The 144,179-nt window shown below is 39.8% G+C and overlaps 1 protein-coding gene across 1 annotated transcript; it reads left to right on the top strand.

The window, feature by feature from the left end:
* Window positions 1–38,814: 38,814 nt before the first annotated feature.
* On the top strand, window positions 38,815–137,824 carry lrfn5a (leucine rich repeat and fibronectin type III domain containing 5a). Its single transcript, XM_046413622.1, has 10 exons — window positions 38,815–39,274; window positions 82,798–82,910; window positions 112,108–112,331; window positions 114,652–114,780; window positions 114,913–115,093; window positions 115,453–115,608; window positions 116,316–116,575; window positions 118,069–118,536; window positions 134,140–134,413; window positions 135,837–137,824. The coding sequence occupies exons 3-10, from the start codon at window positions 112,135–112,137 to the stop codon at window positions 136,764–136,766; spliced, it is 2,595 nt and encodes an 864-aa protein (XP_046269578.1). The 5' UTR covers window positions 38,815–39,274; window positions 82,798–82,910; window positions 112,108–112,134; the 3' UTR covers window positions 136,767–137,824.
* Window positions 137,825–144,179: the final 6,355 nt, after the last annotated feature.

Genomic DNA, 144,179 nt, shown 5'->3' with positions numbered 1-144,179 from the left:
TTGAATGATCTGTTGCTTTCACATATGACAATATGACTTGGCTCAGCTGGCCGAAATGCACTCAGTTTTCCCATCTGAGTCTGGTGTTTGAATCTGGTGTGGAAGCTGAGTCATCTCTTACCATTGTCTTCTGAGTCATTTTATTCTTACCTGTCTGATGAAGCAGCATTGTCTGAGAGTCATTCTTAAACTGGCACTTAGTTTGTCCTGAGTTATGATTGTTCATTGTACAAAAAAAATCTAAAAAATCAGAAAATGGAGCAGAGTGTGATTTTTTACAACTTGAATGTAGTCTGTAGATGGACACGTTATCCTCATGGTGAGATGACAGAACACAAGAGCAGGTGCACAGTATAGTTAAATCCTTCGCTGGAAATGTAATACCTACTGGTCAGGTCCCAGTCAATCCTGTAATGGCTCCTTTAAGGCACAATAAGCTCATTAGCAGTTAAAGCCTTTGTAATCTTGACACAAACTGCCTTTTAACTGTGGCTTAAGAAGTCTTACACATCCCTCTTCTGGACTTGAAAGCACACAAACTTAACTTAATGTGCACCATCTACTCCTGCTCAGACAATAAAACTGAGCTGTTTATCTACAGGGAATTTAATCTTTGCAGGATGTGTTTCTGAAGGCTTTGACTGAGTGTACGGAAAATAAAGGGTGCTGTTTTTATACTTCAAGGTTTCCTATGTTTCACTTGCTTAAGAAGAGCATAAAGAGCACATTCACATTGGCATATGTGACATTCATTACTTCTCACTTCAAGGATAGGTTGTCTTCAATTAAAACCAAACAAAAGTAAATTTTGCTTATTTATGACATCTTATCAAAAGTAAAAACAATCAGGCATTACAAATCATTAGTACTCTGTTGCTTACTGATTGAATAACCCTGACATTGTTTATCAAAAACAGGAAAACTGTGAAAGCGCCACAAAAAACAAACAAACATGTATTTCCAACAGGTAATGATTGAGTGAAATGTTTTGATAACGGCACACAGTTTTATATATTCAGAAGAGCTCAGTCAGATGTTGAGGGTCACTGTCCATTCCTAGATTCAGACTTTTCTGATGAGGATGATGATGAATCTCTCACTGGTCTTCCTCCTCTTCCTTTTTATATCCTCCTTCTTCTTTCTCCAAACGTCTGGTCCCAACATAACGCCACACAGCAGCTGTAACTTTGACAAATTTTAGATTTTTTTTTTTTTTTTTGCCTTTAGAGGTGAAGGATGCATGTGAGAGCTTCCTGGCTTTTTACTATCAGTCATTGTCACCTTTATTTTTTGTTGCATCCGTAACAACCTTCCTGAAAACTATCTTAATTTCTGGCTGTATTTTATGGTAAATGAGTACACTTTGTTTTTGTCTTTTAAATCAGACCTCCAAATTGAAAACTGCATATTTTGAAGGGTGAAGAAAAATCTGAAATGTGGTGGGCTTTGTCCATTTATAGATGAAAAGGTTAAGCAATAAATCTGTCAACATCAAGTACCCTGTCAACGAGAATTACATGTGCACATGCCACAGAGAACAGGGTCCTTCTGTCCTGCTTACCTCTGCATAACATCAGCTAGGAAGAAAAGAGGGGAAAAAAACACAATTGATGTCGATCAGATTCTCAGTAAGAGAAGTGACAAAAGAACCCAAGAGAAAGGAAGGTGAGTGAGGGGGCCTGGGTGGAGAAATGAATGAATGAGAGCTATTTAGAGGGATAAGAAAAGAAAAAGCCGCAGGAGTGAAAGTGGAACTGAGCAGAGAGCAGACCAGAGGGACAGGCGTAGGAGAGTGAAATTATACATGGAACTGCTTCATGTTCAAGCAAATCTGTTGAAGATGGATCCTGCATTTCCGGATCCTGACACCCCACTGGCTCTCTGTGGGCAACAAAAAGCTCTTCTAGGAAGTGCTGGAAGTGACTGAGGTAGAGGTACACAAGACTTTGGATAAGGAATGCAAATGGATATAATAGAAACAAGTTTAGATGCAAAGGATTCTTATAATTGTGAGAGGTTAGAGGGGAGTTTATCAACTTGCTCAAGCTACTGGGAAGGACTTGAGTGCATGAATAATAGGTGTTTATGAGCATTCCACAACTTTACCAGTCTTTTGTTACCGCAGTCCCAACCCAAAACTTCAACCTCATGGTGTTGCCAGAGAAGTGAGAGGGTCACAAGAATCAATAGTATACATCATCTGAAGGCCATAAATGTCACACAATACATAATTTCATGGCACTTAACCCAACAGTTGTGTGACAGTGTGGCTAAAAAGAACAAAACTAAAAAGCTGAGGTTTGATGTCAGGTGCATATCAAGACAACAGTCTCCCCAATTTTCCAGACCACATGCAGCTGGATAATGTACTATGTCACAAAGAATTATGTCAACATACTGCAGAATCATAACACTGACTTCATTCTGATGGTCTCTTTTCCAGATCTCAGACTTCTGGGAGTCTGAACCAGAGGATCAGAGCATAAATGCATCACTGAAACATCTGACCACTTGATGAAATCAAAGCACTAACCCAAAATCCCAAAGGAACATTTCTAACAGCCTTTTGAATCCATGTTTTGAAAATTTCTAACTGCTGAATTGCTTCTCCCAAGAGTTATCCTATGTTTACCCCAATATTTGAATTTCTAACTAACATAAATTTGTGGTTTTAGGATGAGTTACATACTGTTTTTAATTGGGAGTCTACACTTGCAGTGCAGTTAGGATTATTTTTGAATTCTGGAGGGAGCCAGTCCAGCTGTTTTTATCTGCCTCTAGTCTTCATGCTAAGCTAGGCTAATTGCCTCCTGGCTCCTGGCTGAGACTGGTATCGATCTTCTCATCTAACTCTCAGACACAGTATGTGTGCGTGTAGTAGTACAGAAAACATTTACCAGGTTATCCTAATCTACCTATCCTGTATAAAGACATTGTACAGACAGCAAGTTAGTGCAGTCACATGGTTAAGGAGAGAACTTGAGAATGTTGTCACCCTCCTCCACGTGTCAGCAATTAATATTTTATTTCATGATTGCACATAAAAAATCTAAATACAGTAATAGAGTGTATTATTATGTGCATATGATGTTTGAAGATGTGGAACTGATTAATCCCTCGGCAGCTAATAACTGTCATTTGTCATTAATAGCTGAGAGAAACACCAGTGGGTTTGGATACACTCTGCAGGTATGTGTGCGTGTGTATACATGCATTTTCAGTATGTCGCCATTCTTTAATCTGTGCTTGGATTGCTAATGTGAACAGCTGTGTGTATTTATTCACGCATAGCTATAGAGGCAGGATTCAGTGTGTTGGCATACAAACGATTCTGCAGTGAGAAAAAATATCTCTTCCTCACACACACACACACACACACACAAACACACACACACACAGCAGACAATTAAAACCCCATGAACTTCTAAGCATGTGTAATTGTCTGTATCTGTCTGTATATGTGAGTGTGTGTGTGTGTGTGTGTGAGTGTGTATAAGGCCACAGGGGGCCTATATAGCTCGTCTCAATCAGCGTTCTCCACACCAAGAGCTACAACACAACTACAAGTCAATTAGCTTCTGTTCCGCTTCACTCAACCCAACAGTGAAGCAGCACAGAGAGAAAACTTTGAAATGCAGACTTGGAGAAAATGCACCACCATTTAAGCAAATCAGCTCTTTGATCAACTCGAGAACTGAGAAACTTGGCAGCAATTTCCCATCCCTCTACAGAATTTAGTGTTTGTGATGTTCAGTGCCGCTGTACATGTTATCAGCACAATAATAATTAGTCCAAACTCATTGGTCATCAGAGGTGCAGTGGAGGGTAAACCTGCATTAAAATCATGCTAAAATCATACCTGAGGTCTGCTTCCAGTTTTTTTAAAATCAGGATGACTAATCTCTGTTAGCCCTCCTTCATAGAACACTTTGAATTACCTCATTACCAAAAGGTTCTATACGAAATAATGTGCCTTTGTTGGCACTGTGCTCTACCTAGTGAGCTACATGACTAGACTAACTGCTCCATGCGGACAATAAAACTACTGCTATCGCCAACCACTCCGGCTGGTAATGAGTGCAATACAAATATCAATGTTAATGACCTGAGGGTTATTTAGCGTAATTACTGAGGTGCATAATACATTACAACTGCTCTTCTAGAGACATACATACAAGTAATGGCAGAGCTGGTCCGTGCAAATGGTTCAGGGAGGCACCCGTGCGACTCTCTCTTGGGAAAATTACAAAGTTTTCCGTATTCGCTGGTAGCCACATGCTATCACCATATAATGTGTCATTTTCTGTATTCTCAATTGCACTTGTGTGCCTACTGTTTCCTTTCAGCTATGAGCTGGAAACAAATACATATGTGTCACCTTAATTGCTGCAAATGTAAAAGTACATTTTAGATCATCTTTATTGTGACATATAGATGTGTCATATTGAGTTCTCCCTAATGCCTCATCTGTGTTATTCAAGATTGAAAGTGACTTTGGTAAAGTTCCCTCGGATGGACACTAGTTTTTCAAAACTTGTTTCTCACTGTACATCACAGAATGGAAAATAAAGAAATCTTTTTTAGGAACACCAGTGGCATGGTTCTAGGGATGGATGACAGTCGGTTGGTTGGTCTGGCATAGGGGTTGGCAACACTTTTTACCTGACTTAGATAAAGTAGGCCAGGGACCACAAATTGGACAATTAAATTGAAACTTGAATGGATGGTCAGCACCTTTGTAAAAGTATTCTACCTGGCAATTAGACTGGGACATAGGGCTTTTTCTTCTCTTTGTCACAATGTGAAGGTTTTGGAAAAGTTGGCATGCTTGGTCAAAAAATGTCTCTTGATGTTGGATTTTTTTGAACACTGCAAAAGCATTTAGCCTTTGAACTGATACTCATGACGAATAATTTAGATGTCCATTTTAAAACTATGATATTCAGAGTCAACTTATTCTCTTTATTTAAGCATTCATCATTTCTCATATCCCTGTCTTCACAACCTGAAGTGAAAAGTTTGGTATGTAATATGTTAATACATTATATAGACATAAGTATCCAGACACACCTCCTTATGGAGTTGTTCTTCAGGGGTTGGACAAGACCCCTTACTTTCAGTGAAGGGAAATCTTAACGTTTCAGCATGCCAAGACATTTTGGACTATGTTATGCTTCCAGGCAACAGTTTGGGGAGACCCTTTTCTATTCCAGCATGACTGTGCCCCAGTGCACAAAGCAAAGGTCCATAAAGACATAGTTGGATGACTTTGATGTGGAAGAACTTGACTGGCGTGCACAGAGCCCTGACCCCAACCCCATCAAACACCTTTGGGATCAGCTGGAACAGAGATTGCGAGCCAAGCCTTTTCATCCAACATCAGTGCCTGAACTCACAAATGCTCTACTTCATAAATGGGGGAAAATTTTGACAGAAACACTCCAAAAGCCTGTGGAAAGCCTTCCCAGAAGAGTGGAAGCTCTTACAGCTGCAAAGCTGCCCATGTATTTAGAATGAAGTGTCGTTAAAGTCCCTGCTGGTGTAATGGTCAGGTGCCCCAATTCTTTTGTCTATATATTGTATATCATTTGCATTTAGCTTAAACCACTGCTGTGCCATTGCTGCTTCACAGTGCTGCTAACTCTAAAGGGACATAAATACATTTACATGCTTTTTGGTTCTTAAAGTTTAATATTATCTGTAGGTCTGCATATACTACCTTAGATGTATGGTAATTAAGTAACTAACCACAAGGACATGGTGTTTTACTGAATTCATTGTTAAATTGAAAAATGATGATTTGTATTATTGTCTTCAATAGCCTTTATGAGTCTTTCCCACCGTAGGCTAATTCTCTATAGCTGTTTAAAGCTAATTTTATTACAGCAGTTTATGAACACATACATTAATCTAATTTAGCTGGATAAGCCGTAGATGAGATGCATACAGAGATCAATCAAACCTTGCTAAAAGATGCAGCAAGCGAATGAATAAGCATGGCCAAACTTTTCTGTGGGCAAACAGAAAGCTAAGTTGTGGGCTCTCGTGCAATTTGTGGACATTTTTGTTTTCAGATATTATGTTGAGCCAAGTTTATCTTAATAATAATAATAATAATAATAATAATAAAAACCTTAAAATATCCACAGATCAAGATATTTAAGACAGCAAGGAAAAACACGCTAACTTAAAGGTTAGTTGTTTCCAGTTCTTTCCAGTCTTTATGCTATGCTAAGCTAATTACATCCTGGTGTCAGCTCCATACTTGCTGAACACACATGGTGATATTGATCTTCTTATCTTATACTGGGAAGACACGTGTGTGCACGGTAGCATTACAAGTGAGGAGGGACCCTGCTGCTCACTCACTGAGGGAGGTTGAAGCAACAACAAGCCAGACTTTTCACATTGTTGTGCTGTAAGGACTCATCTGCCCTAAACTCATATCATCACTCGGAACAAGCATAGTGATCCACTGATCTTGCTGTCAAATTATTATAATCGCATTTCCAACATTTCTGGTTTGGAAACTTGTCATGAAAACAACCATGTCTGTGATTATGATTGTGACAGAAATCAAACCAAAAACCAAACCAAAACCTTGAATTTTCCATTTTTTGAAAAGAAGCTTGTACTTATAAGTGCATGTTGTGACTTAAGATTTGGGAATGATTTGGCAGAATTGACAGTAAATCTAATATTAGTACATACTAATATCAGATTAGTAATATTAGTACACACTAATATCAGATTTACTAACTGGTCAGACCAATCCTGTCTGTGGGTAGATGCGTGTAGATGGTATATTGCACCAGACCTGGGATGAATTTGCTCTTAATCATTAGGAACCATTTACCTATTAGAAAATGGTTTTAATTACATCAGTAAACATCAGCACTCAAATGCCAAAACAGACACACACACACTCCCAGCTCTTCACATACAAATGCATAAGACCAGGTTTAATTTGACTTAAAAGCCTGAGGGAATAATTTAGAGTCAGAATATTCAGCATGCATTGCTTTTCATGTGCTCAAAATAATGAAGTTGATCATTCAAAATTCAAAATACAAAATTCTTCCTTCTGCCCATTGGTTATGGAAGGTTGTGCTTGTGTGAGTGTCTTTATACCTGGATAGGGTTTGAGATGAAAAATTGAAAACTAGATACATTTCCCCAGATGCTCATTTATATAAAGCATAGCAGTGGCTCAGATGTTAAAACACAGGTATTCTGGTAAACCTCAAGTTTGTGAGCATCTTGTAAACATCTTCCTATGTCCTGAGGTTAAAACAAGCTGAGAAGAAGGACTCTGCTTACCTGACAACAAAGTCAAAGCAAGCCAAGTGCATTGTTATCGTGGGGCTGTTTGTTGTCCAGAGGGAGACTTAAATGTTCCCACTGCAGTATAATTAAGCTTCCAGAAGCATTAATAGCTCTGCAGAAATTCTACTTATACTTGAGGACAGGAAACTTGTGTTGTCCACCTGCTCATTCCTATGTTGATATTATGCAGAGTGAAGACTCATGGGAGAGTGAGACCTCCACCAAACATATCATTTGGGGGGGCGTTTTTAGTTAGTGTGCCTATATTACATGTGTTTTTTTTATTTATCTTTTTTATTTTTTGGACCATTACTGAATTCTTTATGGTGCTGTAAAAACATTTCAGAAAGCGACTCTAGTTTACCATGCTCCAATAGTCCCATACAGATGGTGTATAGTGCTGTAAAGTCACAATAAAGCAATGCTCCAAATAGGCAGTAATAAAAGATTTTTGACACTGAGGTCTTTTGATATTGTTTAGATTAGTGACAATAATTATGTGATCAGAAAAGAGCACTTATTCCCTCGATGTATTCCAAGTTTAGGAAAATATCAATTGTCACTTTCTTTATAAGAGTTAGTTACTCTTTTAACTAACTCTTGTAGTTAAGAGCACCTCTAAATCTCAGTATTAATACTGCCTAGATGCAAAGTATGTGCATTCTGCTGCAATCAAGAGAATCAAAATTAAAAATGTGGTTTGTTGATATAGTGAAGTAGCATGGGATTATGGCAGTTCTTGTCTTCATTTTTAAATAGTCACTACTCGATACATGAGCACGAGTAATAGTAGTTAGCACGAGTAAGCATGTTTATGTAGCACCTTATTACTATTACCTGGAGTAATAAACTGTTTTTCTACACCCAAGTTGCAGTCGCAGTCTGAGTGGTGTAACATTTACATGCAAAACTTACAATTATGAACATTGCCTATGTTCTATATAGTAATCAGGGTAAGGACTGGACTGTAGACTTTTACTGAGAAGGGAAAATGCCTGATTTCCTGTATGCAAGAAGAGCTTTTCCATAGCATTTCAAACACACCCAGGATTTATTTTCATTAAATGGTTTCTTAAACTCAATTAGATCAATCAATCACACTAAGGGGTTATATCAACTCTGTAGGTCGATTCAGGTTTTCACAAACTTGTCATGAGTGAATTGACATAAAGAGGAAGGTGTTTGTAGCATATGGGCACGTCTGCTGGCAGCAGAGTGGCATATTTTACAAACAAAAAGCAAATACAGAGAAATTAAACACATAATCCAGGCAACAAGCAGCACAGTTAACAGCTGCCAAATGCAGAGAGGAAATCTGGCAAATAAACACAGTGTGCAAAGGCATAAATTAATAAGCTTGTGATATCACTGTCCCATCATTAGGGCATGAGTAATCTGACTATTGTTACATACCATTCTAAGTAAAACAAATACAGTCCTTCAGTGCTTCAGTTAGTCTCTGTTGTAGGCAGGTATTAGAATATAATATTGTTAGACACAATAAAATGGCATGACAATGCTTAGAAGAGGAAATTGAATGAAATGAAAAAGACAGGAGAGGCCCATTCAACACTGGAGAACACTTCTCATGATCTGCGCTCCAAGCTCGGGGATCTTCTGTGAATAATAAAGCCATTTTTCAAGAGAATTGGTTAGTCAGTAGACAGTACTTTCATACCTGCTGATCTGTTATCTCAAACAGAACCTGCTCCAGAGCATAGTTTTGCAGCCTAAGTTACCATGGCAATGTACCTCTGTATTTGTGTGTTAGTGTGCTTTTAATTTGCACACAAACACACAAATGCAAACATATACATCAAAATGCACCCTGGAGCTAATACACACAATCACGCAGAGACAATGAAAACAAAGTCTTGAGAAGATTTATAAGCAGCCTTACTTGACAGGAACACATCTTTCTCTATACATCCCCCATCCCCTCTTTCCTGCACTGGATCTTCCTCCAGAGACAGATGGTTGGCTGTGGATTGGAGTGAGACAAAGACAGAGATAGGAGACAGAGCAGCGACAGAAAAGGTAGGGAGGGAGACCTGAGAATGTGATAAGCAGGGAGATACAAAAAAGCAAGTGAGGGAAGGACTGAGATAAAGAGTGGAGCTGGCTCACCACATTGCTGTCTCTCTCCATGCAGTCTGTTGCAACATCTTGCACTGGAGTCTATTATGTTTCATTAATTTGAGCTGTTTGGCACACCAATGCTAATCACAGCTCTGAATTCATTTACTTTTAGTTGGCACATGTTTCTGCCCCTGCTTTGCCTCATCAAATCATATCACTTCATAATGCTAAATTAGGCCAAAAAGAATTCCTCACTTAAACAGCAAACACACGTCCATTCATTTTCCTTCCCAACTTGCTCGTACTCAGTGTCACAGGGGGTGTGAGCTTACTGCAGCCCATATTCTTAATCACAAGGTTGTGAAACATTTCATTTTTTGTGAATATATCTGTTTAATATCTGTACACATGAACAAATTGATTTTTAAAACATTACAGAAAATTATTAAGACAATCAATAAATGCCTTTTACCTGCATTGCCACCCAGATGACATGATTGTGATCAAAGAGCACAGAACAAAACACAGTGAAGGCCCAACCCGAAGGGCTTCAATTACAAGAAGCAACCTGGATACAGTGACCAAATGTACTTTCCTTGTTTTTGTTAGGTTTGTCTGAAGCCGGTCAGGCTGACATCTGCTCCTCATGATCACCTTGCTCCTACATTTGATCAAATATCTGACCCGTTCTATGAGACAGTGTGTTGGACTGACAGAGCTGGAAGAAAATGAGATTTTCAGTCAGACAAACAAAAGCTGATATTTACATAGCATCATCAATTGCACATTATCAGCACACTCAACTGTTAGAACTGTTAGTTCACAAACCTCAAGATGGGTTTTTGCTTTATACTCACAAAAGAGCTGCAAAATCTGCAGTGAAGAGAAGAAAATGCAAATGCTTTTTGTTTTAAAATGAGACATCCACAGTTTGTGACAGCGGGCATCAAGTTAAACAAGACAAAACAGAATAAAAAGTATTTCAATTTCAGTAAATGCTATGAGGTCAAAGGAGGCAGAAACACTATCTCATCAGCTCAGTGTGGGCTGCTTAGATTTTTTTAAAGCTACCACACCGAATGAATAATTAAACGCTTGTTACAGTTTAAAGTTTCACCAAAATCTCATAAAATACAAACACAACAAAAATTAAAATCACACATTTTCATGTTAGTTTGACTTGCCGGTGCAGGATATTTATTCATGGAGATGCTCTGCTCCAATTTAATGCTAATTTCAACCCAGACAGAGAAGAACAAAAACAAGACCAAAGAATAGGGTCACAATACACATTTATTCCTAATGCAGGTTTTTTATTCAAAGAGATATAATTAGTTAAATGTCTTATCTTTTTAGAAAGTCTGCAGTCCACTGAAGAAATGGTCAACCTGTGAGAGAAGAAAGCAGTGGGGAACTTGTTGACGCACAGACATACATCATTATTGTCCTCAGTATTTGGACTGAAGTTTGTTGCAGCAGTCATTAAGCATAACAAAAGTAGAACAGTCATTCACAGAGATGAGCCTGCTATTTTTAACACAGTTTCTACAAAAGATCTGGCTCCCTAGACAATGGACAATTGATATCTGCAAGAAAGGTGATCAAGAGTGAAGCACATGATAATATAAGACAGATGTAGGACGTCTTTGCCTTCTGACCTTGGCGTGGTGATGCTCATTGACACAGTTAAAAATAACATGTCTGGTTCTCGATAAAAAGTACTGAATAATGCGTAGTGCAGATATGACAACAGCGTGAGGAGTTTGAATTTTACTTATAAGTTTTCCTCCAAACGATCCTCATCTATGAATGGAATCATCACAATCTTTGGTCTGAAATGTATGTATTGCATCGCTGAAGAGGTGGAGCTTCATGCCATGTTAGAAATGGCTCAAATGCCAAGTCCAGTAGTAGGTAAAGAACAATTTGTGCATTCTTATTTCCGAATTATGATGGCCCATTTTGTATCAGACTAGAGATTTTTTATGCTGCTTTCTCATCTGTTTTTTTTCTATTTATTTATTTATTTATTGAGTCTGGTCATGATAACAACAGCTTCCACTCTTCTGGGAAGACTTTCCAAGATTTTGGAGTGTTTCTGTGGAATTTTTGCCCATTCATGCAGTAGGGCATGAAAAGGCCTGCCTCACAGTCTCTGTTCCAGTCCATCCCAAAGGTGTTCAATGAGGTTGAAATCAGGACTCAGTAGCTGAACAGAAAAGGGCCTTCCTCAAACTGCTGCCACAAAGTTGGAGGCATAGCATTGTCCAAAATGTCTTGGTATGCTGCAGCATTAGGATTAATCTTCATTGGAAGTAAGGGACCGCACCAACTCAAAGACCAAATGAGAGCTAGAGACACATTATATAATGTATCTCTGCATGACTAGGGGAACTCAAGTTCTGTTAGTTGTTAGATCCTATAAACTGAGTGATGAGATTTTTGGTTGTTAACTGTATTACTTAACTTAGCTTTACTTATTATACTTAATAGTTTAACTTATGGGTTTAGCTTATAGTTGTTTTTTTATTGTTAACCAGCTACTTGGATCAAGTGAAGGTCGGATCACATTCTCACCGCAGATGAATCCCTTCAGAATTCACTGGCGACTGCTTCTTCCAAAGGGTCCTCGTGTGGTTGTTTTGGTTCAGAACCAATGCACATTAGGTTAATTGGCTACTCTACATTGCCCCTAGGTGTGACGGTGCGTGATTATTTGTGTTTCAGCCCTGCGATTGACCCGGCAACCAGTCCAAGGTGTATTTATTTATTCATTTACTTGTTTGAATTTTGAATGCACTATTAAACACTCTACCTCAGCAAAGATGACAGTAATGTCAATCTTAAATCCGGTCTAGTTGTGGAAAACCCAAAGAGTTACAGCTCAGTGGAAGATCTATTGTACAACAGCAGATGAAGGAGAAAAGAAGAACAGAGGGAGACAGAAAATCAGAGACGGTGAGGACAAGCAAAGAGATTGAGTGGTTTGAAATGTGCCCCATGCAGAGTTTGTGATGGACTATTGCTGCATGGAGCTCAGTTTATGCTGCCGGCAGACACTGAATCGAACTCGAAAACCAATGCTCCCAATGTGACTTCCATACAGCTGATTCTGTCTTTATCAACATATTGAGTTTTTCATTCAACTCACAGTGACAGCCTGGAACTTTATTTTTGATTTTGGTAACATTCCTCAAATAACTGCTGTTTTTCATCCCAGTCATGTTTAATGTTCGTAGAAATCGTCGACCATTTTCTTCTGTAGACTGTAGTTTGCTGACAACAGGCTGAAAGAAAACCCCAACATGAAACACTAAAATGACATTAAGTGCTGTTAAGAAACATGCATTGCAATGAACCTCGATCCAGTTTGTCTGTTGTTGAGCTAAACTGAGTTGCAGGAATGAAAATATTTATTCACTTGAAGAAACCCCATGCAGGCACAGGGAGAACATGCAAACTCCACACAGAAGGGCCCTCTTGCTGTGAGGTGACAGTGCTAACCACTGCACCACCGTGCTGCCTGGCGTAGTTGTGTTTTGTCATTTATGTCAACAAGTGTGTAAGTACAACATTGATATATTATTACTTTAATTGATGTGTCAAACATCTAATTAAAATTATAGCAATAATCACAGCAGACACGGAGCAACATTTGCATTCACACTGAGTCGATGTTCCGTCCACCTGCCGACTGTAAGTCACTCTCCTTTTACTGTAGCTCTGTTTCGGTTGTCACTGACTCCTGAGGGAAATATCTGTCTGCTTGAAGCATTAGGCAGCCAGAATACCATAGCAGTGAGAGTCAAAACAGTGAAGTTGTAGGCTGAAAATCAAAACAATGAGCTGAAACACATTCAGAAGAAAGAGATATTGAGACCATCTGTATGATGCACAGATTTTCTGTCATCACAGTGACTCATGTTCTGTCGCCAACTTGTGGAAAGTTTTCTACTGTGAGTGGAAACTTTTTGACTTTGACTTTTCAGCAACTCCTTTCACTAAGCATCACCATAACCAACTCCAACCTAATCCTGAAATGTGAAATCAGCTGTGCCAAAAGGAGGAAGATAAAAAAATTCAGGTAAAAAAGAAAAAAAACTGATGCAGATAAACTTTTTTTTTTTTGGTCCCCCTCATTCAGCTCTCTAGTGTCACATGCACTAGCTCATATCCTGATATGTGCACCACAAGACAGAAACTAACTCATAAAGGGGTGTTTAATATGTGTGGCAAATTCAGGAAGTAAAAAGATCACTTTGAACTGAATTTACAAGAACTACTACAAAGACTGAGTTGAGTGACTAACTTTGGTTTGTAACTACTCCCTGCTGCGTAGGACTGCACAGGTCGGTAAGCTGCCTGTAATAACCTTGGTAATGGAAGCTAAGGGCACGCTGAAGTGATATCACAGCATCTGAAAGTGTTTGCATGTGTGTTTTATCAGTGTGCATGTGTCTGTGTGAAGCACTGGAACACAGAGATTAAGTTACATTTCAGTCCACTTCATTTTCTGATCTGGAAATTGCATTTATAAGAAGTTGTAAACAATGGAAATACAGACTCAAGAAAAAATTAACAGTAAACAAGAGTGTCAGGTCAGCCAGGCAGTAATGCCAACTATTTACAATGGAAAGAAGCAATAGCCTTAATGAAATGTTGCTTGATGTTGATAAGATGATCTCAAGCACCATGGCCTCGTATCCATGAACTCATTGCCACTGTACAGACAGCCAAAGTGAATCCAGTTTCTGTTCCTTAAGTAAGAAAACTTAATTAAAAATACTACAGATATAGTCTTCCAGCGACAGTGGAGTGGTTGTTGAAGTCATGTTAGCCTGCATAGAGTTAGCCATGCTGGAGAAAGACAGTTGTAGCTGAGAATCATTCCCAGGTTGTCAAGAAATGCCGTTTTGAGTACAGCAACGACCCAAAACATATTTGACGACAGGTTTGTCTCCAGAATTGTTCATCCCACTTTCAAGTGATTACAGCCCGTGTAACAGTACAGTCAGCTCAGTTTGATTGTGGGTACAAGGCTCACAATTTGATACCCTCAAAATATTCAACAAAGTAACAATGAAAACAAACTAAGATTACAGAGTTCTCATTTGCTCTCATGGATGCATGGTTTTCAAACCAACCTTTTTTCTTCCGCAGACTCCAGTGCAAAATGCAAAAAAATTATTTAAAAAAAATTATTATTTTTTTAAAACCTTTTTTAAACTTTCTGGAAACCAAAGTGAATAATAATAATAGATCAGAAGGTTCTTAGGATATCAACAATTTTTTCATTAAGATGAGGCGAAACCGTCTGAACTTTTGCTGAAAAGCCACCACCAATCTACAAAACATCTGAGCTGGCAGGGTCACAGAAGAGGACAATGACATTTTTTAAAAGTTATCCAGCATGTTGATATTTTCAGCAGCAGTGGAGACTTCTGACACTTCACAATATCTCCTGCTGTTGAAAAAAAAAAATATGCTCGCTTGAAAATTATTCAGCAGGAGCCGCGAGATACACATTTTCCAAGGGTGCAAGCATAGGGCGATCCTGAGACTTTCTGCCACTTCAGCGGACAGCTGGTAAGTGGGAGAGGACTCTCTTGTCTGTGCATGTCACTTGTTTTATTGCACTATTGGGCGCTGCTGACTGAAAGAGATCCAGAGAAGGCCCTCAAGTGTTGTCCTTGTTGAAGGAAGTTGGTCCAGCTCACCTCCCCCTGCCTTATGTCCATTGGATTATTTTTTGCACCTTTTGTCTGAGGCTATTACTTTTGGAGGATAGCCCTCTTAATACTGGCTGCTGTAGTTCAGTGTACCTGGTTGGGTGCCATACTCTGTTCAATGATGTGGGTCAGGGTTATAATCAGCGACACTGTTGGGATTTTAAACACATGCTGTGTGGTCTCAGGCCAGCTTTTCTCACTGCCACATCCATGTTTGTAACGTTGTGAGGAACAACAGCAGTGGGCTGAATTGCTGTTTCAACTTCCCATTCATTTGCATCAAATTTCAGCACTGTTGCAAATTCAGGCCAGTGTGTGTTCGAACATCAGGTGAGGTTGGAGAGCAAAACTCACCATTTCCCACTGGAGGTTGATGATGTGGGCTGTGGATAGTCATGTAGCTTTGTGTAGCCGCAGAGATTGAGCCTACTGTGGTTATTGCAGTTCCCACTGCCTTTTGTAGAGCTTAATTAACCTTTACCTCCACATCCTCATACATGGCAGGCATTACAGGTTTGCTGAAGTGTGTACAGTACCGGTGTGATGTTTGGGTTTGTGCATGTGGTCCAGTTTTTGAAATCCTCCATCCTTGACAACTGAAAAGCCTCCATTCATGGCAATAGAAATACCTATGCTTTGTCTTATCTCTTGTAGCAGCCGACTTGATACCAACAGCAGTGTTGCAAATGATTTTGCACAAAATTGCCTCCTTCTTCTTTCCTCTGTGCTGGAAAACCAAAATGATCTAATCGCACCTCCTGCTCCATTTTCTTGCAAACATTCAATTACTATGACCACTGAACATCAGGGTCAACCACAGATCAGCCAATTGAGATTATGCATGTTTTACTCTTTTGCATTAACATTAACTAATTACATCCACATCCTCTGAAAATCATAATTAAATTCATTTAATATTCTGATCCATTTTTTTTCCCAGTTTTCATCACATTACAAATGTGGGGTTAAATTTGGACCTTGATTAGGGACTGGCAATCTGAAACCAGGGATTTAAAAACACTGAGGACAAAAGATGGGAAATCACTATTGACTTATGCTAGTGTTTCTGTACTGTGTGTTCGACAAAGTGACTGTATGGCAGTAACAAGAAGAAGTCCTTTGAGTGTACATCAATACGCAAAACGTTGCCAGGAGCAACAGCTCTGCAGCAGCTGCTTCAGCATCGACGTCAGAGGAATGAGCAAGAATCAAGTCAAGGATTTTTGAATCGCTCAATACTGTGTACAGAGATATGGTGTCTCAATAGGATTGTCAGTAATAATTCCCAAAGCAACCCAAGCTTTCCAAGAATGGACTACACATACTATGCACATTATAACACTGTTATAGTGGAGCAAGAAAAAAATGCAATACATTATCTATCATGTATGCTCAATCTTTAGGCCTTGGCATCCTGCTCAAGGATACTTCAACAAGAAAATAGTTTGTGGAGAAATACCAAAGGCAAACAAACACACACACACACACACACACAGTCTTAAGTGGTTTTCGTCATTAAACGTAGACCTGCTTTGATAAGTGTCTCATTTTATTATATTTCAGAGTATATTATGCTCACATGCTTCACGTTTTTCAGTCAAACAAAGCATATGTTGTTTCTTGTTTCTAGTCCTTTGACATTCAAATTACTCTCATGATCTCTTTATAAATAACTACTGATGGAGGTAAACACAAAAGTGTTTATTTGCTTCTTCTCTGCACTATATGTGGATACCGTCCTCAAAAACAATGAATATTGTCAGCATACATATTGTCACTATTCGTTTGCCTATGTTGTTTGTAAGAGTGGAAGACAAGTATATGTAAGTGACCTTTGAAGCTCCAGTTCCTCAGTTTGCATGAAACTGAGCACTGGATACATCAGAAGAACACTTCATAACGGCTGCTGTAGTCACCGTCAGGAAAAGACATAACCACACAGCTAAATTGCTTTTTAAGTGAAGGAGAATTGAGGATACAACAGCCATCGTTCATGACTCACTCACAAACACATACTTTCAGAGATGATACCATCTTTAATGATGTATGGAACACCCTTGTTTACGCAGAGTGCAGTACGTCTCTTTTTTTACTTACTCTTTTTTTCTAAGTTACAACATGCTTAAATTCAAATCTCACAAAGTGTTTGAATTATGACACATCAGTAAACTGATATTTTGTCATAATTTTGAACGTGGAGAAATGAGAGATGAGCTGACCTTCACTGAGAAAATACAAATGAGAATTAAGATAAAGTCTAGCTGGCCCCCGTTGTTGTTTACTGTTTGCTATCTGCATTTGTGCTATGTCTGTTGCTACGGTAGTTTTCTTTAAAGTTTTACTTTTGTAGCCCTGGTCAGAAGTTCTATCACTGATGACGAAGTTGTACTCATAAAGTAATTACAAGTAAACACAGCAATATTGCTAAAAATGTATTCAATGGGGCAAAAAGCACCAGATCTCATGTCATACATCCCATTTTCTTTGCATGTAAAACAGCACTGAACACTGAATAATGCAGTGAATAACAATCGAATAACCCCTCACTGCACAGAAAAGTGCAAGTCTGCACTACTACTAAGTTCAGCTCTCTAGTTTTGGTTTCTTTAAAGTTAAAGTTAAAAGTTAAAGTGACATATTTTGTCATTGGAGGGAACTCACTCCAACGAAATTTGTTCTCTGCATTTAACCCACCCAAGTGACGTGCACACACACAGCAAACCCGGGGCAGTGGGCGACCGCGTGCAGCGCCCGGGGAGCAGTGGGGGTTAGGTACCTTGCTCAAGGGTACCTCAGCCATGGACACCGGGACGGGGAATCGAACCAGCGATCCACCGGTTACGGGTCCGACACCCTAACCGCTGATCCACGACTGCCCCTGTAAAGTTGATGGCCCCCGGCGGGGTTCGAACCCCGGTCCCCTGGGTGACAGTCCGGTGACTGCTCCACACAGCCACCCATTTCGTTAGCCACCATTTCATTTTGTGTACTTTTATGCTTTAGTTTCTCTTTCACTTAAAATTGACATTTCATATATTTTCAATACGACTTTACGCTTGTGTCTCATGCTTTGCGCCTTCTAACCAAGGTCTCAGCAAATATTTAGGTGAGTAGTGTTATCATAACCAATCCGTGTCACGTTCCCAAGACAGCCAATCTGGAAGGTACTCTTGTGCGTACCATCTGCAACAGGCTGCTTTGTATCTCCAGTGCAAACACATTAGTGTCAATATCAGATGTTCACAGCAACTGCACAACGTGATGTAGTTTACCAAGCGACCCCGGAGACAGGCGTTTGCATCCCGTGTGAAACCAAACACACATCACCCATGTTTTCCTCAAGCTAGCCACTTCATTTCTGTGCCTTAACTTAAACAAATCAGAGCTTCATGTTAAGCATGCGTTAGACAGTCTTAGTGGCACGAGCACTGGACTGTAGCTACAAAGACAAACCCAACATTTAACAAAATCTGATAAGGCTGTTTAAGAAATTTAAACCAAGAAGCCAAATACTGTGATTTTGGCATGACGTAACAGTCTGGTGCTTTACCATATCACATATGTAGACAAGTTCATATGTAAGACCCATTTTAGAAATCAAGTCTGTTGTTAAGCTACATTCACTGTCTGATGAATTGTTGATACGCGTCGATAATATATTTTGCTGGTTTATATTGACACAATGAGAACCTTGATGTGATGATGTCTGTTTTTGGTACTTGTCTGGTACTTGTCATGTAAGAAAATGCTTCATACTGCTGTTTTTATAAAACAACAAATTCAAATGCATAGCGTCAGAGCGCAATTGCTGGTTTTATCGGAGTATCTCGTTGTGCATTCTGTTGCAGCATCTTGGAGTGGAGTCTATTACGAGTCATTTATTTGAATTGTATGGCAGATTGATGCTAATTGCATTTCTGAATTCATTTACTGTCAGATAGAAAGACAGACAGGGATAGGGAGAAAGAGAGAGAGAGGAAGGGAGGGAGGGAGAGGGAAAAAATCATAATTTTTGTAATGCCCACCACATATTTTTTGAATTGTAGAAATAATTTAAATAATATTTATGACTTATACACTATATATATTGGTTGCAGTGTCAAAGGCATGGCCAACTGCAGGGTTTTGGATGACTGTACATTAGGTTCCTTAGAATGCAGGGGAAGCCATGCTGTTTGAGTCTGAGACATACTGCCTCCTCTGCTAGCCAACACTGACAAAAACTTTAAGTAACCTTTCTGACACACAGTCAGACATTTTAATGGTGTGAAAATTACAGTTCTGCGGTCCTGGTTTTGTCATTTTTCCGATACCTATGTATACTTCAAATAATGTAGAAAGATAGGCTTGAACTGCCTTTGTCAGCAGCAACAAGATTGGAAGAGGGCTTAGATATGTAAGTCAATGTGGTGATGCATCAAATCATCAAAATACTTGAGGCAAGGAATGCCATAATTTGCTGGGATGAAGATAAATGATTTTTATAACTCGTCCAGCTGCATCTGACAGTGAAAGATTTGTAACTACAGTCAAACCTGTGAGCAAAGTGTCCGTCCCTCTCCTGCACACAAGGCACTCATGGGCTTCAAACCATAAGTGTGTATGAGCGTGCTCCTCCTTCTGGGCAGAGGTAATGCATGACTAGGATTTATATGAGATTTATATGGGATGTAAGCTGTTCAGAGGTGGACCTGTGACAATCGCTTAAGGTTCATCATGTCCCCTATACCTTTATGTGGTCACAGTCACACTGAGGGCTGACAGCTTCATTATTAGGGCATGTTCTTTGGGTACCTGAGATATTATGTTGCAGACACTTTGGTTTCACCTTGTTTTCAGCCATGTACCTTCATCATTTTCAGGCCAGCCGCTAATTATTCTGAGGATCTCTGTGTTGTCATGTTTCTGTCCTTGCCAAAGTACCCTGTCATATACAGTGATGGATGGGGCCACTTTCCACTAAGTTTACTCAGTTCGAACTGCACACTTGGGTGTTGCCATTAATCTCGGTCAGGTCCTTCCAGTTGATTTGTTCACTCAGAGAGTGGGCAGCAGTGTTCCTTGACAGTCCAACGAAAACACTATAAAAATTACATTGAGACAATAACTTACTGCTAAGGGCAACATTAACAAATATTATGTGAGGAGGAAATACAGTGCTGAAACTATTCACTCTCAGGACTCATGGCCATGAGATTGCCAGGCAACCAATAGAAGCTCCAGGAAGTCATTTAACAAAGAAATAATCCAGATAAAGTCCAGCACATTATGCCTCATAAAATCACAAAATGTTTTTATACTTTAAAGTATTTGTACTAAGCTAACTGTCTGGCTGGATCTTCATATTCACCATACAGATATGAGAGTGGTGTCAGCCTTCCCATTCTACTTTAGGCAGTGCAGTTTACAAAATGCCAAAATATTCCTTTGTTCATCAGTTCTTTGTCTAAAGGCATTTTCAGCTGTAGAATCAATGGATATCTTGGGTCTTGAGTCTGGGCCTGCACACATTAGCATATGTTTTTTGTATGAAATGGGGGAAAAAAATCACAAAAGTCCTCATGATATTACTAAATTTAATACTTTTGAAGATCTCACTGCTGTGTTCTATCATTATTCCTCAAGCACAAATGCCCCTACGCAGGCAAGTCTTGCTAGCAGAGAATCCTGCTATCATTTGTAATTCAATTAACCAAATGTATTTACATTTTATTAGCTGAAACCAGAATGTACCAAGCTGGACATAAAAAGCCATTTGTCTTTGTCAGATCTTAAAGCCTTGTGCAGTACTGTACACAAAGGGCTGATCACAACTGACCACACACAGGCCACAAAGGGACATTTACTGTCCGAACACAAGAAAGAAACAAAACACTAATGCACAATTTACCCTGTCTGTAATGTTTCAGTCCACTTTTAATTTTTTCTTCATTCTTATTTTATATAACAAGTTTCTACCTTGATTTTCTGTCTACATTCTTGTCCTGTGACTGTAAGCACACACACACACACACACACACACACACACACACACACACACACATACTTGTATATATAAAAGAGTTAAACACTGCCTCAAGTGACAATGTATTGTGTGCTCACCCCTGCTCTACTCTCTATACCTTCAGTACTAATCAGTCATTGTCTGGTTAGCTGCTGTTAGCTGCTGTGGTATAGCAGATAGCTACTGAACTGAATTACTGTGCCCCCACTCTTTAACAAAGACTTGCCAAAATAATACCTGTCTTTTTCTATTTACCTGTTTTTGTCTAATCACTAAAACAAACCTTCAAGGATGCAGTGAAATTAAGAGCTTCTGTCCATCTGAAACAAAAGTGTATTTTTCCCACATAACTGTGTGGGTTCATCAATCAAGGACAGATTGAGGCAGACAACAAGCAAGACGGGTGCTTCAGATTTTAAAAAGAAAGCACAAAAGGTGAAAACTTTTGTCTGTGTTTTGTGTAGGCAGCTCTCCCAAGCATGACAATGCCAAAACTCAAGCATATGAGATATTTCCTCTAAAAAATTGCAGCTGAGAGTCGTTCATAAACCTCTTATTACAACATAGTTTACTTGTTTGATTTAACAAGAACATGTTTATTCTCTTTTATTGTTATTGTTGATGGTCTTTTGGACCATTGAATCAATGCCAAACTGCTCTTAAACTTAAACGTAAAGCAAAAGGAAACAGCACTGCAGAAAGCTGTTGGCTCAAAACATATACCAATTAACACTTCCTCAACCTTACTGAAAGCCTTTGCAATCTAACAGATGTTAGATCAACAGGAATGAAAGAAAGAGAACGACATCAGGGACACTTTGCTTGCTCTCCTTGTCTGTCAGCTTGCGTCTCATTGCTCAGCTGTTTTTCTGCACTTGAATGGAAAATACACTCTCTGACAGAGCAAACAGCACTAGTGTCCATGTCTGTTTTCGCAATACAAAACTCATCAACTTCCAAAGCTGAGAATTGCCATGACCTCTGCTGATAAGTGAGTCTAATGCTTAATATACGTAATGAAAAAAAATCCTCGGCTGAAACCCTTTCAGCACAGCCCTTTATGAGGCTTTTTCAAAATTTGAATGACAATAACAATACCGGCACTTACAATACAATATCACCATTACAGTAATTGTTACAGGTCTACCCCTGACTGTAGCAAAACCTTCCATGCTGCAATAGGCCTGCAGTGACAATAAGCCTGACCAATCAATCAATCAACCAGCTTTCTGATACTTTGCCAAAAGTCATGCTGGGTAACCACCTTTCAAACAGTGTGAGTAAAGACTGAGAAAGATGATATCTCCATAGAGTCAGAGAAGTAGGATACCACTTCCCTGTCAGAAAAAAAAAACTTGAGAAAAGAAGAGGTGAGGAGGAAAGAGATTAGAGAATTTCTGCTGCTTTAATTTACTATCTCTCTTATCCTGTAATGACCCCGCTGCCTCTCGTAGCTCCGTCAGTTCAGCTATGGATAGACATACCTTTAATCACTGCCTTATGTATTTAACAGCAGATAATGTTCATCCACCCAGCATGGTGATAAGAGAAGCAGGGCAGTGACTAATACAAAAAGCTTTATCAAACTCCACAGCAATACTTCTTCAATGAAGTTTTTAGCACTGTCACCTTGTAGCTGAAGGTTCTCACGTGTTAGTGTGGTTTGGTTTTTCTGTCGGTGATGGGCTGGCAAACATTTCGCTTTGTGCATTATGTTTTTCAGCCTCAACAAACAGATCAAATGTCAAGGTCACTTACAGAGCGGTACCTTGAGCTGGCAAGCACTCTCAAGCAGTTTTTTGCAAACATGCTACTGCACTTTGATTTTATTACAGGGCAGCAGGATGTTGGGCCACTTATCTCAGTCTCCAAACACGTTTATCTTTCGGAGCAAAGGACAAACAGAAATCTCAGCTGCCCATCTGACAAGTGTGTTTTGAAGATAAACTGTCTATAACTCGAAATGTCAAAATGTCCCCTGGTGAGGCAGTCTTACAGGTAGAAACTTTGACTGGAACACATACTTACTGTGTACAAGTGATAGTTCAGGAAGTGTTAACATGACAAGTAAAAAGAGAACAATGGAAAGAGAAATTCCAATACACAGTATTTTCACTGTTACTTAGTATTTTGCTTTTGACATTGTTATAGATACTGATTGATACTGCAGTTTAAAAGATCTGTCTTTTTCGCTTCTTTGAGTACACTCCTGCCCTTTGGTTTTGAGCCACACTTGCAGCATGACTCTAGGAATGATCTGTCGGTCTGTTAGTTTGATGCCAATTGAAATATCTCAACAACTACTGAATTGTCATGAAGTGTTCCACAAATATTAATGTTTATATTAATATTCTGTTTATTAATTTTTCCTCTTGTGACACCATGATGTTGACTTCATGGTTCCCAGAGAAAGTATTCTAATAATGCACTCCTAACTTTTAATCCACGAGCAGGTCAAAATTTTCCCATGTCCAGTAAAATATAGCAGCGTCTACAAGGTGGACTGGCACAATATTTCATTCAGATGATCATGGTTTCCAGATGATGTATTCGGATAACATTTAATACATTGTCTGATGTTTCCTCTTAGGCCAACAAGAGAAATGTCTCTGAAACTATTGGGTGGATTGCCATGAAACGTGGTACACACATTCATCTCCTTATCTGTGCTTTTTTAAGGCCTGTACTGATAATGTGACTGTTGACAAACAAATCTGGTTTTATCCCAATCAAAACCCCCTCTAGATGAACAATGAAGTACAGACACTATTAAAAGCACGTAACTCTGCCTTCAGATACGACGACAAGGCCCAGTACAGTGCGGTGAGGGCTACAGGAGGAAAATAGAAGCCAAGTGTGGCAAGGTGTACAACATCTCACTAACTATAAGGGCAGACCACCTGTGACTGAAAGTGCCAACACTGAGATGGCAGAGGAACTTAACCATTTCTTTGCCTCGTTTGAGACCACCTCTGCCTACAGTCACACTGCCTTCATCGTCCACTACGCCCCATACTCTCACTCTACAAGAACATCAAGTGAGACGTGTTAAAGACGGTGAATCCCAACAAAGCAGCTCGACTCAATGGCGTGCTAGGCAAAGTATTGAAGGCTTGTGCAGAGCAGCTATCAGGGGTCCTGACAAGGATGCCTTTAGTACAAACTTTCTCACAAACTGCCCACAACACGTGAGGATTGGTTCCCACTGCTCCTCCGCCATCACCCTCAGCACTGCATCTCCACAGGGCTATGTACTGGGCCAGCTATTCTATTCCCTGTACACCCATTATTGAAATCCCATCCACTCCTCCAGCACCATGATCAGATTTGCTGATGACATCACTGTGGTCAGCCTGATTGCCGGAGGTGATGAGTCTGCATGCAGGGATGAGGTGAAGCCACTGTCCAAGTGGTGCATAGATAACAACCTGTTCCTTAACACCAAGAAAACAAAAGAAATGGTGCTAGACTTCAGGAGAAACAGGACTGACCCTGCCCCACTGTTCATCAGTGGGGTTGAAGTGGAGCAGGACTCCACCTTTAAATTCCTGGTGACTATTTATCCCAAGATTGCTCCTGGACAGAAAACAGCAGGACGATAGTGAAGAAGTACCAGCAGAGACTACACTTTTTAAGACTGCTTCACAACAATAACCTGAGGGAACATCTGCTAATGACTTTCTACCGCTCCACCATGGAGAGTGTGCTGGCATACTACATCACTGTGTGGTGTGCTGACTGCTCCACTGCAGGCAAGAAGGCACTTCAGAGGTTAATAAGAACTGCTGAGAAAATCATCAGATGTCCCTTGCCTTCTCTGGACGACATTGCCAGCTCCAGATGTCTCAGCAGAGCCAGGAACATTTTAAAGGAAAGTACACCCCCTGGACACGAACTGTTTGCCCTCCTGCCCCCTGAGAGGAGATATAGGAGAATGAAAAGCAGGACTAACAGACTTAAAAACAGCTTTTACCCCTGGGCCATCCTAAATGCAAATGTTCATAATTATGTGCAATAATTTGTATTTTAATCAACATAGTATTTTTATATTTTTAAACCACATGTTATTTGTTGCACTTATGACTGTATGATTGTGGATATTGGTGTGAATGGAAATGTTTTATCTTTTATGTTTGTGTTGTTCAAATGAGGCACATCTAATTTCGTTGTACTGATGTGCAATGACAATAAAGCATTCATTTATTCATCAGGATGGACTGTAATAACTTTTCATCAATGCCATCATTAGGTCAAAAGTTGTAATTTGAGCAATATTGTATCACCAAAATACATGCACAACTAATGACATTCCCATTGCTAATTTGTTAATGTTAGCCTGTTAACTGAGATGGTGAACGTGATAAGCTTTACCTGCTAAATATCAGCACATTAGCATTGTCATTGTGAACATGTCAGTATGTTGATGCTAGCATTTAGCACAAAGCACCACCATGCCTCATTACAGTCTGACAGAGGCACTAGCAGGGCTGTAGTCTATTAGTTTTGTTTCACTTTTATTAAGACACATTTGTGAGAGCTCATGATTGGGTCACATTATTGAATTTCAGTCTGTTGTGTGTAGCCGACCTGCTGTATGTACTACAGCTTCACCTAAAGTCATTTTGTATTCAAAGATTTTGTAGAGCTGCCTTGCAACTGCCTTGCTCAGTGCTATTTTGACTTCCCATGTTATATGGCCATTCAACTACATAAAACAGTGTTGCTTTAAACTTCATTTGGGGATTAGGAAGTTTTTTTCTTGAAATAAATACATTTCTCTGTATGGCGTAGGCTGATGCACAGGAATTTTTTTCAGTTCATACGTTTTTGTTGTGCACTCTCTTCCCTATAGTGACTGAAAAGCCCCACTTCTAAGTCAATTACTGCAACAAGAGAACTCTCCCTGGTATTAATAGGGTTACTCCAGCCTGTCAGACTAATTTTCACAGGAGCTTTGGTGCAAAGCCATCACTGCTTTGGTGGTACATTCAGTGTAAGCACCATGGCCCAACATAAGATAATGATGAAAATTTTCAGTGACACCATGGTTTTATGTATTTCCTCTACCTTTTTGTATTCTTTCAAGAAATTTTTTTTTCGGCTTAGAACCTCAAAATGTAAGACCTTCTATTCATTGACACTAATGCCAAAGATATAAACCATGATAATTAACGGATTCATACGGTGCAAAACAGGATTAATGATTTGGTTCATTGTCTTGCTGTATCGTCTCTCAGCCTGCCATGTGAAACTGAAGCACAGAGCTGACTCACTCTATCCTATTCTCCTTCTCCCACTCACTGCCTCTTCTATAGTTCTGACTTTCTTCTTCTGTGATGTCTAGCGAAGGCAGCCCATGCCAAGATTGAAGCCTTCTGTGGAATCGTGATCATCATGTATCACCTTTTTGTTCCACACTATTTTTGTACTGAGTTTGCAACAGCTTCTAGGTGATTGAACTGGATTTAATAACAGTTAATGTCTGTGGAATGACACAGTCTTTCACAATTAGTCACATTCATATCTCAACACTGAGTTCACTTGTTACAAATCGCTTCACACAGCCAGCACAAAGATATGAGCTAACTCTGGATCATTTTTCATTATTTTAATACAAAATGCATTCAGTGACCACATCTCTCAAACTTCATTCCATTCTTTCGCTCAAACTCCACCAACACCAAATCCCTGTATTCGCACCACATATTACACTTTTACATACTATTGTAAAAATAACAAATGTAAAATAACACAAATTACTTAAATTTGACTGCAATTTGCTACATTCTGCCACATCTAAAAAGAAACTTAAATAAATAAATAAAATACATAAATGCCTCATTTCATCCCTGGATGACCCCAGTGACAGACTTGCATGCATGCATGTTGTTGGTTAAAACAAATGTTGGTTAAAACAAATGTGAGAACAGTTTTGAAAAAGTCAGCTCAACTTTAGATGAGAAAATAATAGTTTTCCCACTTTAGCAAACCTTGTCCAGTAATAGACAGTCTGGATGCAAATGCAACTTCAAAAACAGTTTCCCATTTAGTGCAGTGCACCTGGAAATCTTTATACAAGCTGAACTTTTTTTGGATTGCATCTGAATGTATGAATTGTAAATCAAGTTTGAAACAGCTGGGCTGGAAATAGTCATGATGATGTGTAGGAAATGATGACTATATACAAATCTCACTTTTTTGTTGGGGACTATTTTCAGTTGTGGAGTAATACAAATGTAGTCCATTAGTTAGTGTTTGCAGCAGTAGGATGGTGTAGATTGGGTCATAATAAACTACAGCGTATGTGCTCATGGTAAAGAAGGAACATCAGTGCCAGTGCAACAATGTGGCTCACGGATGTGTTTTTAGTAGAATTCGGATAGCAGTTGTTTTACAGAGGACAAAACTACATCAGACCAAAGCTCTGCACGCAATGCAGAGTAAAAGTGGGAAGTCAACTCAATTTTGCAAAGGCAAAAAGCCTTTTCTTGCAATTTAGACATGATTTCTTTTCTCAGAGTGCACATTGTGGCATAGAGTCATTGTAATGCACATGCCTCAATAGCAGCGACTGTTAGAGCTGAATGACTGTCAGGAATCACACAATTTGATTCTGACACGGGAATGTTGAAGAGTAGACTTAAACCACCACCACTACCACACACACACACACACACACACACACACACACACATACAGTCCCCACTCTCTTGCTCTCCCTCTCTCTCCCACAACCCAAGCAGTCAAGGCAGATGGCCGCCCACCTACAGCCGGGTTCTGCTCCGAGGTTTCTGCTTTCTAAAAAGAAGTTTTTCCTCGCCACTGTCGCCCATGGTCCTTGCCCACGGGTGTTTAGTTGGGTCTCTCCAAAAAATCAAATTAAAGAGTTTGGTCTAGACCTGCTCTAAAGTGTCACGAGACAACGTTTAGTGTGATTTGGCATTATATAAATAAATTCAATTGACCTGAATTGAACTGAACCAAATTCTGATTACCGCCCCTTATCAGCAGCCTCATTTTGTTGTTTTCTGCTTGTTTTCAAATGATTCTTATTAGCATAATCAGAATTTGATAATTAAAGGTAATATATATAGTATCATAAGTTTCTCTTGAAACATGAAGTTATGACACATCTTGACCCAAAGTGCCCTTTAGTCATGGTACACACTATCTTTGCTTTGTTTCTGTGTGCAGCAGCTGCTGACTGGAATGGTTTAATGGTGTGTTGCTATGCACAGTAATGGACAGTCTCTCACACACATGCATGTCAAAAAATGCTCTCTCTCTAGCTCTCTCTCACCTTTTATCTCTACCCATTGTTTTTCTCTGGCACTGTGAATGTTTTGGGGCTTACAATGCTTTGGCCTTGCCCATGTGAGCCTCACTGAGAAAATCTAAATTTGTTGCCCATATCAGAGCAGAGAAGCTGAGTTTATTAGTAATGCCAGCCTTGTTGTTGCTCGCCGCTGAACGAATTAGAGGCTTGCAGGAGAGGCTTATCTGTCAGGGTGCACTCACACACTCACACACATGCACACACAAAACAGAAACACACCATGAACACAAAAAAAGCAAACATGTCTACATACACTCACAAAGCCCATGTGAGCATGCACATAAGCATAGATAGTAACACAGCTTTTGACACACATACAATACACAATAATGAAGGCAGTCATAAATATGGACATACACAAGCTCTGTTTGGTCATACTGAAGTGTAAACAAGTAAAAGACGGTTTCAGAGTGATTGTGGCCTTGTCTTGTTAGGTGCTGCATGAATAAGAGGCTTGCAGGGGAGGCTTATCTGTTTGGCAGCGTGTTTCCCCCCTCTCTGTCTCTCGCTGTCACACACACACACACACACACACAACCACACACACACATCTGCACACTTTTTAGAAGCCTTATCTGAGTCAGATAACATTATGAGGTAGAGAGGTAGGAGCAGATTTCACCATGAATGGAACATGTGCCTGGCTTAGGAAACTACTCACACAGTCAAACACACACACACACACACACACACAGAGGCACACGTTACAGAGCAGATGTTATGACCTGAAGCACAGTTGCCCAACAAGGCAAACATGACTAACAGTGCTTTTTTTCTGGCTAATCGTATGCACAGAGAAGGAGAGAAATTGTGGGAGAATCCATCACACTCACATGAGCTCAGTCAACTGCATTGGTTATTGTAAAAAAAAAAGTAGAAATAGATAATATAGTCCAGATTTGCTTTTCTTACATTTGATAAAGCTGAATTTAAATTAAAATGTATTCATTGTTAAGAAATCAGTGTACGCTTTGGTGTTTGTTTCAGCTTACATACTTACTTGTACCCTAAAGGAATATGCTCAATCATTAGCAAACTAGGAGAGGCTATTTCTTGTGTCCTGGATTCATTTTTCCCATAGACAGTATTATAGTTGGACCATTTTTAATCTACAGGAATCTCTCTTGGCTGGAACATCTGGACAAAAGATGAACATCAGCATTACACTGTACAGTACTGTGAAAAAAAGGTTGAGGACACAAGCATAAAAACTCTGGGTGATACTTTAACTTTGCATCCAAAGGTCTATTTCAGTAAGAAACATGCAATCACCAAGCATAAAATTCTTTGACTTGCATTGCTTCTGGTGGGGTGATTTTGTGGTCACTGGCATCAGAATGTTGGATTGTTTAGGTCCTGTGCATTGATGGTGGATTTGGCTTATTCCAGTTCATCCCACAGATTCTCGATCAGGTTGAGATCTGTGGAGTCTGCAGGCTTCTGCAGGAGTCTGTCTTTAGTAAATGAAATGCATGCTCTGTTGGGTTGAGATCAGGTGACCGACTTGGCCAATGAAGAATCCTGTTTCTCCTACATCCCATTTCTTTGCCTTAAGAAAGTCTTGGGTTGCTTTTACTGTATGTTTTGGGTCATTAACCATTTTTGATCATGAGCTGTTCCTTTCCTTCTCCTTACTTTTCTCTTCCCATCATTCTGGTACAAATTAATTTTGGTTTCATCGGTCCAAAGAATATTATTCCAGAACTGGGCAGGTGTTTTTAGGCCTTTTCTGGCAAAGTCTTATCTGGCTTTTCTGTTCTTGAGCCTTGCAAGTGGTTTACACCTTATGTTGAAGTCGTTGTATTTACATTCATGAAGCCGTCTCTTGACTGTAGATTTTGACAATGATTGTGAGTGTTCTTGACTTGGCTAGATGTTGTGAAAGGGTTTGTCTTCACCAGTGATAGAATTCCAAAATGGTTAAGGCCACACTTTTGTCAAACCCTTTGAATTAAAGCTGAAAGTCTTCACTTTGCTCTCATCTTGAGTGTTTCATTTCAGATTCAAAGTGATGGTTTACTTATACTTGTCACAATATATTTATGCACCTAACTATGCCGCCATGTTTTGTTCATAAATTCAACTGTGCACTTTGAATTTGCAGTGGCAGCCAAGTCTCATGGGTGTTGTAGGAATTAGTCCCATTATATGGGAGAATCCCAGATAGGAAGGTCCAGGATGGAGACTTTTGAAATCAGCAGCCCCACCCACTTAGCAACTCTACTCCAACAGCCATACAGGCAGCTCACCAACTTTGTTAGTCACCGCTTTGTAAACTCCCTATGTTACTCTTACAGGACCATTTGGTGCCGTAGGTTTTTGCAGTCTTGTTACTTGTTATCACCACATCCGGACCCATGAAAGAGAGAAAGCTATTTCTAGTGTGTATGTGTGTGTCTGTGTGTGCACTTTAGTGTAGAGAGAAAGCGTTTCTCAGGCTTATTATTCCAGAACAAAGCACACTGTGTCAGAGCTGTCAAAACTGGCTGCTAATGAACCTCGTACTGTATCTGTGATGCTTCATACGCTACAGATGACTCGACAGCACAAAAGACCAACTTTAGTGTTTAAGTGCTTCACCAGTTGAGGTATTTTTTTCATGTGGTTGCAATTTAACACATTACAGAACAGTTTTATTTTACTTTCCTCTTGTCCTTAATCCCTAAAGTCTTAACATAATGATGTATTTGACAGAAGTAATAACGTCTGTTTTAAGGCAAATTTGTCTTAGCTTGTTTCCTAACTTAACTGTTTCCAAAACCTAGCTTCTTAAAACTGCCTGTGGACACACACTGCTGTGCTGACAAATACATATTATTTTAAAAATAAAATCTGTGCTCTGCATATAATCTGAAATACGTTACTATTTGGTTTTAGGGCTGTGACATTGACACAACAGTGTTATCTGCTACTGGAGACACATGATGTTAAAAATGGACTACAATAGTTTCTCTGGATGGCTGTGGGGTACAGTTGTCTGTTACACCAAACATACTGACGTGTTGAGGACATACTTGTTGAAAATATAGTAAATAGTGAAAAGAGCCCACTTTAAGTATGGTTTCAATTTGCAAATTTCAGTTTAGTGCTTTTTTTGTTCAATTCATTCATTCTTGAAAAGTAGCAGTGCAGTGTTGAAGTGGCTCGAGCAGCGTCCATGTAGCTGAGCAGCTCTTATCTGACAGCCTACCACAAATCCCCTGTATATTTTGACTGCCAACTGGGGAAAAAAAAAAAAAAAACCTCACTCATTTATACCGCAGGTCTCTGTGTCTGTGGTGGCATATTGGCCAAGATGCTTAAATTACCTCTAGTTTTAGCAGCTTTGCTGAATTTAATGAACTCTCGTTAACTTGAATTCCACAACAGGTTCGAATAAGGCCAATGAGGGATTACTCATTAGTCTGCTTTCTGTGTTAATAATGTGCGGTTCTCCCCTGAAATGTCAGAGTTTATTTGTTTTGCATGTTTTTGTCAGTTATCTGAATATTTAATGATTACACAAATAATCACATTATTGCAGTGTGATGTACTCCACAAAATCATCATGGTTACAGACTATTTCAAAGTAAAAATCTTTTATAGGTATTTTTTCAATTTCCTTTATTCACTTTGAGTTGCGTATATTATGTAAGCTGCACAACAGAGCTGAATTATTTGATTTTCTGACATTAGAACAAATTTATAACAAAGTTACCACCACAGTAATATCATAATAACATGTAATAGCAAACGTGTTAACTTACACATCCAACAGATGTGGAGCAACGTTAGCATTCATCTGGAGAAGTGATTCTCTCCTCCTAAATGCACTGTTTTGGGCTCCACCACACCTGAGAAAAATACATTGCTCTTTTAGCTGTATAAGCTCCACTATGGTCACCAGATCGCTTTGTCATTCTGACACTTGGGGCTGAACAGGACCTGAACAGTGGACAGTGGATATGTTAGAGCTGCCTACTGCTGCTGGAAATGATGACAATGTAGGTTTGTTAATTTGACAGCTTCAATGTTAATATAAAAAATATTCATTAATGCACCTTAATACTGATGAAATACTACTAATAATTTTTGTTATTATTTCCAATCAAAAGTAATTTGTGCCTCTTTAGTTTTGTGCTGAACAACCTACCTACCACATTAGCTGATGTTAAGTGAAGCTTAATCCCATCAGTCACTTTATGGCAGAAAACTAAGCATTGCTGCAGTACATCATGCTTTCTTTCCTGTATTATCTATCTATCTATCTATCTATCTATCTATCTATCTATCTATCTATCTATCTATCTATCTATCTATCTATCTATCTATCTATCCAATATGTATTATCTCGCTATTTTTTTCCCTACAGCTGAAAAGTGAAGGTAAGTCACATCCTGCTAAAATATTGTCTTTGATTTAGTTTCTGTTGTATAATTACTGACACCTCCTGGAAGGTCAACTTCAACACATTAACCATCAGAGCTGTCACTTTTAATTTCAACCATTTTGTAAACTAGCGAGGTAGCATAGGTACCAACATAAAGATTACAATATATGATATTTTAGGATGAATTGTAATTTAGAATTATGCATTTTATTTAATTAGAGCCACATAGGCCTATAAACTATTAGACCATTGAGGATTATTCCCTGGGGAAGATGAGGTCTTACCAGTACTTTAAAGGTAAATGGCATTAATCTGCCACCTTCACTGACTTGTTTGGCTTTTGGTTGGGATGCAGTTGTGTAGATTCTAAAATTACATGCTATTACAAGTCCAAATCCATCACCCTTTTTGTAGTTATGTATTTTAATATTTTACATTTTAGCACTATAGTGAATGTACAACATAAAGCAAGCATCTCTATTAGTGTTTATGGGGTCAAGTGTTAAGCTCAGATAGCTGGACAGGGACATCTAATGAAGCCATTATTGTTTCTGTTAACATTTCTGAACAATTACATGGCCTTAATGTTATTTCTGAGGTCATTACACTTCACTAAGGGAAAATGAATGCGTAGGTAGAAGATGCAATGGGAAAAAAACACATCCTGGATTAAGGGTTTAACTTATTGCTGAGTATGTGCTTTCCTGGCCACTCATCTGTGTGCAAAAGGATTTCAGCCAATATGACCTGCCGCTGTCTGCAATAGCCATAACAGCTAATCAATAGCTTGATCCACAGTGACAGAGGGTTAAAGCTTCAGCAGCTTAATGTTGATACTGACAGTGCCTTTATGCTCTCATCTTCAGCTTTTGCCTCAGTGGGTAGAGTTATGACACTAACACTACCAGGGTGGGGGGATTTTATATCTTCAGCGGCAGCCAGTTCTGTGTCTCACCCAGTCAAATTCTACAACACAACACAAACATAGCATGTGCAGTCGGTATTGGTGAAGCTGCATTGCACCTTGATGTGATAAAAGGCTAATATGTTAAAGCAAATGCATCAAAATGATAAAAGTGTGCGTGCCTTATCCAGTCCGACAGTACATCAGACCTTCTGTTGAATTGGTTAGTGAACATCTACCTTTCTGATCAGTGATCCAGGTCTCACTCCCGGGATTTCTACCCTGCCATCCAATTATTTCAGTCTTACCACCGTTTCCAACTTGGTCTCCAGATGATTAGACGATCGATGCACTGATCAGCATCACTGGAAGCCTAAAGTTTTAGAGGCTTATGGCGCTGAGAGCATCGTACAGTGACCAGCTGCGACTCTGTGCTTGTTAAGAACAAGCCCCTTGTTATAAATTTTACGAACTGTAGGTAAGAATGATTTTAGGTTTGTAAGGAAGAGGACATTGTTTGACTGATCTCTGGTAATCTATGGTTGGGGTACCAAGACACTTACTTTCTCAATAAAGGTAAAGTTTAGAAAGAAAAATAAAGCTTGAGGATGTAGTATGTGTTAAGAGTCCACTTTAAACTCAGTCATTGTCTGCAGTGGAATCTTCAGGGCCACTGTCACTCTAATCAATTAAGCTATTACCCCTATGTGCATATGTGTGACTGCACTTCAAAGGGATCAATTCCTGCTAGATGAAAGGTCATTATCCTCAAAAAGGGATTTCATTAAAAAAACACAAATGTTAGCCTTACGGTGGTGCTATAGGAAAAGTCAGGGAAGTCAATAGGGTACGTTATCTGAGGACTGCAAATGTCGGACAGTCACTTTGTTTCCAACTTCAGCTTAGTCTGCAACAGGAAACATGTCACATACTTTTGAGCCGCTGCCTAATCCGTTAAATAAGATATTTTTTTCTGTTAGCATCGCTGAACAGCAGCTGAACATGGCTTAGTGCTTTATGTCCACCATTCCCACCGCTTTCCACAGCAAATCAATAACTTTGCCAACAATGGCAGTGTACTGTGGAGCTTACTACAGCTCACACAGGTGATACAGCCATAGACAAACTCCTTCATTAAACCTACACTGTCTATTTTGAGCCTTAACTCAAGCTGAGGCTGGGCGGTAGCCTGCATGTTACCGTAGGAGGGACATGGTTTGAAACAGCTGTGTAAATGAGCAAGTGGAGACAGACTGTGGTTGACTAAGCAGCCCCCAGAGTAAATGCAAAGCTATGAGGTGAACGCTGAAAGGCAAAACCCTCTGTGCAGAGCTGAGCTATTGTTGAGTGATTGATCATCAACAATTCTATCAAGTCCCTGCAGACTAGAGTGTGTCGTGGACACTTTGTCCTATGGGAGTGTAAAACAATGAAAACTGCGTTTATTGCACCCAGATGTCTCTTAACCAAACAACAAAGTGTTTTTTTTTTTTTGGACTGATTTTATCATTGAATTGTGACACCGCATGTTGAAAAATTAAAAAAAAAAAAAGATTATGCTTTAAACGGTTAACCAGTGAATAGTGATTTGAGTAAGGAGCGATCCCCACAGCCACCTGACAACGTCTCAATGACTTTAACAGCTGTTAAGAGCTAATCAATAAACTGATTGGCAGCAGCAGTAGCCTGATGCTTGTGTTATGCTGATTTTATTGTCATGAACGTTCATTCTGTGGTAATACTGGTCACACGTTTCAGGATTTCCAACTGCGTTTGGTTCAGATAAGGCCACATTTTAAAAATAAATGTCAATGACATTTAAAATAAATATAAATGAGACATAATGTGGCCTAAATTTTGGGCCTTTTTGCCTGTTCAGTTATTTATACTATAGCCCCCACCCAATAACCATCTAATGAAACAACAATAGCCAATATATATATCCATTTGAATCAAGACCCATCCCAATAGCATCAATCACTTGAAGAGACTTTAGCTTCTCCAGAATAACTGTTAAAACAACTGCCATTGTCAGTCATCCACTACATTTAATCCCATATGAGATACACAGTCTAATTCACAGTAACTTCAGTGAAAGATTGATCACATTACACTGTTCAGCACAAATCTAATTTGGCTTCTATTAAAGGACGTGTATCAAAAGGATGATGCATGCGGACAACACCAGTTCAGCATTATACCATCAGGTAGGCAAACATTCTGTGAACACTGAATTGTGTGATGTCACATATGGCTTTTACAGTTATTGATTCCCTGGTGATGATGAGGTCTTACCAATACTTTAAAGATAAATAGCATTAATCTGTCAGTGTTCCCCTGCAACTGACAAAGGAAAGGCTGACAGTGGAACCAGAATTGATTGGAAGGAGACCAAAATAAAGACGTCACAAAGAAGCACTAATTTATTTCACTTTTGTCATTTCATCATATATTGTCATGAGACAGTGATTCAAAAGCGCATCCTCTTCACCAGCAACGTCCTGCTCCGCCCTGAAATGCATTCATGAAGGTTCTGTTTCCCCCTCTGGAAAAGGGAGGGAGTAACATTTTGTACACTTTGTTCACTTCATTCTCCTTAGAAACTCACTGATCCCTTCCCTGATTACTGGTTCAAAGACCCAAAACATCGACCTTGCAAACTCTGCTTCAACAGGCCACTATCAGGCTTATCAGTGGCCTGCAGAAACCCCATATCTCCGGTTTTGTCTTTTATGGCACTGAGAGCTGATCTGGCTTGATAAACCCCTGTGAACTCCTGAATCTGTTATCACTTGCAATCTGAACTTAAGAACTCTAAATGTCTGGAGACAACGTGTTATGAAAATGTGATTGTAGTTTTAGGTAATCAGGATTAATATTTGCCTTTCAACGTCATGAAAAAAAATAAGATTTTATGGGCATCTTGCACTACTGAATATTAGGCAAAATGACTAAAAAAACAACCAACAAATGGAAAGACAGCATTTTATCCCAAACCTTCTTAATTGAGAAAAAAAAAAATCTAAATCTATGCTTTACTTCTCTTTTTGGCCATGAAATGTCCACTTGATGACGAACCCAGTTGGCGAACTGCACGGGCTTGTTCCTCACTCCTCTTCCCTCCTCTCCTCTTTCATCTCCTCTAGCCTCTCAAAGCGCTGACAGCAATCTGTTAAACAGCACAGACAGTCCGTAGTGCGTGTCAAGTGTTACGATTTCACAGCGCCTTCCCTAAAAGCCACAGCACAGACAAAAGGACAAAATGGAATCTGTCTGCTGTTACAAATGGGCCAGAGGTGGAAGGCAGCTGCACTTTCTTCTCAGTTTCTCGCACGCTCTGGTTTTACCATCGAAATGACTGTCGAGCTTTGGGGAGACTCTGAACACCCAAATTTGAAGACAACAGAAAAAGTAAAAACAAAAGTTTAATATGTGTCCACGACCCGTCTGACAGAACACGCTGGATGCTGTAGGCTGCTACAGCGCGCGATACGGGCAATAAGAGGGTTTTCAGCAACTTGCCTGACAGGCTTTAACCTGCGTCAAGTAAGATAGAGTTATTGCTGAACGGACCGGAAACAATAAGATTTTACTTCAAAATAAAAGCTTAGCTATTGGGCACCTTAATAAAAACACAAAGACGTGAGAAGCAAATTGGGGTTACCACACCCTCTTGAATCTCTTCTACTTTCTCATTCTTTCTCCTTGTTATATTAATGACGCTAGCTTGTAGTTCAGTGGGGTTAAAATCATGCAGTTTAATTTCTGACAAATGTGAAAGCATCATTATCTAAGTTAAATTATGGAGTTAATTAACTAATTGATAATAAATGGTTTTGAGTCATTTTGATGATATGATTTCTATAGGCACAAAGTATGTTTTGGTCTTGGTTGTTTATGACTTTATAATTTATATTAATGACCATGTGTATAAACTCATTTCTTCATAGCGTGAAGGAAGTTAGCTCTGCTGCTTGAAGAACCAGAATAAACCCTTGTGCAAAGCACTAGAATTTTTAAAATTCATCAGAAATGTCGCACTTAAACCACCTAACCAAATGCTGCTGGGCTGAATGCATGTCCTAGTTAACAGACTTTGAAACCCCAGTAAGTAAAAGCATCTTTTGACACCGACAATCTCCATCTTTTTGTGCATTGCGTATATATTTGTTATGCCCTACTGTCCCGTTAGAATATTCAAACTAAGCACATTTATATGGGAATAGCATGGGAGCTTTTACACATGTCACACACAGTGAACCTGAAACTTTTGGAACCTCCAATGATCTGCGGCCCCGGGGTACTTGGCCCAACGCAGACAGGCACAACCAGACCAACCATGTGCCTTTCTGCTGTGTGCATTAAAGGTGCATGAAGGCGGTATCGTGAAGAGACTATGGATTCGCAACGGTGTCCAGTAGATGAGTTTTATTTTGAAAACTGCACCAGGAAGTCTGACACTTCTTTTTGATCAAGCTGAAGGTTGTCATGCCCGCTGCGCTGTGTGGATTAACGGCGCTGGAGAAGCGACCGGTGAGGAAGACGGGGAATCAGCAGGACTGTACCGTTAACATTTCGGTGTGATTGACCAAACGACAGCTTTACTGGGACGTCACCTTGTCTTTATTTTATTTAGTTTTCTATTCAGTTTTTTTTTCTTGTCTTCCATTTCTTCTTCAGACTGCAGAGGAGGCGCACAGAGTCGAGTTAACAGTGGGTGAGCGACGTAAACAGAGTCAGAGAGAGAGAGAGGGAGAGAGAGAGAGAGAGAGAGAGAGAGAGAGAGAGAGAGAGAGAGAGCAGGAGGGAGAGCTGGAAGCTCGCGACTATGAAGTGAAAATCCAAAAATCCGGCATTGCCAAGGTTTAACGGTCTTCAACAAATCAGGGAAGGTACTGCTGTGGATTTTCAGGACTGTTTAATAAACCACAAACTCTGCCCACCCCGCGCGAACGTTTTAGTGGAATAATTACACTTTTCTTTGCCTCTTTACCTGGGATATTTTTCTTGTATCCTAGTGGAAGCTTTCTTATTTCACCTGCACGAGGACAGCGACCGGCGGGAAAGGAGGAGGAAAAGGAGGCACGGCCAGGGAGAAGAGGAGAAAAAGAGATCAAAAGAAGCAGTTGACGGGGAAGGGTGGGGGTTCATTTCTGATTTCTCTCGGATGGGATTCTTCTCTCACCCCGCGAATGGAGGGATGAAACCGGGAGAAAAAGACGGGGAGAGAGAGAAAGAGAGAGGAGGACGAAGAGGAGGATGTAGTCGTCGGGAGCTGTGAGAATGCAAAACGGACGCACCCCTCTGGAAGAGAGGATTGAACTATAAACCCGTACGGAATTTACAGCCACCTAAAGGATATTACACATACTTACCTCGCTATAGACGTTTATGGGGCATATTTTCTTACCTGGAACCTATTTGTGTGGAGTTACAACAGTAATCACCACTATTATTCCAATTATGGGATATGGCCAGATAATTGCGCCCTGACACCGAACCGAAGGGTCGAAACATTCAGAAAGAGGTAGGAAAGTTTAAACTATATTTCTTTTCATGCGTGCAAAATGACGGCTCAGTTTTCTCCTCCCCTGCCCATCCATCTCCTTCTGTTTCTTCTAATTCTTTCTTTCTGGCTGCGTCTGTTGGAGCAGAGGAATGGTGGTTGCCGAGGGGGCAAAAGAAAGGGAAGAGGTAGTTATTATTTCTAGATTTCACTGTAGAGACATTTAGTCGGGATGCAGAAATGGGGTTGGCGTGTGTGTGTGTGGGTCGGGGGGGGGGGGGGGTGTATTTGGATAGCGGGATGGGTGGAGGGTGCTGTAGAAAAACCAGCCCTGGGAACATTGCAAGGTCAAAATTGATCTCGGTATAAGTTATAGAAGCTGTGTGTGTGTGTGTGTGTGTGTGTGTGTGTGTGTGTGTGAGTGTGTGTTTCTGGGCGCTCTCGCGCCTGGTTGCCGGACCCAGTTTGAGTAGTCTAAATTTCAGCAGCTTTGCACCCAGCTGTGAATACACGTTAGGGTGTGTGTGTGTGTTTGTGTATATGTAATACACGTTAGGGTGTGTATATGTGTATGTGTGTATTAAGCGAATGTTAGTGCCACCGGAGCGGAAGAGAACTTGTGCACGCGCGTGGTGTCTTTTCAGACCCCTTTAGACGGTCGTGTAGGCTACAGGATCATTTTGTCAGACTTTCAGGATAGGATACACACGCACGACACACGGCGCCCCGGTCCATTATTGGGCGCCACACACTGCACCTGTACCTCAAGAAGGGGGGGGGCTGTGTGATTCATTTCACCTGTGCGACAGCGAAGTGGTGTGTGTGTGTGTTTATGTGTGTGTTTATGTGTGTTTGCTTGCATGCACCAAGGTAGGCTGATGATGATTGAGCTCCCGCATTTTCCGTCGCAGGTGTTTGGGTGTGTGTGTTGAGTGCGTGTGTAAGTCTCAAGCACTTGTCAGTTTCAAATGACAATAGGAGAGAGAGAGAGAGAGAGAGAGAGAGAGAGAGCGCGTGCCGTGGATACTGGATATATGACACCAGTGAAGGAAGAGACTCCAGGACGCTGCAGTTCACTGAAACACTGCCAAAAAATGTGTGCTTTCTAGAGTATTTCAGTTAGTTTGGTTAGTTACACATGGACTTTGAATATGTATGATTTGATCTTTGTATAGGGCTTATTTTGGTGGCTTTTATTTCAAATTGGAAATTATTTTGAATAACAAGTAGATGGAGGACAGGTCAACGTCTTGAAAACATCCCTTTTCAGCACAGCTGCTGCATTGTTAATTGATTATTGATCGATTCGTTGTCCTGTACTATTCTCTTTGTGTCAGTGGAAGCATATTCTGAGCTGTCCTCGCAGCAAGAGGGCCTCGCTTATTGTAAACATCCTTTTTGGAACAAGAAATCAATCTGAGAAGAAGATGAAGGTGAGAATCTGTTAACACACGCTCTGCTTTTTAAAAAGAAATCTTAAAGACAAGCCTTAAACACAGATCATCTGTCACTGCTGTATTTCCCCTATATGTGAATTGTTTGTCTCTTTATGGTGAAGGTTGTTTAGCCAAACATCTCAAAGGGAATCTTCCCATATACATTCAGTATTGAATGGTTTCAATGTTGGTACTGCCTCCAGCCCACAGAATGAAACAGGAGCCTCTCAGCAACACGGAAAAATGTATTCTTTGTTTCATTAATTTGCATCATGGGGTTTGAATTTTTTTTAAATTTAATTTTATTTACTTTATCAATCCCAAGCTGGGAAATGACTTCTCTGCATTTGACAGAGAGGTCATTCTCCCATCACTGAATGAAACACACACACACATGCAACATTCAGTGACACACACAGGAGCAGTGGGCTGCCATTGTCAGGCACCCGGGGAGCAAATTGGGGGTTAAGTGCCTTGCTCAAGGGCAGATCAGCTGTCTAATGGAGGGAGGGGAGCATTATTAATCACTCCACCATACCTAAATTTTTCCTGCCAGTTCGGGAGGGAATCGAACCGGAGACCCTCCGGTCACAAGCCGCTTCTCAAACCTCTAGGCCCAGCAGGTGAATTTTGCGCAGTCTTTTGGCTGGGATGTAGTCATTATGAGGCTGATAATACATAAAATATTACAAGGCTTTTGTGAGGCTTGTCCCAATAAATGAAATAAAGTGTTTTTCATGGTATATGCTAATGTAATCTCTACATGTATGGTGTTGCTGACACAGAGTCCGCTCAGTTCAAAGTGAAGCGAAAGCGTCTGGCCCTGCAAAGTCCCATGAGTGAATGTGACTTGAGAAGGTTTTTGAAAATTAGTAATGACTGCTTCATGGCATCATGGTGTTCTGTCAAAGCTAACTGTAGTTTAGAGTGAGGTTTCCTGAAACTGACATCAGTCTATTCAGTTTGATTACCGTGTGCAGTAAATCAGTAGCGGTTATCTCAAAATACAAATTCGAATTGAACCTTTTTTTCGCGGAGGTTCTGTTGAAACTCTCTGTGGAGTTGAAAGTGTCTCTAATTAAGGACAGTGACATGTCATGGCATGTTTTTTCTTCTCTTTCAGTGGCTCTGTCTTTTGCTGGATTGGAGTTTCATTGGTTTGAACCAGAACAGTAGCTCACATTGATTGATCAAGGCAATAAATTTATGCACACGAGCCACTCATGCTGGTGCTAATGGCCCGTGGATATGGAGACATTATGCAAATGCTTCCCTGGCTCTAGAAAAAGAATGTGGGTGACTGAGAGAGAGAGAGAGAGAGAAACTGGTGATTTTCAGTCCATTTTACTTGTGTTTAGCCTCCTATTTACATCTAAAAGGAGTGGTTTGCCATGCCATTAGGTTCAGGATAAATGCCAATGCATTTGTAATACAGATTGTGTTTTGAATTTTTTTTTTTTTCTCTGTCTCGCGAAATGTAACGCAGGGAAGAAAGAGGTTGTATTTTCAAGCCACCACTCCTGGCTTCCACTTAGTTTGTAAGATTTAATTAGCTGTAGTGACATCGCTGCAGAATGAATGGCATTGAAAATGTGCACAACTGAACGATAAACATCTGGACCCCGGCATGCCTCCGTGCGTGGTGCTATTTTGATAACGAAAGATCACGTCTTCTTCTATAATGGCATTTAGATGCTAAGGTGAGGCAGAAGCAACTTCTTACTCATCCTGACCCCCCACCGCTTTTCATTATTTTTGTCCCTTGTCCACCCCCATGATGTTTCAATAGTATGCACTGCTTCTTATCAGGCTGTAGAGAAGTAAAGATGCTCTAAGGACTGTTCTTTATTCTTTACAGGGAGGGGGGTTATTATATCTGTCTTCCTACTTGCCCTCTATTTATCTCTCTACAACTCTCACTCTCTCTCTTCCTCTCCGTTTAGAGGGCTGCAGGATCCTGCGGAGTGGGTGGTGGAGCTCTAATTCAATTTATTCTGCTGCTCAGAGACAGACAGAGAAAGAGAAAGGGAGAGAGATAGGGAGAGGGATGCAGACCACAGATGTTAGGGAACATTTCCTATTAGCAGCAGAGAGGCGAGGCAGGCCTTATATAGGAAGCTGGTCTGATGCTGTGGCATCTGGATTGATTCTGTTGGTGACTGAAATTGTGTGTGTGTGAGAGAGAGACAGAGAGTGTGTGCACTCATTATCAACTAAAACAATATGTCTTTAAAATGCCATCAGTGAGTCTGATGGGAGAAAACAAGGAGAAGACCTTCTTTCCTTTCTCTAGTATTCATCCAACCATTCGCTGAAACGCACAAATGATCGATAACCCTGAGCATTCCGGATGACCTCACCTGCAGAAATGTCCACGACACACCGAAAACAGGCAGCTGAGAATCTGTACTGAGGGAAGTAGTTCCCATTCACGCTTTCAGACCTTATCATTCCTTTTTAAGATTAAATAAAAATACTTAATAGATATGAAGTCACCTTCCTGTGTGCTCACACATGGCAGCAGATTCAGGCAAAACCTCAGAGTTTCCTATTGTAGCTACTGACAAAGTCAACCATACTATTCACAACATTGCTGCTCTCTCCCTTTCATATCTCTCTTCCATTGGTTCTGCTGCATATCAATGGAAATGTATCTTTTGATGATTTTTGCAACAATGTAATGAAGTCCTTTGATTTGCCAGGTATTATATTTTCTGGGTTATCCAAAAACACTCCTCTCTGGTTATTTTTTCCATAAATAATTTCTCTTGAACATGACACACAAACTCACGGTATTCTTTCTGAAATGGAATTACTTGTTGATGATCAGGTAAACAGCATTGTCACCGTCATCCCACCTGTTGTTTCATTCCATTTTGTAACCTAGCTGGAACCAAACACTTCTTATGCTCTGCAAACCTGGAACAGGTGTGTTTTTATTTCATTTCCCGGGCAAACTTTCTCCTCTTTACTGCATGTCCAAGCGTCTAGACTTTTAACAGGAGAAGAAATAGATCATCCTCTTTGCATGCAGGTTTTCATCTGAATTCAGATTTGATTTTAAACAGATATTACTTTTGCTTCAGTCTACATTCCTAAACTTTTACCTCCACCAAAATATATAAGTAAATCTGTTTTCATGAAGATCTGATGCAAGTTCACTTACAAGATAACAAATTGTCTTTTTTGAGTTACAGTTCACATTTTCTTGATTAATTGAATATATAAATGTCATGGCGATTCACATTCACAGTAAGATACTGCATTGTTGACATTCAGAAGCTACTGCAGCTATGCTGTTTTGGCGCCGTTGATAAATGACATTAACTCTAAATAAATGGCCTGTCTTTGCCAAGGCGGGATTAGTCTTTGGCTGGCTGGTCGCTGTAGTTAAGATCCTTTTTAAAATCCATTACAAAGTCATTAATTACATTAGAATAGATTTGCATTTTGTTGTTGTTGTTGTTTTTGTTTTTAAAGTTTGTGTGGCATTTTCTTTTCAGTTCTGCTGGGTAACTGTAGTGACACCAAATCATTTTTGTCAAAGTTATTGGGATTTTTGGTGTGGTGTATTTTTCAGATCAACACTCTTTCACTTTGAAGCTTTCTTTCTTTCTTTCTTTCTTTCTTGTGTAAGTTAAATGACTCTGGCATCCACATGATCCACCCTTCCTGTTTCTCTGCGCACCTGCTGTTTCAAAATCACCCGTGACATGTCTGACACTAGATCCTGCTTGAGGAGGCCAGTGGGGAGGATGTTTGTGTGAGTGTGTGTGTGTGTGTGTGTGTGTGTGATGATGGTGTGAACACGAGGAGTGGGTGACATGACAGATGTGAGACACATTGGGCGATAATGAGCTGTGTTCAGGACAGATAACTGGGGGTGAACGTCACATAATACAGACAGGCTTCTGGCTCATATCCCATAATCCCTCTGTCTCTGTCTGTCTGTCTATACATTATGCAGATCGACAAGAATGAATAAAATATTCAGAGATGATAAACTAAATAAACTATACAGCCATATCAACTGTTGTCTCATAAACATGAAATAAGTAACGAGAAATAATGAAAGAACTTCACTGTTGTACCGCATTTTAACTGTGTGCCCATGACCCCTTCAAACAAAGATCCACTATATCTACTTGAAATCTCTCTCTACAGGTTGCACATTTTCACGCATTACAAACCAAGTTAACCAAAGGCTGATTTCTCCTTCTCAGTGTGTTTAACTTTTATGTTTTTAGAGATCCAAAGGGATAAAACTCCCAAGTCTTTAGCAAGAAAACACTTTGAAAGAGCGCTCTCTGTGTTGAGTTTTGACAATTTAACTTTAATATAACCTTTCCCATCATGTCATAGAATCCCACTTTCGCTAGGTTACAGAGCGTGTTCAGTTGATGTTTATAGCATGTTTACCATAGCATCTGTTTGTTTTATCCTTACGGTAACCTACTCAGAAGAAATGATGGTGTTGCTCATGAAAAGGTGGCTGTGCATTTTGGCTTATGCAGATACCGCTTTCATTCTCATCATAGCACTAATTCTAAATATTGCAACATAGTTGTCACCATGGGGTTCCTCCATCAGACATGACACTCAATCTATGAAACTGGCCCATGCTTCATAACACACTGCTTTAGATTACACAAATAAAATGGTACAGTACCTCTTTTGAAAAATATCCCAAGGGTGGGATGTGTGAAACATCAGTGCTGGGGAAAACGTTTTATAAACTATAAGAGATGCTTTGTAGTATTGCTGTGTGAAATGATTGTGAAATTCTCTCTGTAGACAGATACAGCAGGATCAGACTGAGGCACAGACATTCAAAAAGTACCCTCTGACGCATCAGTGTTAACATTATCTTAACTTCAGTAGCTGAGATGTTGCACTTAATGGCCTCTCGGTGAGTAATTACCATATACGTCTTATACCTTCCACTGCTTAGAGAACAATAGACAGACTTGCTGAGTTTGTGCAACTCTAGATTCCTGTGAGTCCACAGCCCGGGAAAGCAAAGCATGCTGACAGTATGTGTGTTCTGCGTTTTCTGCAGAGCTGCATTTGTATGTTGTGCCAAACCAATGTGTCATGCTCATCGTGCATGCTATGGTGTCAGTCTAAGATCTTGCATAACAATCCCTTCAGAGCACATATCGTAAAAACAGACTGAGGTGATGTTTTCAAGGCTTGTACGTAGTTCTGTCCTTTGATTACAGGCTTCTATAGCAAACCAACAGGTTGTGTTAAACACATTTTTATAGTTGCACTGAATGAGCTCTTACAGTACCTGCAAAAATGTTGCTTTTTATAAATTCATGACAACAATAAATATTGGCACCAAATAGAAGCACTGCAATCCACTGCCAAGGACAATGTTGGAAAGCACTTGCGCACAGTGTGAAAGAATAGACTACAATCTGAAGCCCATTCTCCTTTCGGTTGGTTTCCTTTTGAGCATGATAGATTCATAAAAGCTAGCTGCAAAAGCATCCATCGAGCACACAATTTTCTTGTATATGGAGACAATGTTACAATATACAACACTGCACACTTGGCCCACATCTGCGTGTGATTTTGTATGTGTACCATCTATCTGTGTTTGTATCTTTTTAGAAAATACTCCTCCATGCCGCTTCTGTAAATAACAGTGCATTCTCAAGTTGTCAGATCAAAGAAAAAAATAAATAAAACCAATGAAGGCAATCCCAGCCTTCCAAGACTTGCAGCTGTGGTTGTGACAGAAGGAATCTTTTAATTTACTAATCAGATTCACATTATTCATTATACACAATCTGTCAATTTTTGCTGACAGTACCAACATATGGCTCCATTAGTCCATATGTAATGCAAGATATGGAGACTATGGATAGTAAATGAGAAAACCTAAATGCCTTTATTGGGTAAAATGGGTCACCGCATCAGCAGAAAAAAAAAAGTCTGTAGATTTGAATCGGACAAATACAGAGTGGATAACACCCACCGTTACATCAAGAAAAGATGGTGAAAATATAAAAAAAATTGAGATCAAACCTCCCTTTTGACTGAATATTTCTTCTCTGCTCCATCTCATTAGATTTTGAATGAAAAATACTATGAAGGTAAAATGCTGACTACAGTAAGTGTTTGGGGGTGTTCACATCCATACTGAGAGAACAAAGTAGGACTCAGAAGCCTTAGGGGGATATCTCATAGACATAGACATTTCAGGACCATGGACAGTTACAGCATGCAGGTCCAGCTTGGAGCAGGCATTTCAGGACCATGGACAGTTACAGCATGCAGGTCCAGCTTGGAGCAGGCATTTCAGGACCATGGACAGTTACAGCATGCAGGTCCAGCTTGGAGCAGGCATTTCAGGACCATGGACAGTTACAGCATGCAGGTCCAGCTTGGAGCAGGCATTTCAGGATCATGGACAGTTACAGCATGCAGGTCCAGCTTGGAGCAGGCATTTCAGGACCATGGACAGTTTTAATATGCAGGTGTAACTTGAAGACATTATTGAAGGATTGTCAGGCTCAGTATAATTCCTGATCTCTGATTTCTGACAGTTGTCACTGTAGGATTCATTAAATCTGCGTAAACAGCCATTTAAAGGGTGTATCCTTGTTTTATACATCTGAATATTGTCAGTTATGGGATCTTTCAGTATCACCATGGATAGCGCTGTCTTTTGCAGGTTGTTGATAATTTCTTAAAAAACACTGCTTGTAAATGGGAGGCTGTCAGTCATTGTAAATGCTTCAATAGTGTGATGTTCTAACTACCAGGACAAGCAGGTCACCAGTGATGAACGGTGTTGTTTTTTGGAGCAGCAGACGGACTGAACACTGAATAGATTAAATGGTGCATTTAATTAAGAGGCTTGGGATCAGGAAGTCAGAGAACAGTCTTGGCCCATGCGATCAGTAGCTACATTTAGCCTAGCTTGTTAGCACATGCCATCTGTTCACACACAGATTAGTGCTACACAGCAGGCACTAGCCATGAGTGCATTTCCTCATTCAGCACTGTATAGGCTTCTACTTAGTAGACCTTATTCCACCAATGTTTCTGCATCTAATGATCCAAACTGAGGAGGTTCAGTCGATGGTTTGCGGGGATTGTTTTAGAGTGAGTTTTGTAATTCTGTTAAAACTACAATGCAGGGCGTAGCTCTTTGTAGTCTCGAAACCTTTATATGTATAAGATATTGTGCCTCTAAAGTCACAATATGTTAAGACACAATTATTTGTCATATGTGCAGCAAGGATAGTATGGGTTACAAAAGAAATGTGTCAGAAGAAGATCCTTACATTAGGCTGTCTGCCACAGTGGAAAAATTAATCGTGTTGGAAGCAGTCCTCCTTTTTCCTAATTCATATAGTTTGAAGACATTACACACCAGAGTGTTTGATGTGAGCTTTTATGTTATGGCTGTTCATCATTAAAATATTGATGAACTGCCAATCACATTCATAACATGATGTTTTTCTTTTTCTTGTTAGAATTTCCGTCATTTATCTCTTTCTCCTCAATGCCATGATGCCCCATTTAACAAAGTAAAAAGCTTTGCTTTCTCCTTCATTTAATTTTAAAGTCACACCTCATCAGGAACACTGTTTCATGGTGTCATGGTGTCTTTGACATCAAATCTTCAGTTGGAATGGTCGCTCTGGCTAGTTAAGGTTAAGCCATCTGTTTTACAAGCAGGCCTGTATTTCAAATCACTGCATCCCACTTAGCTAGCCTTTACCCCAAATACTATAAAAAGCAGCCAGCTAATCCTAGCTGTTGGCAGTATATTTTTTTTATTCTTTCTTCTTGGCATTAACCTGAAATCAGCAAGCTGCTACTCACCAACTAACACTTTAGAATCTGAAGACTTAATATATTTGGCTGAAGGATATTGACATGGATTGTGGCAGTTGCCATGAAAATTCATTATATTGAGGGGATACTCTTGTGGTATAGCGCAGCCCAGTTACTTTTTACCATTATTTTTAATAAAAACAACTTACTGCTCAACAGGACTTGAGCAGATTGATTTGTAATGATATGAAGCTCTTTGACTGAGGATGAATTAGATCAGACATAACTTCTACACCATATCTACAGATAAGAGAATTCAGCATCAAAATAAAAGACTGTGGATAGGTCCTGTTATGAATTACTGTCATCCAGACATTGAGACTCAAATACCAGCTCTTACAACAACTTGAGAATACCTATCCCAGTCACAATGGTTTCCTTAGAAGTCCAATTTTTTAAGGTGGTTTACTGCCAAGTCCTATGAGAGGAACCACAGAGGCAGGAACTCATCTGGATCCAATACCTTTTGACACACAAAGACATGATGATGGCCTCTTTGTTGTAATATCTTCAGTAAGCAAGTTTTTGAGAAGGAATTTGACCAAAGAAATAGTTGCATCACGCAGTCACGTACTGTGCTGCATGTCACAGAGCTGAGGGGCTCCCTGACCCTTTAGCCTCTAGACCTGCTCAGAAACCCATCCATGTGTAATCCCTCAGCAAAGAAATGATGACTATTCATATAACATACTATTCATTCACTTCATGTGGTATGCCTTTAATGGGACTTTGACTTTTGACCTGTTTGTAGATGTGATTACATTGTTTCTTTAAATTATTTACAGTAAGCTGGTGATTATTGTTTGAAGTTGGTTGCTTGTATATACAAACGGAAATGTACATTTTCCCCTGAGATTGTATGCATTACTAATCACAAATATATATATATATGTATATAACCGCACAAAGTTTTTTGCAATGCAATGGATGAGATATAAATAAAACAGGGACCCACTCACACTGATTGTGCTACCAACACTCTACTGGATACCTTTAGTTTATTTTCTAATCTAATAAGGCAATATCCTAAGATAACACTTTTTATTTAGTGATCACAATATTTCCCAGTTTCATCACTAATTATCTCTCCCCCCCGGCGAGTTCAAGTCCGCCAAGTCTTCATAGTCAGAGTGGTGTTTAATATTTTAAGTAAAGAGCAAGCCAAGAAGACTAAACTGGATTGGAGGCCTGTAATAAGAAAGACTGTTTAGTTTTTTGAACTCATGATGCTGAAAAGAACAGTTGCAAAAAAGGAGGACAAAGGAAAATGAGCCATTTGCCATTGTAATTAGTACTGAACGTACTAAGGTAAACTGAGGTATATGGTGCCATCAGAACAAACAAATTTACTGACAAATTGTTACCATGTTTTTGTTTTTTAATTTTTTTCAATCAAATGAAATATTTTCCTAGATCAAATGTAAAGCATCAGACTCCTCTGTTCAGTCCTCTTCTGTAATTCAGTAGGATAAGTGTGTGTGTGTGTGTGTGGTATCTGTGTGTCTATTTATACCCTTAGGGGCTGTTTGTCCCTGATAATGAGCTGTCAGCTGTTAAATGTAATTTTTACTTGCTTTTGTCCATATGTTGCATTATATAAATTAGCCTCCCTTCAATAAAGCAGAATGAGGCTAGGGTGGCAAATGGAGATACAGATTTTCTTTTCCCACACTAGAACGATAGGTTTCAGGTTAAAAATGGTGCAGTCACCCTTTAAGTCTGATAACAAGTTTGCAATCTGCTTATCCAACAGTATCAGTAGTGTGTAGTGTACTGTACATTGCTGTGCAGAAAGGGATGAATACAATATGATAAATTGATAAGACGCAACAAGTGTAGTAGGGTGTGGATTCATAAAACACAAACACTGTTCAGCACACTGGGAGAGCTTCTCTATGAGCCCTCACACACTGCAGAAACATATCACAGCATGCACGCAAAACAACTACTTATGTAGGCAAGTATCTGCGCTAGCACACACACACAAACGCAGCAAGTGGGCTGATAAAAAGATGTACAACATTACCGCAGCTGCCCTCTGGGAACTAAAACGAAAGCATGACTCAAACATTTACCAGCACCACATAATGAGTCAGCACATTTACAAAAGATGGACTAGGCATAGTAATACATCTGTTTTACGTTACTTGTCCACACAGGTGTGTGTGTTGATGTGCAAACATGCTTTTCCAGGAACTGGTTGATGGTGCCTCATTTTATTGATTTATTGTAAGGCTGTTATTCACATTTTCTGTGAAGCCTGGGTCTCAGGCCTGTAGACTCTGACATCACTGTTAAGTGAACAGATTGAAACCCTCAAGAAGAGTGAGCAGTTAGGAATTGAGCTTCAGCCTGGTGTAAAAATATTGGTTAAGGTCTACAGTATGTAGACCATGTGTGGCAAATCCCAGGATGAGTCTTACTTCTCTTAGTGGCTATTGCTAACTGTTCTTGCTGGGACTTGTTGGTGGCTTTTTGTAGTGATTTCATCAATGTGCAAGTCTAGGAGCAAACATGCTCTTTCTCTGTAGTGGCAGAAACAGCAACGGAGTAAGGAAATCACATTGCTCAGAGAAACAGAGATGGAATCCAGTTTCCAGTACAGACAGACATGCAAAGGTTTTGTGCAGAGAACAGACCAATTTAGTAAAATTGCTCATTATTATTAGTAGTATGGACAGTCAAGATGCCAAAAGTAAAGCTAGATGGTAAACATGAAGAATTTGGATCCAGGAGTACTTCAAGCAACTGCTAGGTGTCACTAAACAGATAGGACCTGAGACACATGACCTGCTCCCCACCATGGAGATCTGAAAACAGGACAAACATATAAGAGGCAAAGCTCAAACACACCATTCAAACAGATATGGCAGGAGAAAGGAAACCAACAGCCAGAAAAGAGAGGACAAGGAGGAGGAGGCTTGAACTAATCAAAGAATAAGCAACTCACTGAAAGTTCAGATTTAGGTTTGATTCCAAGGTCAGCCTGTCTCAAGTTAGTTGGGAGAGTTATTGGAAGGGCCACTACCTTGTCATGTAAATACTAGTCCCTCTAAAACATCTGGAAATCACATTATCTCCTTGATGCAAATTCAGATCTTAAGAGGCTTGACCATCACAAATACACAGTGTGGAAACCATTAAGATCAAATTAAAGACTGGCACTGCATTTTTGTATATGTTTAGGTAACATGCCAGAAGTTGCAATTTTTTATGTAATGTTTTTGGCAAGAATAAATACACAGCAGCCAAATTCAGAGAGAGCTCTCTGCTGATGGCTTTTTCTAGGTGTGGGTTTGAGTCCAGGTATATTGCAACACACAGTGAGTCACAGCCTGTGACCCAGTTGAGCTTTGTCGCTCAGCATGACCTCATTCTGACTGCACAGTAAAACAAATCTGATGCTACTGCAGCTGTTTCATCAGGCACAGCCCGGCAAAGCACATAACTTGAGCATTCCACAGGATTTCTGCTCAGTTTAAAATGGATTTTGCTGTGCTGTAAATGCATTTGTTGCTATATGTATCATAAATGCATCAAGTCATTTAAAGTTGTATAATTAGCTAATTGACTTTTCTCAACCAGGATTCCACAGTATGTAACAGGCGTGGAATGGCCTTGATAATCCCTGAGGACTGACAGTCACACACTAGGGAACTGTGTTGTCTGTGTCTGTGTGTGTGTGTGTGTGTGATCTCAGGTGATGTTGAGACAGGCTAGTTGGCCTTAATCCTGCACCAGAGCACAAGTGCAGCTATGCGTGTGTGTGTGTGTGTGTGTGTGTGTGTGCGGTCACATTAGATGGGTCATGTATAGCATTCAGAAAACACATATACACACACACATACACATGTACGCACACAGTACGTGGTGTGATAAGCTTGTTAGCAAGGCTTTAGCTCAAAGAACTATCTGATTGCGCTTACAGTATCCAGGCAGGGTGTGTTCCTGTGATTTTGTGTGTGTGTGTGTGTGTGTGTATGGGGCAGAGGGTGGGATGTGGGTTGACTAGAAGAAGAAGCAGGTGTGATCATAAAGATCAAACACATAGGAAAAGAAAATCCTCAGTATTGTCACAGTACGAATGTTAGCATGCCCATAGTGACAGTGACACTGTTTAGCTCAAAGCATGGCTGTACTAAGTACAGTCTCACAGAGCTGCTAGCAGGGCTGTAGACTCTCAGCCTTGTTACTGTTGAAAGTTGTTTTTCCTTATTGCAACGGACCTTTCTCATATTTTCCTGTGCAAACAGGTAAGCAGAGATGAAGAAAAAGAAAAATCAAAGCAAAGTTGCGCTGTGTGTTTGTGTGCATTTTTCCAAAGCAAAAGCAGCCTGTTACAGATCTGTCTTCAGTACCACAGCAATCAAGTGTCTTGTTCCAACTCAGACTCTTAACTCCAGGATGTTTCTGTGATCGACACTATCGTTAATTTACCTTGTTTATATAGCAGTAATCTTCCTTAATAGGATTGTTAGGCCTAGGATTGACAGCCTAGGACTGGCAACCTACCTTGTACTTCAGGAACCTGGGAAAGATTTTGGCAACATTAAACTGCCAGCAATCCTCAAGGACCTGCTTTAATCTTATAGTAAGCCACTGTTGAGTATTGACAGCATACTTGGTTAAATGTACATGATTATCAGAACTATTTATTTACCCTGAAATCTGGAATTTCATGTCAGATCTCTCTCATGTCTTTACCTTGTCTTCTTCTTGTGAAACTTGCTGCCTTTGCCTTTCGAAAAAAAGACATCACAGCGTGTGCATTTGCTTGTCTCTTTGTGTGTGTTTGTGCATACGAGTGTGTGTGTGTGTGTGTGTGTGTGTGTGCGTGTGCGATCATTATGTCGTGAGCTGAAGCCATCTGGGTTGGCTGGCTCATCTGCATATCTGGTGTTAACCAGTATAAATATTCATGACGAGGTCTAAACTGGGATGAATATTCATGTTGCCTCCAGGCCGTAGACGGGTGGAGTGGCTGCGATTCCAATCAACAGAACAGAAATGAACTCAACCTTTTGTGTGGTGGACGAGAACAGTTGACGATTGTTCTTGGCTCCTTGCTATGCTTGGTGAGCCCCATATATATGTTATTACTCTTGCTTTAGTCATATGGTGGCCATATTTGATGTACATCATACTTTGTAAATGGTGCCCGCAAGAAAGAGAGGCAGATGGAAACAGATACAAAATCAACTTGTCTTGGGATAAAAACATTTAAAGACACTGAAATGACTCCAAATTGACTGAGAAGCTGCAGGGTAAAATATCCACCAAAGTCCACTTCAGTAGCTGCAGCAGGACCAAAAGGCTCGACTCTGAGCCATTGTGTCAGCCAATATGTGACATAACTAACTAGGCCGAATTCTTCTTTGCTTTGTTAATTGGTTGACAGTTGACAATTTTAACTGATACTGCAGCTGTTGGTAACTTATTTGATCCAGATTACATAAATTAATCGATCTAGTTGGTTAACACGTACAATTTTTCACATTAGCATGGAGACATTCGCACTTGCTGTTGTGTTTCTTTCCTCTCTTTGTGGCCTGTGATTTGGACCTTGACCAGCCCTGCCTATCATGGCAATATCAAAGGGAAATATGAGTTTAAATTTAATTTTGTTTGATTTTTATCCAATGTGGCTGACGTTGTTCTATCTTTGATGTATTGACTCTGTTCTCTCACAACTTTGGCTCTGGATTTGGTGAGGCTGGAAATGACTATCATGATGGTAGATGCGTGTGAAAATAGACACATCGTCCTTAATTATCAATAAAACAAATTATGTATGGGGTTTCTGTAATCACCTCTTGAAAAACCCCTTTGAAGTCTGAACTTGGGCCCTCAAGTATTCTAACCCCTTGCTCACATGAGACCACTTCTTTAGAAATGTGTATTAATGCAGAGAACCACCGTTGCTTTGTGACTTATATTAAAGTCAAATAGATCTCAACATAAAAGCCAAATTTCCTCAAAGGGAAGAAATCCTGAGGGGCAGCTGAGGTTGGACGAACTGAGAACAACTACCACGATTGATTCTGATTGGCTGACGCGACTATCAGTCAAACACACACCATGCTTCAATATTAGATCTCTTAATTTTCGTCATATTAAAGTGAATGTTTGATGCATTTTTTGGTTGGCACCTTTTTCACTATAACCACAAAATGTGATCACATTGATTAGCTACCTTTCTGTATGTAGTTGACACATATGCTGCCATTCTGGTGTGGGTTTCAAATGGTTTGCACATGCACATAGGAAACAACAATTGCATGCTATGGACGAGAGACAGTGAATGTGAAAACACATTTGGATCAGTACAAGGACAGCTACGGTGACTGATAAAAAAGACATCACATTTCCATTTCATTTTAAACATCATTTTTTGTGCTTTGGAGGGAGTAACTGATCAAATTGCTTTTCCTGCCTCCAGTGATTGAGAAGCATGTTGTTCTGAATACAACTCTGAGACTGGCATCACTGCAATGTTCTTTGGGTTTCTAGTAACTATAGGTGCTATAGACTGGAAATCTTACAGATTAGAACAATTACTCTGCAAAATCTGCATCCATGACACACACATAATTAGTTAATCCAACACAAGTAAACCTCTTCCTTACTCCAGTTGATGTTTTGAATATATAAAGTGTGTGTGTGTGTGTGTAGGAGAGAGATAGAGAGATCACTTTTATGATTTGTCACCTTCAATAATACACACTCATACACATACAACATTTTTTCGAACGCTGGAGTGAATACTGATAAAAATAGTGATTTGAGGTGGTCTCTCACAGATACACACACATATACTCAGGTACACCACACACAGACGTGAACAAAATGTCTCAGCAAAATACTAGAATTCATACTTTTGTGCTTTTTCACACCTTTTCTATTCTACATAATATGCAGCCATACGTGTGAGCGCCTTCAGCACATGCACACACACGTGAACACATAGCAGCATGCAGAATTCACTCTTGATTTTTGTGTCTTGTCTAACAGAGATGTAGCTTCACCAAGAACAAAAACAGTTGCTGCAGGAGGACAAGTTTGTTTTTGGAAACATGGCGTGACTGGCGCTTGCCTTGTGCCTTTATTTGTGTGTTTGTGAGTAGAGTGAAAGTAGAGGAATCGGAAATGAGTTTAACTTCATTCAACCACGCAAATGCTGCACACATGCGCACGCACACTATCCCAAGTGCTTTAAAAGAAAACGCTGGGGGGGAGAACAAAGAGCTTCCTTGAAGAATAGACATGAATTATTCACTCCATCAGATAAGAGGACAATGAGAGACATAGAGAAAGAGAGTGGAGATGAAGCTTGAGTGATACAAAGGACAAGACAAAGAGATGGATTGACAAGGACGGTAGGGTATTATATTGTATTAGCAGTCACGATAACTGAGACATTGAGATGGTCCCCAAGAGATTTTAGATAGAAGAACACAGCTTGCCATCATCTTCTAAACCATGTCTAAAAATCCACAGGCTGTAAAAATACAAAACAGGCTCAATAAATAAATAAAATAGCTCCTTTGTTGTCGTGGCATTATTTATCAGTGGGAAGCCAGACGCTCTGGAAATCAGGGCCTTTTTGACTTGAGGGGTGTTTTTGTCACCTGAAGGAGAAGAGTTTATCCTGTGAAAATCCACAGCCAGTAGCAGTTTAGCTGCAGCAACTGTGTAGAAGATTGGCTTTATCAGATCCAAGTTTGGTATTTCTCTTGTATCCCACCAGTAACGCAGTGATGCTGTAGTATTTCAGTAACAGCAGACGAGACAGATCCTGTACGAGGAAACTCGTGTTACTGGTGACTTTAGAGGCTTTATCGGCTGCATACAACTGTGGTAATGTGTCCTGTAGGTCTGCACTGGTTCTGTAGTGGGATGACTTTGCACAGAGTGAGTGGCAGAGTGGCAGTAACTGGGTATTGTCTTGTTTTCTGTTTGCACACAGAAGATGTGAAATGTGGGTGTGGAGGCTTTGAAGTTTTTTTTGTTTTTTTTTTCATATTAGCACATATTGATATTGATGATGATCTGTTAAACATTTCTTTTTAGAACCATTTTTCTCACAGACGCCATGTTTTTTCTGCTTTCTTCGGTGTTTCTTCACATTGCCTCTCTATATAACTGAATGCTATAGAACTGATATTAGCATGGCAGTCATAGCTGTGCACCACTTAAGTGACGCTCTCTAAAAAGACCCCTTTTGAAGAGTGACTGAAGGTGTATTTTCCCTAAGCACTGTGTTTGTTGAGCCCTTGTTCACATAAACATGGTGTGTTTTATCCAGGCTGTGAAAGGATTTTAGGAAAGAAACAGTAGTCATGCAGTCCTGAGTACTCTTGAAGAACTTACCAGGAGGAGGACAGAGGAAAATGAATCAAATAAATGAGATTACAGGACAAACAAGCGCAGGGAAAAACTTCAGTGCAATCTCATCCTCTATTCAGTTGCAGGGATAAGTACGTGAGACAGTAACAAAGGCTGAAAAAGGAAGGGAAACAAAATACTGAAGTGACTGCAGCACCAGATTGAATTTCATCATTTATTCAACAGTCTAGGAGAATAGCAGAGAAAGGCAGGGAGGTGAAGCGAGAGAGGGTGAAAGAGAGAGTGAAAGGACCTGAGAGAAGACCTTGTAAGAAGTTTATTATCAGGTTTCCTAATCTTCTTCCTTCATTTCATGTTACTGTCTACATTCCATTTGTAATCAAATTCAGAATCAGAATCAGGTTTATTGCCAAGTAGCTTATCTCATACAAGGAATTTATTTGGTAAATTGGTGCATCATAATAAACATAGAGCACGATAATAGAAATAAAGACATAGAGCAAGTACTGCAAGTCAGGAAGCATTAAAAGAAAATACATTAAAATACAAGTATACATGAACAAGTTCAGATAAAATTCATTTTACCTCTGTCTGTGAGAATATTAAAAAAAGGCATATGTTTGTTTATTTTAGAAATCATATTTGATCATTATAACTGGAAGAGGCTTCAAGGCTTCAAGGCTTCATGTACTTGTGCTAGCCGCTGAAACTTTGCAGCTGGGAATTTGAAAATAGCTGAAGCAGATGAAGTTCTGTTTGAAGAGTCAGTGTAAATACATTCACTGAAAGACCCTGAAATGCACCTGCAGAGATGTTTCTGACTACAGCTCACTAAGCTTTTATTATCGATTGAGCTGCCAGTTACTTTGTTGATTAATCAGTTTATTGTTTAAAAATAGTGAAAAATGCCTGTGACAATTTAACAAAGCGGTGAGTTTGCAGCAGCAGTCAATTTTATTTCATTCTTACTCCAATTATGTTTAGATGAGTGAAATTTTGATACTGATTCAGTTGCAATGTAAGTCTGCTGCTGTAAACACAACATATACATTGCCTTATCTCAGATAATGACTTACACAGTTTGTGCCCTTCTAATTGTTGGTGTTGATGTTTGTTGAATTTTTTAAAAATAATTTAACAACAAAACACCATCCTTCCCTTCTGCCCATCCTTGTCCATCCAAGTTGACTCAAAACATTTTAAAGACATTGAACAAAATATCAGAAATGAGCGACAACAAGCAAAAACTATTGGAATCCTGTACTGATTGACATGAAAGGCTGTTTCATGGTCTCAATGAAAAGTTGTTCTAAGTAGCTGCTTGGATAAGAACATTATTCAACCCAACATGTGGTTTCAGTTGGAGCTCAGGGTGACACAGGAAAGGTCCTGACTGCATAATGTGCCTGCTTTTCTAATTTGTTTCCAAACCTGCGGGGAAGACAGCCACTTGTTATCTGTTAGCAGCTGTTGCATTCAGAATGACAAGAACCCAGCACAGCGTAGCCCACACACCTGATCACCTACACACACACACACACACACACAGAGTCACTAGGCCAGGCTACCAGATGCTGCTGGACAAGGTAATTGAGAGGAGGAATGGACGGACAAAAGGAGAGAGAACAACAAGGGGAAAAGATGTGAAAGAAAGTGAGAAAGAGAGCTCTTGGTCATAGGGGAGAGGAGAGGGAGGAGTGAATGTGAAGAGGTGAAGAAACACAAAAAGTCGTATTGGAAAGTGTGAAAGGATGAAAGGAGGGACGGGAGGACAGAGGAGAAGAAGTGGAAGACTGGTCACATGGGAGGGGCTGGGCGAATGGAGAGGTGGACATAGAAGGAAACTGTAACACAGTAATGGTCACATCACTCAAGAAAAGGACGAGAAGACCAATAGGGACATAGAATGTAGAAAGTAGAAGAGAAAGGATGATGAGAACAAAGTCCATTAAAAGTCCATTTACTAACATTTAATAAAGGATTTCATTTTGGTAAGTGTACAATGAAACTATTTATTTTCTTGCCAAGCAATAAAAGAGAAGATAGATGTCCCTCTCATGTCCATAGACTCACTAAGTAGCTAGCAACCAGTGGGTGAATTAGCCTGACATTCAACTTGAATTATCATTTTGTTTTCGATTCATTCATTTGTTCGCCTTGACATTATGTTCTGATTAGTTCAATTAGTTCACTTCTTGTTGGAAAGGATACTCGTGTTGTTTTGTTGTGTCCTAACCACTCAGTAAGGTGTGGTGTCCAACCAATGTGGTCACTGTTTTCCTGGTCACAGTAAAACTGCTTGCACCTCCATGCTGGTCACCAAGAAATACTTCCAGTCCCAGCAAAACAAGAATCTCCTGTTTTTACATTTGTGTTTGTTGGGTTACAAGAAAAGGTAATTAAACATGCTAATTTGTGAGCTTTAGAGGTACTTCTACAGAGATTTTTGAACTTTAAGGAGTCAGGCTCGCTGTTTCCAACTGCTTTCAGGCTATAAGCTAAGCTAAGATATTCACCTCTTGGCTCTAGTTACATTCATAGACTCGACATTGACTCAGCCTGTGAGTATTTGGGTGGGTAAATGGACTTCTTACCTTGATGGTGGCATCTGTACAAAACTAAGTGGTACACTCCCTTGTGCATTGTCATTCTCAGCACACAACATGCTGCTTTTTCTTTTCTTTTGACCAAATATATTCTGAGTAACCTAAAATCAAACAGTCATTTGATTTAGTCTTATTCCCTCTGATTTCTTTGTTTTAAATATCAAAGTTTTGCTTAGCTGGTTGATGTCACTAATTTCTATTTAGGAAAAAAAAAAACCGTTGGCCCCTAATTAAACGCCTTTTGATTGCTTCATTTGTGTTGGCCATATCTTGCCCCTCCTTCTCTTTTCTTCTCTCCTTTTTTTCCGTCTCAATCCTTTTCCTCTCTCTCTTTATCTTCTCCCTCAACACTCAACTCTGTGAAAATCTTTTATTTTTGTTTCTCTCTCATGTCCTTCACTCTTGGATCTTCATTACTCAAAACTACAATGCCATATTTGTCTCAATTCCAAAGACATTTAACACGCACACACACACACACACACACACACAGAGTGTGTACATCAGCCTGACCATTTAAAACTGTTTGTACAGCTCAGTTCAGTTCACAGTGGGCAAGCTGGGAGCAGCTTCACAGCCAATTCTCTAAATACCCCCACTGTGTGTGTGCATGTGTCTGTGTGACTGTTTGCTAATGGGAATATGGCAGTGGGTTAACTTTGCCAGCAAGCCTCTTCATTTGGGTTATAATGGTGCCAACAGAGAGACAGATGTAAAGACAAAGAGAGAGTGAGAGAAGGACAGATACAGACAGAGTGTAATAGTGTTGCTGTCACTGTGCTTTTCATAATAGATCTTTTATTCAGAGGTGAGTGAGCATCAGAAACACTGGAGAAACAAAAGTGAGCAGTACCAATGTGAACTAGCTCTGATTTCATTCATACTTCCAACACAAACACACACACTTATATGAGTGCACAAATATGAAAACACACACATACACAAGGCAATTTGTTACCTTCCTTGTTAGAATAAATTCATAAATGTGCCCCCGCCTGCCGCCTGTTAATTTCATTATGATTGGATGGGAAATCTGACAGAAAACAACAAATTGCCTCCCTACAATTCCCATGGTTAAATCTGAATAAATTCCCCATTGAGTGCTTGTACGCAGAACACACACACGCACGCAGAACACACACACACACACACACACACACACACACACCAAAAAAAAAAAAACAAAAAAAACACATGCATTTAACTCACTTGGCAATGAGCCTTGATACTGTGTTCCCTGACAAAGCAGGGACATAATGGATTCCACATAACATCAACACATCCACAGAAACACACTTACATAAACATGGGGGAAAACACTCGACTGAGGAGGCATAATTGAGATTTTTCAACATGAGACAGAGAGAATCAGTGCATCGTGGCACATACACAAATCCAGACAAACAATCAAATCACAGACACACGCCCACACACAAAACAAGGCTACATTAGCTTCTCAGTGAAGAGATGGGAGCTGACTTTACAGGGCCATTTACTGTTTATAACCAGTGGATCTTTTGGATGTTTGCCATTGCTCAGAATGTATTTAACAAATACAAGGTTGTAATAAATGTCATTTTCTTGACATGCTGACAAGTTTGTATTGAGGTTTTTGAATGATGCTTGAATGTCTGTCATCTTATTTTATGACGTCATCACCCCATAACAATATGGGACCAGTATACCCAACTTCTACTGCAGTTGCTCCCATTGAGTGGGAGAAGTGTAGATGTGCCACAGTCCATTGGAACAACTGTGACACATTGTGCTTTTGTTTCTCAGAAAAAAACAAACATTTTTTCTTCTAAAGTTTAATATCAAAATTACAATAATAATTAAAAAAAAAACACTTTGGCATAGTGAATAGATGGCAGTAGTTTCAATTCAGCCAGCATAACATGTCGGCGAGCGGTTTAGCAGCAATGCAGTACATCACAACTAAACTGGGGAAGCCATTTTCTTGTTGTTTGTCCGAGGAAGGTGTTTGCTGAGTGCAGTGTTCTTTTCTATCAAAGTCGTGCCTCACATTCATTCACAGTTACACACATTCACCTCGCACATTTCTACTGTCAAGCTGTTGAGAACTTCCCAGTACAACCATACTTTGACTCTAATCTGCCAACTGAACAGCATCAAAGCAAGTGAGAATATATATCTATATCGATACCTGCAGATTGATGATTTTTAAGTGTATTCATTCTGTGAATGGATCCACATTAGATACATAAAGATGCATGGTAAAACTAGATATTAAATAATGCTAATATAGAAGGGGAGTAAAATCTATAACATTATGTTCTAATATGTATAACGCTCAATGAATGAATCACGAGAGAAAATAACCCCCCAGACCTGACTTAATCCTAGTGATTTAGGCCACCATTCTCCACAGATTAGGATGGAATAACTGCAGAGGAAAGAAAGCAGCAACACACTTTGTATGTACAGTTGACAGGTGTTAGAGTTACAGGGTCATTACCACCCTAATCACCCAGTAATGACATACTGGAAGAGATGGGAACAAAACACTCCCCACTCTCTTTTCCTCTGTATCTCTCTACCTCTCTTCACCTCTCCATTTGACCTTGTAACAATCAATCAGTATGCAGCAGGTTTCTCACTGATTGCAAACTGTGTATGAAAAAAAAAACAAAAAACGATTCATAGAAAACTCAATGAAGATTTTGAACCGTGTGCAAGCAACTGTTTGAAAGTGTGTGTTCAAGTCCGTGCCTGACGAGTCAAGAGGAAAGTGGTTGTGACATGTGGCATGCTTGGAGGGCAGCAGCGTGACAGTATGTTGCAGGGAAGCAGAACGCACACGCACAGACAAGCGCACTGAACAACCTGTCACTGTTGCAGTAGGAGCTTTTAGCACTTCTTAGCAGAGCAGTCTTGCTTGAGACTGTGAAAAGACACATCACACAAACATGCTCAAACACACACACACACAAACACTCTGGGGATTAGCAGTGGGTTTGCAGCTGGAAAAGGTGTTTATGATCAGATCAAAATGTTTTCTGGTTTGAAGACTTGGACACGCAGAGTGACAGAACTCTTTCTTAAGAATGAAAAGGCACCCATATTCTTTTTTTCAGCAATTTAAACTTATTTTGTTGCCGCATAGAACTGCTCCACTTGTACAGCTTGTTTGTTGACTGAGAACTTCATCTCCCCTTTGGTTGGACCAGTGCATCATGGGATTGACTGTTTTCAATTCTTCAGATGTTTTCCACATAGAAAAAAACAATTGGTAAATACTCAAAGAACACATTCAGTGTCTGATTTATCATGACGCTGCAATTCAAGTCTGAAATACTAAGGGATACGATTGCGGCCCTCATTGGAATGGCTCATCGTTTAAAGTAGACTACATATTCCACTCTTTATCACAAAAAACAAGACTGGCATCATGAAGTGGATTAAATGCATGGCTCACATTTAGAAGAGTTGTAGGTGGAGTCTTGCAGTGTTTGGTGCTGAAAGTCAGTGAAGTCCTTCTGCTTGTGCAGTTTTTGGTAAGACTGCACAAGCCATCCTGAGCCAAATACTCTATATACTCTATAAGTGCTGAGCTTGGGAAAGCTTCATGCTTCAGCATACCAAGACAATTTTGGACAATGCTATGTGTCCAATTTTGTGGACAGTTTGGGGAAGGCCCGTCTGTCTGCTGTTTGATGCTGTATAGGTAGTGTGCAGTGTACAGCAGCTGCCTGTTGTCCCATGTTTCAGCCATTTAGCAGTGTGGAAGTGAAACATTGCGTGGCTGAAAAAGGTGGATCTAAGCAGCGCCTGTTTTCTCTCCTGCTCACATTTTCTCATTGACACACTGATTCTTCTTCAATTCCACACTGTGATCTTTTTAGGACTATGTAATTACAATCTAGGATGCAACAACATATAATGTCTTTAAGTTTGGAGACCTACAGCTGTGTGGACAGACTGAATTTATGGTTCAGACAGGGGCGGTTGGCATTTTTATACCAGATAAATTGTGAACAAACAAACTGCATGCAATAACGAGTGCACATAAACCAAAAAGGCTGAGGAAAGCAAGAATACAACGGGGAAGATACCTTTAAAGTCAAGAGGGAAGCCTTAAGCACAGCAGGTCAGACCCAGGGACATAAACTGAGATAAATATGAGCTACTCTGAACCTGTGAATGTGTGTGTGTCCAGAAGAGAAACCAAGATTGCGTGGGAGTGTGCATAAATATTTCTCCATGTGGGAAAAGGCTTGTCAGCAGTGAGTGATTGTCTTTATTTCTAAACAAAAAGAGGGGCAGACCAAGGAACCCTGAGTGTCTGTTTGTGCTCATTTGTGCTCAGTGGAGCTGCCCTTCATGGCTAAAGCACAGAAACACTTTTTCATCTCAGAAAGGCAGTGGTTAGCTAAGCTTCTGCAGACTGTCAGAAGTAGACTGGGCTCTCTTTGTTATATGGTTCTGTGAGAAAGAGTATAATTATGAGATATAAAGGGTGCATGCTTTTGGCACAAGCCTGATTACTGAATTGTTAAGTGATTATTAAATAATATGCAATTATGCTGCAAACATTTCAGCCAAACATAGTTCAAAATGAGCTTGAACTTGAACTATGATTTTGTACTGGACCTGCTGGGTTGGATGGTGCATTGGAACTGGGAGTGTGTGTGTGCAGTGAGCAAGAGCCTGCACAAAATAGTAATTAGTTGTACAGCATGAACTGAACTCTCAATTAGAAGTAGTTTGCTTTATTTATTTTTCCCCTAAAATGTACTGCAGGTGCAAGCACACTGTGTGTGTGTGTGTGCATGTGTACAATATGTTGGTGTCTGTGTGTTTATTTATAAATTGTGTATGTGTGCTTTTGTTTGCTGTGTTTGTAGCTCTCATATATCATCTTTGGGCTGACACTGCTAAAGATACTGCTTCTGATTAATCACCTACACACACAAGTGCACACACAAACTTAACAAATAGCCACACACACACACACACACACACACACACACACACAATTCAAGGTTACGGTCCAGTTGTCTTTACCTCTGGGTACATCAGAAGGTGACATTGTTATGGCGGAGAGTTTGTGTGTTTGTCCATGTGTGTCCATGAGTGAGTGTGTTCACTGAATGTCCTATGAGGAAAAAAATATCCTCACCCAGTGTCAAAAATATACAAAATCATAAGGCGTATGTATTTTATTTGTTATTTTGGTTTTAAAAAGTTGTAGAGAATGCTAAACTTTATGAATATGCTTATGGCTGAATGTTTAATATGTTGAGTGTTAATGCATAGTAAGAAATAGGCAGAGTAGTCAGCAAAGTAATATGTTGCTAAAAGGACTCATACTAAAGATTTTGAACTACACAAAGATTAAGAGCATGATGATGATCCGAAAATGCTATGGAGATTTGAAGATGATCTATTTTAAAAAGAAAGCAACCTCCTTAGAAAAGACACAAAGGCAGCCTCCATTGAAGCTACTTTGACAAATCACAGTAAAGTGGAGGAGGTAATGACAATAGAACACCAAAAATGGGATTTCAAAATCCTAATGATCAAAAAGCCCGCTGCTCTCAAGAATGTCAGAGTGGCTTAAACCTTTGAATGTGACAAATCTGAATGTTTTGAATTTTCATTGCTGAATGCAAGGTTCACCACAGGAGTTTTGAAGTGTGTTCAGTGACATTTAGAACATTGAATAATTATTAATAACTATTTTCATATTAGCATTGGATAACATAAATGCATTTTTTGGGCCCACACCTTCACTGTTTTGGTTCGCTTTCATTTCTCTCATTGATGTCATTTGTTTGCAGCAGAAACACAATGTAGTCTCTGTTAGCCCTGCCATCCAAACAGCCAAACTATCATGTGTTTAAATATTTGGTAAGAGTCTCTATTCTGTTCATTAATTTCTAATTCATGCCTTGTTTCCTGAGCTGTTGGCCTCTGTGTTGAGAAGTAGGCTCCAGCTCAAGGCTCCAGCTCAAATAAGCATAAAAGGATAAAGAAAGCAGATGGAAGAAATTCATCCAGGACTTGTTGACACTGGATTTAGTTCGATCCAGCCAGATCTTAAAATGTGTCACTAGATTTCACAACAAACTCTTATTTCTTTGTAGTTTCTCTTTGATACTTCCTGTTGATTTTTTTCCCCAGACTGCACACATAATATTTGTCTTCATCCAAAAATATCTTTTCATCATTCATTGTTCTTCCTCTGTTTGACCTAGAACAGCGTGTGACCTGAACTGCTTGTTTCCTGTCTCTGTTCAAGTGTTGTGAGTTACACGTGGTCAAAGATTTGTTTCTGTTTCCGCCTGTTTGCTGAAGGCCTTGCATATAAATGATTGCCCCAGTTGTGTATCACCTGTAGAGATTTATTGCATATTGGCTGCAGTTACAGCTGGAGTTTATACACTGGTTCATGCTAATCAGAAACAAAGCAGCTCTGTTATGGTTAGAATAATAAGGTAATTAGATGTACTACTAAATGGGCCACCATCAGCTTGACATGGATAGACTTCTGTTATCACCCAACAGAAAAAATGAAAAGAAAGGTTAGGGACATTTTCTTTTTATCTCAGAGGGATTGAAAACAAACTGACAGCAGCATCAAAGCGTAGAGGCAAATTTAATGTCAGAGGGACACAGAGATAGAGAGGACAGCAGTAAAAGTTACAAGTCAAGTGCCTTTTAAACTGAGGCACCGTCACTGTCACCCTCACAAGCCTTCGGTGTCCACTTGGATGACAGCGTTAGACTGAGAGAGCGAGAGAGCGAGCGAGGTAGAGCAAGTGTAATGTCATCTGCGAAAGTGAGCGAGGTAAAGGCGACGACCTGTGTATAGCTCACAGTGCCTAACAAAATGACTGTTAACAATATAATTATATCACTGTCTGGCAGACAGCCCAGCCCTGCCTAACCCAATATAATACAACTAGCTTGGTCAAAGTGAACTTGCACAAAAGCAATACAAAACAGAGAGAGAGGCAGAATTCCCAGCACTGCCAAAACCAATGCAGGAAACAATGCCTCGCTGCTCTGTGGGATCCTTAATGTGGTTCCACAGACTAGATGACCAGGTACAGAATTCTTTTCTTTTTTTATTGTTTTTGGTCCAGATTTGATTTTGGTTCAGTTATATTCAATAAAAACATTATGGCAATACTTCAGTCTTGATAAGATATTATTTTGTTACTTTTAAATCATATTTCATCTGGTGAGACCAAGTAATGGTAGCTAATGTTAGTAAACTTTACAAAAATATTGCTGCGTTACTGCTGTGTTATTTTCTATTTAAAGGAAGTAAACAACATCAGATGATGGTTATTTTGCCTGCTGCAGTGATGTGAGAATATTAGGAAGTGTGGCATTGTTGTGTAATTACCATACGTGGCCACAAGGGTCGCTGTTTTGCAGTAGTCATATATTTACATCTCTCATTCTGAAAAAAGATAGCGACTGATGTTAACTTCAAATGCTCCCATTTGTTAATGTTTTTTTTTTTTTTTTTTTTTTTTTTCAAGCGTGGGTGGATTAACCCTCTAGGGAGGTAGAGTCAAGATGTGATGTGAGGCCTTTAGCATTTGAGTTCATACTGTGTTTCAGTCACACGATTCATATGTAGCCCTTTGAGCCCCTAAGGTTCCAGAGCCCTATGTTAGTTGACTTCTTTTCCTTACTTGGGAGTGAGACAAATTTAAAAAAGTCAGTGTTTGGTCATAGTAATTGATGACTTAAATATTAGACAACCATTTTCTACTCTTGGACATCTCAGTTATTATCATGCAATAGATGCTCTTTGTCAGATGTATTTTCTACAGTGTCAGATTAAAAATCTGCCAATCTTCACTTTGTATTGGTTTGATGGGTCATGCAGAGGTAAAAATCACAAACAAGTGGGAAAGATAGTGTGTTGTGTTGTGTGCAACAACTTGGGTTAAAAAAAAAAAAACATGGTTGACTGTTGTTCATGGAGAGGCTCACTAACGTCATGGTAACCAGATGTTGGGTGCTTCCATCATGATCTTACGTAATTCACATATAGGTTGTTCAGGCTTGAATTATTATGCAATATTAGTACATGGATTAACAGCAATCTGTCAAAGAATGGTGTCATACTGAGGTTTATGAAAGGCATTATGTGGGCTTAAAGGTGGGTCACGCACAAGATGAACAAATATCAGATCAGAGAAATGGTATCTACTGTTATTTATGCACACAATCAGGATTTAAAGCAGCTTAGCACTGGACTATTATCATTTACTTCAGAGACCAGACAATAGGGAGAAATCTCCAGAAGCTGGTGTCCCACAGTTTTCATCCAGCTGAATAAAAAGCAGTGAAGAAGAAACTCCTCACCAAACACAGTGTCATGATCCAAAGAGACACATATGTTATTCTGTTGTTTGAAATAGTGAGTTTTAATGTTAATCCAGCTGCACACATCACACATGAATTTCAGTGTTTTCCCTGCATGACTGCCACTTCTGATTTATTTATTTATTTTTTACAAGAAGAGACAAGAGGGATCCATCTTATATCCTTAGATACTAAGAATATATTATTTGGTGTTATGACGCTTCATGTCCAGATCAATTCACACACCTGTAACTAGGCTAAGGCATAGAGATAGACAAGACGTGTTTACCTGGTAACGTTAGCACAATGCTTATAACAACAAGCTACAAGTAGATGTGGACAATGAAACAAGTAATGCTGATAGGGCGGTTATATAACTTCTTCGACGGCCATCATCATGACACACATAAGCTATCAGTCTTTCAGACAACTGGCATTAATGTCACCTATTGTTGGGCTAGAATTCCCTTAGAGAAGTGATCCCTAATATTAATAAATTCAGAAAATATACACATCTAGTCATTCTGATTTAAGCTTAAAAACACAACATTACTTCTGTAAGACAGTGAACATACTAAATCATGTTAGGCTAATTACGCCTATATACGTATATAGATGGATACAGATATAGGTATGTAGATAGCCTGGCCTCCACACTGTCTTCACACTCTACCAGTGTAGTTGCTGATAACCATACTATAGAAACTTTATACATTTAAAAAAATTAACATTGTTTGATAACACAGCAGTGCGGTGATGCAAGTTAATTCTAGAAAAAAATGACAATGACCACTAGGTGGCCACTAGCTAACACCCAGTGGACCTAGATGGCACAGGGTGATATGAATCATGCATGAATTAATAGCTTGTGTGTTAAAACCCATGTTTTCAGATCAGTTTGAAGAAAAAAAACAGTTTTAATACTCACTGATCAAAAGAAGAAAGAGAAGTCATGTCCCTTTCCTGTGCAGGCAGGGAAAAAAAGCACTTTGCATGCATGCTTCACCTCCGCTATTGCAGCTCCATCCTCGGGGAAACACTGAATCTTGTGAAAATATATACATAAATTGAAATGATACTGCACATATGCAGGCATGTGTGTATTGGTCTGTCTGTGTGTGTTTGTGTCCTAAACTGTGTGTCTGTATACATAATGTTTAAATAAGCATGCTGTATGCAGCTCTAGGGGTAGGACAGAGCGCTAACACTGCCAGTTCAATGTGTTCAGATGCACTGGGGCCAACCACACTGAAAATATGTACAATACCCAGTGAACCCTGAGACTCTGGACAAAAAGCCTTCACTTTATTGCTTGTAATCAAGTGTTCTGTTGTGTTATGTGATTGTTTCTATATCATGCTAGCAATAAATAATAGAAAAAACACAAATCTGAGTAATGACTTTAGCTGTTCGAAGTCACTGTTTTACATTTGTATGTTAACTCATTTCATTCAATTCAATGCAGGGATGCAGTGACTTAGAACTAACTTGTAGCCATACGACTTGTGTTTCACAGTGAGTGCATCATAAATAAACATGTCAGTTATATATGGATGTTAATTAGTTCAAAAGCAGCCCGCTCATGCCAAACGGGCCACTGATTTCACACCATATAGGACCGAAAACAAATGAGAACTTTCCGAAGCTGCTCCTGCCACTCTATCTTCATTTCGTAAACATAAACAAATTGATCTCCTCCTTACACAAATGTTCACAAAACTCGATCCAGTATTTTCCAAAAATGATTATGACTAAATGAGCAAAATCTGGGGTGGATTTTTCCCTCTGAGTATTTTAATATGGATGTGCCTGCTGGTTTATCAAGCGAGATGCAAATGTGTGCAGAAAAGCAGTCAGAAGCCCTTTAACTGCTAATGAGACATGTGAGTATTGATGCACATCTCAAATGTTTGTAATGGATTTTGACCCTATAGTTAAGCTTTTTCCAATGCTCTGGGCATAGAAAAACATTTTCCAGTAAATGCTCGATAACTCACAGTTTTGGTTGACTGCTTTGTGAATTACAGAAATGAGTTAAGATGGAAATTCATGAGTCAGTGTATGAGATTTAGACTGCTCAGCTGCACATCAGCAATCCAACCCACATTTTGTATGGAAATAGTTTCCACTGGACTCTTGTTGTTGTTGTTGTCGGTGTGTCTGTATGTATCGTATGTTGTGTGCTTTTTAATTTTTTTTTAGATTATTATTATGAGGGCGGCAGAGCAGTGGTTAGTTCTGTGGCCTCACAGCAAGAGGGTTCGAAGTTCAGCTCTTTGCGATTGACTGGTGACCAGTCCAGGGTGAATCTCGCATCTTGCCCGTAGACAGCTGGGAGACCCTTTTTATTATGGTATGAAATCAGTGACTTGTTAAAACACATAGTAAAGGAAGTAAAGGAAATACAGACACTTTGTTTTAGTTTTAGTTAATTTCACACAGTCTCCTGGCCAGAATGCTTCTGTTCACCTCATATGGTCACTATCAGTATGATTTCTCCATGGCTGTCTGAGCACTTAACTCTGATGAAGGCAGACAAGCGGGTGCAAGATAAAACAATCTGTCCAGCGTGGTTTGTCCAGTCTAGTTTTTAGGCCCAAAACTGAGACAAAATGTCTACAGTGACACCAAGCTACATTACCATGTGTGTTTGTGTGTGTGTGGGGGGGGATACAGGGGAATACATACATTATTTGTGTCCCACACACACACACACACACACCAAAATACATTGCTGCAGAAGATTTTCTGGCCTATTTTTCAAAATAATGGGATATGCAATGTCGGGTTGTGTAGTTGTCTAATGTCCTTTGAAGTCTACTGACATTTTGTCAAGAGATATGTGATTATACACACACTCTCTCTCTCTCTCTCTCTCTCTCACACACACACACACACACACGCACGCATACACACACATACATACACTGTGTAAGTGCATAAGTGTGTGTAGGCTGGGCAGTTTCATGGGGCTGCAGATCAAAGCCATTTGTGTCTCTGTTGTGGACCATCCACCTCTTTTCTCTGCAAGTATTTGCAATTATTTCAAGGTTTTCAGAAATTACCTCAAATCCAGTCCAGTCTCAGTAGCTGGAACCAGACATACTATATCACCAACATCACTGTTGTTCACGATATAATGAGGTTGTTTTTTGTTTTGTTTTGTTTTTTTTGTAGGTATAAGTGCAGCACATCCATATTTCTGGAAAAACCTGGGTCCAGTATCATTTAGACCAAACACAAACACCTGTTATCCCCTTTCTCCTTTTTTCTTTACCCTTCTGTTATATTATATTCTCACCGTGTCTTTATGAAAACATCTGTAAACCGCCTGTAAAATGTTTTGCATAGTGGTTTGTGCTTAACACTATCAGTCAACCCCTTCTTCTTTTCGTTTTTTTTATTTATTTATTTTTTTGTGAACAAACCATCTGCTTGGCCAGCTTGTAAAATGTACTCCTCCTGACAGAAATGCAGCTCAATGGACTTAACAGTCTGGAACAAATAACAGTATTATTCTGAGTGGATTACACTTATGAATGCCTGGACCACCTGTTTCATGAAATCGAAATGGCATAAATCCTTAATGAAATAAATAAGTTAAAATGAAATAAATAAATCAAACTTTATTTCACTGCGGGGGATTAAGCCTGTGTTGACTTAGTGAGCGAACTGACTGAAAATACTAAACAGCTGCCAGGTTGTCTGTCTGGCATTACTGTTTCAAAGAAGGGGGCTGTTCCTGTCAGGATAACCTCTTCAGTGTCTGAATTGCCGATAAATTCCCAGACTACCTGGAAAAAGAACTGTGGTTGTGATCGGGCTGAAATTGCTGGCTGCAATTGCTCCTGTGACTCATCCATGCTTCAAACAAGTCCGCAGCAATTTGAAGAGCAGCGATAAGTCACTGTGTGAAAGAGATATAAAAGAAGCTGTGTGGTCATGTTATACTCTAGTAAAGTGAACTGCTTTTGTTTTCCAGCAGAAAATTCTGTGAATATAATTATTTAATGCAAATATCTACGAGTCCAAGATAAATATTCTAAGTCTGGAAAGTAAAAGATTATATTCAAAGTTCAGTCTTTGAAACACCCTCCTCCCACATTTTTGTGTCAGTGCCACACACTCCCTCTGAGGTACTGGAGTATAATGTTCATCTGTAATGTTCAGTGGCAATGTTCAGTCTGCACACACATTTATGCCTGGTGTGAAAAGGCTGAACGCAAGGGAGCTAATTAAAGCAGAGATGCAGGGATTTTGAGTCTCTTGTAATTCTGCTGAGTGGGAGGTTATTGTTCCAAAACAGTAAATATGTATTGGAAAATGTGTTGTGAGAACCAGACATCTCAGCACTTGGCAAAGAAATTGCTGAGTCACTGCTATTGATCAGCAATCTGCCACCTTCACACAGATTACTGTGGTCATACTAAATGTAATATGCCTCTCTGCAAGCCAGCAGTTCGTCAGAACACGTGCAACATACCAAAATATACAAACAAAAAAATACAAACGTTCGTACTGCACTGCATTAACAACAAGATGAAGATGAATTTGTGTAATTGATCCCACTGGTAATTGTAACCTCCAAGATGACAAGATTTCTCCATTTTCTAGCACCAACTAGCCAGTAGCTAAAGAGAGAGGGGAAATAAAGCAAGAAATAAATAAATAGATGCAGTTAGTCAAGGGAAATCAGATAAATGATTGATATTGAACCTGATTGAAAATGGATGCATAACACATAAAAACAACATCACTGAACAGCACCAGTGCAATTATCAATTATAAATAGAAATTATAGAAAAATGTAATATGCGTTATATAATGACCTGGAAAATGATATGGATGGATAAGCGGATAAGTAGTCAGTTTACCAGTTACTTACACAGCTGTTGGTTATGTTAATAATGTGTTACTGAGCTCTGCTTGGTAATCAGAATCCTTGACCCTGTCTGTAATGAGGCTGGATCCAGTCACACCCAAACCTTCTTCTACACTTTATCAACTGTATCACTCATGGGGTGCTAAACACATGCTCATTCAGAGTGATGAGCCTCTCTGTGCTGTGTGTTTTCATTGCGTTGGACCAGAATACTAACAACACTTGAATGTATCATGATTCAGCAAAGAAGGTGCTTCACAACGGAGACACAACAGGACCAGAGGCTGTTGTGGAATATGGAATATGTATTTGTCCGATTTGTGATTTGTAATTTGTACGGAAGAGGAAACTCAAAAGAGCAAGAGAAAAAATGTGGCTCGAGAACGTTGTCAGCTATCATACGAGGCACAAACCTCTGTCATGTGCTACAAAATTGCACAATGGCTATACTGACAGGCCCTTTGTGTCTCAAATCCTCCTCAGTGCACAGGCAAACATGTATTCAAGTCAAGCAAAGTGAAAACCTCAAATTAAGTATCAGAGGATTGATTTTGAAAGCTGAACTTCAAATTTAATATTCCTGTTTCACCGTCTAAAGATATAGCAGCATTTTGCTGTGTTGACTGGTTTTTCAAAAGGACGCTGTGAACGGCTCTGAAACCAGCAAGGTGGCCTTTTGCACCTCTTTCTTTGTTGCTCCTGTTAGAGTGAAAAGAGCTTAAGCGGAGCTAAGGTGCCAGGAAAGGGACTTTGAATGCATCCTCACTGTGTGTGTTGGCGCTGAATGTGCGTCTCTGTACGAGTGATGCTAAAGCTTTAAAGAGATGGCTGCTTGCTTTACTCTCCCTGCATTCTCACAGCCTCAGCTTCTGCGTTTGTTGCTATATGGAGCCGTTAGTGGACGGTGGAATGTGTAGTTCGTCGACTCAAGGAACATGACACCTCTGTTGTGTAGCTGGAGCGCAGGGTCTGCCAGTTAGTGACGCTAAGTACCTGCTTAAAGAGGACTACTGAGCAGGTTTGGCCACAAGGCTTTAATCTCTGGTGAGCAGATAACCTGCCTTACCACTGTGTTTCTCATCTGGAATATAATGCAGGTTTATGTGCTTACAGGGCCACTGTGTGAGAGATTATTTGTCTGGTAGTGGACTGGATCAGTCCTCTACTCACCATACATAATCACCTTCATGTACACTGCTATACAAAGCCTAAGGGCAGTTACAAGCCTACATATTTTCAGTCCTTAAACACCACGTATCCGAATTGCACTTATTGTGTATAGGCACTGAGTTACGGTTTTGTTTTGCCACTCAGGCTGCAGTTTGGTTGGTAAGCTATAGACTTTGGACACTTGCATTTACTGCACTTAATGCAATTTACTGTAGTGGAATTTTACCTTCTACTTTAAGTTTATCATTATTGATATCAATATACATGTAGATGGATAGTATGTCAATGATAGTAATTTAGTAGATGATATTAATCATTACCTATACAGAGCTCTCAAATGATTTTGCTTTTTAATGAGAAAATAAAGTTCATAAGTAAGTGAGTGCTGTGTAGTTAGTTATTGTCGCAGTGGTTTTAACTTTTGACGCACAAACAATACAAAGCTGGTTTGATCTTGCTTCCTGCAAGCCAGTTAATCCAAACCTTTATGGTGGTGTAGCTAAGAAAGAGCCAGATGTGGGGAGGCGTGGTGGGTCGGGGGAGGGAGCTGGGTGGGCAGGGAGATGGATGGATACATGGATAGGTGGAGAGAAAGAGAGAATGACAAGTGCAGAGATGAAAGATGGTCCAGCTGGAGAGAACCATACAACACACTCACACACACACTCAAAGTGCGTTGTCATCTGGTGTTTACATTTTGACACTGAGGTATGAGATAGAAAATAAAAGGATGATGTGAGGCTGTGAATAATGAAAAAAAAAAAAACCTTTCATACTGAATCCCCTGTTTCGTTCAGTTTTCCCTTCATTCTTATTGTAGGAGATGTTTCTCTGTGAAAACCAGTGTGTTTATCTAACATTCAAAAATGTATGAACAAGTTTTGTACGAATACTTTTTCACCTTCAGTGATTTTTTTTTCTCTCTGTAACCTTTTTTTTTTTTTAGTATTACTACTACTTACTTAGTATTACTACTATTACTTATTAGATGGCGATTTCGATTATCATTTGATCATATAATAAAAACTGCATGGTTACAGTTGCTTTTTTCTGTTTTATATGTTTATTCCACCAAACCTAAATACCTCAATAAATATCAAATTATTTGCCATGGAATTTTGCACAGATATCCATGGTCCCCAAAGGATGAATCCTAATGACTTTAGTGATCCTGAAATTGGTTGAAATTTGAAAGAAGTGTCTCACTAACTGCTGCTTGAATTACCATGTAATTTGGTGCAGACATCCGTGGTCTTTGTTAACAGTGGTGAGCCCCAGACTTTTCATCTAGCACCATCATCAGGTCAAGTTGTTCAGCTCTTTGATTTAGCTATTCAACAATTTTCTTAAGCTGCTGGCTTGGCGGTAGTGTCTTTGTCTTGTGTAATGAAGGTAAAACGAAGCAAGCGAGATTTGGCAACTTCTCATCAGAATTTGTGCCCTTTTTTTTCTAACTATACAGCGACACAAAAACCACTGACAGGTGAAGTGAATGAAAAGCCGAATTCACCCTCCTACCTGGTGGTGCCTCGCACCTGGAGGCCCCACCCTCAATGCACAGGACCCAAAAGATCCCACATTCCAATGCCGGTGACCACAAAATCCCCCCAAGGGTCCTGTGTCTCTTCACTGTTCACCTGGCACGTCTGTTTTGGCAGCACAAGGGGACCTACAGAATATCGAGCAGGTGGTTTTAATGTTGCAGCTGACTGGTATTTATTTAATCCATTAAGCAAAGATAAAACAATTGTGACCAGTCGGCAGTCAGGGGACCTTGTCATTTGGTTAATTTTGCTTTATGAATCTGAATAGTCAAATTACAAAATACTGTGAAGCCAGAGATAATATAAACTGCTGCCATTTCCAAGTCAGTGAGTAACTGCTGGTATCTGTTTTTCAGACCCACAGTATATACTTGTAGTCTGCAAATATGTAAATGAGCACTGTGCCAGTTACTGGGTAACTGAGCTGCGTTTGAACATAGCCACAGGTACAGCCACAGCTGGTGTTTGCTGTGTTGTCTTCACTGATGTCATTCTTTTTGCTGAGTGTGTTTGTTCAATGGGCATGTGGTGTATTTGCATTGAATCTAGTTGCACAGCTGGTGAAAGCTGCAGCTTCACAATAGGGACCCCTCACATTCACTCTCTAAATTTCAGCATGCTTATTCAAGGAGCACACGCTCAGTTGCATAAGCATCGCTGACTGACCACACCTCAGTTATGTAACGGCTCTCTGTAGTGCACTACCAGCTCTGTGGTGTTTCGGAGTGACTGGATGAGTAAATGTGAGTAAATGTGTGGGAGCATCCTTACCGGCCTCTATTACTTCTCCATGGGTTTGAGTGGAACATACCGCTGGACTAATTAGACTCACTCATCTCGCAGCTTAGTGTGTACACTTACTCAGAGTATTTTCCCCTGTTGAACTGCAAATTTGGTACATTAGTAAGACGAATCATTATGATCTCAAATGTCAGCAGCAGCAGAGGATACAGGTATGAAAATAGAAACAAATAAAAAATAAGTATATTAATTAAACTTTAAAAAATAAAGACACCATGCAAAAAATAGTGAAACTGCAAATGTCTTTAGACAACAAGCCCCCTTCATCCAAATTATCCAGATTTCACATAAACTCCAAATGTTCTTCAGATTAGTTGGATGAAAATCCTGTATACTGTATGTAAAATAAACTGCTTGGTGTTTATCCTTACCATCATGTAATGCAATAGGACATTTTTCTCCATACAAAGGGATGGAAATGTCCTATGTAAAGCACGCTGAACTGGTTTTGTGTTGGAAATGTGCTGTGTAAAGATACATTTATACAGCAATCATACAGTCACTCATCTGAAGATGAAGGAAATCTGTGAGGCTATATAACATTCCTGACTGCATGACTGTTGTACTGACACATATGGATTTGCCATAATATGATGATAACAATTATTGCCACTGATGTGCAGAATAGATGTTTAGAATCTCTTTTCATATTTGAGATGTACCAAATGTCTTAATTATTATCTAATTTGTTAGCTTGCAGCAACAATCTAACAAATCTATTCCAGACATTTTTTTTTCTGAAAACAGTACGTTACAATGTTTGTCTTTTATTTCCTTCTTTGTCTTAAATGGACCCAAACACAAATCACAAGAGAACAGCTTGTGTTAAAAGGATATTTTTAATATTTTTGTTCAGGACCTGAACAGTTCAACAATTTGTTTGCACAAATGTTCCATTGATGTGTTTAATATCACAGCATCACAGATCAGAAGCTCTGCTCGCCTTTTTATTCATATCATCTAGGCACACATGTTGCCCTGCCCTAGTATTTAAAATGCCGCACTATTTATTGTAGTTTCTGTTTGGTTAAAGGGGAAAAGAGGATGGAACAATGAAAGAGCAGAATAGTGTAGCTGTTGTGCAGCTTCTTGCAAACTCAGACTGGGACTTTTGAAGAACTGTCAAATATGACCATATTACCCAATATAATTTCAGTTTCTTTTATATTTTTCGGATAAAGCTCTGTATTCAGGAAGGCAGCAATTTGCAACACACCTAGTCCACCACTTGCAATGTTTTTCATTTGTACAAAAAGCTACCTGACACTGTTTATAGGCTTAGAAATGAATAGAAGGCACAGCCAATAATTCCCTCAGTCCTGGATAGAACAGAAAGCTTAAGCTGTGAATCTGCAGTGCAGTGCTGTACACAGACAGACAATTGCACACACACACACACATACAGATGCAGTTCTCCTCCTGCTCACTAACCTATTTCAATAATTCAGAAGAGTGACTTGCTGGCTGGCTGGCAGCAGGCTCTGTCTATGGACTCAGTCAACCATTAGCTACACACAAACACTCACATGAGCACAGTGTTTGTTATGTTTGGCAGTTCTACATCTCTGCAGCGGAACACACCAAACCGGCTTGAGATTTGGATTCATAAGAATATGACTTGGATCAGACCCACAGTGTATATGTGGATGTGGATTTCTGTGTCTGCTGTATGTGGTGTGGAATGGTGTTCTGAATTCATAATCCCATATATTGCTATTTTAAAACATGGAACCTAATTGTGCTAATGGACTGTGTGCACATATGAGGGAGTGAGAAATCAAGTTTAACATCCCTCAGATGATTTACAGTATGTACATACACAAGTACATGACATGTAACACTGGTGGGAGACAGTTAAAAATCAATTTCTTAATCAACATGTAGTGTTAAGTAGGTTTAACACTGGAAAAGTTATTTCTTAACACTTAACTCTTCAGAGTTGAATGTGAATAACACTATGGGTGTTTGGAAGATGTGTCATTCCCTATGTGTCAGGAGTATCAGAGAAACTTTCAACAACCACAACATCCCGGTCCATTTCAAACCCATGATTACACGTAGACAGAAACTGGTCCACCCCAAGGACAAAATCCCCAGAGAAAAACAGAGCAACATCATATATGCAGTCCAGTGCAGTGATGAATGCTCAGATCTGTACATTGGGGAAACAAAACAACCACTCCACAGAAGAATGACACAACACAGGAGAGCCACCTCCACAGGACAAGACTCAGCGGTCCACTTGCATCTCAAGGAAAAGGGACATTCCTTTGAAGACAACAATGTCCACATTCTAGACAGAGAGGACAGGTGGTATGAAAGAGGTGTCAAGGAAGCCATCTATGTTAAGTTGGAAAAACCTTCACTTAACAGAGGTGGTGGCCTTAGACATCATCTCTCTTGTACATACAATGCTGTCCTCCCATCCATAACCAGGAAGTTTCACTCCAAGTCACATGAAAGCCATAAGAACAATAGGTTGTTAACCGGTCATGCCAGAACTCAGAACAGGCTCACAGCCATTAGCCAGTCATTAGACACAGATAGTCAGTCATTAGACACAGAGGGCCATCACTGGCAGTCAGACTATACAGCAGGACTATCAGATCCTTTGTTTAATTACTTTCACCTAGTCACACCCACTGAGGTATATATATTTGTTTCCCCACCAAACAGTTTTCAGAACTGATGAAGCTGCTTGGATTAGCAGTGAAACGTCTTCAAGTTAATTTTCACAAGTCCAGACGCCTTGCTTCAACCCTTCGAGTGACTATGGGTGTTACTTCTCACATAGTGTAAAACTTGATTGACACTAATTAGTGTAGTGTAGTGTAAAATATTAACTCTCACCAGAACACAATCGACTCTGGAAATTTGACTCTATGCTCAGCAGTCGTGGATCAGCGGTTAGGGTGTCGGACCCGTAACCGGTGGATTGCTGGTTCGATTCCCCGTCCCGGTGTCCATGGCTGAGGTACCCTTGAGCAAGGTACCTAACCCCCCACTGCTCCCCGGGCGCTGCACACGGTCGCCCACTGCCCCGGGTTTGCTGTGTGTGTGTGCACGTCACTTGGGTGGGTTAAATGCAGAGAACAAATTTCATTGGAGTGAGTTCCCTCCAATGACAAAATATGTCACTTAAAAAAAAAAAAAAAAAAAAATGTACATTTTACACTCTGTTGTATAGAGACCATATGTTCACTGAGGTGTTGTTAAAAATCTGTTGTGTTATATTAACACTGGCGATTTTACTGTGTACTGTATCTGTGTTCCAGATGTAAAGTTGTAATTGAAGAATAGCTCCAACAACTTTGTAACAAACATAATGAATTTCCTGTAATGTTTTCGCAATAAAAGCACCCCACAGATTCTCAATTTAATGTGATGTAACAATCACAGCAAAAGATTCAGTTTGCATCAGCAGTAACTTGACACAGCTGTAATATGGCTGAATGTGACCAGGAAATGGTCAAAAATCACTGATACCTGAAAGTAGGCTACAGACAGGAAGACAACAATGAACCTCAAACTAGAGACATTGATGCTGAAGCTACAGACATACTGTTAGCTGAACACAGAGAGAAACACAGCAGTGTGGCTCGGCTGTCTCCTTTGAAAATCAAAATTACAAATCTTTAACGTAGTTAGATATAAGTCAATAAACTCAATCCAAATCTTCAAAGAGGTAAGCACTACAACTAAGGGGCTTAGCTTAAATTCCAACAAGACAAAAAACTAGAACAATTAACCCAGTCCAAATCTTCACATCAGAGTCTGTCAGTGAATCACAGTTCATTTCACCAATTGGCAATAGTAAAGTTCCAGAATCCAAAAAGCTCTGAAAGTGTAGGTGTGGTGGATGGCGCAGCAGGAGAGTCAAGAGAAGGTCCCCACACCCAGCTCTAGACAAACACAAGACAGACCAGACACACAAACACAGAAATAGAGCAGTAAGAACGGGGGGGGGGGGGGGGGGGGGGGGGGGGCACAGAGGAGAACAGTAGGAAAACTCACGGGCTCTGACAAGTACATACATAATAAACTTTGACAGCACAAAACCTAATTGTGTGATGTTTGTGAGGTCTCTATACACCGTGCATGCTTTTAACTCTCAAAGAATACACAAACAGCCAACTTCCTGCGGCTCTGCAGCCTAGTTTCGACTTACGTAAGATGCTGAATAATAGAGAGTAATTATTTTTTGGAGCTCTTGTTCTGTGGACAGAATTGTGATTCTTGTTTCATGTGGGAATCCGTCAAAGCTTTCAATATCAGCAGGAACCCATGTTGAGTAAAATCACTGTGGCATGTCACCCCGGGTATCCAGGCTCATTAAAGGATCCCTGCATTCCTGTAAAGTCCAGACCATACTGAGAAAATGTAGTTTCACCCTGGGGACACAGACTCATTAGACTGCACCAGTTGTCGTTTCTATTCCTGTTGGGTAAATGAACAGAAACTAACTGACCCACAGTTTACATAGTGCTGTTTTATGGTGCAACTTTAATGCTTTGTGCTGCTATGGATTTTATGTTATGGAAGTTTAAATGCTGCTACTGCATGCTTCTGAAATTGTTAAATTATGGGATGCTGACTGGCTGAGTTTGGACTAATATTTTAGAAGGATTCAAAGTGTTTTTTGTTGTTGTTGTTGTTGTCGGTTGTTTGTTTTTTGTTTTGTTTTTTTACTCAGGCAGGCATACAAAAGTATATGTTCAGCATTGGCAGGTAAAATAAGTGACATTAGGTAGATGACTTTTATTTGTCTTTTTGTGTCTGTAAACAGCTGTTGCAAAAAAGGCATGCTGTGCAGTTACATAATAGGCTTGGATTAGTTTTTGCTGTGCAGGCAAATTGGTAGAGCACTTTCCACTTTGTAGTCGTTTCTTTTGGGGTCATATTCCGGGTGGAACATCATTTAAAATTTTTGATGGAATTCATAAATAAGCAAATATTTAGAGAAGGAAACAGACTAATTTATTCATTAAATCAATGACTCAGTAATTTGTGTCATTTGGCTGTAGTGCATGTTAACTAAAAAAAAACAAACTAGCAAAGTTAAGTTGCTGAATGTACAGTTTATGTAAGGCCTATTCAATAAGTGCCTGTCTCTCTTCAGTGCCCAGTGGATGTAGAGCTCATGCCCTTGCATGCAGTACAGGGCGTGGTCCTGCATATTAACACTAGTCAATCACTTTCGCTACTCTTGGCAGATTTGCTGACAAAGAGGCTCTATTGTACTGCTGTATAATTTTTGCTAGGGTTTTTCCAAGGTCATAAAAGTGGGGAATTAATAAATCACAAACCCAATCCACCCGGTCCCCTTCCGTCTAACCAATACATTAAAGTCCAAAATGTTGTCTAACAAGTCTAGTGTTTTTTTAAAGAACTTTGTAATGTAATGCATTCATGTCAATTGAGATCACAAGGTAAATAAATTGTGTTTCAACGATCATACCAGTGATAACAATCCAGTGGGCAGAGCTAGAAAAAGCAGATATTCTGCATGCGATGAGTCCATGTGTTTGTGCTGCTCTAGGCAGGTTTCATTATTGGCTCACTGTGATAACTCTTCAACTTGTGATGTGAGTGTGTGTGTGTGTGTGTGCACGTGTGTGTCCATGTGTGATCCTGCTGATACCAGACACCACCACACTATTGATGTGAGAGCAGTCTCTAACTCTCCTCTGCATCTATCTTTATCTCCTTCCATCTTTCCCTTTTTCACTTTCACATTGATCCTCCTTTTCCTCTTGTATTATTCTATCCTCAGATCTCCCAGCACCACTATTACCACCACCACTGGCTTCTCCCACTGTTGACATCTCCATGCTGCCCTCTTCATTTTCTTTTCAACCCTGTCCTGCTCCATGCCCTACACCTTACTCATTGCCCTCATTTTTTTCCTCCTTGCCTGGTTTTGAGCCCCCGCCATCCCTCCCTCCCTCCGCCCTGCTGGCTCAGCTGGTATAGAAGCAGCCTTTGTTTCAGCTGCGTCCTCTATCCTTTGAAGGAGGACTGCTGAAAAGCGAGAGGCAGGGAGGGATTGAGGGAAGACATGAAGCATGGACAGAGAAAAATCCAAATGGGAAAATGGGATAAACAAGACGAGAAGGGCGAGAGGATGAATAGAAAAAGGGGGATGAGGATGAAGGAAGTAAGTAAGAAAGAGGGATATCTTTGGATCAATGGCCAGGGTTGTTCACGTCATTGATATCCAGTAGGAACAGCATGTGAGGACAGATTTCCTGTGTGGGGGGATCAGTTTATAGGACATGTGCTCTCAACTTCTACTTGGTTCATTTGTGCACAGTCTCAGTGCTTTAATTCTCAGTTAAAGACCCACAGAGCTGATAATTAAGCTGATTTTGTACACAGTCAATGCTGGAGAACCCTGTACACCTTTACTGTGTTGTCGACCAAGTAGTCGTCACTACAAATACACTTTACATGTAGTCAAAGTGTGGTACGGGAACGCAGGAATTTTCTGTTGAAAATTGAGTCCAATATTGAATAACCATTTTTTCCTGTGTTTTTGCTGTGTCCACAGTGAGTGAAAACAACGAGAAGATTTTGGACCTTTACCCTCATCCATGATGTTATAGCTGTGTGGTAACATGTGAATCCTGAAGCAGAGTGTAGTTCACTTTTACATCTCTGAAGGTAAGATACTTTGTTTCTCTTGTCTGACATTTTGAGAAATACACCTAACGTCTTTCTTGCTTAGCTTTGGACACCACTCTTATGTCTTTGTACTTAATATGAAGCTACAGTCAGCAGGTGGTTAGCTTATCTTAGCATAAGCATGTTTAACACTTAACACTCTGTTTTGTTTTTGTTTTTTTAATCCATGGAAAACTGAAGTAGAAAGATTAAAGCACCTATCAACAACACCCACTAAACTGTAGCTTGTTAATTTTACAGTTTGGTTTCTGCATGGATTAAACAAATTACATAATGATATAACATGTTAATTATTGAGCTTTAGTGGTGCCGGCTGGTGCCAGGCTAGCTGTTTCCTGCTGTATCTAGTGTCTGTGCTATGCTAATGAATAATAGCCTGCAGCTGTATTTAACATACAGGCATGGGAGAAATATCAAAACTTTTCTACCTAACTTTCAAAAAAAAAAAAAAAAACAGAACTAGCATATTCCCCTGAATGTCAATGCACTGTCAATGGGACACTTTCAAACAGAGAATGGAGAGCAGGCTAGTGCTCAGCAGAGCTTGAGTGTCACAGTAGTCAAGTGAGGCAGGTTGGATGTTGGTCAAAGCAGCAGACTATCTAGCAGAAGCTATGTCAGCATCTTGGCTACATCTGACTTTGTTTTCCCCAGTAGTAGAAACCGGAATAGTGTCATTTGGTTCTCTGTCAGTCCGCCGTCGAAATTGGACAACCCTAGTCTTGCGCTGTAGAGGGAACCATCTTTTTTTTTTTTTTAGCCAGTGTGAATATACTGTGAAAACTGGGCTGGCCCAGTTTGTACTTGTCTGCTATGGATTCAAGCTGGCCCACTTTTCTCATTTCATTCCTAATATGCAAGGCTAGAGGTCTTACATTGATATGATTGCACTTTCTTTCAGTTAAAAATCTTTCATATTCTCAACCCTTTTTTTAATCCTTCCCCTTCCTTTCTGAGCATCACCCAACCAATGTTTTCAGGCAAGAATGTGGTAGTGTGTCATCTTCACACAGGCTTCCTCTGTCAGAAATCCACCTCTAACCTCTTTACCCCCCTGAGACTGCTACTGATTCCCTCTCCCTCTTCTCTCTCTTTTTGCTAGCCTGCTTTTCATTTCCTTGCTTTTGCTGGCTGTTAGATCCACTCTCCTGACCTCGACAGGTCCATTTGGGGTGTGACTGACTGTTGAACTCAGCTAGAAAGAGGCAGTGGGAAAGGAAGGAGGGGGAAAAGTGTGGAGAGGTGGGTAAATGAAGAGAGAGTCAAGAATTTACACTCAAGAAAAATAAAAAAGACTGATTTCTCTTATACCTTAAGTACAAATTTGCTGAAATCACTGTTAGTGACAACTTCTCCTTTGCTACCATAATCCATCCACTTGGCAAGTGTGGCATATCACGATACTGATTAAACAACATGGTTATGACACAGATGAGCTTTAGACTCGTCACAGTAAGAGGCCTATGCATCACTAAACTTTTGGAGGCGACATAGATGCACGGATCAGAAAGCCAGTCAGCATCTGGTGTGAACACCATTTGCTTCAAGCAGTGCAATGCATTTTTTTCCTCATAGAGTTGATCTGTTTATGACTGTGGTCTGTTGAATGTTTGGCAATCCTTTTCAATGGCTGTGCAGAGTTGCTGGATATTGGATACAAGAAACTGGGATGTTTTAAGATTGTGTACAGATCCTTGCAACATGGAGCCATAGAGCAATACATGAATGGCATGATATCAATAAAATTCACTCATTTTTGTAATTTATGCCTGCCCACACCGTAACCCAACGACGCCTGAAGCAAATGTAAAATCTGCTCTGACCCGAATAAATCTCACACACGGACATAAGGGGTGTTATTGTTGACATATAATCATAGCTAGAGGTGGAGGATACTCACAGCACATTATCTAGTGCTCAGTGGTTGAGCAAATCCATCCATGTGTGTGCGTGTGTGCAAGTGTGTTTGTCATGCCTTTCAGGTATCTTCATCATTGTTCATCATCACCCTCGAAATGATGCTCCTCTGTTGTTTTTCATACAATGGCTCTGTTGCCTTTGACTTCTTTGTTTTGTTATATCTAGAGCTAAATACTTGTAATATAAATGTAAAGTTGTAAATGACATGTAAATGTAAATGGTTCATATGGTTCCTGTGGGTTGTGCAGTGCACCACCTCCTTATCTTTCACTCATTATACTTATAGGTCTATTATACTGTTGCTACATGTCTTATCTAGAAATGCCACATGTTGTAATAATATATAAATTATGGCAAATCTGCAGCATGGACACTTGAAGGTGTACTTCAGTGTCTTGTAATGGCAGTTAAAGTTGAGGAAGCCTGTTGTGTGGGTCAACTTCTAACACACTGGATCCTACATTTCGCGTAATGCAACTCAATAGCATCTTTAATTAGACTTTGATGACATACTCAAACGATCAGTCAGTTATGGACTTAGTCAAAAGAAAAAGTAATAATGAGTGATGATTCATTTGAGTTATTTTAATCAAGCTTTAGACAAGAATTAACTGGATTACTTCCAATACTGATGAGAAAGTCCAAAAGAATGAATTTTGATATCGTGCATTCAGCACATTACACACTACACACACTGCTCAAACTTATATAGCGTGTGTGTTTGTGTGTTTCTGTTCACCTGGTGAATCTTTCTTTTCAGGACTTGTCAATCATTCCTTCCTGTGAGTGTGAACACACTGAGGGTTAGAGACAACGAGAGAGAGACAGAGAGATTGTTTTCTTTTCTCTTTCACTTTTCTCGTGGCTTCAGGGAGAGAGGGAGTGACACATGAGAGATCAAACGACAGCCTCTATTTGTTTTATCTTTTTTAATGAACAAAGTGCCACACATTTCAGTGCTTTGCAGTTCACTCAGAGGACTGTACGCTGATGGGGGAATTCAACTTGCAACCTTCCATCTTCTGAGAACAACTTGAACTGCTGCTCTTTTCAGGGCTGGATCACCCCTGTATGTGTGTGTGTGTGTGTGTGTTTGCTTTGTGCTGAAGCCCTCAACAGCAGCAAATCAGATCAAAGTCAAAGTCAAGTTACCCTCTATCCCCTACTCACTTTGATGGATGGATGAACAGATGGATGGGTAGGAAAGGAGGAAGAATAAAAAGGGAGGATAAGCAGCGGGATGAAAGAATGACAAGTGCAAGGAGTTCAGCATGGATTGACGGATGCGAGAGCAGAGAGAGTATGTGAGGTGGAAGTAGATGGATGAAAGGGTGGATGGATGACTTTGACCTCTTCTTCACCCTCTTCAGAAGTGGACTTATTATGTACCTCCATCTTTTTTTCTCTTTTTTTCTCCTTTTATTTTTTGGAATTTCCAGTGAATCATCTTTCGTTTCGCTAAAGCTCTTTCCCATCTCTGCTTCTCCTGTTTTTCCTCTTCCTTCTTTTCCCATTCCCTTATATCCTTTACCTTTTTGCACTCACCTTTTCCTTCTTGAAATTATTTCGGCTTTCCCATCTCCAACACATATTCCATTTCATCCTCATTTTCTTTTTCCTTTTGTCTTCATATCCCCTCTTCCTCTTTTCCTCTCTTCTGCTTTCTGCTCCTCTGATCTCCTGCTTTTATCCGTTAACCTTCCCATTACCTCCTTCTCTGGCAGCTCGTGAGCATGTATGTGTGTGTGTGATAATCTTGCTAGGCTGTGTGTGTGTGTGTGTGTATATACGCGTGCTCCTTCCCTCCCAGAGAGTTGAAAGACTGCCTGGATCCCCGGAGTGAGTTTGGCACCCGAGACCTGCCGAGGGCCAGTAAGGCCTGGGTCACTAAGCTAGCCTCTTCAACCTGCTTCGCCTCTGGCCCAATGGGATAATAGGTGTGAGAGGGTGGGAAGGTGGAGGAGGAGGAGAAGAGATAAAAGGGAGGAAAGCAAGGGGGTGAGGATAATTCATACATGAGAGGGAATGCAAATACATAAGACACACACCCCAAGGTATCTGGTTAGTCATGGTTAAAACGCTCTCTCTCTTTCCCTCTGTTTCTTTTATATGCAGTTGTTAGTCATGCCAAAACCTTCCAAAGTGTTTAGCATTTTGTATGTGTGTGTGTGTGGGTTTTGTTTTTTTTTTTTTTTTGTTTTTTTTTGTTTTCCTTGGTCAGCAGCAGACGAACACTTACACAAACAGTCCCAGCAGGACACAGATAAAGGAGGCACAAAAAGGTGCAAGATATAGATGCAATAACATGACATTTGACATGTGCATTAGAAGGAACTTGCTTGTCTGGGCAAGTTTAATGTAAGGGTTTTAAAACTGCATGATGATACTGTAAGGTGGACAGAAGTGGGACTTGCCACCAGTGTATGTAGCACCAGTACTGCTGTTGAACCTTTTACTTTGCAGCACAAATAATACTTGCTTTTAAATTAACAAAAACAGTGCAAGGAAGACACATCTGGGAAAAATATATGATGACACATGATCTTTACTTTTGAGAATAAACAAAAAGTCCCGCAACCTGTCATTTTAGCCATGTCTTCTTTTATTGACAGCCAAAGACCACAGACCAAGATGTACCAAGATATTAGTTTGGCAGTAATTTGCCGCAGTAAAAGTTGAACACAGGCTTGTTGGATACTTGGATAAAGGGTTGTTATCCAACAAACCAACAGAGCTGCTCATTTTCCTTGTGTTTCTGTTGCATTAGGTTCACCTTAATTTTCTTCTTCTTTTTTTCCAAAATAATACCCCTCAGGATTTTGTTGTCTTTGTATAGGAAGTGAGTTTCTGTTTCTGTCACTGCCTCATTGCATTGCACACAGTCATATTATTTCTGACTTCCTCTCTGAAATTTCCATCTATTCTTTCTTTCTCTGTCTGTTGGTCTCTCACCGTAGGCAGCAGCAGGAAATGGAGTGTGTGAAACAGGGTGTGAGGGTAGCCATACTTGTTTATTGTATACTTAAAGCCCAGAGCCTGACTGGAAACCATAGATGGATGACAGCAATGGACTGAGACAGTGAGGTTGGGGACACAGACAAAGGCTGGTTTTGTTTTCACTGTTGTTGTTTTTTTATGTGTGTGACAACATTTAAAACCAAACTGTGAAATTAGCAATAGAAAAAAAAGAAATGTTGATCTGATGCATGAAACACCTTTCTCTGAATTTATTTGGCTTCAAATTATTGATGTGAAAGGTCAGGTAGGTATTTTCTAGCTACGCAGTTTCAGTTCAGGCATTTTATTTTGACTTCAGTATGTGGCACCTCTGTGATGCTGTATTAACATACTGCAATGCTTTGAGCTTAGTGCTAACATCAGCATGTTAGCATGACCACTCACACATGCACCGGCCCACTAATTCCACTAATCAACAAGCGGAAAAACCTGTCAAGAGATGCTGCAGTATGTCAACAAAGGCAGGGAAGAAGACTGCAAGCTAGTTAACATACTGGACTCCTTGCAGTGTATAGAGATAACATTTCAAACAAGGATTTTGTCAAAGTTTGTCTTCTCTCTCTCTTCTCTCTTTTCCCCTCTCCATCTTCTCTCTTTCTGTTGATGTCTCTATCACTTTATTTTCCTCTCCATCTCTCAGCCTCATACCCATCACTTTTCCTTCTTTGTTGTCTTCTCCTGTCTGACACTGTGCTGTTGTTGATTTGAGAACATCTACACCACTTTTGCAACCTTAAGTGATTGTGTGTGTGCAGCTGGTATAATCTTATGTATTTGTATTCTCTGTGAGTAATACTGTAACAGTTATTCTGAATAATAAACTACTATAGGCCTGCCAACAATGCTGTATTCATTAAATGGGCATTACAACCATACTTGATATACTTTTTTTGCAGTCAGTAAATAATAAATAATTAAACTTACTTGTGTACAAAGGGACGTCAGTGAAACTGGAACTTTAATATGTAATATTATAATATGTTCATGTTCTTTACATTATACCAAACACACACATTAAGGAGACCAGTATTTCCTTTGAGCATTGCATCGGGGGACAAAAGTGTCAGTAAACAGAAAGTGAAAACATTTATACTGTCACTTTTACCAGTGCACAATTACAGTTACAGTGCTTTACCATATTATGACCTGAAAACAGTGGCTTCCTGAAATGGAGAAACTCAATTAGAATATTATACACTTATAGCTACTCCCTGTTACATTTGCTGACAATCATAAGACTGCTGCGTCTACAGTTTGCATACAATATGAGACAGTGTAATATACAGTATCCACCCATCCATCCATTTTCTATACTGCTTATCCGTGCAATGTTGCCAGGGGGACCTGGACCCTATCCCAGCTGACAACGAGCGAGAGCAGTGGACTGATCGCCAGTCAATCACAGGGCCGACACACAAAGACAGACACTCACACACTCACACTTAGGAGCAATGTGGAGTAGCCAGTTAACCTAATTGCATGTTTTTGGCATTATGAGGCAACAGCACTAACTACTGCACCACTGTGCCACTCTATTTACGGGTTGTTCCTGCAAACTGTTTAGAACATACTGTGGACATGCAGCCTAAAGAGGAATGTGTTTGATATTTGTATTCTCTGTTGTGCTTTCTAATTTAGCTCTTTTAGTAATGTGTGTCAGACAGTCTACATTTGGGTCCCTTCAGTTACCCCCATTCCCCTTGTAAAACTGGTGTGTTCAGTCAGACAGCTTGCACATGCTATCCTTCCTTCCCTAAAGCTAAATGTGTCTCTTCCAACATGTCTGCTGCTTTTTCATAGCTTCGGTATCTGTTTTCATCCCTTCCTCTTTTCATTGTCTCTCAGCCTCCTTCCACTCTTCATCTCCCTCTCCGTGTTTCTTCTCACCTCATTTCTTATTGAGCACTTTGGTTCAACATTTCAAGGTTTCATTCTCTTTCTTTCTTTCGTCATCTTTTTCTATCTCTGTATTTTGTGTCTTGGCTTGCTTGTCAGTGCAAGTCTGTATACCTTCCCGTCTGTCTCCGTCCCTTTGTGTATATCTTCACCCCCCTGTCTTCACAGTGGTAAAAATAGATGCTCCGGCATATTCTGAATTTCTAACGAAAAGCGTGTGCTGGATTTTTCCTATATTCGTTGGAGATGTGTTCTCTTGTGATTTTAGGATCACACTGGTGATTTGCATCTTCTCTTTGTGGTCATTCTGTCCACACTGTATTTTACCTCGCATGCTGCATATTATTTGCCGTGTTATTTATTTCAGGTTTAGATTGAAGAGCTGCAGTGCCCCACAATATTTGAAAAAACATTCAAAAGCCTTGTCAATGTGCCTTGTCAATTTAAGCCTGAGCTGAGAAGATAATACTAATGTCTGTCCAGAGGCCACCTGTCAGCACATGATCACACATGGCCTCTTAAAAAATTAAAGCAAAACCGCAGCAGCAGCAGCAGAAGAAGAAGAATGCTCCTGCACAGATACACACCAGTCAGAAGAATGGCTTTATTGACAGTATATATATTTTTACGTACACACACTGAATTTGTTTTCTGTTTTTAACCCATCCTTAGTTGAACACACATGCAACACCCAGCAAATTACATGCAGTGAAACACACACAGGAGCAGTGGGCTGCCACTATCAAGCACCTGGGGAGCAAAATTGGGGGTTAAGTGCCTTGCTCAAGGGCACATAAGCCAGCTAATGGAGTGGGGAAGCATTTTTCACATTAATCACTCAAATTTGTCCTGCCCATCCGGTGGGAGAGTCGAACCGGTGACTTTCCGATCACAAGCCGCTTCTCCAAGTTCTAGGCCACGGCTCAGCAGTCAGTCAGCAGGTTAATTTATTTTGTACAGTTCACAGATAATTTTAAAAATAAATTGACTGTCCAGTTTGCAACCTTAATATGGCCTGTCCAGGGGAAGTGTCAACAGCTATTGTGCGTTTCATTTGGGGAAATATACTCAAGATGACTTTTTAAAACTCATTGGTCTCTCCTCATCCTCAGAACATGTTCTTAACATTATTTGAAAATACTTAAAATCAAACAAAAACCTAGCCATGTTTGCCCAGGTAACTCATTCTACAGTGCCGATCCTCGACGATGATATGAGAGAAATAGCTCTTTTTTTTCATATATTGCTCGGGCCAACTAGCTCTACCCTCCAATGGTGCTCTTCAATTCCATGTTGTCATTAAGTTTCAACAAATGGTGAGAACACTCATTTTCTGACAAGCTGGGACCTTCAAGCTGTAGCCTCAGTCTGACTTAGTATGTGTATGTCAGCACCACTTGCATATTTAACACCCTTTTATGGGATTCTAGTCTTAAAACAAGTCAACTGGAAACATTAATGAGTCAGGGTTTTCAACCATCTCACAGATTTGATGTCAGTTAAGCAAAATAAAAAAAGAAAGAAGTTTGGTTGTCCATGGCTTTTTGAAGTAAAGAACCCATTATTTCCAAAAATCACCACAAAAAACACTGTAAACTTTACATCTTCGTTTCAGGTTTTTCAGGCTTTGTTTATTGGATTCTTATAGGATTTAGCTGGTGGAAGATCTCTTTGAGAACATTTGAGAACAATATTTTGGACCTTTATCAGTGTGGAAAAGCCTCCAGATTTTGTCCTTTGTGTGGTGTTCACTGACACAGCTCACAAGTTTCTTCATCATAATAGACGGACAAAGCTGCAAACTAGACCATGTTCTCATTCCACTGAAGGCATTATTAGACTGAGGAGCCTGCCCACTCTGTATGGGCGAGAGAGGAATCCTGTGGGTTGTTGTTATTACAAAACTGGCTGAGCTTTTTATGTTTAAATCAGCTTGTTATCTGACAGCATTTTCTGTTGTCAGACAGTGAAAGGACCCCATGCGGTGACTTTTACCGATCTCAGATACTTGTACACAATACACAGCCAGTGTCTGGGAGGGAAAAAAATGACACTATACCTTTGAGTATGTCCTGGGTTGAAATGGATTTTCAAATATAAAGGTGATCTTTACATAAACAAACGAATAAACACACAAACAGATGCACATTTAAAAAAATGTGATTAGGTGGGTTTATGCTCCACTAAATTGCTGATTTGCCCTCTGTCTTTTTCTCTTCATCCATCTGTCCCATTACACTTTTCTAAAGTGCTGATGTCTGTGGAACACTGAGACAGGAAGTGCACTGCGGTTAACCAAATATGGACGTAGATGACTGTACTCATTGGAGAAATATCTCATCGGGTCCCTCAACAGGAAAAGTGCTGCCTACGCCTTCTTAATGACTTGTCCTTGTGGATGTGTGTGTGTGTGTGTGTGTGTGTGTGTTTTCTGTTAAAACCTTCTGCTTTTCTCCAGAAACTGCCAGTTAATCTCACATTGATGTAAAAGACTAAATATGATTAATAAAAAATGCTGGGTAACGTAAGTCCTGACCTTGTTTACAAACGTCTTATCAATGGTGATGTAAAGCGTAACATTCGAGCATCTCTGAACTAATATCTTTATCAATCATCCTTTGGTTCAATATTTCTTTCTTTATTCAATGTGCAGAGGCATCCCTGTTGGCATGTGTGTTGACTTACCTACTAATTCCAACTACTTTCTTTCTCACACTTTGTTTACTGTTGGACTGTCTCATCTGGTACACAAGCAAAACTGATGTGGTGGGTGGTGAGAGCCCTGTGTCAAGTTTTCATTGGTAATTACAGTTAATATCACACTATGTTGTTTTTGAACCACATATCTCCATATGGTGCCCAAGAATTATAGTAAGGGAGGAAAAAGTTCTACTTCTTCTGTACAGAAGTCAGCGTAGGTGCTCTGTTACAACTGTTTGCTGGACAATATAACAGAACAAATGTTCCTGATTCTGTTTGAAATCACCAGTACCAATGGCCCAGGGATATTGGTCAGCCATGGGGTTTGTTCTGGTACCAAGAGGTTCATTGGAAACTTCCCTCTTGATGTAAGATGCAGCAACTACACTATTCATCTTTAGCAGACATACTGTATGAGCATTGGAGCTAAGGGAGTAAATGGCAGAGGGACAGCAGTATTTTACTAATATACTGGGCTGCCCTTGGGCCAAATGTGCCCTGCCTTTTGTGTGCTTTCTACTGTTCTCTCAGGGAGAGAACTGCCACCACCGATTGTAGATGCATCACTGGTCGCTTCACACATTGTCTACCAATTTTCTCTTTGCTCTAACACAAACTTAAGGAAAACCATAGCTGCCTGAAGGCAACCACCATAGCCAAAGGGAATTGCTTAAGCTCAGTCTTGCATCCCATAGGCACCCTTGGATCAGGCACATTTCTAGTAGGTCCAATGTAACATCTGGGAAAAATGATACCATGAGGCCTAGGAGAAAGACATGCAGCTGAAATGTGATTTTGACCTCCAATCTGAATTGCGACAGCGTGTCATTGAGTAACATGTGCGTCCTCTGTGTGATCATGCACAGCTTGATCTGAGAAACCACTTCTGGGCCCTGGCACTACATCCTCTGAAAAAACAAACAAACAAACAAACAAAACAAAACATGAATTCCCTCCAGAATTTGAAAATACTCATCCGTTAGGTTCATTATGCCAGTATTATTTATTACTCGCCCTCGCAAAGCTTCTCTAAACTTGGTGACTGCCCTCCATACTCGTTATGTTCCAAGAAGAAATAATGCAATCCTTGTTGGAAGTGTTAATGTTGAACCTAGCCTGCTTGTTGCCTGGTTTACATGGTTACTCCCTGTACATATGGACTATGAGACAGTGTTGAGAGATGGCCTCACATTGACAGAGAGCACACTTCCCTTCTGTTTTGGAATCAGTACATGCAGGCTGCCTGCTCTCACTGACACGTTCACTGACATTCCTGCACGAAGCGGAGAGCTCCTCCCTGCTACTTTGAACTCTTTGTGGTCTGTTCAGCTTCAGTAATGATTTCCTCGCAGACTTAGAATTGAAACTCATCTTCTTTACAAAGCATGGCTGTTGTAATACTATAGCAGTCATGCTCAACTTTGGCAACTTCAGAATAACTGTCCAGTGACTTAACAACAATCATATTTTATTGAACTCTGGAGAGTGTTTTAACACCTTTATAGAGCAGGTGAATCCAGTTATTCGAGACTTGGTGTGTCAGTAATTGTGGCCCTTTGTGGTGGACAGATTGAGTTTTAAGCTTCACTTGTAGGGAGGGACACACACAGGCAGCATTCACACACTACAGTGCCGATTCAAATTCGATCCTTTCTCTAGCATTCTCATCTATTGTCAGTACAGCTGACATTGAAAACTTGAAAAAATTGAAAAGTCTTGTTGAACTAAAACAAAACAATAACTACTAACTAGTGTCATTGTGGTGTTCCACAGCATACCCAGCTAATGAGGTTTTATTTAATACATTTTCAAAGGGAATCACACAGCTTTTATCTATTTGTTAGAAACACATGGTGCAAGGGCTGCTGTATTTGTTTCACCCAAGAAAATTTTGAAATGAAATTCATTGCAAACACACAGTTTGACAAAACACTGCTTGATAGAGAAAGATGTGTTCAAATATCCTCCCCCAGCTATGGGGATGTCTGTTAATTTTGAAATGGCTGCTTACTTACATTGTGATGGTGTATTCTGTGACATGTTTTAACAGGTGTATTTATAGATAAAACTAAAATGTTTCAGAGAAATCACAGGATGACTCTAATTCTATAACGTTTTATATTTTACACACACACACACGTGCACACACAACTTTCACGGTAGCCTGTGAATGATTCTCCTGACTGTGAAGTGACAGGTAGCTTTTGATGGATAAATTTAGATTAGTCACACTCCCAGGTATTATGAAGTGATCGCACAGTGGCATGCAGGTATTTTTATGTAAGGACTAACACACACACACACATGCTCATACCATACACACACAAGCTGTGTTTAGCCTAGTTATTGTGTTGGTTGTTTGTGTATGTTTGCACGTGTACACACAGTGGTGATCTGTATTTAACCCAGATACCCAGATGATTAGCCAGTAGCTATTGATAAGTCTCTGACACATTAAAGACAACACGGCACATGCACACACACACACACACACACACACACACACGTGCACAAACGCAAATGTGTTTCGATATGTGTGAAGTTTTTCTGTATCACAATATGGTATTGAAGTGCACCCAGCTAACTGAATACTCTCATTTATATCAATTACCTTCTAATGATACAAACTTCACACATCTGCCACCTGACCGTGATGTAATTACAGAGACAAACACACAGGCCCTGACACAGAAACACTCACTAACAAACAGAAAATGATGACATTAACAGAGTGCATTTCCACTCAGAATTCTAAAATCAATCAAAAGTGTTTTTACTGGGGTATTTTTATGTAAAAACATAAAAACTCAGACAGAACTTCATCTTTCATCTTCAAGGTATGCCTTTATTTTTTGTGCTGATTGCATGACCTACAAGAAAAAACAAAAATTCCTTTTCAAGAAAAGTTGCATCTCAGTTGAAGATTTTCAGATCAAACAGTAGATGGAAAATGTTTTGTTAACTGTCATAATTTATCCAAGGCATTTTTACTTGATTGCTAAAATTCCTAGCCACACTAGCTAAGGCCCATGTTTGTGAGGTCAGTGTATCACATTTGCTTTTGGCAATGATGTATTCATGCACTAACATTACTGTGGCCCTTAGCTTAGCTCATGACTGTTATAGCAGACTGTAATTAAGGTCATATTCAAAAAGTCCATGCCAGTTGTGTGACTGCATTCGGTCTTCAAATCCATAATATAATACCAGGGCAGCCTGAGGCCAACTAAAAATCACTGTAAACAGTACGGTCTTAGCAATTTGTCTTTGCAGCAGAATGGCATTATTGAGTATTGAACTGCATTTAGATCCATCTGCAGGTTCTCCTTGCTCCACAGGGTCCAGCTAATTAATGCAAACTGATTAAAGATCGGATTGAGTGTCGGATTTATGGGGATTTAAGGGCAGAAGTGGAATATATATTCATCATTATGTTTTCCATAGTGAACAATCACTTGTTATCAAGAATTGTTTTGTGTTTGCTACCTTAGAATGAACCTTTTATATCTCCAGTTGGAGTGGGTCCTCTTTCACAGAGCCTGCCATGTTGCACTGCCATGTTTTTTTGTTTTTTTTCTTTACCTAAGAACATTAGATAAGCTATTTAAGATGGCTTCAGCTATTGCTAATTTTAGCATCATATTCTTATTCTGTACAACCAAAGAACAACAGAATTTGCAAGGCACATCTCATAGGTTTTGGGAATTACTATGACAGTAAATTTTCTCAAGTATGGTCTACATAAATCCAATTTTTTTAAAATAATAAATGCATAAATTTAAGCTCTTTCCCAACAGAACACTGATTTACATTCCTAAAATTCAGCATACACTGGCACATGGGAGTTCTGTACAACTTTAGTTTGCTACTTTTAGCTTCTGAGCAGTTTCAGTAAAGCAGGCAAGACAACCTGAGTCTTGCTCAAGGACACCTTGGCTGTAGATATGGACAGAGGAGATTCCAAATAAATTATTGAATTTGTATTTTAGAGGTTATTGCCCATGTCCGATGGACGTTTCTGGGGCGGAAACACATAGTGGGAAACAGTAGTTGACCTGACCACAGCCCTCCTCTGTTCACTTTGAATTACTGTTTTTACTGCTGGGGTTGGAATGGGACACCGAGAAGCAAAGAAAACACTGAGAAAAAGCTTTATGCAATTTTAATATTTTCCTCACATAGCTGCTCTCTCTCGCTCTCTCACTATCCTTGTCTCTTGCTGTGATTCACCTTTTCTTCTTTCTTTTTTTTTCCTTTTATTGTGTGTTGCTGTGTACTTCGGCATTTCTTAAAAATTGATGCTAATTCATTTCAACTGACTACAGAATACATTAAATGTGTGTTTGTAGTGATTGTGTGTTAAATGTTATCCATGTAAATAATGAAAGGGTATGTGCATGTTTGGGTCAGTGTAAATTATTTAATCAAGCCAACACACACACACTGTAGCCTGAGACATACTGCTCGCACACCATAGTTCTACCTGTCTCTCTCTGTCCGCCTCTCCCTCTCCTCTCTCTCTTTGTCTCATTTCTTATTGAGCACCTTGGTCGAACACTACAAGGTCGAGACAGCTATTTTCAGAAACTAAACATCTCTGGCTTGTGACCAGCAGTTTCATACTCTGCCTCAGACATGACCACGTCTAAAGTACATCCTCCAGCCTCACTCACAGGGGGTAGAAATATAAAGTCTTTATTTAGTAACTTTTATAATGACAGGATGAAGGATACATGGGGAGCAAGTGCCGCAGAGTCCACTGTTTAGTCAAGCACAGACTCTGAGTCTGTTCTTTGTACTTTGGCTCTGCATTCTTATTTATATTTTAGACATTTAGTTGGCTGCTACCCAGAGAGACTTTCCTTCATTTCCTTTCATAACAACCAGAGATCTGGACCCTGTTTCCAGATAACAGCTGATCTTGGGAGTTAAGAGTGTTTCTGAAGAGCGTTTCTATCTGCACTCACATTTTTAGGCACATTCTGAAGGAGCACTTATCAGCAAGTGCACATGTAGCTTCTTAATGTTGGCTTTTCATGGTGCTGATGAGAATGCTGAGTATCCTTTAAAGTAGCTTGATGCATTTCTGCAAGCCAAACTGTGTCCAAAATTCATAAATCACAAAGTGTGTGTGCTGTAAAAGACACAAAGAATTGCTTTTTATGCCCGGCATTGTTCACTATGAACACAAAGCTTAATGTGGAGCCACCAGTGGGCTTTCAGCTTTGTGCCCTACATGATTCATGTTCCTGAGTGGAGGGAAGTTTAAGAAAGTGGGGATGGGAGAGTGTTGGGATATGAGTGTTTGAAAAAGTTGGGGTAAAAAGCGTGTGGCCTCTTTTTGCTGGAAACAGTCACCTAATCTTATTTCTACCATCCTACTCTTTTCATTTGTACATTACCACTGTACATATTGTTGTCATCTCCGTGCACTGTTTATATTTTTTATTGTGGTTGTTTTTATATTTATAGTACTGTTTTTATATATAGCTATTTTACATATTTTGTAGGTTATTGGGCTCATACAGGGAGCAGGGAAACTAATTTCGTCCCACCTCATGTTTTTACATGTGTGAAATGACATGTGCTTAGATGGGGCTTCCCGAGCCCCAGATGGGATGTTCTTATTGGTGTCAACAACAACAATGAATGAAAAAGGAGCCAAAATTCTAGATATGTGCTTGGGATAAAGATTAAGCCTCCAGGTCACCAGCATTTTAAGCAGCTAATTTTAAGCGTAAAGGTCAGGGAATTATTAAATGTGGGCTAAAATGTAAATGCCAGAGGGAAGAGAGCTAGGAAGAAGGGTTTTTGAGGGGTCTCTGATGGTGCAGTGAGTAGAGGAGGTGTTCACTGGAAACAAGGTTAAAGTGAAATACTTCTTAACCATCAGCTTTCTGCTTGATGGCTGTCAATGCTGAGCTCTGACTGTTGATGGAGCTGCCAATATTGTTTTGTGACTGACATCCCCTGTGGATTTAAGGTAAGTTGTTGCCCAGTTAATTAAAACATAATGACTGTAAATTAAGAAATAATAGTGGTCATTACTGAGTCACATGCAAACGAGAAGAAGGCACCTTTACTGAGAACCCTGCTACAGCTGGGAAAACAAAAACGCGCAAAGTAATCATCAGTGATTGGATTATAATGAGTGCTGCTGTAAAGGTCACGGTGTTTTAATCTTAAGAGATGAAGGATTTTTTCATTCAGTGTTCATGGGAAAACATTACATGTCATGTAGGGAAAGGAGGGCATAAAGCTGTGGACAGCAGGGCCAGTATATTCTATCAGAAGATTGTTGGAAAGTTTGATACCACACCACATCAGCCTTTTCTATAACTTTACAAAATCGATTATCTGAGATTCACCTCCATTTCATGCTATCATTTGACCAGCTTTGTACTTTACTTCAGTTGTTTTATTTGTTGCATGACTATTTTATGACCTTTATGCAACAATTGAAGTAAATTGCAGCCAAAGAGTGGAAGAAACCCATAACCCATATTAACCCATATTGCTCAGCAAAAGTCTTTTTCCCCTAATCCTGGGCTTTTCACAGTAAGAGGAAAATTGTTTATATATAAAGCTAACTAACTAAAGAATAATTCATATTTGGAAAACTACTGAACAAAGTTCTAGGGTTTGCAGTAAAAAGTCAAATAGAAAACAGAACACTGCAACAAAACAACAAAAACCAAACATAGCTGCCTAACAAACCAGCATCTGTCTGTGTAATATATATATGTATATCCATATATATATATATATATATATATATATATATATATATATATATATATATATATATATATATATATATATATATATATATATATGTATATATGTATATCTATATACACATATATATATTTGTAACTGTGTAATAGTGATGATACAGACAGACAGACAATCTGACACTCTGGAAGGCACCATGTAACTAGCCTGTCTGTCCACTGTTAAGGTATAAGACTTTCAGTATGCAGGAAGTAATGGTGGTGTTTGCAAAATAGCAAATGATTATTCTGATTGGCTGAAACAGAGGGTATTTTCTAATTGCATCAAGCATCTCCAACAGAGATCTCTAATAGCTGTCATTAGCAAGAACATAACAGTGCTTTCCAGCATCATACAGAAAGAGAATATGAATAAATAGCACAGATGGTGATCTTGTATCTCCACAGATACAATATATAGAAACGTAACGGGACACCTGACTATTACACCAACAGGGACTTAAATGACATTGCATTCTTAGACGTAGACATTAATAGGGAGTTGGTCCCTTCTAGGCATATAATAGAAAAAGGCCTTCCCCAAACTGTTGCCAAAGTTGGAAGCATTGCATTGACCAAAATGTCTTGGTATGCTGAAGCTTTAAGATTTCCCTTCACTGGAAGTAAGGGCCCTAGATCAACCCCTGAAAAGCAGCCCCATTCCACACCAATTCATTCAAGAGGTGTGCCCCAGTACTTTTTGTCTATATAGTGTATTTTGGAATCTTTTTAGAGAGATTACAATAAAGTTGGTTTCTTTATGACTAAATGCTTTTAGAATTCAATGTGAATTGTAGTAGTCTCCAATGGCAAGACTGTTGCCTTCATCTGTACAAACATAATGTATGGTCGGATCCTTTTTCCAGTGAAAATCTAGCCTGACAAAAATAGAAAATTCAAGTATTTCACATTCAAGGAAACATTCAGAATGATTAGGGCTGTTGGGAATGGTCTTGTTTGCTTGTTAGAGACTGTAGCTGTTTGATTTCATCTGCAACAACACAGAAAACAGTCAATATGATATGTGAGGGGCAAGCAGTGGGATGGGCAAACATTTCAGAAGAAGAAACTGCTCTTCCTGTAATAAATATCATTTCAGTTAGATTTTCCACATCCTGATTTCTCAGTGAGAATTTAGCTGTTTTATTCTTAATTGTTTGGAAGATGGAAGATGGCAGCTTCTTGGTTTTCATTTTTACTACAGTCTTTCTCTTTCCCTCACACACTCCTGACTATAATGTCAAAGGCACCAGTGCAATACAGTAAAAAATAAGATGAGAGACAGACAGGTACTGAGGTGAGAGAGACAGAGACCCATGCTTCCACTTTTGTATTTGGCTATTTTCAGATGCCACACACAAACACATGACTAAACCAACAATGAGTCATTACAAACTAATACCATAATATGTTCATAATATGTTTACTATGCACTCCCACAATGCTTTGCTGTGTAGGCCAACTCTATTTACCCATCTGCATATAAACAAACAAAAACAAGGTCTTTGTGTGCGTGTGCGTGTGTGGAGATACATATTGGCGCTGTGTTTTGTGTGTGTACTTATGTAAGCATGCAGCCTCCTCTTGCCTCTGGGATGATGATGGAAACTGTTTGTCATCCGCCCACCTCTCTCTGACTCTCTCTCCACTCTCTTTCTTCATCCATTCAAGTCAACTGTGTTATACTGGCATAACAGAGACATTTTCAGGCTAACATGACTGTGTCGACATACACACAATAGCTAATTAATTGCAGACACATATCAGAAATGATACACGCTGTAGGTTTGTTACTCAAAGGTCACACAGTGTCAGATGTTAAGCTCCTCACACAGTTATGCAAATGCGAGACGAGTGAATGTTGCCCCAGTCTGTCAGTAGACATTGCAGTAACTCCATACAGCCACTAGGGGAGGAAAGACATGAGTGAGTGGTGTGAATGAATGTCTTAAGTTGTTGATCAGACAACAGCAGTCTATTATTTCAAGTGTACTCATGAAGTAGGTGCTCGTGCAGAAAATGCAAACTTTATTTTGTATCATGTAACCGAATGTCACTGAAATAAAAAAAAAGTCACATTTTCAGATAACTTTTGCAAAAATAGCTGTTGTAATTATGGAAGAGGAAATGGTGGCATTCAGTGAAAGAGCTGCTTTTGGTAGCGGCAAGCTGCTGTTTTCATTGAAAAGGCAGTAAAACCCCACTGTGCACTACCTGCACAGCATCAAATGACAGATGCAGTTAGCCACTAGCTTGTGAACAAAGCGAAAATATAATATACAAAGGGAATATCGGACTTTGGACATGTTGCTCGGTCTGGTTGGCTGCTTAGACAGAATTTGCTAACAAGCCCATATCAATTTATAATGTGGAACTATATCAATAATGAGGTAGCAGGCTATATCAATCAATTGTTCTTTCTTTTATTGTGAATGTTTCAAAGGAGTTCTGTGCCAGGACTCCTTTTTATTAGTGCAGCTAATGACTTTTTTTGTATTTGCATTTTATGAGATTTCAAAACTTTGCTTAAAATGATACTTAAATGTTTTCCCTTGTTCTCTTGTTCCCTTCCCTTACTTTCTCTATCACTGGATTTCAGTGCATTACTGTCACTGTCTATCTCTCATATACTTTAGTATAAAACAGCCTGACCCAATTTAAGCTGTTTTTAATGAAATATTCATTGCCCCTTCCCAATTCATGATTAATATTTTTTCCCGCAGAGATCCCATTATGAAAATAAATCTTTTCAGATCTTTATTCCTATTAGTCTTTCAGTATTTTTTTTCTGATATCCTTTCTAATCATCTCACTTTGACCAACTTTCTTTTATATTTTGTCACATTTCTATGAATTTCACAACTGACTTTTCTTCAGTGTTTTTGCTTGAGAGTCACAGTACATTCTAATTCTAAAATATTCATGTTGACAGCTATCATCCCCTACGGTTTAACTTAGTGCGTTCATAATTTTACACTCAGTCTGTTCCCACATGATCTTCAAGCAGCTTACAATAGTGTGAACATATTTCAAAGACACAGTATTATTTTTGGCAAATGGAGAATATTTGAGACCAAAGAAAACAGTCTGTTAGTGTTTGAAGTTGTTTACAGGTCAAGATTCAAGTTTTTTCTTTTTTTTACTGGCCGTTTGTGCATAAACTTACAGTCCAGACACATTGGAATTCTTGTGCAGTGTTCTCTCTGAGTCAATATTTTTAGGAAAAAGCAGAACAATGTTATAAAGTATTAAGTAATAAGTATTAAATAAGTATTAAAGTTAATAAGTATTAAAAAATAAAAAAAATGTACAACAGCTATAAAAATGTAAAAGCACTATGCAGAGAGGAGGAATATGTACACAATTTTAAATAGACATACTAAGGGCAAATAGTATTGCAGAAATTGCACAGTATTACACGGTTGAGAGGTCAGCTGTTAAACATCATTTTCAGTGCTTCTAATTGTGAATACCATTTACTAATGTAAACAGCACCATGCTCACTTTGATAAAGTAGCAATTCAAAGCAGATTGGAACTTCAGTTTAATTGCATATTGACACTGGTATAAAAGATTTGAATTTAACCTAAATAGTTGTTTTTGCTCTGAAAGATTTTGGAACTTAACGTATGCAGAGTTTTTTGTGATTTCAAACATTTTAAGTACCTTGAGGTTTTTGTGAGGATGTGAAAATGTGGCTACATGTGGATGTTTCCTTGTGTGTGTGTGTGTGTGCGTGTGTGTGTGTGTGTGTGTGTGTAAATGAAGCAGTGCGGTGAAGCATATTGTGTATTTGACAGATTTGGTCTCTGTAGGACCTGATTGTTTAAATCAAAATGTGTGCAGGTATGTGTTTTTGTCTGCATGTACAAGAAAACCAAATACACCAGATCTGCTTCGTGCTTCCCCTAGTGTAAATTTCTAGGAGAATAAAGTGTATTTTTAACGACAGGGTAGATTAATGGGATGTTATTTTGTACAGCACTAGAACATAGCTCACCCTCTTCTTTAAGCCTCCGGCGGGGGAATGTATCCATGCGCTGTGGCAGTTTGGATGACAGGGTGAAATAAATGGTGTCTTTTTATTAACATCAAACACGCCTATGCTTCTTAGAGGATGAAGACATACCACCACAAAGAAAATCAGCACTTGTGACTCCAAAAAAAAGCCCTTGTGTGTTTCACTTTTTGAAATGCTTCATCCTGTTGTAGACGAGGAAGAAAAACACAAGAAGGTTTTGGCATGTTCTGTGTAGTGTTATAGAAGACACTGCTAGTCTGTGCAGCCAACACCTCATGAAGCATTTTCACACCTATTTGGTTTGCAGCAGGCATTTTAGCCCTGGAATGATTTGTTTTGGTGTATGAGCGCTCTGTAATAACAGTGAGACCTTGCTGAGAGGTTTGTTCATATATTTTCAGACAAACCTTGGAGCTTTGTTTGGATTGAAAGTGTGATCTACTGCAGCTGCAGAAAACAGAGAGGATTATGGGTTAAATAAGCTGTGTTAGTTAATGACACACTCCTAATAGTGCCTATAAATCGTAATATTTCCTCCTCTGATGTTTTGAAACTCATTATGTACATCATGGACCCACTTACTGCAGCTTCCGGAAGGTTCTTCCGTTCTGATGGCGATAAGGCACCAGGCGCAGCCGAAAAGGGATACGGAAGCCAACTGTCCAACTTGTCAGTTTTGGGAGATCTTGTGTGTGCTGGCAAATGCTACCACTGGGGTGTCTTTTGCTGTCTGTGTTTATAGCCAATGGACACGTTCCTCTGACAGTACAGACGATTGCTTTCACAAAACGCACTGACTCGGAGTACGTGTCTGTGACAGCTCAGACAGGCTGAATTCAAAATTTAGTAGGAACTCTTCAGTTCCAACTTCTCCAGGTCTTCTTCTTTTTGCATGAGCCAACACATTAACCTCTTCATTTTTCAACTCAAGTAACTCAAGTTTACCCCCTAACGCTGAGAGGGAAAAAAAAACTGAAGTTGATGAAACTGACCTGGTTTTGCTACACTAATCGCAGGTCTTTGCTCTGACCTTCACTGAATTCTATATTTTGCTTCGCTTTCTACCTGAGAGTACCTCTGGGCTCGTAGTCCTCTGTTACTTCTTGTTTGTGTGTTGCTCAGAGCAAAATGTGTTTTTCAAACAAGAGCTGAATGCCAAAATCCAAACCAGCCTTAAAAGAGCGTCACATTTCAAAAGGGATTCAGTAGTCTCATGTTATACTGTAGAAAGGGCCAGGGCTGAGACAAATGCTTTTTTTATGCGATTGTTATGTTCCAGCGGCTAAAACTCAGATGCCCTGCAGACACAAAGCCTGTTAAACTTAAGAGAGGATTCCAAAGGGTCACTGCACAGTTAGTGATACTTATGTATAATACTTACTAGCTATACATTAGCTGTACACATAGCTACAGCTATGTACGTTTACAGTCGTAACGTCACTTTATATGGAACATTACAGCTTGTTTTTTTAACTTATTTTTTGGATTCATGGAAACTCCACACAGAAGGGCCCAGACCGGAATTCAAACCTGGAGCCCTCTCGCTGTGAGGTGACAGTGCTAACCATTGCACCACCGTATCACTCTTCACTTAATTTACTTAATTTTTTTTTCTTAATGGTGTGTGTAGTTGTACACTATCATGTTGCCTGAGATAAACAAACATGGTCTGACCCTATAAGCCTGAGCCATTCGCAAGTATCAGTGTCTTGAATCATGTTCAAGCAGCCACCATAAGCCAGTGTGGGTTGGGGAACGGGGATGTAGTCTGGGAAAATGCTGCAGACCAGCCAAAGGCATATGCAGACACAGCAGCCAGGAGCAAGTTGCAGTCATCAAACAAGAGTCTAGACCAGATCCTGTAGTATATTGATATTGTTAAGAATGTGTCCGCAGAAGTGTTGGCAGGGAAGGACGGCTAGTTTACTGTGGCAATAGGAAGGTCATGGATGGGAGATGAATTTTCTGGAAGGAAGAACAGCTCAGTCTTGTCAGCATCGGGTTGCAGGTGCAGACATCCACTGAGAAACGTCAGCGAGACATGAAAATATTTGCTCCGCCACCTGGGTTTTAGACAGGAAAAAAACAGGATTACTGCCGGCATGGCAAAAATTATGACATACCCTCCTCTTTTTTTTATTGAAATGCACCTTACATGGTGTAATGCAGCAGAAATAGCTTCATGCTTAAGATTTTATCCTGGAATAATGATGTACAGACTGCTGTACAATCTCAAAGATAGATTAGGCGTATGTATTTCAATGGCACCAACAATCCGTGATCCCTCATGAAACAATGAGCTGAGAAACCATTTTACATCAGATACTCTTCAGCATCATCCACATGAATGCATTTTGAAGGCTAGCGAAATTAACGTTATGGCATAGAAATTGTCTTGTGAACACAATATCTGATAGCCAGTGATGGATGCACTCTGTCGTGTTTATAAAAATAGCTCCACGATGTAATGGTGCGGAAATACCATTGTAGACCAGATATTACACAGCATCACCATGAATCAGGCTCTTAAAGTGCTGCTGCTATGCTCTCACTACCAAGATCTCCTATTACACATTCCTCTCTCTCTCTCTCTCTCTCTCTCTCTCTCTCTCTCTCTCTCGCACACTGCTTCCCTTTCCTTCATGCACATAATGCTTATGAACATGTTTGAGTATTGCATTTCAAATCAATATTCAAGTGGTGCATGTGTGTCTTGAAATACATCTGATATATATCTCTGTGTGTGTCCGTTAAACATGGATTCGCATTTGTGTGTGAGGATTTAAGTATGTGTGTGTGTCTGTGTGTGTATGTGTCCATCTGTATGCTCTCTCTCATTCTGCCACTTTCAGGCTGACCTTGGCGGTAATCATCTCGTATTCCTAGCAGCTCTTGTACTCCTATACATCATCCAGCTGGCGGTATCTGCCTGTGATTGGCTTGATTTCATCCATTAAGTCCAATTCAGTCATGAAGGAGGCAGGTTAAGGAAGGATTTCTCAGCCTTGACTCAGTGAAAACGTGAACATGCAAATGAGCAGATGAACTGGAATTGACTTTTCCTGAACCTCCATCCCATCCCCACCCCTTCTGAGCTCAAGGACACACTGCTCAAAAACATTGATGGAGAATGCTGAATGGAATGAAACCCTTGTATTGTTGTAAAATTAATATATGTCTCAAATCTCTTATATAAACTTGGATCAATACTGTACCTATCTGTTTTTTCTATCTATACAATTGTTTTACATACTTCCTTCTTCGTTCATAATGAATTTTGTGTGGTTGGGATCCCTTTAATTATCTACTTGTGTGTATTTGGTTTGTCCATCTACATTGGTGGTTGGTTGCTCATGTGCTCATATTGCACGTTCAGCGTATCTGGAGCTTACTTGTGTGTCGTGTGTGTATGTGTGTGTGTGTGCATGCTTGGCCTTGCTCAGTTCAGCAGTCTCAAAGTGCACTAATTGAATAAAGAATAATTGTGATGTATTTAGGCAGCTGATGACCCCTGTTGTTCAAGTGGGTAAAGCCATTAGCTTAAGCATAAGGTTTACTCCAGTGGACACAGAAAAAAAAAAAAAAAAAAAAAAAGCGCCAAAGAGTGGAAGTGAGTGAACAGGAAGGCAGCAGTTTAGTTAAGTGGCTTGGGCATTGGCACTTTTTTGTTGTGCATTAGATGCTGGTAGAAACAACAGAAGTACAACATTGAAGGCACCGAAGTAAACTATTAATTCACTTGATAAAATGATAAATGGTTTTCCAGCATTATACTATCATCTCCTCCATGCTTTGAATTAAAGTCTTTGCATAGAGTGTACAAAACTTGAGAGCTTAACATGCTCCCATTTTGCTCAAGCTTCGTCTTGTCAGTGTGTGATTGAGACCAAGTGCATCTCCTGTTGATACTGAGGCGCAGTAATGAATAATATCACAATGGATTGCATCATTTATTGATTAATAATGTTGCAAATGCTTTGTACTTCCCCACCATCATACACAGTATTCAAGTATAAGCTTCCACATTTGCACCACCATCCTAATATCTCTACAGTAATCTAATAAAATACTGTCAAAGTTGCGAAATCTAGTGCCTGTAATAAGATAAGATAAGAACTTTATTGATCCTGCAGGAAATTGTTGAAAATTTTAATGTAATGTCACTAAAATGTTTTAAGGTTGTAGGCTTGTATGGTTGTCAGAGCTGTTTGAACAGTATGTTGCAGTAAACAGCGTCTCTCTTCTCAATGGGAGCCCTGCACTCTGAGACTGTTGGAGTACACTTCCACATATGAAGTGTTTTCCTACTTCTGATATGACTGATCTATTTTAATCACATGAGTACCATAGTAAACTACCTGACACTCCTTGGCAAAGAGCCCTGAAAACCGTTGGATAACACTTTAGGTTGGCAGAGTAGGAGTAGTCATGTGGTAAAGATGGTGGCTACAAGCGTTGACTTAAAAATACAGTTTTCCTGAGTAAGTCAGAAATAAAATACCCATTAAAAAAGGCATTGCTCGGCTTGTAGTTGTTAACCTGAATATACTTCCTCTCCATTGTCACCTCAACATCCTTTCCTTTTTCTCTTCAGTAACTTTTCATTATTTTCAAATCTCAGCCTGAGAAATGTTTTATCTCGAAATGTTCGATTCTGGGCAAGAATTCAAAGTGAATGTCTGTGGGTTTGAACAAAGTGGCACAGCATGAGTCTGTAATCACCGGATCTGCAGCGGGCTGCTGCTCGTTAACCAGTTCTTTAACCACTCAGACATCATGGAGCTGTGGCTGTGTCACTGATTAGCTTAGCAGCAGTTTATTACAGGTTTTGCAAAAAAAAAAAAGTATTTCATAAGAGTATGAAACATAGTTGTGTGCTAAGTTGGACTTGATTACAAGTCAAAACAACAAAGTGTCTACATCCGGGAAATGGTCAGAAAATATGGTTTTAGAAATACCATCGGAACAAAATACAGTATACATATATTATACAAATATTATACACACACACACACAAATGTTTAAAAAAAACTTCCCATAAAAATTATAGTTGGAATCTTTTTTCTTTTTTTGGGGGGGGGGGGGCATTTAATGACGATCTTCCTTCAGACAGCTCAGACACCCTCAGGCACAATGAACTGGCATCCAGGTGACAACAAATGGACTGAGACGAAAATAAAGGTGCAGTTTAGTTTTACCCTCAGGTTCTGAGAACACACCCATGGGATTTAAGAGATTATATCATTTTGCTCTGGACAACACAGATTTAAACGCATCTTAAACCTTAACCCACAGCTAAGCTAATGAAAGATTAACAGGCCCCACAGATTTAAAGAAAAAGCAACTTTGTGTATTATTTACATCTGAAAGCAAAAGTGATCAGTTCTGTCTGGAAAATTCTTTCTCTCTGATATAAATAATTCCCTGAAAGTGGGAGTTTGAACACCAGAAAACAAAAGGAACTCACTAGATATCTTATTTAATATTACAATTTACGGTTTGCTATAAAACACATGACCTCAAACGTAATTAGATGTGCATTAAGTGTGAAAAAGCTGATCAGGAGCAACAAAAGTCTAGAGAAATCTTCCATCACGGCTTCTTGGCAGCTTCAAAAGAGTTTTAATGTGTGAGTGCTTCCAAGCCATCGCTTTTAACTGCCAAGTAGTTCAGCTGGTTATCCCCGTGAGATTTGAATGCAGCCTAAGATCAGTTTCAGTGTATGGAGCATGGGCAGAATCCATTCGAGCTGTCCATGAAGCTGCTTGTTCATCAGTGAGCAAGCCAAGGGTAAAACTGGCTTTATGGAAAACCTTCGGGGAACTGGGATGTCAGCGTGGAAGGCTTTCAAAGAAGCGGATCGAGCAGACTGCACACGTGTGAAACCGAATCGTATTATACACCGCACTACAAACAGAGCTTAATTTGTCTTCCTTACCCGTAATCCCATTGGTTAATTCACCATTCCATTTGATCCCAGTGGCCCTACATGTCACCTAAAGCTACACCATCTCAGTATGTTGTGTGTGGTTGTGGAGCGCATGGAGTTTGTGAGCTCACTTTGGGTGTAATCTGTATTTCCATAGGGGTACAAAAAGTGACATGTATTGTCCCTTCCCATATAGCGAGTGTCATCGTATATGGTTAAAGCATCACTTCTTAGCATATCTATCCTACCTTGTGTCACTAAATTAAATCCCCCGCCCCCCCTTTTCACAGCTCAACACTCTTTTTCACTCACTCATTTTAATTAGCTAGCTCTCTGATCTCTCTTTCTTCCTCCCCCTCTCTGATAATTCTCCCTCGTTTCCTTTCCATTTCTCTTTCTCTTGCACTCATTCACTCTCATTACAGTCATTTCTCATTGTAATTAATGAGCTGATAACTGCTTTCGTGTCACAAGGGTCATGAGTGTTCTCCGTCAGTCTCTTGCTCTCTGTGTAGAGCCAGTGCATATGAGTCATCCGGCTCGCTATTTAGCTGCCGCTCTGTCCTTCTGCTCTTCTTCCTCTGCGCTCAAGTGCAGAGAGAGAGAAAAACACAGGCTGCATGATCTCCGACATCACAGCAGATTTCAACTCAGTAATTACGTTGAGAAATGAAAAGAATACATAGAGAGAGGATCACACAACTAGAATGGAGTAAGGTGAATGGCTTCTTAGTCTTGGGAAGTGATTTGATGCAATATTGAAAATGTAGCACTTATGTCAACCTGCAATAGTTTTATCACAAACCCCATTCAGATAGCATCGGGAATAGTGTCTATTACTAAAACAGATGCTAAACTGACTTCCTAACATAAACTGACTTCCTTTCGCAGTCGTTGTAATTTCCCATGATGCCAATACGAGACTACTGACACCCGTCACAAAATTAAATCATGACAGCTGCTGCACCAGATCAGGCTTTCTAGTGGGCAGGGTATACTGTGCTTTTTAACTGTAAACAAATCCCATGTAAAGACCAAATCTAACCATACAATTATCCTAATAGTGAATATTATCTTTGTATTCAAAGCATGACGCTTCTCTTGACTTGGTGACAGGTCTGCTATCCCTGCCTAATTAACTTCTGTTTTTAGAACAAACGCCGGCAGAATCGTGATAACAAGAACAGTCATTATTACCTGGTGGAAATGTGTGAAGAACATATATCATAGGCAAGATAGTGTATTCTGTGTATGTCATTTTAATAGCATCTTCATCATTACTCTCTTCTGTAAATTATTGTGTGGATTCAACCCATAGCCTTGTAAACTTCTAAAGTCTGGTGGTTATTATCCAAGAAATACCTCTGGCAAACAGAAAGTAGTTTGATTCATGTTTCTAGTATGGAATAAATAAGAGAATTGAAGGTTTAGTATGAATCCCAGTCCATGGGAAATGCAGCGCAGAATCGACGCAGTAATGAATCCACACCGCAGATGGAGGAAAAATTTAACAAAATGCACTTTGATTTCAACGCCTTAACTGTGTGTGCTTTGAAGTGAGGAGGAATCACAGCTCCCTGATGAGATCTGTTCCTTTCCAAAAGCCATTCTTTAGTGTGACTTGTCATTTGCCATTTTATTACACTAGTGAATCAGTTCATTATATGAACGACAGATAAACATGAACACATAATTGATATGCTTGCTTTGGAGAGCTCCACTATCATTCAGCAGTTTTAATGCTGAAGTGCCTCCAAATACTGCTGAACGGTCATACATAAATGTATCTTTTTATTTTGACTGGCTTGCTGAAAAAATGTGGCATTATAAGACAAAATTAGTCTTAGTTTGGTTTTTCAAGCAAAATGTTTTCATTGTTTTTTTTAAACTGTGATATACTACAATGTGAGAAAAACCTCAATTCCTATTTGTGTGATGTGAGAGAGAGTGTATTTGCACTGAGAACCCTTTAATTCTGATTCTCCCATGTCCTTCAAACCCCAATCAAGGTTGTCATTAATGAGCATTTTCTCCCTCCCTGCCTTGCCCTGCTTGCTCTCTCTCTCTAAACCTTTCTTAATTAACTGCAAGCTTTGCTGCTTACTAATGATGACTGGATGTGTGTGTGTGTGTGTGTGTGTGTACACACTGCTGAGCCACAAATGATTTATAAACATCTCCTCTTGTTTGATTAACATTGCCTAAAAGTTGGTAGTGATTCAGCACACAGGCCTTTGGGTTCATCTAGTTATGTCTGGTCACTGAGACTTTTAACTTCGTCAGCGTGAGACTCACCCCAGTTGCCAGGTGCAATGTGTTTATTCATTAATGCACACAAAAACTTATCGATTCTCGTTGCACGCTAACACAGTAAATTGAAAACAGGCCCTTGTAGAGTGCAAGTCATTCTTCTCCATACTGCACTTATCATCCAACTCTCAATATATACACTTAACTCTCTATAAACCTCTCTGCATTCGGAGTGGTATACTGTTTGGTTGATATAGCAGGAAGTGCAGTGGGTGATAAGTAGTCTATTAGTCCAGTGTAGCAAGAAAAAAAAATGATACTATATAGAGTACAGAGTGATCACTGTAGAACAGTGTGCACAGTACACAGGGAATTCACCCAGTGAATTCATTCTATGAAGAAATATCTCTGTCTTTCCATTTCTTGATTTTATTCTTGATTTATATTTATACAATGCATCAGTCAATCAGTCCATCAAAGTTTATTTGTATAGCACTTTTCATAAAAGAATAATGTAGCCCAAAGTGCTTTACTTAACACACACACACACAAACATACTATATAGTTGGAACCAACATGTTTGTGCTTGGAACATGATGAAAAAAAAGTCCAATGTCATTAACGTCTCCATTTCCCTCTCCCTTTGTCTCCATCTGTCTCATTTTTCAGGTGTTGTGTCCAGGTGGGGTGGTAACCATGGAGAGGCTATTGCTGTGTGTGATGCTGGCAGTTGCCATGGCAGTGCGGGCACAGATCTGCCCGAAGCGCTGCGTGTGTCAGATCCTGTCACCCAACCTGGCAACCCTCTGTGCCAAGAAAGGTCTACTGTTTGTACCACCGAACATTGACAGGCATACAGTGGAGCTCCGGCTGGCTGACAACTTTGTCACAAGGTAACGGTCACAGCGGTGATACTACTGCCATGCTTGTCCGGAGAAACCATGAACTAGGACTCAACTGTTGCCACAAAAGATCTGGCAACACACTGCCACTGAGATACATGGCACATTATTGGTGGATCATTTTGTGACAGAAACATATTATTATCTACAAACATATTTCTACATTTTGATGTACACAGCAATATTTAAGTATCAAAATATAACAATGTTTTCTGATAAAGTTTTAATCCCTGGGAAGCTTTTGGAGTTAAAATTAATAATTAAAACATCCACACCAGTTTGCCTTGATGTGTGAGGGTTAGCAAAAAGAATGACATAACATTCAAAAGTATTATTGAACTCTAACCAGCTGCAGAACCCTCAAGTAACAGTTCACCAACTACTCAAAGCTCCTCCATTCTTCGTCTGTGCTTGTCCTGCTGAGAGGGAACAAGAGATGTTTGTTGATAGGCTTTGTGTTTTTGATTTAGATATAGATACATAAAGTGAGTAGGGACACTTTTTGAAATTAGACTTACAGTTTTATCTGGGCCCTGGCTGTTTCCCACTGAGATACATCTTTAAACTCCATGATTGAATTACATGAACAGTCCTTTTAAACACAGTGCTGTTTTTGATCTGAGCACCTGCTAATGGTATGTCACCCCTATGATATGACTTCTAACCAGCTACTAGTACATATACTGTTTGTAAAAATCCTGTTACTACATATCCACAGATGTGGTGATAATTGACTCTTGTCTTCTCAAAATGTCTTCATTGAACCCTGAGAGCTGTGAGAATAACAAAAAGAGCTAAAAACTAAAAAGAAGAAATATTTGTGTGACAAATTATCACAACTGCAAGGTGAATAATAATGTTTCCTTGATAGGATATTACACTTTACTAACAGTTAATTATGAACATCCAATGTATGTACTGCTCACAGATGAACAATTGCACTAGTCTTTGGAAAGTTCAGGCTGAATGTGGGCGAATGAACAACTTCTTCAAATCTGGAAACAGAAACACTAATCTATGACATCAGCAGGCGACAAAGCCTGAAGCTTCTCCGGCAAAGATGAGTAAGTTGCTGAATTTTTGAAAAAAGCAACATCACCTTGGGTGCTTTTTATGATGATAAGAGCACATTATCCGCTAGTGCCAGAATGAAATAAAACTCATTAAGGTGTGAACTCGAATTACAGCCTTGTGGCTGTATGCCTCCACCAAACATTCAAGTTGCAGTTTACATCCATATCTGTCCAGGGGAGTACAGAGGACTTTGAAAGAGGACTAGAAAGCATTGTCCCATGGAGCAACAACAATCAAATGAATCTCAGCATCAGCAAAACCAATGAGCAGGTGGTGGACTAGCATATACCCTAATATGGGTCCATTTTGTATATGCAACATTTATATGACTTCTTAAGAGAGGCATCCCTTCTCTATTGCTCTTCTATAGTTTTTTTTTCTAATTATTCCATTCTTGAACCAAATTATTGATTTGTGATATAAGCACATTTAAGTAAAATGTAATTGATTTCACTTTCTTAAGCTTTATTGTTCTTGTGTGTTCATATGCTTGGGCGACAGTGCTGATTCTGATAGAACACCATGTTGTAGTTCAAATATGGATGTTGCTGAAAAGAAGCTACAAATTCTAAATCATGGATGCCTCACACACATCTTCAGTTCGGCAGCACAGAAGATCTTTACAATCAGAAAGGTTTCAAAGTGGATAACTAAGATTAGTGTCACCAATTCAGTATTGAAGATTTGATGAAATTTGTCTTCTGTTCCTGAGTTATGCTGCTGAATAATGGCCAGTAAAATGTTTTTGCAGAATATTATCATGTCATGAAGTTAAATGCATGTTTTTCAAGGCCCCAGAGTAAGTCATAGTAGGTACATATTTGATGAAGCACCTGTCTCCTGACAGCATTGCAGTGTCAAGCCTTGGTTCTCTAGTTTGTAACCTGTGGAGAGAGTTGTTCTCAGTCACAAATATTGAATGAGCTGCACAGGATAAAAGGAATAGCACAGTGAGTTCTGTTTTTAATGAATTTTAATTTTAAATAATGAAAGAGTTTTCCCGTAAAAGATGTTTTTCAATACTGCTGAAAGGCAAATATGCATCATCACCAATTAAAGAGATATTGTAATATTTAGAATTTCATTTTTATCAGCTGATAACTGATTGATTATGACAGCCTCACTCACTAAAAGCTCCATTTTGTTGAGATTGTTACACAAAACACAGATGCTCGAGGACATAACATATATGATGAATGCCTGTGTTTAGTCTAATTTGACCTATCTGTGTCCACAGTGTGAAGAGGAAAGATTTTGCAAACATGACACGGTTGGTGGACCTAACATTATCCAGAAACACCATCTCCTACATCACACCTTATGCCTTTGCCGATCTGGAAAACCTCAGAGCTTTACACCTCAACAGGTATGGATTTGCATACATCTGGAGACTGGTGATTTGTGACATTATTATTATTATTGCGTGAATATTATCAATGTGCTGTAATCAGTTGCATCAATCTCTAATTGTTTCTCTCTGTCTGTGTCTTATCTGCAGTAATCGACTGACGAGGATAGGCAATGATACGTTCAGTGGCATGTCAAAGCTCCACCACCTCATTCTGAACAACAACCAGCTGGTGATGATCCACCAGGGAGCATTCAATGACCTCCTGGCACTGGAAGAACTGGACCTCAGTTACAATAACCTGGACTCAATTCCTTGGGAGGCCATCCAGGTCAGGATCTCTTTAAACTGCAGCTGCCTTTCAAACGTGTTTGGCTGTAAAAACTAAATTTTGGTAATTTATTGGAGATTAAAATAAAGAGGTCCCAAGGACTTCTGGACTAAGCAGAGGCCATTACTTGGACTATTTGTTACACTTTTACAGTTGTCATTGATCTTATCACTGAAGAAAACATTTTAATTTCTAAGCATTTTCAATGCGAATGGTCACCCTCTTAATTTTTTTTATTTTTCAGCTAACAATCATTTTGTAATTATTACAAATGTCTTAAAATCTATTATTGCAAATGTCTTAAAATCATCTTCATGGAAGGCAAGAAGACAATACATTTTTCTCTGTCAATCCTACAGAAAATGACCAGCCTCCATACTTTGAGTTTAGACCACAACATGCTGGACTTCATTCCAGAAGGGACATTTTCTCTGCTTCAGAAGCTCAACCGGCTGGACGTCACCTCAAATAAACTCCAAAAACTGCCACCAGACCCACTCTTTCAACGAGCACAGGTATTCCCAGAGCTTCTATTCCCACCGCATTAAAATCCAACCTAAGAAAAAGGCCTGAATTTGAGGTTGTATTGTAGTTGGACCCAAAAGCAGGACTCTTACAAACAGATAAAGCAGTTAAAATGAAGATTTATTGCAGAGGTGTAGAGGCAGAGGTTTGGAGAGCTGATTTACTTCAAATGAGGGATCTGGCAGGAAGAGGAGGCTGAGTTGGAAAGCAGAATGGCAAACTCTGGGCGAGACAGGCAGATGGGGATCACTGTGAGCAGATGAACCTGAGGCACAGGAAGACATAGGATTAGTAACACACAAGGAGAATATTAACTAGTCACTAGGACTGGCTGTAGCGTCAGTATCACATTGAGATTGAGATACTATGTGAATGGTAGTCAATGGGGCATTTTCCACATTAGTGACAATCGAATCACTAAATCAGCAGATCTAATTAATCTTTATTTAAACTACATTTTGAATCATATTTTATGTTTTCTGGCCCTGGTGATTTATGCAATCACTCATCCAACTGTTGAGGAGGGATTTCTTTCAGATTTTCTTTGTTAACGGGAAAAAAGGGTAAGGTACCATGCATTAGACAGCTCCCACTGAACATGTTGAAGACAGAATAAGGCAGGGCCTTACTAGAAAATGACATTTTGCTCAGCTAATAAAGTTTTTAAAAATCTGGAATCATTGTTTCATCCTACCAGGTCCTGGCCACATCTGGAGTCCTGAACCCCTCTTCTTTTGCATTGTCATTTGGTGGAAACCCTCTGCACTGTAACTGTGAGTTACTGTGGCTGCGAAGGCTGAACAGAGAGGACGACTTGGAGACGTGCGCTTCACCCCAACACCTCTCTGGCCGATACTTCTGGTCCATTCCTGAGGAGGAGTTCCTCTGTGAACCTCCACTCATCACCAGATATTCCCATGAGATGAGGGTGCTTGAAGGGCAGAGAGTTGCGCTCAGGTATGCATATCTCTTTAGAATAATAAAACATATGAAAATCAGCAAAGTTTCCTCATAATCTCACCCACTCCATCTTACTTGACTAACACACAAACATGGACAAAGACATATACACTCGCATTATGTGCATTATGTTTACAAGCCCTATTGTTCAATGAAGCAGGGACATCACGCTAAAATTTTTGAGGAGGACAAAAGTAAGTCAAGACAGCAACAGGTTTGAGAGAAGATGATTGCTTCATTTGCATATATATTGGTCACACGCTTCCAATCATGATAGATGTTATGTTCTCAAATATGGAATTACGATGAAATGTGGAAACAGGGGGCAAAGAAAATCAATGAGATGCTATTATTCTCTTTCCTTTATTGTACCTTGACCTGAGCTCCATACATGAGGTATAAGTAGAGGGTTATCAGAGGTTCAGCCCACCCATTCCTCATCTTTTGCAGCATTCATTTTAATACATTAAAACTCAAAAAGCCAGTATGTAGTGATACGTGGTTAAGTGTTGATAGTGCATTTTACTCAGCATTTATTTCACCAGTTCAATAATGGGTACATTGTAATACCTCTGAAATGCATGACTTTGAGTAGAAATGAAAATGAAAACCAACCAATTAAAACTGGTCACTCAGTAGTCTAAACTTCATATAATTTGGTCACACTTCAGTTCATAATATGTATTGTCAAGCATGAAGAAAAAACACAATGTGACCATTCAGCAAAGTCCTCAGAAAAATACTACAATTCCCTTCCCAGACTTATTTTTGGTGACACTGTAATTACAGAAAATTACCCCAGTGACACTTGTGGCTGATAATTTTCATTGCTTATAATTTTGATGACTTTAAAGTGCTTTATTATGGCACCCATTTCAATTCAGTCACCTGGACAAAAGATCATTGTGAAAAATCCAAGAGTTTGAATAGAAGGCAACTTTTTCTTTAGTTCCTTGATACTTAATATACATGACTTATGTCCCTTTTTGCACAATCAGTGTCTTAGTTGTCATAAGCATTAACATCACATATTTATGAATGGGTATTCCATAGGCAAATATTTCAGTTGATAATGATAGTAATTATTAAGTTGTATATAACAATAACTAATTAAAACTATTAATAACTATATCAATTTGACTGAAAATTGAAAGATATATAAATTGAAAGATACAAAAGCATAATTTATTGTTTCTTCCCTTGTACCTGCTTCTTTGTCTGAGTAGGGTCTGGTAAGAATTTTATGGTATCTGATATACCTGTACAACAAAATTCCACTGTAACTCAAAAGCTGTTAATGTTTGAGATTACTTGTCATCTTCTTAATAACAGTGCAAAGATGTGCTCTGTCAACACAGTAGGTGATGTTCAGACTCCTTCCCATTCAATTTAAGAAGAAAGGAGGAGGGAATCCAGCAATGCTGTGCTTCTTCTGTGCCCTTGACTTTTTGCTAATGTGTTCCACTTAACTACATTTTCTCTCTTTGAAGGTGTAAGGCAAGAGGTGACCCCGAGCCAGCCATTCACTGGATCTCTCCTGAGGGCAAACTGGTGTCTAACTCCTCCAGAACACTGGTCTACAGTAATGGGACTTTAGACATCCTCATCAGTACTGTGAAAGACACTGGCTCCTTCACGTGCATCTCCTCCAATCCTGCTGGTGAAGCACACCAGACAGTAGACCTGGTTATTATAAAACTCCCCCACATCTCCAACAACACCAACAACATTCAGGAGCCTGATCCTGGATCATCAGACATTTCCACATCTACCCGGGGTGGAGCCAATGGGAGCAATGTGACGGCTGACGCGAAGGGCGGGGTGGATAGGAGGGTGGTGACGGCTGAGGCCACGTCATCAACAGCACTGATCAAGTTCAACTTCCAGAGGAATATTCCAGGCATTAGGATGTTTCAGATACAGTACAATGGGAGCCAGGATGACTCACTGGTTTACAGGTGAGACTGACAGAATCACTGACGTTCATCACAGCAGAGTCAGACAGTTTACACAATGGAAATGGAACCATGATATGGGCTGATGTGGAGGTAGAGAATGACCCAAGTCTGAGCTGTATAGATTAGATTACAGTAGATGAAATGCAACTTTAATGATCCTGTTGGGATCCTGTCACTACAAGGGAGCTACAAGGACACTTAGAGAGTGCTACAAGGGCACTGTAAGTTTATTTTTACAGTGCTTTTATTCTGTAAATGAAAGATACTGATGCAAAAGTACAGCATATATGCAGGATACAAAAAAGTATTTTAAATCAAATTAAGACATATGAAAAAGCTGTTGTGATCCAATGTGATTTAATCAGTTTGAGTTAAATTTGCATACATTTCTTACTTGATGTTGCCTTATCAGAAACAGACATTTTTTCCATCATACGTCATATGTACAAACTATATGTCATTGTTTATTACATAACAGAGAGATAATTCACCAACAGGGAGATGAGACGGGGATGGACAGGAAGAATTCATATTACATACTGCGATGTGAGAGAGTTTGTGATCTTAGGTCGAAGCAGTCAAAACACAGCTCACTCAGTGCTGTTGACTCACCAGGATGGCCTTGACAGGGAGAGCTCAGCTAGTCCTTCTTGACTTTTGCCGTTTGCTCAGGATTACACAGATTAGATCGATCTCGCAGGGAATGATTGTTATTTGAGCTAAATATTTACTCTAGCGAAATGGGGAAGAGGGAATTAACAAACACATAAAGCTTTTGTAGGGAAATCTGCCGGTATTATCTGCCTTTCATATCACTACTAATCCCCACACATACTTCATCAGTACACATCATTGTCAAGAGCTGCGGGAGCTTTGAGACTGACCGTCTGGGTCATGATGATGACCGTTCTCTAGGTCGCTATTAAATACGTCTCTGAAGACCAATTTTAGAACAATTTTATTAGTTATGAATTTGTGATCCTTGATCTCTTGCAGTCTTTATCTGTCTATGACGACACTGATATATAATTAACAAACACTGATCATTCATAGGAGAACATGCTGGTATTATCTGCCGTGCACATTGTTCCTGATCTCTATACGTCATTCATCCGCACTTAACCCCTTTCATAGAACGCATCATCAAGAGACGGCGCCGGTTGGATTTGAAGCCGTCTGTCTTCCAAAGATAGAGTCATAGCTTACCACATCAGGATACTCTTCTGCTGCATTCTCCTTTATTCGCAAAGCACGCCAAAGCCTTTGTGCATTTGAAGGATGACAGTCCTACAAATGCACAGAGTATACTTTCGGATTTTAAAATGCTTGTTGGAAATTATTAAGTTAGAGAGCACAATGGCTGCAAAACCAAACAGCTTCCTGCGGGGGCGCAGAGGAAGAGTGATTAGACAGCCTTTCACCACCCACCCTGGTCCATCCTCGCTCTGACATGTCACTCATAATCTTTCTTTCTTCCCATCTTTTCAGTGTCCCCTCTTCCTACAGCTCTCCTTCTTTTATCCAATATTAAGGGCTGAAGTAATTTGTGTTTCTGGGTGTTATTTTGCAGCCCTCTTGTCTTTAGATAGCAGATTGATTTCCATTCAACACCTCTGCTGGCACAAAGCAGCAACCCATTGATTCTTTTTTTTTTTTCATTACCCAAACACAGAGGAGAGATGGAGCGGGATGGAGAGAGAAAGAGAGAGGGGGACAGGGAGAAAAGACACGTGGAAAACAGGGCAGTGACATAGGGGAGAGAGTAGGAGGGAAAGAGAATGACAGACAAGGAAAGACTGGTCCTATTGTCACTTTTCAGGTTAAATGAGAGCTTATTGATTTGTTGCACATTGACATTTCTGCACTTTACTCCCCACTTGCTCCGCATAATGCTCTTGGGTGTGGGGAAGGTTGCTGCTGTTTCCTTCTCGCTGTGAATTCAGCACTCTGCGCAGATGGACAAGTGGGTGATAGTTCGATGCTTTCACAGGCATATCCTCGCAGTTATGTTAACCCCATGGGCATGCAATAGGCTGCACACCTGAAATGTAATAGGTGTAATACTTGATTCTGTATTGATCCCTTCAAAGAGACCCCACCCACCCCTCCTTCGACAGGGAGGTCATGGTCAGCTGCACAACAACTCTCATGGAGCTGAAAGGGATTCAGTTTCTTGCTCAAGGACACTTGAGACAGGCAGATGTTTACTGATACAGTACTGGTGTTTTAACGCCAGTCGTCCTGCTTAAGTATTGTATTTCTGTTCCGGAGGCAGGACTACTGCCCAATCAGACACATTAGTAAACACCCTCAAAGCAAACAAAAACGATCGATTTCTAATCAGTGTTCTTCTTGTGATTATTATTAAGAAGAATAAAGAATTGTTGAACAATCAGTCATCATCATATGAAAATGCCAACTTGAAAAAAAGGGGGGGGGGGGGGGGGGTGATCACATTATGTGATCACAAGATCGGTTTTTACTTTGCAAAATTAACAAGCTTAACAAGCTGCCGAAGTTGTTAAAATAATTTTTCATGCACAAGTGGCAGAATATTCCTGCTTTTCTATGTAGGTTTTGGGCTGAAAAAATAAGATATTTAAAGATACAAACAGGGATGGACATTTTCTGCTGTGTTCTGTCATTCTGTAAACCAAACAACTGATCTGGAATTCAATTGGTCTGGAATAAACTGGAAAATAATCTGCAGATTAATCAATATTAAAATTACATACATGTTAGGCACAGCACTAATGGATATGTCCCTTGGCTTTTGTCAGGTTAATGTGCTCCCTGTATGTCAGTGTTTTTATGCTGTACACTAAACCAAAGGTGGGTGCGGTGGAAAAGAAACACAGATTTGTATCATTTCTGATGTTTGAAGAGCAAAGTTAAAAACAGAGTGGTCTTTCTTTGATGTAAACAATCTGGGCGATCATATCGACTTGGTCCTAGTCGACTGCATGCTGCAGCTGCTGAACAGAGTTGTCAGAATATCCCAGTTAAGTTTCTTGTCACCTTTTTAAGAGGAGCTCACCTTGTGAGTCTGGGAAGCTCACATCAGCTCAAGCAGCTAAACTGAACATTAAATTGCAGAAATAACTTAATACTATCTTAATTAGGTGTCATCAGTCTGATATAAAACGACTGTAGCTTATCAGTAATTTGTCATATCACAACTGGCCAACAGTGCAGCTGTTATCAATAAATGTGTGTCATCATTAACCCTTATTATATACCAAATGTACAAATGAATTAAATTACATTTCTATGACGTGCTGTAGCTGTAGCCAGCCTGCACTGAGTCTGCAAGACACCATGAATTCACAGTGCTGAAGAATTAAAGCATCTTTTACGGTCCAATATGCTCATCTGTACACCAGAATATTTTAGGGTTTTGTTGAACCATTTCACAGAACATTAACTCTCTTAAATCATCATAATTTATACATTACAAAAGAAAATGAGACTCACTTCACACTTCACACGGCACACACAATGGGTTTTCCTCTGAATATTTTCGAATCGACCAAAAAGAGGTAGAACTGTAGCTCTCAACGGTGCTATTAAAGATCTCTGACGTCTAGATGAATGACATGCAGCCCTTGATTCAGGATCAAATTTAATTGATATGCACAATGCCCTTATGATGAGACAATTCCACAGAGACTGAAGTGAAGTTTACCACTAATGTAATATCTTAAATGTGAGCAACATTCAACTTTCTAATGAAAAAATTACCAGTGAGATTTAACCCCAAATAGAAAAATGCAGTTACTTTGATATAATACTTTTAACTAATCGATAACATTTCAATTTTTAATTCATTGTATCTTACATTGTGGAGACTGAAATATAGCGTAATTGTCTCTTTTGCTAATGCCACTGAGCAATTGGAAAACCCTGGATATCGATTTACTCTTTTCTTTTCTTTCTTAAATACAAACTGCAAGGAACTAAATTGAGTCATCCACCCAGCTTTTATCTCAGCCTCAGCTCTTAAACTCTCATTTCATGGTCAGGTCAAGGCAAGGCTGATGTCAGTGAAATAATGTGCTGACCTTTTACACATGACCTATGGTGGCAGAAGCGGCACATGCAGTGTTTGGCTTTTACACCTCACTGGTTTTATTGAACAATTCGCAGCCGTGTCCATGCTGATAGTAAAACTCACTGCCACCATCGACAACAATGACCATAAACGGCCACAACTATTGTATAAACAGCTTGTGCTCTTATTCAGACATAGAGCCAATTATTGCCCTTAATTAAGGGATTGGATAGATTTGTTGTTTAGTCCATGGATAGATTAAATAATGACAATGGTACAGAGGCTGTATCTTGAACTTATGTCTTATCTCCTACTTTATTCTACCCCTTAGATTATATTATAACTCTCTGTAAGAGCCCTGACCCACAGGCTGGGAACCATTGGTCTAAATGGTATTTAAAATTTCTATCCACACTGCCAGGAAGAAAATTCTGGAAAACAAAATGCTGAAGCCCTCATTTATTCGCGATTTTATTGGAGTAAAAAACAAAAATCACATTTAAACATTTTGATTCTAAAATTGTAACATCAGCTTGTAAAATACCCACCATGTGTAAATGTTTAATTGTAAAATGTAAACTTCCTCTGGTAAAACCCAATTCATATGAAGGCGTGTGTATACTTTTAATTTGTCACCTGCATTTATGCAGTTAAATGTAAGGTCACCATACTCTTAGTGTGCAGTCATAAAAATCACAATAAGAGCAAAAATAAGAAATAGATAAAGAAATAATAAAAATAGGGGAAAATTATATCAAAATATTAAATATACTATTAATATATTTTGATTTTTTAAATTTAAATTAAATACAATAATTTATATTTCCCTGTGTATAAATTGACTCTGAAATTTTCAGTATACATAAAAGTAAGTAAAAATGTAAAATGCACATGTCCTCAATGATAGCTATGGTTCTGGCTATAATGCAGTATATTGTCACTTATATGTGGACCCTGATCCACTGTAGAGTTCATCTTGTGCTTCTCAACAACAAAAGAGTAGAGATGGGGATCACGGGGAGCAGGCTGTTCCATAAAGCATGAGAAAGATGGCAGTATAGCTAGGAGCTAAATCAAACTGAGCTTTTGAGCTTTGAACTGAAAAACACACTGAAATTATTTTGCCATGCAGAAGTTGCCTCGTAGAAATGGTTAATTTAAGGCTTACGTAGAGTATAGTTCATTTGCTACAAGCCTGCAGATTTGAGACTTCAGAACATCTGCCAAATCTAAGGTTTTTTTGTCTTTCACAAGACCCAAACTGTACTTTGACATTCACAAAGTTACTGAAGAACACAGACTCACAAATCCCATTCTCCTCCATGTTAGTCCTTCTCTACTCTGCCTGTTGTTTTGATTTTTTTTTCTTTCCCCTATTTTCTTTCTGTGGTTGTTTTCCACTTCAGCAGATCCATCGCGCTACAGGGGCTGGTTGCCATTTGCCAAAAAACTACACATCAAGCAAATTGTGTGGCAAGCTTTTTATGAGCCTGCACAACAGGGGGCGGGGGATGAATCCAGGCTTTCAAAAAGGCAAACTCTCCCCGTTTCTCTCTCGCTCTGTCTCTTACTAGCAGGAAGGAGTTTATCCAAATGGTCCCTGTGGTCCAGGTGTAACACCCAGCTCAGCTGTGCTTAAGACGTGAAGAAAACACCCGCCTTTATTTCGCTATAATGTTCCAATTCTGATTTTATAGCACCATAAACATATCGCCAACCTAACGTAACCGTGTTATTGTTGTAAGTCGTCTAAAGGGTTCCAAACACAGAGAAGTGGTATAGAAGGAGCTGCCACAGCACAAAGGATGAATCTGATGGGAAAGATGGTAAAAAGGCAAAAGAAACAAGGAAGAAACAAGATTTATATCACTGTGTTCAATCAGATGAGGGAATGGAAGAAGGGAAAGAAGAAAACAATGAAAAAACAAATAGGTGGGAAAGACAAGAAGAATATAACAAGATGGGAGGAATGTGTTGCACCAACAGGTTGGATGTTTAAGTAATAAGTGAAGAATTTGGGCGGGGCGGAGATGGGCATATAAATAGAGTAAAAATTTAAAAAGAACGTTGGAAGAAAGAGGGCATATTGGACAGATAGAAAGGAAGGAAACAAGGAAGCAATGAGAAAAAAGGAAAAAATGGAGGGCAATAAGAATAGTTGAAAGGGTCAGAGGAAAGAATATGATGATCGAAAGAAAGAGAAGAGAAGGAGTGGTTTTAGGAAGAAATGACAGGGGGATGAGGAAAAGAGAATGGCCCAATGGGAGGGAAGGAAAGTAAGAAAGAGTGAAAAAAGTGAGGGCAGGACTAAGAGAGAGAAATAGCACAAAGAACATCGAAGAGTGGTAGGAAGGAAGAAAAATGGGGGGCGCAAGTAATGGAATGGATAAGGGAAGAAATGACAGTGTGGAGGGGGAAAGTACAGAAGGAGCCAAAGCTGTGGATGACTCAGCTAAACAGGAGGAACGGCGCAGAGGTGGGCAGATGGAGGCCTGCACCCAGCTACAGACAGCGCTGAAACATCTTCCCGGTATCTGGGACAGCTCTTGTGGCATGGCACTTTGACATCTACTCTGCTGAGCTTGTTTGCACTGAGCTCAGCAGTAATGAGGTCCTGCCTAAGTGTAGCGCCTACTTCCTTTTGCTTTGGAACACGGAACTGAAAAAGCGGAAGGACATCTGCCGCATGTTTTTGTTCAAGATGCCACAGACAAGTCATCACACTGATTCATTATGATTGATTTCAGGCATTAATCACCTGTATGCTCTTCATTGAACACTTCTTAAAGAAAAACTTCAAATCACTTTCAGTTACATTCAAATTAAACTGCTGTCACTGTTTTGGCACAAGCACATACTTTGCCTAAATTACTTCAAATCAAATCCCCACTTCATCTACACCTACACTAACAACATGTCAACAGTGAAATATTACCACATTTCCACACTAATATTACAAACTTATTATCATTTACATATCCAGCAGACACAGAGCAACATTAGCATTCATCTGGAGTTGTGTTTCTTGCCACTTTGCAAATGTAAATGTTTCGGTCTCCACTAACTCCCGATAATTGCTCTGTTATGTTCACCAGAGAGTTGATAACAATTTGTCTACTGTTTAGTGCAGGGCAGTGGCGTATTGTAAATTTATCTGAGGTTTTCTGCTGGAAATCTTTTTCCTTCCTGGACACTAGGTTGAAACAGAAAGGCTGTGCAGTGTAACATCAAAACAATCAGCATTTAAGAGGCTAAAATGCTCTGGACTGCAGAGTGGTTGATCACTTACTGTGGGCACTTTGTTCATATAGAAATATTAGACTAAAGCAGCTTTAAACTTCTGACTTTTCTGTGTTACTAAATGCCTTTTTGACTGCAGAGTTTAGCCACTGAATCACAGTTTGAGCTGTAATGCTATGCTTGTTGTCCCTAAGAAGAACTGGATATTCATTACACTCACTTCAACATTAGAATTTGTTTCGTTGGATCTTTTATTCATAATTTTACTCTCTGGAAGCAATAATTCATTAAACATTAATTTCTTAAACCCTTCAAAATGGCAGCAGCACTCTGGCTCACCTTAAAAAATTCAAATATGAGCTGATAAGGGAAAACAAATAGCACTGATGTTTGATGTTCTTGCCATCTATTTTCACTGATAAGAGAGGAGTTCTTACAGGAAATATTTCCACTTAAGGAGCTCAAAATTTCAAATTATTTTTCTTCCTAGTTATTTTAATGTGTGACCATGATTGTGAGGAAAGCAAATCAAAGAGTGGGGATAATTATAGTTTTTAGATAATGCTTGCACACTCTCACTCATTTAAATGAGGTGGAAATGTGTGTCATTGGGAACTGTAATATTATGAGTGTAATTTATTAAAGTAGTAATTTATACACTGTTCACTGGTGGGCAAAACATTATCCTCATTTTATGAGTTGTTGCCACAGATGTGAGCTGTTCCATTAATGAAATTGTGAAAGGGGTCTAACTTTGGGTCTAATGAATACAAAATGTCTGTTAGCATGTTAGCAAAGCCCACCTTGCCTGGGCTCACTTTCCCTGTTCCACCTCTGACTACAAGCTGTGTGTGTGCTTGTTAACCATTAGCTCTGGCAGCAGGGGCATTATGCATGGTAGAACAGAGATAAGAATCCAGTTTCTTCAATGTTTTCTGTCTGCCTGAGAGATTCAAACTTATTAGCATGGTGGTATGCCATCTGCTGTTTAAGCCACATTAGCTGAGGTCAATGGTAATGGGGAAGGAGTTGAACTACCATTAATACTCCTCTCTTTGCGTTTAGTAACCAGTACATCTCAAGTGGTTTGATTGTGTGTGATTGCTGTGGTGTGCTGTCATGTGAGATTATTTGCTTAATTGTTAGTAAAAGTTAGCACAAAAGCAAGTTCAATAAGACAGAAATGAAGCATTTTACATTTTTTTTTATTTGCATTAGAAAACAGCCAAATGAAGCATGTGACAAGATGAGTAGAAATCATGTTTAAAAAGTGCAGTTTAAAGAAAAGTTTTTTAAAACCCATAACTGCTTTTGCATGCTTTTTGCTGGCTTATCTGACAAAGTTTTCCGTGTTTCAGGCTATTTAATTTAGACTAGCTTGCACTGCGGTAGCATGGGAGGCTTTAGCCAGAAGCACTGAATACCATTTTCTGAAATAATTGGACAACCTACTTTTAGATATCTGTGACCCACATTTTGGTCTCATCCCTGTTTGAAAAACACTACTATACAATTTTACAATGTTTTTCTGTTCAAACATTTCTAATGTGAGTGGGTAGGAACCCTCTGTTATTTGTACAGTCTTACTTTCTTCTTTTACCGAGAACAATTTAACAGCTTAAAAACACTTTATTGACAGGATTTTGGTGTATGATGTCAGTGTATAGCAGAAGTAGATGTTCAAATATAATGAAAATGTTTTTATTTTTTGAAACTCTTGGTGACGAGTGCTGACAAGTGAAATATATGTTGAAAGCAATCTCAGGACACTGTCTTTTTACTAGCTGTTCTGTTGCTGTCAGTCACACCACGTAAGTTTGTCAGTGTTAATGGAAATGTAGATATTCAGTTTTCTGTGAAGGGTTTCTCATCCACGTTACCATAAAATCTACCACGGTTCAAAGCTCATTCTTGAGCCTGGAAACCACAGCTGACCAAACAGTTCCATTTAGTAGTTTAGTAGATTTTGATCTCATCACATGATCTTTATCAGGAGATGGAGTTTGTCTAACTGTGGTGGAAAGTTGCTTTTAATAATAACCTAATATCAAGTTGCAATATGCAGTAGGTAAGTTAACCACCAATTTACTTGTCATATACATATACAATATTTTCTAGTTGCTTTGTTTTGAGTTACCTTAATACAGAGACAGCCTAGCTGCTATACTGTTTCCTGTCTTTATGTTTAATTACCGTATTTTCACGACGAAAAGGCGCACCGTACGAAAAGGCGCAGTCTCAGTTATGTGTGCAATTATTGTATTTAACACACAGATAAGGCGCATCTGAAGATAGGGCGCGGGTTTTATATACACGTTTTATATACACGTCCGCCCCTGTGTGTATTCATATACTACGTACGCCCGCCTGACAACACACACGTGCATATTTAAAAATAGATCGGGAGCAAAACTGAGTTTGGTTGTGCTTTATTTAAGTATTAATTACAACAACACTAAAACAAGCACATTACCGGTAACAGTCACTCAAACCCATTGAAGTCCTCATCCTCTGTGTCGGAATTGAACAGCTGCGCTAAATCACACATGGCAGGTTCACGTTCCTCACTGTCAGAGTCAGAGTCCGTGCCGTGCGGCTCCCCAGAAATGATGCCGGCTTTAGCAAAAGCTCGAACAACAGTGCCAGCAGACACGTTAGCCCAAGCAGCTACAATCCAGTCACAAACTGTGGCGTAACTCGCCCGGCGCTGCCTTCCAGTCTTTGTGAAACTGTGGTCTCCTTCGGTCATCCACCGCTCCCACGCCGCTCGCAGCCTCACTTTGAACGGCCGGTTCACGCCGATGTCCAGCGGTTGGAGTTCCTTCCTCAGACCTCCCGGAATCACAGCAAGCGTAGCGTTCATCTGCTTCACTTGCTTTTTGACGTCGGCGGTGAGATTGGCACGCATGGAATCACAAACCAGCAGCGATTGTGATGTGTGGAAAAAACCACCCGGTCTCCGTACATACACCTGCCTCAGCCAATCCTTCATCATTTCCTCGTCCATCCAGCCCTTTTCGTTTGCCTTAATAATGACGCCTGCTGGAAACGTCTCTTTAGGCAAAGTCTTTCTCTTAAAAATCACCATCGGCGGCAGTTTCTGTCCGTTAGCATGGCAGCCGAGCACAACGGTAAACGAAGCCTGCTGGTTCCCTTCTTTTCCACCGTGTGACTCACCGGGATGTCGAACGTCAGCGGCACCTCGTCCATGTTGGTGATGTGGCTCGGCTGGATGTTTTTGTCGGCGATGTGTCTGCTGCAGAAAGAGCGGAAGTTCGCCAGCTTCTCACAATAATCCGCCGGACGCTGCTGCGCTACCGTCGTCCTGCTCCGGATGGAGAAAAGGCACCGCTTCATGAACCGGAAGCACCAAGACGGACCTCCGTGGAAATGTTGAATTTTCATTTCTTCCGCTAACTTTACTGCTCTAAGCCGAATGGTGACCGTCGAAACGCTCCTCCCACCCGCTCTTTGCTCGACGATCCATTGCTCCAGTCTTTCCTCCAGCTCTGGCCACCTTGCCTTGTGTCCGCGGAAACTCAGCAAACTCCGCACACAGATAGGGCGCTCTGGACGATAGGGCGCGCTGCACATTTTGAAAAAAATCTAAGACGTTTATATGCGCCTTATAGTCGTGAAAATACGGTAAGGTAACCAGATGCTGAAGCTTCATAGTTACTGTACAGATATGTATGCACATGTGGCCTTGTTTCCAAAAGAAGGTGAACTATTCCTTCAAGTCAGTGAAAACATACAGCAAAACTGTGAATTTAAAGCTTTGATATGACATGACTTTCGAAAGTAATGGCAGAGTAATGTCAGCTTGAGCCCAGACAAAACTGAAAACTCAAATTCAAAACGTCAATATTTTTTTTTTTTTTGCCAGATTCCCCTGCAGCAACATGAAACTACTAATGAGCTGCTGCCCAAAGCAGTGAATATCATTTAAAACTACTGAAAGTAGTTACTTCCATGGTCTGAACGGGCTCTGCTGCTGAGGGAACTACAGCCCTGGATCCTTATCACATGGCTCCAGCTCAGCTCAACCAGGAAGGCCTGCTCTTGTGTGTTGACTCACTATCATGAATGCAAACCTGGCCCCCACTCCAGGAATAATGCATGTTTTCGGCCTGTAGGGTGTTTCCAATATTTAATCAAGTGAAATGGCCCGAAATAGAACAATCTGGTATCATACTTCACTGTTCTGTGCATGGAGGCAATCATTTGTCTCTAGTCAAAAAGATGAGTGCAACTAATACAGATCACACTGTCCTCCTGGCTTTGTCCCGGCTGGAGTGAGGAAAGCTATAGCTGATTATCACGCACACAAACACTCACACACTCACGGATGCCTGTGCACACACGTACACAGTCAAGGGTTCGGCAGCATGTAGGGCTGTATCAGTGATGAATGTTGGCAGGAAGCCAGACACAGTGACAGCCACTGGGAGGAAGAGGCTGCCATGGGAGGAGAAGATTACTGTAATGGAACTCACACACATGCATGTAGTGTAAACACTCACATACACTGCAGACACATATAGACATAAGCATACAGATGCATATTCATGGAGGAGCATGCATAGACACTTTGTCTATGAAAGGGTAATGAAACCCAGAAACACACACACAGGTGCCCTGGGCTGAGGGCTTGGCAGAGCAAAGTAGATAGATTAGTGTAATAGTCTCGGCCAAGGCAATCATCTGCCCACTGTAGGGCTTCAAATACTGGCAGCAAGATCCAGCCCAGACACAAAGAAATTAGCCACAATGAATGAGTCAGTTTGGATGAGTTCACAATGCTAACGGCTCACATAGTCAAGAAATAATCATATGCAAGACAAAAAGAAAATCCACTCATTTGCATGAAAATGTATTTTGGAAACTCAGTATGCAGCGGAACGTGGTCCAAAGAAAAAACACATTATCAATATCTTGATTGTTGTGTGTATCTATGAATTATAAATGAAGACAGCTTGGCTTACACGTTGACAATGAAAACTAGATATGCAACGTGAGTTTCATTGGCTGGAGCGTCCGGTTGGATGGGTTTTGTTTAGAAACATTCTGATGTGGGCTGTATCCAGGAAGAGTCATGTAGCTAATGGCTCTTGGAAGCAAAGGTTTCTGAGGTTGACAACAGAGTCATTTATTCATGTGAATACATGGTGAAAACAAGCCCTCGAGCGAGGAACATAATTACTGCCTATTGATAGATTTTTAACCAAAACATGAGCAGCGTTTTTGGAACTAAACACACTTGTGCATTGGGCTATTAACTTTATTTGTTCCTCTTTTAAATTAGAATTGTCTGCCTTCACTATAGACAAAACATACTGATCAATTTCCAGATGATGTAAGTAACATTTTTCATTATTATTCCACTTACAGAGCTGTAAGATATTGATCAAGATAGACAATAGATCGCATTTTGTGTCACTGATGTGTAGAGAAAGGGTTTTCTTGTATGTAGAGACAAAATATGACCATATGTTGTGGAAATTTTGGACTGACATGACAGTACTCTCCATCTTGAAATGGCAGCGTATGGACGAATAATGTCCCATCCCTGCAGGTACTCATTAGTAGTTTATTTTATTTATGAAGTGACTTTTTCCATCTTTAATGTTCTGATAAAATTCTCCCACTTCTTCAGTAAAAGACACCATTTAAAAGGCAAAGCTTACAAAAATAATGTTGTAATGAGTCCCACAAATACTAAAATTGTGATTCTGTGGTCTGGGTGCCATAGAAACTTTATTCAGACTACTGGCACTTACACCAAACGTAAAAACAAAAGCATTTAGGAATCTCAGCTGTGAGCGTGTTTTGTCACTTTTAAATACTTATGGTATCTATTTTGTGTATTTGTGTGCATGTGCCATCTGTGCATTTGTGCGTGTGTGTGGTTAAATATTAGGATGAAGACTTGCTTTAAGGTTAGGTTGAGGTTAGGGGTGGATGGTGAATCAAAGTATCCCTCCTATACAGTCAAAATCATGGAAGAATCAGAAGGTGCAGGCATTCGGTATCAAGAAATGTTCCAGAAGTCCACTGAATATTCATTTGCTGTTTATTTTGTCTCTCAGTTATACACACATGCATATCCCAGAGACATATGCTCTTAATGAGATGGTAAACAGTGTTTTCTGTTCGAGAGCATGACAGTGAAAAAAAAGATGAACCCAGGCCACGCTGAGTAATGAAACAAACACATTATTTTACACAAAGCTATCAATGTGTTGCTGGCTAATGTGAAACACAGCCAGTCACACATTCATACACACAAATGAAGCCCAAGGCCACAGCAATAATGAAAGAATTAATCTCTCTCTTTCTGTCTGTGTATACAAATGTAGCTGCTTGTATCTGAGCTTGTAGGTGCCAGAGACACTTGCTCCTATCATTAACCTGCACAACTCAATGTCAGTTTGTGTGTGCGTGTGTGTGTGCGTGTGAGAGACCATGGTCCACCACCATAGTGATGAAAACAACAAGAGAAGCACATGGGATAATACTCATAGTCAGCCAGTGTTTCGATGATTCCATTAGTATTCATGGGGTCATATATATTGCTCTAACACACACACACACACACACACACACACACACCACACGCACGCACAGTCATACAGCCTTGTGCTCTTATTTCACTCATGGCAAACTAATGACCTCATGCTACAGTCATTCCCCAGCTCTTAATACTAACCATTAAACCTTAACTTGTCTCCTAACCTTCACTTAACTCGTACTCTAAACCAGATGTTTAACCTGGCCAAAGTAGGCCTTTGCTCCTCTCAGTGCACACACAAGGCCGTGAGCTGCGAACCAGTCGCCCTCTTTGGTTTTAATGAGGAATTTCATTAGCATTTTAATGAGGAAATCCAGGAAAGCTGACAAGCCCTTTAAGGGAAACTGAAGGACAAATGTGCAAATCCTCTAGTTAGTGTGACAAATGTCCAGTGAAGAACTCCAACTCAAAGTGGCAAAGTACCTTTTAATTTGTCTAAAAGGATATCCTGTTGGTTTACTGTGAGTCCATGTGTTTAAAGCTGAAGACAAGAAAAAAAAAATGTGATGAAGTACGAATGTGCTGGGGTAGACCTTTGTGGAGTATTTGCACCCTGAGGAAGGGTAGCTGCCCAAAACCCCCATGCAACAATACATCATTTAGTGGGTCTCCTGTCCTGCTGATGACTGTTAGGTTTTCTGTTTTTGAAGATTCAGCGCCCAGCTATACACAGCGGAGCTGAGTGTATTGATTCTTAATCATTTCCATTCCTCCTCCTCTTTTTGAACCGTTTTTCTGTTTGTTTGTTCTGTTTCTTATTTCTAAATTCCACTGCTGTTTTAATAATAAATTTTCGACTTTTTCCTCTGGAGGATGGCATCATAGGTCTTCAGAAAGAAAGCAGGTGGTACATTTATTATGGTGGCTGCACATTCATTTAACACTTGAATGAATGAATGTCTAGGTAGGCTTGTTTAAGGTGCATATAATCTCTATTGTTATATTAACATTGGCTCACATTGCTACTTGTTTGTGAACAGTGTCACTTGGAGTGCAGTGTTTTCATGCAAGTTTTTGGTTATATCACCCGCAACATTACTGTCTTAAAGCAGAACTGTTTTCATACAAAGAGCTCTAAAAGCCCACAGTGCAAACAGCAGACAAATACAATACAAAACCAGATAATTCACTGAGGAGTTAGTGTGGAGACCATTACAGAGCTAAAAGGATGGTGATTATTGTGAGTTTCATTCATCAGGAGAACAGGAGGTGTCTAAATAAATGTTATTGTGGATATGTCTCCTGTCTGGATGTTTAAATAGGAAACAGTTTACCATGTTCACCATATAAACTGAAACGGTTACACATTGTCATTGCTGAGCTTTTTTTGCTGCTTGCATGTGGACAAATAATTAATGTTTGCAGGTTTAATATTTATAAAAGCCACATGACATTTTAGTTTTAGAGTTGTTTCACAATGAGACATTTGAAGTACTCCTCAATGATTGAGGAATTTGACTTTCTTTGGACCTTAGTCCACACTAGACTGACACTAGCACCACTTTGCCTCATGTGAGCCCATGTGAATTAAAATGGGAAAAGAGATACAGAAAAACGGTGACACACACATGACGTGAGTATACATATTGTTCTAACATTAATACAAAATCTAGCCCTACCAGTGCATCCCTCTGCTCAGGACGGATTGTACATTGTTCTTCCTCAAAGGGTATCTACTCTGCTGATGCTGTTAATATTAAGCATTTTTATTTCCTGTCTCTCCCTCCCTCTTTTGCCACAGAATGATCCCCCCATCCAGCAAGAACTTCCTGGTCAACAACCTGGCAGCAGGGACCCAGTACGACCTCTGCGTACTGGCCATCTATGATGATGTCATCACCTCTTTGACAGCAACACGTGTGGTCGGCTGTGTGCAGTTCACCACCGAGTCAGAGTACATGAGGTGTCATTTTATGCAGTCTCAGTTCCTCGGCGGGACTATGATCATCATCATCGGAGGGATAATAGTGGCCTCCGTGCTCGTCTTCATCATTATCCTGATGATACGGTACAAGGTGGGTCTGCCTGTCTGTCTCGCTTAATCCACTCCAGCCAGAAAGGAGAGAGAATAAGAGGAGAGAGCTTTTCATTATGTGGAAAGATTGGCATTATTCACATGGTGGCAGTATGCTAGCCTGGTCTGATTCTGATTAACTGTCAACACTCACAGACATTTCTGATCATTTAAGGTCCATTGTATCATGGCATCCAAACAACTCACACTGATTCTATGTGTCTCTACATGATAATTTGTAAATGAACCCATCTCTGCTAAGAAAAGAAAAAATATATAAAAATTTAAAGAAAAATGAAAAAGAAAAATTAATTCAATTTTGAGATTTTTTTTTCATTTTATATCATTTCATTCATAATAGCACAGTGACAAGACAAGGCTATACATGTGCTATTTTTGACTTTGCATCACTTAACATGAGTGCACGTAATGGGCATAATGCACATAGAAAATACATGAAAAAAATAAATGTTATAGATATTATTAGTTAAAGTATCTGGATGCTTCCATCATAAATTATGAATGGCAAAAAGGTGGAGGTGTTTCCAGCTCTTCAAGATTATTTTATGTTTTATTCCAACCTGCTGTGGACTTGTTAAAAGTAGTTGATCAGTATTATATTCACAAGTTGGATTTGGGAGATACAAATAATATTAACATCGACATTAATGCCAGTGAGTCTGTGTATCATATGTCCATTTGAAATTCCATTCAGAATCAAAAGACTTGTTTTTCATTTTTTGGTTTTGAATGTGATACAAAAAAAACCCAACAAATAACACTTAGATTTTCACACTTTTGATTTACTGCTCTGATCAAAAGGAGAACATTTGAAAAATGGGCCCAGGGTCGAATTTGATTTTGATATTTCATTTTTTCTGTTTTGCGTGACCCGGAAGTCAATCCGAAGTCTTCGCCTATACATTGTTGCCTTGACAACCACAACCAGAGCGCTGATGCTTATGGCTCATAGAGATGGAGAGTGAGAGCTTCATTTTATTTCAAGGCAACAAACGTGCTGCTCTAAAATGAAACAACATGACAACAGATAAGATAAGCAGAATCTTCCAGGTAGTGTAGTTTAGTACGGAAGCATAAAAAATTTCCAAGGCCCTCAACAAGAAACATTTAAACTTATATAATTAATAATTAATTAATAATGTCAGTGAGGTACATTTATTGACAGTGTCTTAAGCAACCAATCACATTACATAAACAAAGCTAATTTTAATCATCATGTGACATGATGATGACACAAAACATAAGCTCCCTGGCTGCTAGCATTTCACTCTGCACAATCTAGACAAGACTGAATTTTATGTTAATTTTTGCACAACTGTTAGTAATTTTTCACTCAGGCCTACAGATTTCAGTATGAAAAAAAAGAATCAGCACCTCATTCCTTCTATCTGTTTTTTCCACAGGTGTGTAACCCTGGTGAGGGTGCTAAAGGCGTTTCAATGTCGATGACCAACGTTCACTCACAGACCAATGGGCAGCAGTCACAGGGATGCACTGTGACTCCCAGCGCCTCTAAACATGGCTCAATCGGATTAGATGACCTCTCAGGAAGCTCAAAGAAAAGGAGCGGAGCAGGAGGAGGAGGAGGGGGCAAGGATACGATGACTCAGTCATCCGATTCTTCCCTGCCTGACTGCTCCACAGCTACGTCAGTCCTTAGCCAGCCTTGGGCAGCCAGGAGCCCGACAGCTGGAGCCGAAGAACGAGAGAAGGTGGGTGAAAACAGAGCTCAAGCTGGCGTCTCGTCGCCCACCACCGGTTCACTAACCAAGCCAAAGCGTAAGCCCGCTCCAAGTAAACCAGGCTCTGCTTGCTCCAACACCTCTGCTACTCCCGAAAATCCACCCACATCCTCCCATCGCCCTCCTTCCTCCTCTTCCTCCGCAGCCTCCTCTGCTCTCCTCCCCTCCTCCACCCCACTGGAGAACCTAAACACCAACCGCAACAACTCCACTTCTCTCAACCAAACCCCACCGCCCTTCACTCCTTCTCCTTTCTCCAGCCCTCTTGCCACGCTGAGCCCCGTTCCCTCCATCCGATTTAGAGAGACGCCCATCTTGCGCAGGGCTCCTCGCACCTCCGCCAAGTACCAAACTCTCCCTGTGGAGGAGGCAGGAAGAAGCAGGGCGAGGAGGAGGTACTCGCTCAGTGAAGGAGGAGGCTCAAAGACTCACTCGTCCCTTCAGGGAGGAGGAGGAGCGCCCAAATTAGGGCGTATAATGCGGAACAAAAGGAGCCAATCAATGAGCGGGATGCTTCTCTCGAAAGACGGGGACGGAGACTCGGACAAAGGGCGGTGTGATTCAGACTGGATCTTAGAAAGCACGGTTTGACCTGGGACGAGACAGCAACCATCAAATAAACTTTGGTTTATTCATTATTGTTTTTCATATGTGTGTGTGTGTCCGTGTGTTAGTTTGAATGTGTGTGAGTGTAGGGTAACAAACAAAGGTGTGTTTGTGACATGAATCAGTGTGCAGTGTGTGTTTTTGGTGTGTATGTGTGTTCACGTTGGAACCGTTGTTTATAGACGTGCGAGTTGATGTGTGTTTCTGGATGAACGTGTGAGCATACTTTTTCCTTTTTCAGCCTGTTGCTTTTTTATTATTGTTTTCATATTTCACATATTCTTTGTATTCAGTTTACAGGTTTGTTTTTTTTTTCACTTTGACAGTTTTCCTATCTGTTTTTCAGTCGGTCATTCAGCGAGTGGATAACTCGCCACGTCTCGTAGCGTCCTCGAATTGTCTCATTGGTACCACTTTATAGCACAAAAGAATACAAGACAATGGGCTCGCCACGTCATTTCCCGATTCACACTCACCTTATGTGAAAATACCACGAAAAGGGAATTATTACAGGAAAAAAAAAGAGGAACAACAACAACAAAAAAAAAAAAAACGATACAAGAACTGAAAAGCACACCGTTTTTACACACCCACAGGAAGTGTGTGTCCATACCGTGGCAAGAGAATAGCAGTCAGTGCCTTCTTTTGCACTAACAGACCCTCTGACAGATGTAAGAACCTGGATTTAGGACTCCACCATGCTTCAGAACCGAGGGATTGGGATGGAGGGGACGAATAAAGGAAGAGAGAGAGAGATTTCACACATAGCCTTTCTTACCTACCGAGGAGTACAAACATTTCTTGACATGTAGACAGACACAAACAAAACAACAAGTAACAAACAGACGAAGACTTTGACGTACCTCTTATGAAATTGATATTTTTTAAAGGGAAGGATATAAAAAAAGAACATAAAAAAATCCTTGTGAGCATTTCACCCAGCATTGGTATTACTACAACCTGTGTTGGTCACAAGCTCTCGGAAAGCTTCTGTACAGAAAAAGACAACATGTACTGTGTTGTTATGTTGTGTAAAATAAAAATGGGATAAATGAAAACTAGAAATGTGAAAAGTGTGATTTATGTACACACATGCTTAAAATATACTTTTTAAGAAGTTCCTTCACTTGCATTTTTAATAAGGATGGGGTTTTCAAGTTTCAGCCAAGACTGCTGCTTTATACCAGAAAATACAACATTTATGTGAGGTCACAACCACTTCCCATATGACATCAATTGTTTCTCCCATTACTACATCAGTTTCCCACTGTGAATTAGAGCAGACATTCTAGGAGCAATATCACAGTGTAAAAATTCTCTGATACAGGTCCTGTTAGTCGTTAGTCATGTATAAATGTGCAAACATCATTAATATTGCAGTCGGTTCAGGCTGATAACAGCACCTACCTCATACATTGCTGGGTAGCTTAGTCTATAGTTACACATCATAATTCCTTAGTCGTTATACATTTTGTATTGATAATGTGAATTTGCAAAGTAACTAGTAACTAAACCTGCCAATTAAATGTAGTAGAGTAAAAATTATAATAATAATAACATTGACTTCCACATTAGATTAGATTATATTACACTGGATTAGATGAGATTTTTTATTGCCATTATCCTAAGAAACAATGTAAAGTTGTTGTAAAGTAGCTACTCCATTTTGCAATAGCAACTAAAAATATTCAGTTTTTAACAGAAACTTAAACTAGCGAGGGAGAGAAATACTCAGGTAAAGTATGGATACCTCAAAAGTACAATTACCACACAAAGGAAGTTGTTTGGTGCTCATAAGCTGAGGCAACATACAGCATGTGTCCTTTCAGAGTCATAACTCAATTCTGAACACACAGGCATCATATCCTCTGATACAGTAAATATGTTGAATCTTAGTGTCTCCAATGTTCATCCCTATCATTATCTAAAGTAACATGAGTGTTCTCCTAGTGTGTCGAGCATCCAGGACTGCCAAAGCAGAAACTCTACAGTGTGTGCTTCTTTTCTGTTTAATGTTCACACTGACAGCAGGCATATAAAACAGAGGTGTAAACGTGAGATTCTGCGGAGTGACAGGTAACTTTTGTTGGACACGTTTGGCAAATGTCATCCTGCATCATCAGGACAACATGGATTCATGTGGAGAAAGACAGCAAGTCATGTGCCGCTTTAATGCATCTTATGGTTATCCAAAAACACCTCAAAAATCGCAAACCAATCATGAGCGTTATTAGTGCAGACGGGACGTGGATATGTCATAACCATTGATGATGTTGGAAAAGAGGTCTTTCATACCCGTAATATTAGAGAACAATGATAACTCCCTCATGTTTGGTTGAGGGATGAACGTACCAGACCTCTGCTTTGAATGAAGTGTTCAGGGAAAGTATCAGCACTCACTTGCTGACAAGCATGTGTGTTATAATAATTAGCAAGTGCATAGTAAAATAGATCTCATTCCAGATGAATTAAATTATAAGTGATCTTTCGAATTTGTGCAAAAATCAAAACTCCTCTGCCATAAAGCCCTGTGATTGGTTGGTTTGCTTTAGCATCTCAAACTGCCTCAACATTTGACATCTTGACTTATACTTTGAGTTTTTAGTTGGGCCCATGTCCCATCTGCTAACATGGAGAGGGAGGGGTTTATGACCTATGCTGGAGCCGACTCCAGGGGGTCATCCAGACGTTTTGGCTTCACTTTTGGGCAGGTCTCATGTCAAAACTCTGCCTTTAACATCTGCTTTAAGATGTTAAAGGCCAACTTTTGAGAATTTATAAGAATGTAATTCTGACACACACATACAACGCAAACCGTAAACAACACAAAGTCTGCAACCAGAGGTCAGCAACTACAGTTAAAAGGTGACCTGGGGGCTATTGCCAGTATGAAAAAAGTCACTATCAGTTAACATCAACACAGGAATTTGATTAGGTTTGCAATTAAATTATTGAAAACTGCTTGACATGAAACAGTTTTGACAGGCAACTACAAATGGATGTTCTCACTTCAGTTATCAGACCCTGCTGTTTTAATGAAGGAAATTGAATTGACTGAACTGATGGTGAATCATTACTGACCTTTGTCAGCATATTTCAGTGTTTATTCTGTGTTTTTCGGCAGCGGTGGGCCCTCACTGTTCAACGTTAAATTATTAGTAATAAAGTGTCTCATCCTGACAAACTTATTTAATTAAAGAGAGTGAGATAAAAACTCAAACTCCTGTGGGATTAAGACCGAAATTACCCCCACTGCTGCACTCCTATCACATTCAGGTTCTCTCCACGGTTTTAATTTTCAATAGCTGATGACGCCAAGAGACATCAGGTGAATATTTAAACAGGAACCTGATTCGCTGGAGGGCCATACGAGAAGACGGGGGAAACAATTCTCTTCGTTTAATTTGTGTAAAAAGCTCATTGGCTCTGCTGTACAGCTGTCCTGTACAGCCGCAGAAGGGAGCTCACACATCCGCAATCCTCCTATCTTTAGATGTGTGTCACTAATGTCCTGGTTCACGCCTCCTTGACTGACCTTCCAATGCCTTTCTTAAGCTGTAAATGCTTAATGGTAAGAGGCTTTGGAGGAGAATATCCCTCTCTTTATCCTTCTTTCTCATTTTCTCTCCCTTTCAGCTGCCCTCTCCTTCTCCCTCCTGCCCTCCCGCTCATTTAGAATTTTATATTTCTGCAGATTTAGCAGCAGCTTTCGTGCAGTGAATAGCAGTTTGTGTAGAAGACACTTAAAGTAATCATTTGTGACCTGTGCACTGCATCTCAACTAATAAAGACTCAGCCAAATTCTGAAACAGGTGCAAAATTTCTGAATAAAGTCTGGTTAAAGACTCCAGTGTCAAATGACTCATGGCTGGCGAGCAGACCCTGGTAGAGCGCTCTAATGGAGGCTGTTGTATCAAGCCAGCAGAAGGTTGTGTCATCAGGTGGAAGCAGGAGCTGGGAGGCAGAGGTATCTGAGAGACAAGAACCAAAGTGAGAAAATCCCAAGAATGCGAGAAACTGTTTGAAAAACCGATTAAATGAACAAGGTAAGAAAAAGTATGAGAGGAACTTACACCTGAATGTATGTCGCAGACAAGTAAATGTGAACACAGCCAGTTAAAACATAGCTGGAGGGGGATCACACACGGCGTCCGATAACACATTGATACTCGGCAGAGGCCAATACGAGAACAGCAAATGCAGTATTACAGGACTTTCTTGACAAGTCTGGCACCCCACAATCATTAGCTGCATGGCTAACAAAGCTAACACTCTAACACAGGGGGCTCTGGAGCCGCATGCGGCTCTTCAGCGCCTCCCTAGTGGCTCTCTGGAGCTTTTTCAAAAATGTTTGAAAATGGAAAGAAATAGGGGGGAATATATATTTTGTTTTAATATGGTTTCTGTAGGAGGACAAACATGACACAAACATTCTTAACGTTTTCCAGTGCTGTAAAAATGTTTACAATAAATATTAAATTTCAACATTCCTGTCAACGACGATGTGCGTCATAGCCTGCGACACACGTTTCAGCGCGGCGCGGTGCCACGCTGGTGGCTGTTGTAAACAAACCGGCGGGTTTGTCATGGGCCATGGATCCCAAAGGGGAAAAGCGAAAGATAGCTGATGAGAACAGAGGATTCAAGGAAGAATGGACCGAATCATTTGCTTTCATTGCCGATGCGGAAGGATTGCCTGCATGTTTGCTTTGTAATGAGATGTCGTCAAATAACAAAAAGAGTAATTTGGAAAGACATTTCCAGGGAAGGCATGCTAAATCTGCAGCAGACCACCCAGTTGGGAGTGAGAGGAAAAGTGCGATTGCTTTACTTCTGGAGAAATTGGAGGAGAAGCAAAGATAGATTTAAGAAGAGGATTGCATCTCCAAACTCCACTTCTGCTGCTAGTTTTGTTGCAACCCGGGAGATAATAACGCGTGGAAAACCGTTCACAGATGGTGAGTACATGAAGGATTCATTCATCAAATTGGTCATTTTGGTAAGCTAATATAGCTAATATACACTTACAGCCTGTGTTCCCTTCATATAAGGCTTATATAAGGCTTTTAATTTTTTGCGGCTCCTGATAGATTTGTTTTTTATTTTTTTGGTCCAATATGGCTCTTTGAACATTTTGGGTTGCCGACTTTTTGAGAAGTTTTCTAATGCTCTTCTCCAGTGTGACTTACACCAAATGCACAAGTTAGTGGCAAAGGCCAAGATTACATTAGTGACCTGGTTTCCAGGTTGAGGGTAAAAGCTTTATGAGTCTGAGAGAGGGTGTGCTGGCTGTCGCAAAAAGGAGCTGTGAACTAATTCACTGGAACTGGGGGGATAATTTGTGGATAAGCTGTGAAACAAGAGCAAACTTGGAAACCTGTCAAACTGTAAAGTAAGATCAGAGGGGTGGATCACGCTCAGCGATGCACATTTACAGGAGAGTAATCAAAGCTCACATTTCTAAGGTTGTCAATGTGATTTAAAATCAAATTTGAATGAATGAATTAATTGGAAATAGTGTGTGTGTGTGTGTGTGTGGACGTGTATTCCTGTAGGGACAAAAATCTGTTCACACAGTCACATTATGGCTTGAGACTTGCTTTAAGTTTTTTTAGACTGAGGTTAGGGTTAGGATTGGGCAAGTAATGTTTATTGTTATGGTTAGGTGGCAGTTAAGCCTCCAGGAGGTGAATGTAAGTCTATGTAATGTGCCCCAAAGTGATGTGTGTGTGTGTGTGTGTGTGTGTGTTTGTCAGAGAGAGAGAGAGAGAGATCCTGTTTTTTGTGTATTGAGTTCCTCCACCACAGTATCAAATAGTCTCACTGTCAGCGTTCCCCCACTGTCCTGCACTCACATGCTCATATATTTTGGACAGTTGTATCTTGTACTTTAGACACATACAGCCTGTATCCTGTGTTTCTGCAGTAGAGTTCCTAATCTGTGCCTTCAGGGACTGTTGTATAATCAACTGGACACTAATTACTCTGCTATGTGTGTGTGTGTGGTTTTTTTTTTCCAAGGAATTGTCTTTGCTTTACTTTCATAGACTCAAATGTCAAAGTGAGGGGTTAAATGAGAAATTAGAATCAGGGACAAAATGTAAGTAACTGGATTGTTCTTAGTAGAATAACAGAATGTTGAATAACACAAACGTGTGTGAGTGTGAACATAAGAGCTATATTATTCTGCCCCTCTTCCTTTGCTCGTGAAGGCAGAAGGAATGCTCAATGAGTGTGTCAGCATGTGCTGGCCGACTGTGATGTGTTTGTGTGTGCAAGAAAGACAGCTTCATCCTGCACGATATGCAGGAAGTGTGTATGTGTTGGATGTGTGTGCACGTCAGTGTGTTATGAGTAAAGTGAACATCACCTCAAATGATAATGAGATTCGTTTCTGAATGTTGTCCCATTAAATAAGTGCAAAGTGTCAAGTTAGCAACATCATTTGGAATTTAGTAAATGGAGCGCACAGGGAACAAATGAGGCTCTATATCTTGTTTTCTTCTGAGCAGGCATCCGAAGGTTACCAGCTGGGGGCCTGAGGTGCAGGAAAAGAGCGAATCAACAAAAGACATTTTTGCATGTTTTTAGGCATTCCGTGACAGAGAGGACAGACAACAACTAAATCATCCTCAGAATAAATAAAAGGTCCTCAAGATGAGGACACTTTCATAAACGATTGTATAAGTAGATCTGGCATCATTTATTATCCAGCACTTTGCAGAGGTGTGGGGCTTTGTGTCATTTCTGCATAACAGAAGCTAAGCCTTCACATGTTTTATTTAACAGTTCCTGCTTTACCAGGTGAAATAAACACTGACATTATATGGAAAGGAAAAGATGGAATGAGGAAAAAGAGGTTTAAATGCAATCATATTTGTTATTTAGGATCATCTAGCCTTGAGTTATCAAACCATGTGCGCCTCTGAATCTCCTTCTGTCATGGATGGGTTTATTTTCATTACATGAGAAATCTCAAGGCAACATTTAAATGACTTGCAGAATCAACTGAGGAAGGTTAGGAGTTTACTGTGCTGCCTCTCACGTTGAAATACATTTTACAATCACTGTAGGAACAGGAGCAAAGTGTGACATTTTTATCAAGCTCCCTACATACATACTGCGTTCTTTCCTAGAGGAAGTCAGGGAAATAAGCTTGCCCTAAGGTGTTTCTACACAGTAACCATGTTATTAGTTACATTACCAAATAAATTATGTTTATGTGGGAAATAAATTATGATTCTCATCAAGCATGGGATTCACTGAGACAAAAATATCATATTAATACATTAAAAAAAAACAGAAATGCCATATGTTGTTAAAGTTTGACTGGTGCTCTTTAATGCATAATCAACATGTTCTTCTTGGCCCAGTGATTGACTGGAGACCAGTCCAGAG

This window comes from Scatophagus argus, chromosome 15 (genome assembly GCF_020382885.2).
Source record: "Scatophagus argus isolate fScaArg1 chromosome 15, fScaArg1.pri, whole genome shotgun sequence".
In the NCBI taxonomy this organism is placed as follows: Eukaryota; Metazoa; Chordata; class Actinopteri; family Scatophagidae; genus Scatophagus; species Scatophagus argus.
Note: the sequence above shows the minus strand (reverse complement) of the source record. Positions and strands in the feature narration are given on the sequence as shown.

Coding starts and splice junctions, on each gene's coding strand:
- lrfn5a (XM_046413622.1), top strand. CDS start 112,135: ATGGAGAGGCTATTGCTGTGTGTGATGCTGGCAGTTGCCATGGCAGTG. Junction 112,332..114,651: donor GCTGACAACTTTGTCACAAG/GTAACGGTCACA, acceptor CTGTGTCCACAG/TGTGAAGAGGAAAGATTTTG. Junction 116,576..118,068: donor GGGCAGAGAGTTGCGCTCAG/GTATGCATATCT, acceptor CTCTCTTTGAAG/GTGTAAGGCAAGAGGTGACC.